Source organism: Zalophus californianus, chromosome 5 (genome assembly GCF_009762305.2).
Source record: "Zalophus californianus isolate mZalCal1 chromosome 5, mZalCal1.pri.v2, whole genome shotgun sequence".
Lineage (NCBI taxonomy): Eukaryota > Metazoa > Chordata > Mammalia > Carnivora > Otariidae > Zalophus > Zalophus californianus.
In genome coordinates, this window is record NC_045599.1 from 145,775,555 (window position 1) to 145,906,870 (window position 131,316).

Genomic DNA, 131,316 nt, shown 5'->3' on the forward strand with positions numbered 1-131,316 from the left:
CTTGCTGCAAGGTAAATCTAAAGCACTACACCTATGAGACATTTGGGCTTTGTGATAACTAGGAGCAAACAGTAAGAAGTCCGTTGGTTTAGTTGTATGAGTTTTGGTTAGTCTGGGGCTTCTCACTTTGCTGGCACTCTGGTTTCTCAGTGGACATGCACTCCTACACCCTCAAACACACTCAGGGGATTTACCTCCATGCAGCAAGCATGTCCTTCTCCTGGAAATCTTCTCCATGAGATGATCCAGGTTCTGCCGGCAAGTCCCATCCTTCACCTGTCTGGATCTCCAGAACTCTGCCCCCACATCCTCCCTGTCCATCCTCTCTCCTGGAGGGTCCCCCACCAGCAGCGAGTGCAGGCTTTGATTCCTAGATGAAGAAGAAGAAAACAAGAAAGCTCAAGAGAGAGAAGAGAAGACCCCAAACATTCAGAGACACAGAGTGTCTCATTTTCTCTGATCCCTCCAAGGCCACTCCACTTCTCAGTTTATTTTATGTCTCTCATTTTTCTTCTGAATACAGTGGTTAAAAGTAGATGGAGGACGGGGTGCCTGGGTGGCTCAGTTGGTTAAGCGACTGCCTTCTACTCAGGTCATGATCCTGAGTTCCAGGATCGAGTCCCACATCGGGCTCCCTGATGAGCAGGGCATCTGCTTCTCCCTCTGACCCTCCCCCATTCTGTGCTTTCTCTCTCTCTCAAATAAATAAATAAAATCTTAAAAAAAAAGTAAACAGGAAATCTCTAAAACAGAAACACATGAGTAAGTAACGAGAGCACGAAACTGAGACTCTTAACTCTAGCATCTGATGATTCCTGTGAACACTGTCCCTAACCGGTATCCCTTTTAGACACGGGGCTGAGCCACGCCATGGCATTAAAAACCCCTCATGTTGTGTATGTTTCTAATGTCCATCTGCACAAGTAGGAAAGAAGAGGGATACAAGTTTACAGCTCAGATCAAGGTAGGTTGATCTGCAGGAAAACCAGAAAGTCAGGAAAAAAGAAGAAGGAGAAGGAGAAGGAGAAGGAGGGGGGACGGGGAGGGGGAGTAGGAGGGGGAGGGGGAAGGGGAAGAAGAAGAAGAAGAGGAAGAAGAGGAAGAGGAAGAAGAAGAAGAGGAAGAAGAAGAAGAAAGAAGAAGAAGAAGAAGAAGAAGAAGAAGAAGAAGAAGAAGAAGAAGAAGAAGAAGAAGAAGAAGAAGAAGAAAAGAAGAAGAAGAAGAAGAAGAAGAAGAAGAAGAAGAAGAAGAAGAAGAAGAAGAAGAAGAAGAAGAAGAAGAAAGAAGAAGAAGAAGAAGAAGAAGAAGAAGAAGAAGAAGAAGAAGAAGAAGAAGAAGAAGAAGAAAGGAAGCTGAAATTTCAGGAGGAGGTGTTCTTCACCAAAGAGTCAAGCAACTGAGCGTCGAGTCCCTTGTTGTGCCTCATTTTGAGAACTGCAGTGATAAATCTGCCTATGGATGCTGCACGTTGTGCGCCCAGATATCTTGTCAATAAACGGCAAGCAAGACTTCCTCTTAACACTGGTTTCTCCCTCCTGCTAGAAATAGAATATCTAGTGTACCCGCTCTTACAGCAGGAGAGAAGGGAAAGAGAGAGGAGGAGAAGGTGAATATTCAAGCAACACGGCCCCCCACTGGGACGCCGTAAAATGCAGCAAAAATATTGACTCCATGTATTAATCAAGTGGAGGAGCAACCCACATGCAATTTCCCAGATAAGAGGTAGTGAATGGTTACCGCGCTCTGGAAAGCAGGAGTGGAGGGGAAGTGTCACTTCAGATAACTGCAATGTAAGGAAAACAACAGCTTAATAAAGTGGCAGGAGCTCCCTCACAGTTTAAAAACAGATGGGCTTCGCTACCCGAATTTTTAGCTGCGCTGCAATTTGGAGAGTCTGTCATCTTCTTTACTGAATCTATAAGACTCCGAGAAGCTTCAAGAATGATAAAATTTCACTCCAGAAACTTGGGTGCTGTGTGTCTCATGTGGCCAGCAGTAGAAAACCTTCATCACTTTCAAATCATGATACAGAGAACAGACATTTATGTATTTGCAAACTTTGAACAGGATTTTGCCTAAGGTATTTTTAGAATCGTTTTTGGTTTTTGCCATCCAGTATCTAGGATGCTAACAAGCTGGTTAACATTCCAAGGTTAGACCCATGAATCATACATGTGTGTGCGTGTCCGTGTGCGTGTGTGTACCTATTCCCAGTGTGAAATGTAGATTTCCTTCCTGCCACAGATAGGGTGAGCAGCTCATCCCACTATGTCCAGAGCTTCCCCAGTTTTAGCACTGGGAAGTTCCAGTTTCCTGGGAAATTTCTCAATCCTAGGCAAACCAGGACAGATAGTTACCCTAGCCATAGGAGCCTTCGGCTCAACCCTTCCAGATGCTACGGTAAGTGGTAGTAGAGTCTTCTTTCCTTTTCTTTTTCCGACTTTATTGAGATACAATAAACATAAGTATTGATTCGATACATTCGTACGTGGCAATGTGATTACCACCGCAGGGGTAGCTAACATCTCTACCCTGTCGCACGACTGCTAGTTCTTTTTTGCTGTCAGAGCATCTAAGATCTACTCTCTTAGTAACTTTCAAATATATAAATATAGTATTCCCGTCTATAATCACAATGCTGTGCATTAGATCTTCAGAGCTTATTCATCTTCTAACTGAAAGTTTGTACTTTTTGGTCAATGTCTCCCCATTTCCGCCACCCCTGGTAGCCACCATTTCTACTCTCTGTTTCTATAAGTTTGGCTCTTTAAAATTCCATAGGTAAGTGGTGCTACACAATAATTATCTTTCTCTGGCTTATTTCACTTAGCATAATGCCCTCTAAGACCATCCACATTGCCCTCAAAAAATTAAAAATAGAACAACCATACGATCCAGCAATCCCACTTCTGGGCATACCCCAAAGGAAGTGAAGACAGGGTCTTGAAGAGGTGCCTACACTTCCATGTCTATCACAGCATCACTCACAATAGAGCTTTTTTTCTTGATAGAAGTCTATGGCGCCTTAAGGAAGCCGTGGAAACCCATTCACCCCCTGATCCTGACATAAGAACTTTGCTTATTTTCCATTTGGAACTGGAAGCCAAACCACTGAAGACAGAGTACCTTGTCCATAACCAGTCCCACAAACACAAACTTGGAATTAACAAGACTCCCAAGTGTTCCTTCATCACAGGCCCTGTAGGATGTTTAAGAGGAGTGACCATAGCATTTTTTTTTTTTAAAGGTGGAAGGAGACCTGGCTAGTTCAGAAGACCTAGGTTCTTGTCCTGGTGCTGCTCTGACAGACTGCATACCTTGAGAAAGGAACTTCACCTATGTGGTTGACCAGCCAACTGGGTGACCAGCCAACTGGTAGGTTGGGCTGGGTTCTTTTCCCAAGGGTCCAACTCTCTGTATTATCCCCTCCCAGCTGCATGCTGTTAACCCTGCTCCTCTCTAATAATCTTTATAAGCTTGTGTGTCTCAGATACTGGGCAGCATGAGTCAATAACACAGAGCTTCAATAGGACATTTTTCTTCAGACTACCAATACGATAAGGTTAGTGAACAACAGTTTTCTAGAACATTTACTCCCTGATAGGATTAACATCTCTCCCTAAACTCTGAAACCCTTTTAGAATTTCTACCATAGGGAAGCAAGTTACTAAATGACACTATACCTTTATGTTTAATTACTAATGAAAAGAAAACAATACAGCATCATTTAATCAAACCAGTAGATAAGATGCCTTTACGGTATAGAAGAAACTATGCTACCGTTTTAACCTGCCTCCTTTAAATAGAGAGATCTCACGTGTTTTTATCAAAATGCTGTGAGCTTCTTCCCGCTAACACGTGATTCTCATTTTTGCTTGTTATTCCCATAATGGCATTTATTTAAAAAATAAGATCTTTTCATACCCACATAGCCATAATAAGATAATAAGACAACATTGTATCCATTGTGGCTCATTATGAAAGTTGCAGAGCCTAACACAACAAAGCTTTGTCCCAGACTCAAAGGAACAAATTTGTCTCCTTCATCTTCGCCTTTTAACCCTGTAAGGCACTGTCAACAAGCCCAATTCTTTATATACTCATACTTTTTTTTTGTTAAAGGAGGAGTAGGTCAGTGAAAGTTCATTAAAAGAGTTGCTTGAGCAGAAGAAAGAAATTTACCAAACAATTTCCCACTTCTTGGTGAAAAGCTCATCTCAGGCAAAGGTGTCTCCTGAGCAAGTGGCTTTATTTCTGATTTAACAGTAGGATATTTCTTAGCTCCTTCATCCCATCTGCATCCATTTCACAATGACTGAACAAATGCAATTAGCTTGCAGCGAGCCAAGTAATGGTTTTCTTAAAGGACTGGGAACACTTTCTTAGACTAATATGTACAGACGTCTGCTGCAGCTTCTTCCAGACAGGCTCCCATCAGCAGCAACCACGTTTCTCCAGAGCACCAGGGCAGACATTTTTTACAAGAAAACAATGCCCGGGCATTGAAGAGCTAGATGAGAGTGTGAATGGGGAGAGGAGGCCTCACTGCCATTTCCAGCTTGTGAGCTCTCCCCGGAAAGAAAAGCAACTAACATTCCTCGCATTCCTACTCAACACTGGGTATTGCACGAATGCTTTTTACGTGCATTCCACAGCATTCTGGAACTTCAGTTCTATGACAGCAGAGACGTCATCTGTCTTGCTCAGGGCTGTATCCCTAGCACACACGGGAGGCACGCAAAAAATATTTGTTGGGGGAAGCAACCTGAAGACCCCGAGGAGTCATCTCCACCCTCGGATGGAGGAGAATCCAAGGTATTTTCTCCCTGCTGGGTGGTCCTAGAAACCAACTGGCTTCTCAGGAGTCCTCATACCTGGGAATCTCCTGGAAACTTGAAGAAAAACTTTCAAAGCTGTGGAAACATGTTTAGGAGTACATTTTATTCAATGCCAACTCCATAAGTGGATAGTCCATGAAGGACCACTTATGGATAAAAGTATTTGATGAGACTATTAATCTACTCTAGGAACGGCCCTCTATCTGAACTAATTAAATTAGCTAACACGAATCTCTAGAGTAACTGGGTCATCTAGTATTCTTCAGCTATAGTTCTTCAATATTTGTCTTCAATAATAAATACTTGAGAGTCTACTATGGGTGTATAAGGCACTGTCCTAGGGACAGTGGGAATTCCAAGCTGAAGCAGACATAGCTACATTTGATCAGCTGGCCAGCATTAAGACTCCTGCATTCCAGGGGCACCTGGGTGGCTCAGTTGGTGGAGCCTCCAACTCTTGATTTCGGCTCAGGTCCTGATCTCAAGGTGCTGGGATCAGCAGGGAATCTGCTTATTGCACTCTCCCTTCCCCCCTGCCCCCCCACTCTCTCTCTCTCTCTCTCTCTCTCTCTCTCTGAAATAAATAAATAAATAAATAAATAAATAAATAAATAAATAAATCTTAAAAAAAAGAAGACTCCTGCATTCCAGCCCACTGATAACCGTATTTCAACAAATCTAAGAAACGTTGATTGTAAGACACATTCTCATTTCAGAGATGGTATTTTTAACTCTTCCTGCATTTAGTCCTGCTCTGTCTTCTATCACTACACTGTCACTGACACACACAGAGGATAGGAAATCTGAAAGTACTTGCTGTTTCAGGGCAGACCTAGAGCTCTTCTCACTGGAAAGTATGATATAGTATGAACCCCATTAAGCTCTTCATGCCAAGCCTCAGTATCCTCCTATTACCACAATCTACTATATCACTTTCATTTGAACACACAGTTTGCACATGCACACAATTTAATTTAAATTGTAATTGACAGTAAAAATACATTTTTAATGACAAAGTGAAGTGATATGAGAATTGAAAAAAAAACAGATTCTTATGCTTCTACACTCTGGTAGATCCATATTTAAATTCAATTGCTACACATTAAAAAATCTAATTTTTTTCATAATCAGTGCAAAACTATTTGGCAGACTTGATTCTGCATGCTTCAAGTGTATTTCCAACTAGTTACTCTAACATTCATATCTTCAGACTTATTTCAAAACCTGAAACCAATATTGCTTATGTTTTTGCAGCTAAGAGGAACTTGCCTAAACAACTTACTTTAAAAAAAAAAAAAAAAAAAAAAAAAAAAAACTAAGGGAGCCTGAGTGGCTCAGTCAGTTAAGCATCTGCCTTCGGCTCAGGTCATGATCCCAGGGTCCTGGGATTGAGCCATGCATGAGCCTGTTTCTCCCCCTCCCTCTGCCGGCCACTCCCTCTGTTTGTGCACGCGCTCTCTCTCTGTCAAATAAATAAATAAAATCTTTTAAAAAATTAAAAGTAATTGTAAGAAATCATTTCTATCTTTTTTGGTTTGGGGGAGGAGGAATGAAAATTTACCATTGCTAAGGAGATTTTCCTGTACAAAATACGTCAGGACTTCCTGATTGTAATGACTTCTAATACTGAATCTTGGAGATTTCTAACATATGGAAACTTGATCGGTAAAGAAAGCATAGTTCCCTGGAAGACTCCCTCTTTTGTAAACTTACCAAAGCAAAGACGTTCAACTAAGGAAGCAAAGGTCATAAGTATGAATCCCCTGAACCATCAGCTTCTCAAAGGGAAGGGATGGACACCAGGTTTCAAAACACTTGGCAAGTAACAGGCTCTTAATAAATGTTTATTCATTGAATGGATAGAGAGATGGATGGATGGATGGATGACTTCATAACCACATAAGAAGCAGCTATGGTAAGGAAAGAACTCCTGGCCTATAGGACATTAAATACCAGCTATAAGAAACCAGTGTGGAGATCCACTTAATAGGACACATTATCTGAGAACAAGTTAGGTAAAATGGAGATCGTTGTTTGTTTCTAGTAGAGGTCATGGATGTATTCTAATCTGTAAAGCTAGAGAGATTGTGCACATTACACAGAGCAGGGAGGCAAACTCCAGCAGAATCTAGATGGACCTTCTAAATTGGGATATTTTAAGAGCTACAGAGCCCAGGTACAGCTCTGTTGGCTTCCCATTGTGGACTCTGCAAGACCTAAATAGAGCTCCTGTGGGTTACTTAAAAAATTGAATGACTTCCTTAAAAAACTGAATGACTTCATGAATCATTTCTTGGAGATTGCACAATTTATAGGCAGAATGCAGGAGCAGTGGACCTCAACCCCTTCCATGCTCAATCTATATCCAGAGCTGGTTCTCTAAAGCATAATGCTTTCTGGAGTCTCCAGCAAGAAGGCCAGGGGCAGGACTGATGGATTTATGTCTTGAAAGCCACTGATACAGTGGCCAAAGGTAAACAGAACAGTCATTTGACCCAACACTTGCTTTGTCACATCTTCTAATCAAAGTGACAGGGCAGATTCTGATATGGAACATTTTTGCCCACCGTGACTGAAGCTCTTCCCACCAGCACCAGCCCAGGGAGCACCTTGCTTTGACTCACGCTCTGCCCCAGCGGCTCAGCAGCAGCAGAACTGCTGAGCTGGTTTTTAGTTTGCCTCAGGTGTCACTGGCCAACACTGGCAGTTGAGCAGGGATTGCTCAATCTTTATTCCCGGCCCTGAGGTGAGAAATAGCAAGGGCACAGCTGGATTTTCTGATCACAGGTGGGTTTGTGGAGGCTTAGGCTTGGGGAGCAGGGGGAGTCATCTTTTCATGTGCTAACTGAATAGTCAAGCTGGAAGTCAAAATCTATAAAATTGAAGAGGAAATCCTATATTTTGTCTGTTTGCAGTTCTCAGATGGGGCTATTCTTCAAAAAAAATTGAAAAAAGAAGCCATCTTCTTTTAGTGATTACATGAAACAAGTAAGACCCCCACACACAAATAAAAACCATTGGATTTAAATAATTTAAATACAAAATCTGTCTTCTCTTTACAGCTTGTCTATAAACATCTTGTGAGTGGAGACCTTGTCTTTTACCTCTTTTATGCCCCTAAGTACAATTTAGGGTGCCAAACACATGACAGAAAGTGAAAAAATACTTTTGGAAGGAGTGAGAGAATCCAGACTTAACACAACTTCACCCTCCATGAAGCAGAAATATGCAGGCCTGAAAGGAGGCATAAATGGGACGTGTAGAATAAAAACTTTGCAACTAAAATATTTGGAAGGAAATAGTAGAGACAGCAAAGGCTTGCAAGCGAGAGAGTAGTTGGTTTCAAGTCCTGGCTCCACCACCTTCTCTCTGTGTGACCATCAGGAAATTAGTGCATTTCTGGAGCCTGAATCACTGACTTTGTAGGGATGTTCTGATCCTGTGAAAAACTTAAGGCAGATGAACGTCACCTCCTCTCTTCCAAGACCTCCCTTCAACGGCTTCGTGTCTCGTGCCAAGCAAAAGCCAATGTCTTTATGAGAATATTCTCCCCACGCTGACCTCAACCTTTACTTTCTAGAGGAGCAGGGTGAAGATGGATCTTATATATTTTGTTGATTTATGACATTTATTTTCTATCTTCCTCCTACAATGTAAACTCAGTGAGGACTGAGAATTCAGACTTTATCCACAGCACTTTGAATGGTTCCTGGAACTCAATAAATATTTGTTAAATGAATGGATGAGTTTCTAGCACAATATCTGGCACGTGGGAGATGCCCACCAAATGGAGATTTTCACCATTATTCTTATCACTGAGGATCTTCAGGATAAGCTAAGCTATGTACTGTGTGCTTTACATTACACACAAAAAGCAGCCTTTCTAGGAATAAAACCTTAAACATGTACAATAAAAAGTTTTCATATATTAGTATTAAGACCTCATTTCCTGGATGGGATTTTATTTTTTTACTTAGTCCTAATTATACTCCAGTGTGCTCACCGATGGAATTATAAAGGAGAAAACAGGGAAAATAAAAGCATAAGACCAAAAAGGAGATTGAGAGAGAACAATAGAAGGAATCGGAGACACAGGCTGAAGAGTAAAGAGGGGCTCCAAGAAGAAGCCTAACGTGGGAGAAAGCTGTAAGGGTCTGAGCGGGAAGAGCCTTACTGGATGTGTGTTATTATATAAGAAAATGGGGTAAAGGACAGAGAGAAGGAGGAGCTGTCAGAGAAGGAAGAGCCATTGGAGAAGAGCCATCAAAGAGGTGGAAAAAAGCACATTTCTGCAATGCTGAGGCCCACTTTATAACTTTGAGATGCCAGTTTTGAACACTTAAAAAGCTATGTTTTTTCCTTGCAGATTTTTCCTAGTTGCTAACAAGTTGTGGAAATTACACTGATTCTACTCACACAGTTCATAAGAGGTGTACTCTCTCAGGAATTCAGATTTCATACATTTCCTCAGCGTTGCTAATATAAAAAAAAAAAACGTTCACTTCGTAATTACATATCTGGAAAACTGAAAAGAATCAAAGGAAAAGCTATTATGACAAGTAAAGACTTTTGTAAGGTAGTGATTTTTTTTAATTAACAAAGAAAAATACCCATTAGATATGATAAACAAAAACTAATACAAAGATATAGAAGAAGGCCTCATTTATAATAACAAAAAAAGAAGAAAATATTTAGGCATAAATCCTGCAAAAGAATGTCTGAAACCCATGTGAAGAAAACTAGAAAACACTCCTAATAGACACAAAAAATAGCCTCAAACAAATGGGAAGACATTCTACATTCTTGGGTAGGAAGATTTGGTATCAAAAAGGTATCAGTTTCCACTAAACTAATGTACAAATTTAATGTGATTTAAGTATGAACAACCCGATTTTTTTCTATGGAGAGACAAGTTGATTACAGAATAACGAAGAAGCAAGCACAACGCTCTGAAAAAGAACAGGAATGAGGGAGGGGAGGGTGGGTCTATCAGATATGAAAACACACTATGAAGCTTCTATGATTGTATAGGCTTTCTAGGGGCACATGGGGGGCTCAGTTGGCTGAGCAACCAAGTCGTGATTTCTGCTCAGGTCATGATCGTGGGGTCCTGGGATTGAGCCCTGCGTCTGGCTCTGTGCTCAGCAGAGTCTGCTGGTCCCTCTCCCTCCACTCGTCCCCCACTCACTCTCCCTCTCTTGAATACATACATACATGCATGCATACATACACACATACATGCATGCATGCATACATACATGCATGCATGCATACATACATGCATACAAAAATAATAAAAGGCTTTCTATTGGTGCTTAAATAAATATACATGACACAAGATAGAAAATCCAGCAACAGACACACATGAATATGAAAATTTAGTATACAATAAAGACAATATCTTAAGAGAGTAGGAAAAAGATGGACTTTTTCATAAAGGGTGCTGGGATAATTGCATAGCCATATGGGGAAAAAAAATTCTCTACTCATGCATACACCAGAATAAATTGCAAATGGTGTTTATTTAAATGTTAAAAAAATCAAAACACAAAACTCTAGAAGAAAAGATGGGTGAATACCTCTTTAACCTCAGAGTGAATAAAATTTTCATGATTATGATTTAAAATCTAGAAGCAATAAGTGAAAAGATTGATTAATCTGATTATAAAAGGAAAAACTTTTTATGGCAAAAAAGTAAGCGTAAGCAAAGTGGAAAGACAAATGACACACAGAAAAAAACATTAGAGAGTCAGTAAGTCTAATGTATAAAGAGGTTCTAAAAGCAAGGGGAAGGAAGGGCAACGACTCTACCAAAAAGCAATCTAGACATATAAATGAATAGTTTATGGAAAAATAAATGTGACTGACTCTTAGATAAAAGGATGTTCAACCTTGATCATAATAAGGGAAATGCAAATTGAAATTATACTGAAATACCATTGGATTGAAACACATCAGATATGGTTACATCTATATGTTCGTAACGACACAGTCAGGCAAAAAGTCTTCGTTGTTCCTCCCCGGAGGATGCCTGAGAAGCAATTCATTACTGGGAAAATAAGCAAGTGAAGAGAAAGAATCAAGCATTTATCCTGCCTTTCTTAAATGGACTGTCGTTCAGTATAATCAAAGAAGTGATAACGGGAATTTTCCCTTTACGGAACCGTCCCAGCTAATACATGAAGAATGATGGAATTGAAACACCACTCTTTTGCAAGCCCTAATGAATTAATGTATTGGCAAAGTTCCCAAATTTGACAATATGTGCTTCTTCTTTACCCTACCTATCCCACTCTTAGGAACTAGCCCAATGATACACTGGCAAATATTTGAAAACCTATATTCAAAAGGTTATTCATTACAGCACTATTTGTGAGATTGCACAAAACTTGGGGGAACTCAATTGTCCATCAGTTAGATGCAAGGTGAATTAACCAGATACATCCATAAAGTTCCGGGGTACTTTGCAGTATTAAAAAAAAAAAAAATGATGAGGAAGATTTCCATTAGGAAGTGATCTCTAGGATATATGGTCAAATGAAAAAAGCAAGGTGGAGAATAGTAAATATGATAGGCAAAGAAAAAAAGGGGAATATGAATATATATAGGAATTTGCTTAAAATTTAAAAAAAATACTAAAGGTTGCCTATAGAAAGAAGAAGGATTGGATAGAGAAGAGAGAGACTAAAGCTAGACTTCTTCGACTAAATCTTGTTAGACTTAATCTTAAGACCATAGTTACAAAACAAAATTAACTTTAAAAAAATCCTTAAGAATAAAAAATAAAGTGAATCAAATGAACTTAAATGATACTGAGTAGATAGTATAACCACACAAAGAAACTAATTCACCTGGGTGGCTCAGTTGGTTGGGCGACTGCCTTCAGCTCAGGCCATGATCCTGGAGTCCCGGGATCGAGTCTCGCATCGGGCTCCCTGCTCGGCGGGGAGTCTGCTTCTCCCTCGGACCCTCTTCCCTCTCGTGCTCTCTATCTCTCATTCTCTCTCTCAAATAAATAAATAAAATCTTATAAAAAAATAAAAGAAACTAATTCCATATGTTGTTAAAACACATTCCCAACTGTACCTCTCCAGTGACAACTCTCTAAGGGAAAAGTAACTTCAAACAAATCTTAAATTGTTTTCAAGAAATAAATTGCTCCAGCAAATGTTGATACAGTGATTTGAAATGTGTATGTGTGTGCTATGGGATAATGCAAATGATTAATTGCATTGGTGTCACTGAGATCCTGAATTTTAACGTGGAAGAAAAGATTTGAATGTAAGATTGATGAGGCTAACCAAAAATACTATGGCCCTAAACTTTGAATTGGAAGTTTCCTCGTGAACTCTGCATAGAGTTTATCTTGAACAGCAAATAAACACACAAAAATATTTCCTATCTCTGTGTATTCCAAGTCCCAGAATCAGTGACCAGCCCAACAGCAGTAAGAATCCCCAGTGCCCAGATTTTGGTCTTGACCTCAATTTTCCCACTTAAGGGAATGAGTGCTCCTTGGAAAATAGGCTCTTCCAAGTCCGGGGCTTGTATGAGTCCAAACATCTTATCATACCAGAAAGCAAGGAAGCTATCAAAGACTGCTAGGGTTCTATCAAAATAACTTGGGGTCCAAGTGAAAACAACCAAATGTCCATCAAGGGATGGATGGGTAAATAAAATGTGCATACCCAGAGAATGAAATATTATTGAGCAATAAGAGGAAACAAAGTATAGATATCTGTTACAGCATGAATGAACTTTGAAAACATTTTGCCAAGTAAAAGAATCCAGGCACAAAAGACCACATATTGTATCTCTATTTATCTGGACTGTCCAGGATAGGCTTATCCGTGGAGACAGAAAGTCAAACAGTGGTTGCCTAGATCTGGGGGGGAGGGGGGGGGAGGGAGGAGGAGACAGCTGAGGGAAACTGGGAGTGATTGCGAATGGATACAGGGCTTCTTTCTGGGGTGACAAAAATGTTCTAAACTTGATTGTAATAATGGCTGTACAACTCTGAATTTACTAAAAACCACGGAATTATAAACTTTAGATGGGTAAATTGTACGGCATGTGAGTTATATATCTCAATAAAACTATTTTAAAAATTCAGGGACCAACCTGGTCAAAGACAACCAAATTCGATTTCCAATAAGGACAATCAATGCATTGGATTAAAATATGTGAAATATGGTTAAACCCATAAATTCATAATGATACTAAAAAAAGTGTTGACTGGCTTTGAAAAAAAAGTCTAGAGACTCGTTATTATTAAAATCAGTAAGTAAAGAGAAAAAAATTCAAGCATTTATCCTGCCCTTCCTAAATGAACTGTCCCTCAGGGTTATTAAATCAGTGATAAGGGGTAACTTTTACTTTATAGAAATAATCCAGCTAATAAATGAAGAGTGAAGAGTGAGACCATCACCATTTTGCAATCTCTAATAAAGTAATGGATTCAGTTAATTGAGGATTGTTGCGTACAGCCCCCAAGCTAAGACTGGTTTTATATTTTTAGAGAGTGGTCAAAGGAAAAAACAAGAAGAATGTGCTCCTCCACACTGTCCAACACCAGAGAGAGCCAGATAATTTCTGCTTACTTCCGGTGGAAGGGAGCTCACCCCAGCACACAGGAGCAACCTTGCCAAATAAACCAAATCTGAATCTGATCCTCCATCCTCCGACCACTTCATAGGAAGGACAGCAGACAGAGGGACGTGTTCACTGTCCCAAGGAGGATGAATCAGCAAAAGCCAGACCGCTGGAGAATCTACAGGATAAACCCTCAGTTGCATTGGCAAAGAACTGCAGGGAAACCCTGCAGATTAAGACCAACATGAGAGAGATGTCAGCCAGTGTGCCCTGTTAGCATCCTGATTGAAACAAACAAGAAACACACATCTATAATACGCACGAGGTTGGTGGGGGTGGGGAGACACCCACGGAGCACAACCTGGGAATTTAATGATACTAAGTCATTCCTGATACAAAGTCATTCCCGTTGCTTTTGTTTAGGTGTAATGATAACACGATATACAATACACACATATATACTTTACCTATTTTAAACACCTAACAAGTAATTGAAGTTGCTCCGAAGCCTACTCTATTATAGCAATGAGCACCTCTGCACCGCGTCGCCCCATCTGCGTTGGTCCCCTGCTGGCCTTTCCTGCACTTGCCCCCACATGCCCCATCCACTGAGGTCTCCTTTTCACCAAAGAGGAACAGAGAAAGGCCCCTGTGAAGAGAGTCTTTTCCCTGCAAGAATGAGATCCCCAAGACTAAGGTGTCTTCAATCAGAAATGCAGCTCCTTTTTCTCCTGAAAGAAGAGAGAAGCAGTTTCTAAGTTCTCAGCATCAACTAAGGAGCTTGTGAAAACCTACTTGTGCCCACTGTGCCCAAGAACTTCCCTCAGACCCTCAGAGGTGGCCCTGGTTCCCGGCGTCCCATGTTGACAAACTTTGTCCTGAGCAGAGCCCATCAGAAAGCTTCAAGTGTGGATCGGCATGACTGCTGCCAACATCTTCTCGGTCACCACCCCGGGATCCGAGGCTCCTGGGTAAAGACAGGAGCCAGAGGGAGAGCCGAGGCACAGGCAGCCGATGGAATTGGGGAGCCAGGCAGCTCTACCCACACAGGGAGAGATCTGATCCCTTGTCACTCAGACTCCAGTTCAGCTTACATTGCGACTTTATTGGAAATGGGGTCCTTACAGAGGTAATCAAGTTAGAATGAAGTCCTTAGGGTGGACCCTAATCCCATATGACTGGTGTCCTCTAGAAAGGGGAGATTTGGGCGCAGACACACAGAGAGGCAAGAGGAGGTGAGAAAAGGCAGGAGAAGACGGTCGTACACAAACCACAGAGAAAAGTCTGGAACAGATCCTGCCTCACCCCCCTCAGAAGAGACCAACCCTGCAGACACCTTGATTTGGACTCCTGGCCTCCAGAACCGGGAGACAATAAATGTCTGTTGTTTAAGCCCTCTGGCCTGTGGCTCTTTGGCGACAACCCTAGCACACTAACATAGCGGGTAACTCGCTCCTGCCCCTTCTCCTGAACATCCCTCTTGTCCGAGCAGATGTTACCCCACCACCGCCCCTCTCACGGCCAGCGAACAGTGACCAAACATGGAAGTACAAAAGGCTGGCCTTCTTGCCTCAAAAGAAAGCAACTGTGTGGCATGACTCATGCTCGAGAGCCTTCTGTGGGATCAGGTTGAAGCTGGCCTCCAGGGGAGCCCACATCCTCGCTTAGCTGTTCCTTCACCTCCCTTCCCTCCCCCAGCCCCTCCCTCCCTTGTCCTGAGAGCCCTTCTTCAATAAACCCCTTGCACAAGTTCTTCTGTCTCAGGTTCTGCTTCCGGGAGCCTGGATTTAGGCACTTAGCAACTGAGTAAGAGTATCTGGGTAGGTGGGGATCTTTCCGGCCCCTACCACAACTTCACACCACAGAGGCAGGTCCTGACTCCACCCCCGTTTCCTTGTCTCCAGCTTGACTTCCTTCCTCCCAGAAACCTCCTGGCTTCGACAGCTGGGACGCGGGGGCACCCCAGAAATCCAACACTACTATCAGGCATGTTCCAGGGACACGAAGTCCCCCCTTCTCTACACTGAGCCACAAAGCGGAGCCCCAGGGACAATGGCCCATTTAATTCCCCACTGCTGCTAGGGCTCCTTCCCCATGTACTTGGCTTCTGCATGCGTTTTAATGTGCCACTGTGTTGGGGATGCCTGGGGATCATTATAGAAGCTGCTCAAGTCCTTGTCAGCAAGCCTCACTAATGTAATGGATGAAGGGAGAAAGAAAGAAAAAGAAAGGGAAGGGAGAAAAAGCCTCACAGCTTTAAGATTCACTAGGGGAAAAAAATCCACCCATTTTCCCACTAGATTTCACGTGCCTAACAGCTTCATCTCCCAGTTTTCTCTTGCAATGAGAAGAAAGTATTTTTCTCTCATTTTGCAGGTGTCTGGGGGAAGGGGTGGGACTCTCGTGTTTTGTCTTCCTTATTTTTTTTAAACTTTTGATTGAGTCCCTCACTCCAGTACAGCCCCAAAAGCACATGGGAAAGGAGAAATTATATAAATCACTTTCCCTTTGATCGTGTTTCAGCAGGTCCAGGCCAACCCACGCTTACAATTTATAAATGGCTTCCACATGTTTGCATATTAGATGGTTTTGAGGGCGTGTGCTTGCTCTTGGAAGCCTGCTCCCTGCTGAATACCGCTGTTCACACTTTAGCAAAGCATCTCAAAGGCAAGTCAATTCCAGAGTAAAAAGACTTCAGAAGCTCCTCTGTCCAGCCAGCTTTCCAAGGCAAAGCTACTGGGGAGTTGTCTCCAGAGATCAACTGTTTTCCTTTCAGAAAACATTCCAGAATATTCAGCCAAAGTTCTATCTTAAGTCGTCTATATTTTAAAATACAACTGCAATATCAAGAGAAGGAGCTCAGTCTTTTTACGGTTCAGGTTTCTCTCCACCAGGATGTCACTTCTTCCTCTGGGTCATCCCAAAATTGACACCATTTTAGTCCGTCTTTTTTATTTCTTATTTTTTAGGGACATTGTTTTCATGTCTGTGCCCTAATTTTGATCTTATTTTTCAATCTGGCCTGTCATTGTAATGCCACTCATATTTGTGAAAATACGCTCCTTGTCTAACCATCCTAGACTGAAGACTGAAAGATGAGCAAGATGGAGAACATATGCCTAAGAATTTTATAGTCAAATAAAAAACCACCTCAGTAGAATGTGGGGCAGAATACGATGCTTATCACAACAATTTTGCAAAGTGATGCAGGGGTGGGTGAGAGTGACCCACTGGGGGCATTCAGGCTGGGCTTGAGGAATAGCCATGATTCCAACAGTTAGGAATGGGAGGGACGTGGTTGGGGAATGCAAACATATTTTTGACGGAAAGGACAACCTGTTCAAAGGCCCAGCGGTAAGGGGACACAGGCCTTGTCCACTGCATGGAAGCCGATCCAGTGTGAGCAAACATAGAGGATGGATAGATAAGCAGTGAAGACAGCAAAGGTAGGTCAGCATCGGCTCATGAGGCCCCTTAAAGGCCTGGGAGAAGAATTTTACCTTAACGTTAAGAAACTAGAAGCCATTAAAAACCTTTTGAACAAATGAAGGACTTGATTATATGTGGTCTGTGTTCATTTTCTAGGGCTTCTGGAGCAAAATACCACAGATTGGGTGGTTGAAATAACAGAAACTTTTCTCACAGTTCTAGAGGTCTGACGACTGAGCTGTGGGCAAAGCTGGTTTCTCCTGAGGCCTCCCTCTTGGCCTTACTCCTGCCCCAGATGGCTGTCTTCTCCTTGTGTCTCCTCATCTGCTCCTCCCTATGTGTACCTCTCTGTGTCCTCATCTGCTCTTCTCATAAGGACACTGGACCCTACCGGATTAGGATCTCCCCAACAGCCTCAGTTTAACTTAATCACCTCTTTCAAGACCTTATTTTCTTTTTTTTTTTTTTTAAAGATTTTATTTATTTATTTGAGAGAGAGAATGAGAGAGAGCAGGAGAGGGAAGAGGGTCAGAGGGAGAAGCAGACTCCCCGCTGAGCCGGGAGCCCGATGCGGGACTCGATCTTGGGACTCCAGGATCATGACCTGAGCCGAAGGCAGTCGCTTAACCAACTGAGCCACCCAGGCGCCCAAGACCTTATTTTCAAACACAGTCACATTCTGAGGGCACTAGGGGTTGGGGCTTCAACATGTGAACGGAGCTGGGCCACAATTTGGCCCATGACATAGTCTTCTCAAAAAAATGCCCTTAAAGAGGATGGAGACCGAACAGAGCAAGAAGGCAGTGGGGCACGGGAGGCTCTTGGAAACTGGCACAATGGGTCATGAATGGACCAGCAAGTGGGACTTGAGGAGGTTTTGTGAAAACCAATGTTGGGGAGGGTGGTGAGGAACCAAAGATAACCCCATGAATCTCCATGAGTAGACCTGAACCTGGCATGGAGCTTTGCAGATAATAGCTCATCGGTAAGTAGGAAGGAAAAAAGGAAGGTAGTAGGGAAGGAGGAAGGAAGGAAGGAAGGAAGGAAGGAAGGAAGGAAGGAAGGAAGGAAGGAAGGAAGGAAGGAAGGAAGGAAGATGGAGGAGGGAGGGGGAGAAAGGGAGGGATGGAGGGAGGGAGAGGGAGGGAGGTGGAAGGAAGGAAATAGAATAGTGAGAGAGAGCATTTGGGTGAAAACCAGCGTGGAAGGCAAACTTACTTTTAACAGTACTTTTGTTGTGCTTGGATTTTATAAAAATTAAGTGTACCAATTCAAAAAATCAAAAACAAAAATAAAAAATCCATAATTGTGCAGCTTCAAAAGACTTTCCATTATGGGCTGGTTTTCCATATTATTGGACTCTCTCCCTGACACCCAGGCATGTATGCTGAGGACGCATTCCCAGAAAACCACCCCGGGAAGAAATCATAGTGGCAAAAGGTAAGGTCAACTTCCAGAAAGAGAAATTGAAATTCGCCAGAACCACAATAAAACAGTTATTTAGAGAGAGCAATTTGATATAAGAAAGTTGAATCTTGAGCTCTCCCAAGGAGATTCAGTTACTAAAGATCCCTCTGTCTTCCCCCAAAAAAGCTCATTACAAGGGGGCTTCAGGCTGTTGGGATGAGTGAATGGGATAACCCCTCTACAGTTGTTAGCACCCTCCCAGTGCAGAGTAACTGCCCGATACTTGTTAGCTTCCTATCTGTCATGGATCACACTTTAAGGAGCCTTGTCCATGGGTCACATGGACCCAAGGGTACAGCTATCCCTGTCTGATGCCCCCAAAAGCTCTTCCCCCCCTTACATCAGAATCCCAACTGTGTTCAGGGGTTAGAAGGCCCTGTGCTTCTGAGGACCAGGCTCTCTCTCCAGTCCCAGGATGAATCTGGATTGGTCTAAGCCCATCACTACCATTTTATTCCTCTTGTAGGTGACTGATTCAGGTTTGGAAAGGATGCCGTCATAGTCAAGTGCCACGGGAAGGGGGAATCTGCTGGGAAATTATTCCCTGCTCATAAAAAAGGACAGAGCTGCCATCTGTGCGGCATGGCTGGAATTGTAGCAACCTTCTTTAAACTGTGAGGGAAGCCAGCCTAATAGGACAAGCCAAGCCACCAAGGATAGCAGGGAGAGCAGGTGGGGTGAACTGAGTCCCACTTGGTTTTGCTGTTAGTTTATCTGTGGCTTGCGGCCAAAAGTCCCCTAATCTGTATAACTCCCTTTGGTCCATGTGGGAGGGTTTGGCTCCTCTTCTTCTGGCACATCTCTGTTTCCTTCACCCAAACTAAGAGCAGAGTCTGGAGGTCCCTGGGCAGGGCTCTGTATACCAGCACTCATCCAGAGCAGGTTACCCATCCCTGAAACAGCTTCCTCTTGGAAGAACCTGGGGAAATAAGTACAAATTCCTGGTAGCCAAAGCTCACACATTTCATGCTGACTCCCTCCCAAGTTGGGCCTTCTGTTCTGGAGTGACTCGCATTGCTTTTCCCTGGACTCCTTCCAAGGATTTCGGCATCCTGGTGCTTGTGTTTCTAAACCCCAATGCAGAATTCCAACTGTGGGCTCGTCAGCTTTCTCCAGACTATGTTCTTAGTGTTTGCCAGGCTTCTTTTCTGATATGAGTCATAGTGCTTTTCCTACTTTATCTGCCGATAAAGAAACAATTCAGCCTCTCCACCCTGCAACCCTGGGCTTTCTGCCATTGTCCCCAGATCCAGGCTCCTTGCTGGACCTGAAATAGTGGCCATGATAACAGTGCCTTACATCGCACGACACAGTTCTCCATAGTTTACAAAGCATTTATTTCCACGGGTGCCATCTAATTTAATCCTTACAATGAGGTATGAAGCAAGTAAAGCAGACAGAAAGAGAGACACATTGAGAGAGGATGACCCGTTGGGCCAAGGTCAACTGGCAGATAGCTGGCACAGGGAGGATCCAAATCCAGTTAGACTGAGTGTCTCTCCATCTAATTCAACTCTGTTCCACAGGTATTTACTCAGTTTTCCCTTTGTGCTTGGCATTTTGGGGCTTGTCTGGGACAACCATGAGGATGAGGACTATGTCCATGTTCCACTTAAAAGACAGGGAAAGAGATCAAAGTGATGCCAAACACCAGGGCCTGGAAGCGGGTCACCTTCCACTTTGTTATTTGTCATGTAAATGTAACGTAGTTCCAGGAATTTGCTATACCCTATCTTTCTACTAGGAAGTTCTTTGGTGTGTTTTTTCTTGAGCACTACATAGGGAAATGAAAAGGGAGTGGAGGATGGTCATTGTCTATGAAGCTGGTGCTTGGCACAGAGAACAGAGGTAAATGGGGACTGGAGAGGAAAGTCACACAGGAAGGAGGGCTCACAGTGGAGCAACCAGGACTTCCTTGGTGAGCTGATATAAACTGAAAATATTAGCAACATTTACCAAACACTTATTGTGCTCAAAGCATATCAATTCATTATTGATGAGTAACCAAATGCCCCCAAAGTCCAGTGCCTTAAAACTACAACCATTTGTCATTTCTGAGTTAGCTATGTGGTTCCAGTGATCTGGGGTGGGCTGTTGTTGGTTTGGCATGCTCGTGAGTCTGTGATCAGTGGGCAGAGTGACTAGGGACGGGCTGCCCTGGGATGATCTTGGCTGGGACAATCCTCCAATAGGCTAGCCTGGGCATGTCCTCATGGCAAAGTAGAGTAGCATGAAAGGGAGCAGAAGTACACAAGGTCCCTGCCACCTTGTCACATCCACTGTGTCTTTGGGCCAAGGCACATCACAAGGCAGCCCACACTCAGGGGTGGGGAAATAGATGTCACACCTTGATAAGCAGTCACTTGACAAAGGGCTTGGGAAAAGGGAGGGGTAAAGAATTGAGACCTATTCTATGTGTTGAATTTAGAGGGCTGAGATAAAAACCATTGATAAGTTTGTCTTAATTCTACCATGTGGAAAATAATTACAGGTTGGTCCCACAACCTGTTAGTGCACACCAAGTAGGACCACTAGAAAAGCATCATTTGAGATGTTGTTGGTGACTACGAGGTCAAGGGGATATTTTTGCATGAGAGAAGATGGCAGTCCGTGCACCTAGAAATAAAAGATCAGACCAAGAACAATGGCTTTCGTCAAGGTCACAGCTATCAGCACCACCTGGGACAATGCTATTTGGGAGGTTTTGAACACTCACCATATCCAGTAGCTTGTGCTCATCATCTGAAGACGGCTTTACACACATCATTGTGTGTAATCCCCACAACACTTAAAAGTAAGGAATATTCTGTGATTTCTTACTGAGTTTTATTCAGTGTACTTCTGAGAACTCTGATGGAGAGAGCAGATGTCAGTGCATCTGAGATGTATTGTACAAGAACACTTCTTCTACTGAAGCAAAGAGAAAAGGAATCTCTCTTCTAAAATTTGTGTTCCACAAAAGAACATCATTATCTCCAACCAGGCCCCACAGAGCTATAGAATATTTTAAGGCTTGGCATTCTTCTGTTCGAGCCTAAAATGAACCATTAGAAAAGTATAATATCTGAAACATATTATTCTGAATATATCTTTGTAATTATCTAAATACCGATAGTCAAAATCTTCATGGAACCCTAAGATCAGACTCAATGTGACATCCATGAACAGTAAACAAGTGGGCCAAAAATGGACATCTCTCAATGCTAAAAATCAAAAATTTATGAAATTCATCAACTTCTAAGATTTTAGCATATTCCCCTTTACTAGCAGGCAGTGAAATGGTCATGCTCAAACAAGCAATTCCCATTAAGAAAAGAAATACAACCAAGGCCTTATTTGATCATTGCTAGGGTCAGAGTCATTAGAAGCATTCTCTGCTCTGGGGAAAAAAGCCAATGAAGGCAGCCGGACCGATGAGCTGTCAAGAGCATTGCTATTCACGTCTTCTTTGCTTTATTCATCTGTCACCACACATTCTGAGCATCTGCTTTCTGCAGGACATGGCCTCAGAGGTAAAAATCCCTCGCTAGCCTCTGCTATAGCTGTGTGAGGTCTAGGGTCTCTGGGGAGGACAACAGGCCCCCCCATCCCAGCGGTCACTGGTTTTGGGGTCATGTCAACGATGTCCACACTTACGTGGGCTTCTGCCGCCCCATCACGCACCAGGCCATTTCTGCATCTCTCTTTAGGCATTCCCTGTGTTCCTTCCGTGGCAATAATCTCCTGTCACCTTTCAAGGGATCCCATGCTCCCACCCTCCGCCCCTAGCAGAGTCAAGTCTGTACCCTCAGGTGGAGGGAAGGGTGTTGACCTGGTGGAGCCTGCAGTCCACATTCTACATTGGGCAAATCTCTGCACTCCCTTGGCTTTAGATTTCCCCCACAGGAGAACAGGGGCTGGGTGGAGGGATGGACCCCCTCCCACAGCTTTGTCTGTCAAGTCTCAACAGGGCACCATCTCCCACCAAAGTTGGGACATGGAGTGGAGCTAGAGGCAAAGGCCCCACAGTGAAGCAGACCCCTGTGTAACGGATTCCACACCAAGACCCTCATGTTGGCCTAGAAAGGAAGGATTCTGATGGTTATGCTTGACATACAAAATGGGTTGAAGGGAGAATCATGTTTAGGATCACAGAAACCTGCAAATAAGCTGAAAAATTGCTTCTGGCCCCCAGACAAAATAGAAATGCGACTTAGAGTCTGGAACTTTGGCTTTCACCTCTGCTTCTGCTACTTGCTGGCTGTTAGACTTGGGGTAAATTACTTCGTGTCTTGGGACTTCAGTCTGCCCAACCTTGAAATGGGAATATGAGGGACCTACCCCAGTGGATCCCTGTGTAAAGATTGTAGAGCAAGGAGGCAAGCCATAAGCACATGGAGGGGCTGGAGCAAGCCAGCCTCAGGGCACAGAGAAGAAGCCCTGGATCCTTCCCACATCTCTAACTCTGGATGGTCACTCAGGCCTAATAGCCTAAACGGTAGCTACAGTGGCCAAACAACAACCAAGAACTGCACAAAGCCACAGGTCCCTGAGTTCAGTCTTAGTTCTCATTGGGGAGGAAGAGGAGGCTCAGCTGGAAGGTTCTAGAGAAGCCCCAAGGCTCTGACATATGGCTATCCCACAAACTCCCCCTGTTGCCAAGTAAACAGGCAGCGTTAGTGCTCCCTCCTCTCTCCTACCCCACCAACCACCCTGTTGGGCACCATTTCCTCTTTAAAAGTTCCTGAACGTTAAGTTTAACGGACAGGAAAAAGCAGTAGGCAAGAGAAGGGGAAGGATGGGCTAGGAGTCGCGCCCATCCTCAGATTCTCCTAGAGAGCCATTCCTCACCCCCACAAAGCCATGTACTGCCCTGAGCAGCTCTTTGCCTTGGCTAACAAATGCCCGGCCCCATCCAATGGGGGCTGCTTTGCGAGCTTGCTGGCAGGAGCCTCAGGACACATGCACACACACACACACACACACACACACACACACGCACGCACAAATACACACACACAAATACACACACACATGCACACACAGGCTCAATCACACACATGCACTCATGCATGCATGAATGTGCACACACGTGCACACACATGCTCAATCACACACATGCACGCATGCATGCATGAATGCGCACACACAGGCTCAATCACACACATGCACGCATGCATGCATGAATACACATACACGTGCCCACACAGGCTCAATCACACACATACACACACGCACACATTTGTATGAATGCACACACACGTGCACACACAGGCTCAATCATACACATGCACGCATGCATGCATGCACATACGGGCTCAATCACACACATGCATGCATGCAAGCATGAATGTACACACCCGTGCACACACAAGCTCAATCACACGCATGCACGCATGCATGCATGAATGCACACACACGTGCACACAGGCTCAATCACACACATGCATACATGCGAGCATGAATGCACACACATGTGCACATACACATGCTCAATCACACACATGCACACATAGAGACACACACACACAGGCTCACACACAGGTATAGCAACAACTTCCAGGTGACTGATGGCAGAGATGGTGGCAATAGGAGAGCCCAGCTTACTCGTCTGCTGGTAAAGCCCCAGACCAGGTTCCCGGACAGTGACTTTCTTTCTTGTTTTTTTTTAATATAACTCATCTATAATTAGTATCATTGTGACAAAAATATTTCTGAAGAAAACAAAATATTCCAATCTAAGCCTATGACTACTGAATTTAAGTAATATTCATCTGAGTAACAACTAAAAAATTTTTTTGTTTTTATTTTTTTGTTTCAAGTTGTTATTTAAATTTATGTTCAATTAAATTAAATTTAACATATAGCGGAATATTAGTTTCAGGGGTAGAATTCAGTGATTCATCACTTCCATACAACACCCAGTGCTCATCACATCACGTGCCCTCCTTAATGCCCATCACCCATCTAGCCCATCCCCACCCACCTCCCCTCCAGCAATCCTCAGTTTGTTCTCTATAGTTAAGAGGCTCTCATGGTTTGTCTCCCTCTCTGTTTTTATCTTATTTTATTTTCCCTTCCCTATGTTCATCTGTTTTGTTTCTTAAATTCCACATATGAGTGAAACCATATGGTATTTTTCTCTGCCTGACTTATTTCCCTTAGCATTATACTCTCTAGCTCCATCCACGTCATTGCAAATGGCAAGATTTGATTCTTTTTTATGACTGAGTAATATTCCATTGTATATATACACCACATCTTCTTCATCCATTCATCAATCGAGGGACATCTGAGCTCTTTCCATAATTTGGCTATTGTTGATAATGCTGCTATAAACATCAGGGTGCATGTACCCCCTTTAAATCATAAAGGGGAACCCTCTTACACTGTTGGTGGGAGTGCAAACTGGTATAGCTACTCTGGAGAACAGTATGGAGGTTCCTCAAAAAGTTAAAAATAGGGGCGCCTGAGTGGCTCAGTCGTTAAGCATCTGCCTTCAGCTCAAGTCATGATCCCAGGGTCCTGGGATTGAGCCCCACAAGGGCTCCCTGCTCTGCTGGAAGCCTGCTTCTCCCTCTCCCACTCCCCCTGCTTGTGTTCCCTCTCTCACCATGTCTCTCTCTGTCAAATAAATAAATAAAATCTTTAAAAAAAAAAAAAGTTAAAAACAGAGCTACTCTATGACCCAGCAATTGCACTACTAGGTATTTACCCAAAGGATACAAAAATATACATTTAAAGGGGTACATGCACCGTGATGTTTATAGCAATATTATGAATAGTGAAAATTTGACTTCTTCCTTGCCAATTTAGATGCCTTTTATTTTTTTTGTTGTTGTTGTTATCTGATTGCTGAGGCTAAGACGTCCAGTACCCTGTTAAATAGTAATGGTGAGAGTGGACATCCCTCTTTTGTTCCTAACCATAGAGGAAAAGCTCTCAGTTTTTCCCCATTGAGGATGATATTAGCTGTGGGTCTTTCATATATGGCCTTTATGATGTTGAGGTATGTGAGTGGAAGGGGAAGAGGGAGAGGGAGAAGCAGGTGCCTCGCTGAGCATGGAGCTCGATGTGGGGTTCCATCCCAGGACTCTGAGATCACGACCTGAGCTGAAGTCAGACACTTACCCAACTGAGTCACCCAGGTGCCCCCTGATCCCATTCATTCTTTAGTAGAATGTTCTTCAACCTCCATGTATTTGTGGTCTTTCCAAATTTTTTCTTGTGGTTGACTTCACATTTCATATCGTTGTGTTTGGAAAATATGCATGGTATGACCTCAATTTTTTACACTTATTGAGACCTTATATGTGACCCAGTATGTGATCTATTCTGGAGAATTTCCCATGCACACTTGAAAAGAATGTGTATTCTGCTGCTTTAGGATGAAATGTTCTGAATATATCTGTTAAGTCCATCTGGTCCTGTGTGTCATTCAAAGTCATTGTTTCCTTGTTGATTATCTGCTTAGATGATCTGTCCATTGCAGTGATTGGAGTGTTAAAGTCCCTTACTATTATTGTATTATTATCAATGAGTTCCTTTATGTTTGTTATTGATTGTTTTATATATTTGGGTGCTCCCAAGTTAGGGGCATAAATATTCACAATTGTTAGATCTTCTGGTTGGATAGTCCTCTCCTCTTTATTATGATATAGTGCCCTTCTTCATCTCTTGTTACCATCTTTGGTTGAAAATCGAGTTCATCTGGGGGCACCTGGGTGGCTCAGTCGTTAAGCGTCTGCCTTCGGCTCGGGTTGTGATCCCAGGGTCCTGGGATCGAGCCCCACATCGGGCTCCCTGCTCGGCGGGAAGCCTGCTTCTCCCTCTCCCGCTCCCCCTGCTTGTGTCCCCTCTCTCTCTGTGTCTCTCTCTGTCAAATAAATAAATAAAATCTTAAAATTTAGTTCATCTGATAAAAGTATGGCTATTCTGGCTTTCTTTTGACGTCCATTAGCGATAGGTGGTTCCCCATCCCCTCACTTTCAATCTAGAGGTGACTTCAGGTCTAAAATGAGCCTCTTGTAGGCCTGGACACTGACTTTCTGTCCAATATTTAGAACGTGTCTTCTAAGGTTTGTCACCAAGATTCAATAGTCATAGGCACTGGAGAAGCATAAAGATTTAACAGTGGGATCTCAGGGTGGGAAAGGGGCAGGGAGAAGGCCCTGGTTGGTAGGATTTGTCAATTTCTGTGGTGTAAATACTTCCTCAAGGCCGCTTTCAAGCTACCAACATGGCATTGCTGAAAGCCAGGTTGGGAGAGACAGCAGCACAGTCCCCTCTGACGAGCCCCATCAGCTGCTCAGCTGCTAGGGAAGCACAGTATGAATCACATGACACCAAACTCCAAGAAAAAACAGAACCAAAACACCTACAGGCCAAAGATTATTTGTTCATTTGACAATATTTACTCAAGCAAACTAAAACTACGGAGAACTATTGGGTGGGAAACTTCCTTTTGACTTTTGGCAAAATGCATAGTTAACAAATGTAGAACATCTTTCTGTGCAGAAACTGGCATAATAAATATTACTGGGTAAGCTCCAGCAGCCATCACCTTTTATGGAATTTCTGTTTGGTCTGTTTGGGTTTGGTTTAAATAACTTCAAATAGCACATGAAGTCAGAAAAGAAGAACTTACTGGAAAAGCACCCCAGTCTAAGTGAGGCCAGTGTGCAAGGATCCTGTGCCTTATGTGTGTAGTTTTGCTTGAGGGATGAAGGGTCATCCAAATCTTCGGGAATGACGACCTGGGGCAAGGAGACACAAACACCCACCTTCCCAGGAAGCCACCAAGACCTTCTGCATAATAATGGTTCTGTGCCATTATTCTGCAAAATCCTCATCAAAAAACTTCTTTTCATTCCTCTGCTTTAGCTGAGTTGTTTGCTGCCCACATTTTTATTCAGTTTTCTGAATGTAAACCTGAGGTGACTCCCAATGCAAACAGAGAAGCTTCTGTTACAGTCCATTTGAAAAACTGCCCACTGGAATAGAAAAAGAGACAGCACATTTTCGTATTTATCCAAAAGCAATGGAGCCTCAAACAATAAGTTAAGATTATAATATTCTTGAGGGAGGCAAAATTCTCAATGCCAATATAAACTGTACACTTGGTTATCTCTATACTATTAAGGAAGTATCCCAGCCAAATGAACTAAATACACTCTGGATGGCCGAGATCCTTTACAGAATAGCAATCAGAACAAAGGCAAAAGAGAGGTAAAAATAGGACACCTTCCCCACGCAGCAACCCCCAAGCAGAAAGCTCTAAAGCTATTACGAGTGTGGGTTTAACATCTCATCCTCGGGAGTTTATTAATGAGGCTGTGTGACTGGATTTATGAGGCTTCAGGACTCATACCCAGACAGCGGGACTCAGAAAGGTGAACTTTCAGCCATGTTACCATTGCAAGTGTGTGCAGGAGTGAGGACCGAAGTAGCCTCATCCTTCGGGCTTCGAGATAAAGTCTCCTTCTACCAGATCAGGAGGGCGTGGGGAGACCACAAAACCAAAGCATTCTTTCCATAGTACCCCTTTAAAAAATAAAATTCCCCTTGTGAATTGGAAAAATACAAGCATCACATTTGTGCCCTCTCTAGAAACTTCGATGCGGAGCGAACTGAGGAGCACCTGCTTTTGGGGGTAACTGGGAGTAGAAGAGAGGTAGAGGAAGCTGTAGCCTAATGTTCTCCAGAATGCTGAGGTGTGAGGGCCCTGGAGTTGATTCTTATTCTCAACATTTTGGAGCTCTGCAATCCTGGGCAAGTTACTTAACGTCTCTGAATCTCAGTTGTCCTCATCTAAAAAATGGGAATAATAAGAAGTATCATTGCTTATAATGGGCACAACCCCACTGAAAGTGTTCAGTGAGATAAACCAGGCATGTGGTAAAGACTCAGATGTTGTCAGATATCATTTCTGCTCTTCATTGATCCTAAGATGCACATTTTCCCACATTTTAACATTTCTTAGTGCATCTGACTGTCTCCAGCTTCCTAGCATTGTGTCAAATTTTAATGGCACATCTTACAATCAATGGAGTCTTGCTTTGATGAAATACGGCATTGTAATTATCAGTATTATCATCACCAGAGATTTGACCATAAAATAATAATGAGACTGCTTCCACGAGCTGCGGACAATAAGCAGCCTTATTATTTTATAATAGCACAGCAGATTTCCCAGCTAGAAGACTCTCCTGGGGGCTGCTGTACAATGGCTAAGATGGATGAATGTTGCCTTCTAGCAGTAACAGACTTTCAATAGATCTGTCTGACTTTAAGCAAGTTCAAGATATGAAAATCCACCTTTCTATTGAAAAACTAATTAGAAGGAAATACTATAAAACAGAAGAATACGAGAAATACCCATTTGGGCAGTGTTTCACAACCTTTTATTCCATACCCCCGCAATGAGACTTTTAAGATATTTTAAGACATTTTAAGACATTTTTGTCCAAATCCCTTTCCCAATGAAATTTGAATATTGAAGACATACTGCATATCTATTCATGTATTGTAGGCATATCTACGCTTTACACATAAAAAGCTGTATAAACACTGTATAAAAGAGTATGATTTTTATGCTCTCTTGAGTACAATATTGCCCTTTTGAGAATGCATGCTTTAGAGACAGATCTTAAAGGATATTTGAAATACTGTGTGACGGGAAGTTTTTATTTGCACTCAAATTTTCCACGATGTGTCAACTATGGAAAGGAAGAAACACACAGTGCACACAAGTAGCCCATTTGCAAAAATGTCCACAGTGGGTTGCCTACTCCACGGTCATTACAGACCAGTGTCTCTCTAGCTGCTTTTTGGACCACATTACCCAAACACACCAGGAAGGTGGCACACGTATGAATGAGATTTGACTATTTATAATGGAAGAAAACTTGCCTCCAAGTTAAGTAGACTTTTTTTAATGTGCATGAGTGCTTATCTGCCCTGTGACAAATAGGCATGGGTGACAAGTAGTTCGTTCAAATAACAGTTAGTGGAATTATTTCTACAAGAGCTCTCAGTATTTTTATTCTTATCTCACACTGTTATTTCTCTAGTAGCTGAAATCAGCATCCTGGTCAACAATTTTCCTGAATATTCTCTACAGGTTATCCCCAAGGGCAGGATTCTCTGCATCGCTCATCTCCTTGCCCCTGGGCAGGCTGAAGTTTCCTGGACCCCAGAGGAAGGACACTTGAAGCAGCACAAATAACTGCTTCCTGCTTCCCACTTCCTGCTTCCTGCTTTAGTTTTGGCCAAAAGTCCAAAGCAGCAGGAATGATGGACTCCTGGCACCTCTGCCTCAGAGTAGATGGGAAACCCAGGCGGAGGCTTGGATAGAAGATGCACAGAAGGTTCACAGGCGATGAGCTCTGCAGAGCTGGAAATCTTTACCCAGAGGGAGGGAAGAATAGGGGCTAAAGGAAGGTTAACAAGGGGCCCCCCGGCTTCTGTGATGGAAATGAAGGGAGGGAGCCAGGGGAAGGAAAAACAGGAAGGAGGTGGCCAGCTCACAGGGCAGAGCTCCAAGGAAATGGTGGGCTCCAGTCCTGGACTGCAGCAGAGGGAGCCCAGCTGCCCCCAGCCCAAGCTTGGGGACACGTGCACAGAAGCCTGGACGCAGCCACAATGGCCCACGAGTGAACCTGACCCCCATGCAGGGGCCACGCAGGAGCAGGCTGGGAGGTTCCTTTGAGGACTGTTCCAACCCAGGGTAAGATTTCAGAGGACCTGAGGCTGGGCTCAGAGCAGCACCCACACCCTCACCCCGCTGCCCAGGAGATAGGCCATTCAGTCTGCCAATGCCTGTTTAAAGAGGCCAGGGTCTTCCACTTCACAAATGAGATTGTTTGCCTAAAATGTGGAAGGAAGGAGGGAAGGAAGGAAGGAAGGAAGGAAGGAAAGGAGGAAAGGGAAGGGAAGGGAAGGGGAAAGAAAAGAGAGCCTGCAAGATTTTCCACCTCAGTTAGGGTTCCACGCAGGGAGTTGGGATCTTGAATGTGGCCGTCAGCCCCTTCCTACTGAGCTTCAGGAAACCGGAGACCCGGTAAGCGCCATCTCTCCTCCCAGGGTCTGAGGGCCTCTTGCCCCTTGGGATGACGGTGTTTGTTCTGATACGGATCCCATCCCTGGCTGTCTCCAAGCCTCATTCACGGCTCCTCTCTTCCCGTGCAGTGGCCTGTTGGAGCCCCTGACTCAGTGGGCAAGCTCGGGGTCCCCAGGAATGAGAACTCTAGAGGCTCCAGGAAAAGGTACCATCTTGCATTTCTGGATAGAGTCCCAGGCCTAGTACCCCCAACCCCAATTTTCCATCTGACCGGTAATGACACTCTCTTCTTACTTGGATAAGTGGAGGAGACCCAGGATGAAGAGGGCTGGAAGGGGGAAAGTGGGCCTTGCTGAGGAGATGAAGGGCAGAGATACAGGAAGAAAGACCCCTTGCTCAACTCCACAACTCTTCCTGGCTCCACTTTGCTTCCATTGATGCTCACATGATAGAGGTGCTTTCAAACAGGTCATTTCATACCCAGTATCCACAATCATGCACAACTCAACAAGAACACTGGCAAGAACCACTCATAATTTTCAGTTGGTTGAGTGCATATTTAATTAATTCTAATTCCACAATTGGGGTGAATCCAAAATTTATTTTGCATGATCCTCACCTGGCAAATGATGGGAGGTGACACAGGTAACACGGTGCTGACATAAAGGTGTGTCAAGAGGATGTAGCTCTGCTTATGGTGCCTAAGCCAGAAACTGGAAAGACTAGCATTGGAGGAACCTGGGAGGAGAAGGCTCATGCACACATATGCACATGCATATGCACACACACGTGCACACACACGTGAATGCACGTGCACACACACCTCATTGTCCTGTCTACTTTGAACACTGCTGTTATCACAACCTGAATGTACGTCATTGGTTTACTTGCTTGGTCAACAGAGTCTCTGGTGGTGGGGCCCAGTTGACGCACCATTAGAACGTCCCCGCGAGCCGGAAGCTTGTCTGTCTAGTTCAACCTCAGGATCCCCAGGATCTAGAACAATGCCTGGAACAAGAGTCCATCCCTGTTGGTGAGAGAGGGAGGGAGGGCTCAGCAGCCAGGCATCTGTCCCATGGTAAATGCTGAGACCAGCCAGGCTGTACGGCCACACTCAACGCGGTGATGTCAATCTCTTCAGTCCTTCGGGAGGCCAAGTATGAAACCACAAGTCTGGGATGATAACCATCTCTCGAATTCTGAAGTTATCAAAGGGCAACTACATAAGCTAAAGTAAGACACTAAGATGGAGGAAAGGAAAGTCCTTTCTGGTTTCAGATACACAAGAGACTTGCAGGGAGGGAGAAAACCAACACACCATTGACAGACCCTCGCTGCTGGCTTGCTTGCCATGAGAGGCCTACCTAAGGGGGGAAGTTTGATTTTGGCACTGCCCCGTGAGCTGGAAACATGGGGAAGGCTCCCAGCAGTAGGGCCTTCGCTCTGTCTGGAACACTAGGGCTTACATGCCTCGGTTTATAACTTTGCTCTGGTCTATAGAGTGGGAACATGCTCTTTAGGTTGACACCAAGTAGGCATAGAGTTCTGGCTTACTTAATGTGTGCTTAGCCTCTACTCTGATACACTTACACAGAAAGGACAGAAACTGTGTGTCATCTGCCTTGATGAGACACTGTACCCAGGTAGCTGGGAGATTTTGGTTTACCACGAGCATAAGCCAACACCTGGAGCAGGATTGTGTCCAAACCCAGTTCCAGTCTACACTGGGGACAACACTTGAAGGTGCACATCAGCAAACTGGAGACGTCCAAGGAGAGGTGGCCACTGCGGTTAGAGGACTCAGGGTGTGTCACCCAGGAAAGAACAAAGGTATGTACCACAGAAAAGTGAACGCTTGGAAGGGCCTAGAAACCTTCTACAAGCTTCTGACAAAGAGGAGGAATACAGTCACTCTGCCCCCCCAAAAAGGACAAAGGAATTAGACCAAGGGCATAGGGGAGCAAATACTGGCTCAAAGCAAAGGGACTTGGGCAACAGTTAAAGCCTCTGACAACTGAATATATAGCAGAAAAAAGCATGGTGTTTGGCACCATTCTTCTACTCCATCTACTCATGATGGGGCCTTGGGCAAGTTAGCTAGGTTCTGTAAGCCTCAGTTTTATTGTCTCCAAATTGGGAAATGTAACAACGTCTTCAAAGTTTGCTATGATGGTTAGAATTAAATACTGGGTATTATATGCAACTGATAAATTATTGAACACTACACCTGAAACTAATGATGGCTAATGAATATGTTGGCTAATTGAATTTATATAAAAAAATAAAATATATAAAATTAAATAGTATATGTAAAACACTTAGCACTGATAGTAAGTACCCCAAAACATTAGCTCTGATCATGTTAGTATCATGGGATGCTCATGACATAGTCATCTATTATGGAAAGGGATGCTGTTATGGGTCGAACTGTGTCTCCCCGAAAAGGATACGTTGGAGCTCTAACCTCCAGTGTCTCACACTAGGACTGTATTTGGAGACAGGGTCTTTACAGAAGTAATCCGATTAGACTAAGGTCATGAGGGTGGGCCCCAATCCAATATGACTGGTGCCCTTATCAAAAGGGAAACTTGGACACAGACACGCATAAATGGAAGACAGGGGGTGCAGAGACACAGGGAGAAGATGACCTTTGACCCCCCACAGAGAGCAGCCTGAAGCAGACTCTCCTTCCCAGCCTCAGAAGGGACCCACCCTGCGGACAGCTTGATCTTGGACATCCAGCCTCTGGAACTGGAAGAAAATAAACGTCTGTGGTTTAAGTCCCCTGGTCTGTGGTTCTTTGTTACCGCGGCCCTAGCAAACTGAAACAGGTCTCCACTCACCAAACACGAAGTGGCTCTCGCGGGGGGCGGGGGGGGGGGCGGGCAGGGGGCTAGACCAGATTAGCATGTTATAAATAGACCCTGGGCCCCACCACCAGAGACTCGGATTCAATTAGGTCCCAACAGGACCCCAAATCTGCATTTTGAGAAATAGCCCCAAGGTACCAAAAACAGATGCTTGGTTTAGAGCCTCTGGTTGGACAAGCCTCAGAGTATTCTTCAGCTCCATTTGCCATCCACACGAAGCAAAACATGAGAAGGAAAGGTGTGTGTGCCCACATGCGTGTGTCCGTGTGTGTCCGTGTGTCCACGCCTGTGTCCTTCTAAGCATATGTCCATATTCAGAAAGGAGCTTCATTGCAAGAGTCCACAAATGTAAATGAGAAAAGGTGAAGAATGCAAGTTGAATGGATTTGTCTTTGCCCAAATTGGCTTCCAATCATACCCAAGTAGCCCCAGCGGCAATCCTGCCTCTGCCGCCCTCACGGCTCCAGCTGAAAGCCTCCGAGCATCCCCGGACACTGCTGCCACCTGACCCAGAGCAGCCACGGGGCCCCAGGGCTGCAGCGGAGCAGGACCAGCCGGGGCAGCCACAGCAGATCAGGGCCCGCTGCTCACCGCTCCTCTGCCGGACCACGGCGGGTTCTGGGAGCGACCAGAGCACCGGGGCTGCTCCACAGCGTGCATACAGATCAAAGTGTGGATTCTTACTAAGTCCAGATTGTACTTGTGGTATGCCATAGGTTCATTTTCCAAGAAAGAACTAGCAGCTCAAAACAAAGTGAGCATTTTCTGGCATGTTGGTTTATATACATATTGGCCAGTTCGGATATACTGAGACCATTTTCCCACATGAGCTATGGTATCAGCTCTGTGCATAAAGGTAGGTGGAGATCCACCTGCCACATCCTGCCTGGCCCCAGAGCAGAAGGCTAACCTATGCCAGGACACATAGGCTAATAGGTGGGGACATCTGAACTCAAGGAAAATAACAGTATGCTTGGAAAGAGCACCAATTTACCTGCTGTATTGTATGAATGGAGGTCTCTGTGATGTGTCCCACATAACCGACCACCGTGATCTGCACGTAGGCGGGCAGGCTAAAGCATGTTGTTTGTGAGACTTGTGCTGCATGAGTGATCTCAGGAGCCTGGTGAGTTGACATTAGCTGGCCTCCAGGTCAGAAATAGCCCTTCTGATCTGGACGCCAAGAGGTGTAAATCTCGCCTTCCATCCCCTCCGGCTCCAGGCTGCGCTGGCCTTCCGGAGTGGAATCTGGGAGGGAAGGCAAACACACCTAGCCCATCACCCTTAAAAATCTCAAGACACGATAACAGAAATGCAGCTCGCTCCAAACTGCACGTAGGCAAAGAATTGTTTAACTTCAGACCCCATCATTTGCCCTACAAAAAAGACCCGTATGGAGATGGTCATTGGAAGTCACACCTGAGGTGAGGATGCTCCACCCAGGCTCTCAATTGGGACTCCAGCCTGGCTGTCTGCACAGGGGGTTGGTGGGGGCTTCCCCAGCTAATGAGGGGGTTCCCACAGGGCTTCCCCAGCTGATGAGGTTGGATGTGGTAAGCACCTGATCTGATGTAATTCTGTCTTATTCTTTACTGCTTATGGTTGCCCTCATCTGTGCACAGATTTCCCTTTTCTTCTGTTTCCATTAGATTTTTATAACATCAATAAAGTGTTTTTCCCCTTCAAAACTGTGAGTACAGCTGCTGTGAATCTTGTCTTCAGAACACCTGTGTAATATTTTCCAGTTTCATTTAACTTAAAGCAGACTGAAAAAGTTATATCCACCTAAAAGTTTTATCATTTCCTAGTTCAGCTCTGGTGAACTTTTTCCTCAGTAATAGTTACCTATAGCTGCATAACAAATTACCCCCAAAATGTAGTGGCTTAAAACAACAAACATCTATTATCTCACCATCTTGGTGGGTAGGAATCCAAGGTGGTTTGGCTGGGTTCCTGGGGCTCAGAGTCTCTCAGGAGGTTACAGGCAAGCTGTCAGCCAGGGCTGGGCTCTCATCTGGTGTGGGGGCCACGAATCAGCTTCTAGTTCACTCACATGGCTGTTGGCAGGGCCCAGTCTCTAGCCCATGGGTCTCCTCACAGGACTGCTTCATGGTCTGGCTCTCCTGAAGGTAAGCAAACCAGGGCAGCAAGAGAGAATGAGAGACAGAAGTCACAGTCTTTTTATGACCTAATCTCAGAAACAACATCCATCACTTCCGCCACATTCTGTCCAGTAGAAGCCAGTCATCAGCTCCAGCCCACAGTCAAGGGAAGTGTGTTATACAAGGACATGATCCCAAGGATCAGGGGATGGGGGGCGTTTTCTGGGAGGCTGCCTCCCATATTTTGACTCAAAGAAGAGTTTCAACATGGCCCCTAGAACAGTGTCTTCCTACATTCACCCATAAACTGTTCTTTACAGCTCATATCACCACATCACAGGTAGGAAAGATGGCACTCCCTGCAAGGATCTACCTATGTCATGTTTCTATACACATAAGAAATAAAGGCTTAAAAATAAATCATGGAAAATCCTAAAGTGGTCCATTATCAAAATATTTACTGGGTGACAAAGCTCTTTGCTTCTACTTTTTTTTTCCTGCAGTATACAGGGCTCACCAAACTTAATTGCAAAGAACCAGACAGTAAATATTTTTTTACTTAGAAAGCCACATGACCTCTGTCACAACTACTCAACCTTGCCATTGTGGCACAAAAGTAGCAATACGCAATATGTAAGCAAATGGGCATGGCTGTGTTCCAATAAAACTTTATTTACACAACAAACATCAGGCAAAATTTTACTCCCAGCTTGTAGTTTGCCAAGTGTGCAGTATAAAATAGCCTATACTCTATTTGAGAATAAAACAGAAATTAGCAATAAAAATACAGTAGAACTAGCATGTTACTATTTCTGACAAAGGCATTCAGGTGGCACATGTCAGGTGACACATGTATAAAATGCTTCATCATAAACACATGCAAATAATATTGAGTCCATATTGGCAATCACCATCCAAGTAGAGAACATATGACCTGCGAACTCTCCTGTCATCTAGAATATTAGTAGTTGTGCAGCTGTTGAGTCAATGGGGTGAGAGTGGAAGGTCTGAAATGAACTAAAATATTTATTTTGCCATCCTAATGATGAACTTCTACTAGTCACCTTGAACAGGACTTCCATTCATTTCTTTTGTTTAATGACACAACAAAAGAACATTGGGCTGACCATGAAAATCCCATCTATTGGGCGGACATAGGTAATCTAAATGAAAGGAAAAGCTCATAAACATAATTTCTGAACCCGAAGTGAAGATGGAAGAAGAGGCTTCCTCATACGATTTTTCAAGTCTGAGCATCTGGAAAGTAGAGCCAGACCAGCCACCAGTTCAAGGGAGTTGGATGACATTATTTTCACCCATAACTGGTCCACATTCCTGGAGAAATTCCAAACAATGGGCTGAGGGCTCTCAACCCTTACCTTCTATTTCATCATTGTCACTGCATTTCAGAAATCCCAAACATTTAAACTCCATGTGCCCCCCGGTTCAGGACTTTTTCCTCTTTATAGGAGGGCAAGAGTGCGCAAGAGTCAGCAGCACCACCTGGTACCGGTACTCCGGGGAAGAAGGGCAGCCATCCGCACGCCCTCCTTGTGCCTTGCATGGTAGTCTGTAAGTCCAACTCATCCGTGGCCCCCTGGGATGGTACAGAGAGTTGTTTGTAATCGCCATGCACTGCTACATATAATCAGTCAGCGTCTTCTCCTCCACAGTGATCAAAAATTAATTTAGAGAGATTTAATTTTTAAAGGAACATTGATGTGATATTCATAAATCAATGAGCTGACTATTAGACCTCCTAAGTGTTATAAAATCAGCTAATGCTCCTTTGTGCAGTGAACATCATTCTTAATCATCAATACCATTAGATATGGTTTCTCTTAAAAGGCCTTAGCCAATGCATCTCAACATGCAACACTCCCTTTCTAAGCAATCACATGAAAAAATAAGGAGAGATCAGGAATTCGAAAACTGCTGTGGGCTTTGACTTCCTGGTAGGTTATGTACGGTTCCCTAAAATTATAGGGGAAAATTACATGTTGGGTGATTCTCAAACTTTAGCTCGAATCAGAATCCCCTGGAAGGCTCACTAAAGCACAGGTTGCTGGGCCCCACCGGAGTTTCTGATTGAGTGGATTTAGGGCGGGGTGAGAACTTGCACTTCTTTACAAAGTTTCGGGGGATGTCGATGCCTCTGGAACAGGGACCACACTTTGGGAACCACTGCTCTAGAGAAGGAGTCTGCAAACTTTCTGAAAGGGCCAAATAATGAATATTTAGGCTTTGCAACCCAGCCATGTCTGAACCCTGCCTCTGTAGCAGGAAAACAGCCATAGATGATACACAGATGAATGCAGGTGGTTTTGTTGCAGTAAAACTTTATTTACAAAAATAGCTGGTGGGCTGGAGTTGGTCTGTTGGCCACAGTTGGCCCATCCCTGCTCCAGAGGATGAAGGATTCCCACCGCCAGGCATGCCCTAGCTCCCAGGGCCTAAGCAATGCCTGAAAGGGGTAAGGGGTATACAAAGACAGTCTCTCCCACCCCATGTTTCTTCCTGAAGGATCTTACCTGCAGAGGCACAGAGAACCAGGAATGACATGACACCTGAATTTTGTCTTTTAAAATGTGTCCCAAGGAACTCTATGAAGTATTTGTTCAGAAAGAACCCAGGATATTAACATTGCAAAGCTTCAGAAACTGGGGAGTTGTTCGGCATTTCAGCCTGCTTTAGAGGAGAACGTCAGAAGCCTACATCTGTTGCTTGTCCCTGTGCACAATTTCAGCCTCCAATGGACTACAGCGTAAGCTCTGAGAAAGCTGAGACCTTACCTTCAATTTCTAGAAAAGTGCCTGGCATTGGGTAGGTCCTCAGAAATAGTTGTTGAGCGAAATAAAGTATATAAAATCAATAAACCCCTTCCTAGTCTTGAGATTTCCAGATTGACCCTCAGAGCCTGGTAGCGAACTGTGCTTCCCCTGGGATGGTAGAACGGGACAGGGACCCCAGGAGGGATGTCTTCCAGGATCACCACATGAGCTGATGATAAGGACGGGGCTCCCTTTGGTCTCTCAGCTACTGTAGCAGACCCAGCTTGCTATCTAGAGTCTCAAGGAACGCTCAGTTCTCCAGCCACCTCAGTGAAAGTTGGAGAAGTTGGAAATGAAGCCCAGGGAGCCTGGGATAAAAGCAGAGAGCCTAGGGAAGTGGATGGAGAGAGGCTGCAGTGAACTTCGGTTCTGATGAGATGGGACAGACTTTAGTACCAGAAGTAAACAGCAAGGGAAGAAGAGGGGGAGGGAGAAAGGGGTGGAGAGCAAGACTTCCCATTATGTAAAAAATCCATTACAGGCAGTGCTTTTTATTTATGGGCAATTTGTAAGTGTGCAAGGAGGAAACACTAGACCCCAAGGTCTGAGAATCTTCTGACAAGCTAGAGAATTTATGTAAGATATATATATTCTATGGTGGTGGGTTAAACTGGTAGAAGGCCAGTGAGGTCATTTTGCAGCTTGAGTCATTAACAGTAGGCATAATAACGCTATTCCCAGCAACAGGTAGGTTTAGAACCTGATGCAATTCTTGCTGTTACAGAAGGTATGAGGTTAAAGGGTTACCTTCACAATGAATAAACAATGGATAACAGGAGTGTTCCTATCTCTTGACATCAAATTCCAGAAAAACCTGTCAGAAAGGATCAGTAACATTTTAAGATAGGTAACAGGGCATAGTGAAATTTAATGTTACTTAAGGTCTTCTCAGCCTGATTAGTCAGTTAACAGGGCTCCTTATTTAGCTCGCTGGGTTGGAAATGCTCTAGCCCCTTCACCTTATTTAACAACACCCAGAAAGGTCTTTTAAAACATAGCACCTGAATTAAAGTGGCTTGAGACCTAAGGATGTTTCATGTTCTCTGAATCAAATCTCAAATGGAGATTGAGGATGAAACGGTTGTAGCTGAGTGTATGAGTCAAGGTTCTCCAGAGAAACAGAACCAGTAGGATGTCTCTCTGTCTCTCCATAGATAGATAATAGGTATATGGATAGATAGATAGATGATAGAGCCCAAGAGAAACAGAAAGACGGAGAGTGAGACAGAGATTTATTTTAGGAAACTGGCACGTGCAATTACGGGGGCTGGTGAGTCCAAAATCTGCAGCCTAGGCCAGCAGGTTACAGACCCAGGGATGAGTTGCAGCTTCAGTTTGAAGGCGGTCCTTTGGCAAAATTCTCTCTTCCTCCTGGGAGATCAGTCTTTTATCTATTAAAGCCTTCAGCTATTTGGATAAGGCCCATCCACATCATGGAGGGGGATCTGCTTTACTCACAGTTTACTGAGTTAAATGTTAGTCTCATCTAAAAAACACCTTCACGGGCACCTGGGTGGCTCAGTCGGTTAACTGTCTGCCTTCGGCTCAGGGTATGATCCCAGGTCCCGGGACAGAGCCCTGCGTTGGACTCCTTGCTCTTCGGGGAGCCTGCGTCTGCCTCTTGCTCTGCCCTTCCCCCATCCCCACTCCTGTGCTCTCTCTCTTACTTTGCTCTCTTTCTCAAATAAATAAATAAAATAAAATCGTTTTAAAAAATAAAATAAAGGGCGCCTAGGTGGCTCAGATGGTTAAGCGTCTGCCTTCAGCTCAGGTCATGATCCCAGGGTCCTGGGATCGAGACCCGCATCAGGCTCCCTGCTCCTTGGGGAGCCTGCTTCTCTCTCTCTCTCTCTCTCTCCCTCTCTCTCTGTCTCTCATGAATAAATAAATAAAATCCTTAAAAACATAAAATAAAATAAAATAAAATAAAAAGCACCTTCACAGAAACATCTAGAATCATGTTTGACCAAATATCTGGGTACTGCGGCCTAGCCAGGTTAACCCACAAAATGCACCATCACACGGGGTCATCCTCTCACAGCAGCCCAGACAGAAGTTCAGCCCTTGGTGGGTCCAGAGCTTCCCTGCTTTGCCTCCTTTCAGAGGCCACTGGTGCCCTCTCCTTAATCCCATGAGCTCCGCCGTATTCCACAAATGTTCCAATAACTATTCAGACTAGGTTTACCTTTCTGAAAATAATAGAGAGAAAAGAGGAAGGGAGAGCAGAGGGGAGAAAGGGAGAATATCATCCTCAGGTGATGAGGAGCAATAAATAAGCCAAACCCACCCAAGCCCGGCCCAGCATGTTACTTTCTGCTATCTGTGGGTGTGATGTCACACCAAGCTTCACCTTTTCCATGGACCCTACAAGGAATAGCCTAAGTGTAGCGTTTCTTTACCTAAACCCTCCATGGTTCTTTGTTAAGAAGTTGAATAGTCATGTTGTAAGTTTCAAGCAAGCTCCTGAAGTTTGTATATTTTCTTTCATCTTTTCCATGGCCAAAGGCAGTTTATTAATTTATGTCAGTAAAAAGCTCTGAATGGTGCCCCAGAGGGTCCCTCCAAGCCTGAAAGACGGACTTGAGATTCGTTCTTATCTGAATTAATCGCAATTGTATTTCCTAAGCTCGGACCTTTTCCTAAAAATTGAGCAAGAGCAGAACTGGCTTTCCTCAAAACATGGTGAGAACCAGGATGCCCTCCAAAATCCTTATATACAGCCTTCTTCAGCCTGCAGTCATATACAGATACTTCAGCCCAAATGAAAGAATCAATTTTCTTAAATCACTTCACTGGGAAGAAAGACAGCTTAAAAAGAAACCCAGGTAATTTCAGCAGGGAAATAGGCTTTAAGTTTGTTGGGGAACTTATCTGCCATCTCTAACCTCAGAATAGTGAGAGAGAATGAAACTCACTCCCTCTCACTAGTGAGAGAGAGAGAAGTGCCCAAAGGTATCTTCCAGAATCATGGACATGTATTTGCTTATTGATACAGGCTCATCACTTGAATGTTATGACGCAAATAACCTAGGAGCAATAAATAAGCCAAACCCACCCAAGCCCCTGTTCACGCTGATTCCTAAGAGCTGAAATCACCAATAAATTAACTTAAATCCATAAAATAACAATACTTAAAGCCCTTTCTATCTGCAAGGTAATCCAGGTTAACATCACCTATGATAAGTCATATTGATAACATGTGCCCTTGAAATTATGTGATGAAAATGGCATTTCACTTCTATGGTCTTCCTTCTAAAAACCCATGACTCCTATTTAACAATGAGGGAAACCAATAGACAAGCATAAATTGAGGGACAGTGTACTAAATAAGGTAGTTAAGAAGAATCCTTATCTATTTTTTTCTGGAAGCCAGATGTCATACGTGGTATCTTCTAATGCTGACAGGATTATTGAGACAGGGTTATTGCTTTCTCCTTTGGACACTGCTCTATTATTTAGGTTTTCTAAAGTACATTAATTTTATTTTTTTAAATGTATTCATAAAAAGTGCTTCTTACATGAAAGTAGCCAAAACATCTACTATGTAGTAGTCAAAACATCTATGCCTATTGAGGTAAGTCACAACACACAGCTTTGGAAGGGAAAGAAATAGCCAACAAGCTCTTTGAGATCATTCACCATTCCTCACTTAAAACCTGTCAATTGTTTTTTTCTGTTTCTGTGAGAGATGCCATTCGAATTTTGACAGGGATTGCATTGATTCTATAGGTAGCTCTGGGTGGTGGGGACATTTCAACCATATTAATTCTTCCAATCTATGAATATGGGCTATCTTTTCATTTGTTTGTGTCTTTAATTTCTTTCATCAAAGTCTTATAGTTTTCATTATACACAGATCTTTCACTTGGTTATTTAGATTTATTCTGGAGTCTTTTATTGGTTTTGAGGCTATTGTGAATGGGATTGTTCTTGAGGGCATTATGCTATGTGAGATAAATCAGACAAAGACAAATACTGTACAATATCATATGTGGAATCTAAAAGAACTGAATCATAGAAACAGAAAGTAGATTGGTGGTTACTAGGAGCTGGGGGTTGGAGGAATTGGGGAGATGTTTAAGAGTACAAATTTGCAACTAGTAGATAAATACATTCTGGAGATCTAATTCATAGCACAGTGATTATAGTCAATAATATATCATAAATCTCAAAGTTGCTAAGAGACTAGGTCTTAATTGTTCCCACCGCACACACAAAAATGATAATTATGTGACCTGATAGAGATGTTAGCTAATGCTAAGGTGGTAATCATATCGCAATATATTAATGTATCAAATCAACATGTACTTGTACAATGTTACCTGTCTCGGTGTTTTGAAAAGCCTGTGAAAACAGCTATTTTGGAAAACTGGTGTCTATAAGACTATCAAAACTCTAAGATTGCTCAAACTGCCTTTTTGAAGGCAAGCAGCACAGCAGGAGGGCTTTGTGGATCTGGAAACAGCTGTGGTAAGCAGGGAAGCCCAGACATGGGGCGGTGGGGGGGCTGCGGCCATCATTCAGGAAGACAATCCCGCACCACCCTCCCATCGGACGGGGCTGGCCCAGCACCTGCGAAGCAGCTCAGAAGAGGGAGCCCCTGAGTGTCCACCTCCTGACCTGGACCACCGCTGGGGAATGCCAGATGGCATTACAGTCCAAGCCTATTGTAGGGCTGACATCCCCAGTAACGATGGTGTGGTGGTTGTTTTCTTTAACCCAAATTCTTTTTTATTCTTAATCTTAAATCAATATGTGTCTAAACAATGATCCCGAACAGCAATCTTCAAAATGCGGTCCAGGGACCTCTGGAGGCTCCCTATACGCATTCAGAGGAACTATAAGGTCAAAGCTATTTTTTTTTATACTGAAATGCTTTTTGCTTTTTTCCACTTTCACTTCCTCTTGAGTGTACAAGGAAGCATTCCAGAGGCTACAAGACGTGATACTGCGGGAGACTGAATGCAAGAAGCCGAGATGAGAACCCCACTGTCTTCTCTTCAGCCAGACTTTAATCCAGGACCTCCTGGTCCTCTCTTACCTTTCCGTGCTCGCCCCACCCTCAAGTCAGACAGGAGGAATCACTGTTTTGGGCACACAGACCATTACTTCCCGCCTCCAGGCTTCTCCTCTGCTATTCCTCCATAGGGTATGGCCTCCTTCTGCCTCCTGTCGACGGGAAAGGCATTCCGCTCAACCTGCAAAGCTCGACTCCATGTCCCCTAACCCTTGAAACCAGTTCATTATCACCATTCCTACCCATCCACAAATCACTGGGAACCTCATATTGTTCCAGAACATTCATCATGTTCTGTCCTGTATATATACATGTACAAGACAGACAATTGTTCTGTCTTGTGTATGTATATCTTGAATAGTCATCACGTTCTGTCATGTTTACTTTGCCGTTTCTCTAAAATCTCTAACAAGTAATCTGCTTTGGGTAGACTTGTATTTAGTTCCTTAAAGTTTACCCAGCATCTTCAATATGCTATCACATACACTTCTTATAAACTTTCTAGAAGGGTGCATTATTACTCCCATTTCTTAAGTGGAGGGAGGCATCGAAACTCAGAGAGGATGGCATTTCCCCGGTGTCACACATCTGTGTGATCAGGCTGGGTCTCAAACCTTCATGTGGAGACCCCAAGACCAGCACTCCGCCATTTGTAAATTCTCCTTCCCAGGCCAATCCCACGTGAAAAGTTTGAGCAGAGGCTCATGGCTGAAAGGCTGAAGCAGCCCCTCAATGTCCTGTTTGTCTTTCATCTCTAAAAACGATGTACTCACCCCTGAAGAAACCTGCAAATTTTTTAACGGGGAAAGGGTAAAATAATGTCCTAGTACCACTGAATCCTGGATAGATTAAGAAAAAAGAAAAAAGCTAAGCAATATATGTTGTTCTTCAATTTCAGACTCCCTTGAGATGACTTTATCTTGCTGAAAACCTCTTTATTCTTGATGTCTTTGTCATGTTTATTTTTTATACTTAGAGCAATTCAGATACCCTTGTAAGAATTTTATATAAGGAGATAAATGCTAAGACTAATATTGAAGAACTATTTGAATCCCTGAGTAAGATTCATGTTATCGCCTCCACTATGGAACTATAATCCCAGAATGTGGATGTAGCTTTGCACAAGGTCAAATCATGACTCTGTGAAAGAGCCAGAAACAAAATTATCCCCGTCCCCACCCCACGTCTCTCCACTAAAACACACTTTTCATAAACAGGCTCCACAGCATTTGCAGCTCCGTGGGAAATCAACATTCGTGGCTGTAGCCCACTCATCTTTTTTGCAGTTTCTATTTCTCACTTCTAAATACAGGTAAGAAGAATGTGTTGCCAAGATTCAGTCTGGTCATTTTTTCTCCAAATATCCTTAGCTAAAGGATAACCTCCTATGTGACCAAAACTGACCTCCATGTCCTTTATTAGCTGTTGAATTACTTTTGAAAAATGACCCAAAGTGCTTCTAGATTACCCTGTGACTGACAAGTCGAAGCCCAATGAATCCCAAAGGATTCCTCGTGTGTGTGTGTGTGTGTGTGTGTGTGTGTGTGTGTGTGTGTGTGTGTAAGACACGTGATAGTCTATTATTTTTATTTGACTCTAGGACATGCATATTCTCCTTAAGTACTGTACATGTATGTGTGAGGGTGTCACATGAATTATCTTTAAATTAATATTCTTTAAAACCTCCATAATATAATAAGAAATCTCTTGGATGTTACAAAGTCAAGAAGGCTGCCCTCCCTTTCTGAGCAATAACAACAATGGAAGAGAAATGCTGTGTAGTGAGTCAGAATATAAAAATCCTCATCTGTCAGACAAACAGCGCAAGAAGACAGAACTTATGGGCCAGTCTGGAATAAGGAAGCAACGTTCATCAAACTGATTGATAGGTGGGGTACTTTCAATACACCCTAGGACAATTCACGTATTTCCTGAGTGCTAATGAAAACTCCCTTCACAGTAGCAACACTACATAATACAGGATGTTACAGTTTACAGAGCAGGACGGTGACAAGCACGGGGTTCTCTCGGGTCTCCCCCATATCAGCCACTGATCCCTGTGCTTGGCCTTTCACAGGCTGGGTTTCTCCATCAGTGAGGATGGAGAAGCCCTTGGGTCTCAGGATCTTGTGGACAGCTAATGTGACCACGAAGAGGTCAGCAGCCTGTACGCAGCACTTAATCCTGAATTCACACCAGCCCTGAGGAGGTGTGTTCACACCTCCGATGTATCGTGCAGATAGACACATGCTGAGAGAGTTTCAGTGCTGGAGCCCAGGGTACAACACACACACGTGGAGGAGAGGATCTGCACTTTCTGTTCCTTCTTCGAGTACTTTTTCCGGTGCTCACAGTATTCACATTCAGAAGTATCTTACATTCGGCACCATTTTTTCCAGCACCGTTTGGGATCGGACAAGTCTACTTAGAGAAGAAGGGGAAACAGCTCACAACACTCTACTTAGAAGGCAGCCAACAGTGGGAGAAAATGGGATTGGGGCTTCAAAAAGCCAGCTTCTGGTCCCAGCGTGGACTCAAGACTTGTGTCCCATATCAACCCAACAATCCTTCCTTCTCCCTTTTGTTTACTTTTCTTTTCCTTGGTAAAAGAAGTGAAACTGCCTTGTTCTCAGAATTAAGAGTGAGCTTCAAATGAGATTAGTCACTCAGCAATTCTAATAATACGTGGGTGTGCATGGCCACAAAGAAACCTTCCAATGGGCAGTGCCTGACATTTATCCTCAGCATCTGGGACTGGTGAGGCTCCACACACCCGCACGTACACATACACACACGCATACACAAACGTGTGCACAGTGGAAGTAAATGGTAGAAAGGATACGTGGCCATCTGTACTGATGGTACCTACACAGTAGGTGTATTTTCATTCTCTGTGTAGTCCTTACTGGCTGTTCTTCATTTTGGTAATAGTTGCAAGAAATTAAACGTATCCATGCTCTGGGATTATGGGGGAGAATATCCACAGAGTGCTTTTTATGTGCTCACTTTGGTTTTGGATGCTGCCCACGCAGTGGGCAAATTGGACAAGGTCTCTCCCCTTGTGGGGCTAACACATGATTTGTGTTACAGTCAAAGGAGACAGAGAGGTAATACCCAGAAGATGGGTGAGGAAATTTGGATGAGGATGAAATGCTATGAACACAAAGGAATGAGAGTCAAGTACCTGGGCTGGCTCCTTCAGGTTTGGTGGGCAAGTAGGCCCGATGGAAAAGCTGACTCCAGATAAGAAGGAGTGAGTCATGCAAGAATCTGTGGGAGATGGTTCCGGGTGGAGGAACAGCTAATGGTAAGGCCCAAGGGAAGGACTGGATTGTCACACTAAAGGAGTATCAGAAAGGCCAGGGTGGCCAGAGGGGTCATGAGACATGAACTCCCAGAGGCAGGCATGGCCCCCATCATGCAGGGCCTGGGAGGCCATGTGTGTTGGGGGCTGCATTTGGCTACATGTAAAGACATCAACCACGGGGACTTGATCTAATAGGGGTTTGTTTTCCACACAACACAACAGTCTAGAAGTGAGGTCCATTGCTCTGCAGAGCCTCCGCAGAACCTCAAATCCCACATGCCTCTGATCTTTGTGCTCTGCCACCCTTAGCCTTTGGCATGCTTACCTTTAGTTGCCTCATGGTTGCAATAGGATTGCTCTGCCTTCCACTTCTTGTCTGAATTCAAGGCAGTATCAACAGTGAAGTCAGGGAGAGGAAGGGCAGTCTTCATATCAAGCATGCCAAAATTTTTTTTAAGATTTTATTTGTTTTATTTGGGGGGGCAGGCAAAAGGAGAGAAAGAACCTCAAGCAGACTCTGTGCTGAGTGTGGAGCCTGACACGGGGCTCAATCCCACAACCCTGAGATCATGACCTGAGCTGAAATCAGGAGTCAGACCCTCAACCAACTGAGCCACCCAGGCGCCCCTCAAGCCTGCAAAATTTTGCCAGTAATCTCCCAACAAACTCCCACTTACATTCCAGTGGCAGAACTTGCCCCCCACCCCTGGCTGCAAGGGAGGCTGGGAAACACAGGTGGTTTTTCCAAGCCAAGATGCTTACACGACATCTTCTTCAATAGCAATGCTATTGATTAGGCAGGTACCCCACGCTGTAGTTTGGATGCTATTCTAGGTAGCAAAGTATTATGGGGTAGGTGGGTGAATCAGGAATTCTGCTTTGAGTAAGTAAAACTAGACGTGACAATCACACTGGAGTGTCCCAGTGTAGTCCCAGAACGGGGCTTAGGCAAAGATATGGATCCTCTGAGGCCTCAGGGCAGCCCAGTGGGGCCACCAAGGCCCCTGGAGAGCTTGACTCCCTCCTCAGAAACCTCCTTCTTTTACTCTAGGATTCCCTAGGATGGCACACGTCACAGGATAGAAAATATCACTCCTCTTAACATGCAACTTTATGTACCATTGAAGGCAAAAATGCTGCCAATTAAACTATAACACGTTTTCCAACCTAGAAATTTTATACTTCTTAGAAATGGTTCTTCCGGGCTTATTAAGACATGAGTTTTTAACCATATAGTACTCATGCACATACATAAAAAGGAAAATATTATACAATTAATTGGTTGGGTATCCTTAAAGCTTCTTTCCATTCAGAATCCAAATCAATAGTTGTCTGTGGATTTTCTCACTCCGTTCCATTAAGAGTGTAAGTGATGCAGCATCTCTTAAAAAGAGCACTCTACTATTTATTTTGGATTTTCTAAGCTGCTGACACCTGTCTTTGAGTTTTGATGTGAATGAATGAATGTAAGGGATGACAACTGTATCATGACTGCCGCCTGGCCAACAGCGATTTTGCTATTATACTGTTGAAATGTGGGGAGAAAGCCCGGGACAAATGGGTAGAATGTGCATTTCTATGTGTGCTGTGATGCAGAGTTGGGCAGTGCTCCTTAGACATCCAGAGGTCAAGGAAGTAGCCTGAAGCTTAGTGAAGGCACAGGGGTAGAGAAATGGTTTTGCAGATTTGGTATCCTTAAGCATATGGATGACAGTCATACCCGTGGGCCTGTAGGTGACCCCTAGAGCAAAGTCCAAACAGAGAAGAAGGCTGGTGCTGAGCCTTCTAATACCCAAATGTTTACAAATCTAGAAGAGAAGCCAACACACCTAACAGAGTTAGCAGCCAAGCGTCCAGCCAGAACACTGATGTCAAGGCCGGGATGTGGCAACCCTGAAGCTAAGGAGGGGGACGGTTGTCTAGGTCAAGTGCTGCTCAGAGGTCAAGTAGGTTGAGAGTGAAGAGCGGCCACTGGATTGGGCAGCATGGAGGTCATCAGTAACCTTGACAAAAGAACCTTCCCTGTTTGGGAGCAGCCTCTGTACAGCTGGAGGATCACTAGATGGATTGGACTGGACTGAGGGATAAGAGGGAGTGAGATGCTCAACCTCTTTGATCAGTTGTATTGTCACAAGTAGATGCAGAGCCAAGAGAGATGGTAGTGTTTCCTTTTCTAAAGACACTGGGCATGTTTGAACGCTAATTCAGCAAGGCGGGATTGATGGTGCAGGAGGGGATATCTGTAATTGCAAAGCGCTTGAGGAGGCGGGAAGGATGCGAACCAGGGCACGGGAGCGAAGGATCAGCTTTGGACAGAATCGAGATCCACCGCGACAAGAAGACAGCACACAGGGGACACAGACGCCACAGTCCTAGAACTCTGTCCAGGTCCCTGGCTTCACAGCTCTTTCTCACGAGCGGTACTCCCATTTGCAGCACCTTTTAACAAATCCCTCCAATCCTCGGGCTCCCGATCGGTCCCACCTGGGGGTCTCATTTCCGCACGTGATTAATCGCTCCAAGCGTGAGCTGGACGAGGGGATCTGGCAGACGGGCGGGTCCCCAGACCACCTACATCAGCCCCGGGGGGCGCGCCACCGCCGTCACCGTCCATCTGGCGGTTGGTAGCGGGCGGCCCAGGAAGGTGCCACCCTCCTGCCGAGCCATTTCAACCTCCGCCAGCAACCCCTGCCAGCATCAGCCCCGCCTCCTCTCACCACAAACGCCCAGCCCTCGCTCTCCTTCCTCCTCCCGCGCCCCGGGCCACAACGTCCAACGTGGCGCTGCCGACTGCGCAGGCTCAGCACACAGCGCGCGCGGGGGCCGGAGGGGCGGGGCCAGGCGCAGTGACGACAACGCGCAGCCGCGGGTGGGGGGGACGCGCCACGTCGGCGCGCGCCGGCCGCGCCCCCTCCCGGCGGCCGCAGTCACCGCCTCCGTGCGCGGCCCCGCCGCCCCTGCTCCCGCTCGCGCGCTCCTCCCGCCCGGCCCGCGAGCCTGCTGTCTTCGCCGTCGCCGTCCCAGCCCCTCGGACACGCGGTCGCATCATGTCTTCGCCTCCCGAGGGGAAGCTAGAGACGAAAGCCGGACACCCGCCCGCCGGTACTGACTCGTTCCCCCTTTCTGTCCTCCCGCGGGGCGCGAGGGCGGGCTCGAACCCGGGGGCGCGGGGCGCGGAGGGGGTGCCGGGGCGCGGGCTCTGGGGGCCGCTCCGGGGCTCTGCAGACCAACTCGGCCCGCGCTGCCGAGACTCTGGGCGCGCAGGGTCCGCAACCTCGCAAGCCGGTGGGAGTTGCATGCAAATCAGAATGACTTGAAGGACCTGCTTGTACAACTTCCCCAGAAAAGTTTGCACCCAGTACTCACTTAGAATGTGCAGATGTGTTAGGAAAACGAGTAGCCAGAACGATTAAAAGTCCATGTTTTTAGTGTGCTGGTGATGATTAATTGTAGGCTGACAGCATTTCATACCGACAAAAGAACCAAAGGAGCGGAAATAATTTTTATCATTAATCACTCGCTATGACGTTCCCCCTTCGCCTGACTTTCTTTCGCATCCAACTTTTTCTTGTGTTTTTTCCGTGAGCTTTTTTTCCCTTCAAATCCTAACCTTCTGAACCAAGGAAGTTAAATCCAGGAAAGAGTCATCTTTCTTAAAAACAAACAAAAAATACGAATCTAAGCGGGCTTTATGTTCAGACCGCCTTCTTTCTGAGCGCAGTTCCCGTTTGTTCTTCCGACTCTGTACGAACGCTGTCGATGTCTGTTTGTCTTCTTTGGAATGACAGTCCATCCATATGGAAGGACCCAAGGCCACCGTCGCAGAAACAGTCACCTCAGTGTGTGGGCTTCTTTCAGGGTCTTAATTGCACACGTTACTGATAAAGTCAGTCTTCCACTAACAGAAGCCTTATCAAAACATGGCTGCTTTTTGGGGCCCGTTTGTGCCCATTCTTGTTATAGGAGAGCCCGGTGATCTCTGTCTTCCATTCCCACTCTAGGGCACTAATTCTCTCCCTCAACAGGGGCGACGAAGCAGTTTTTAAATAAGTTGCATTCCAGAGTAGGTATTATTTTTCACTGGTGAGAGAAGCTCTCAAAAACAAGAAAAGTAACTGGCACTTGGGAAGAATAATGGCTAACTGGTGTGTAGAGACTGAAGAGGCATGGGATTTCACAAAACAGCTCCACTATCATGGAGAATAGGCTTTGGGGCCCTTTGCATTGGTTTAGTTACAAAAAAGGGAGAGAGTACCTCAAAGGGGTTGCTTTTAAAGATAACTCTGACCTTTAGTTCCTGCTGCGCGGGATCCGCGTCCAGCTGCCCGCCGACCTGGGCAGTTCCGCAGGAAAGAACACCTCCAGTTACACTTATGGCCCTGGACTATGTGGCAGCAGTCTGCCCATGACACCCCTGTCCCTGGCTATTGAGTGGCATTAAAGCGTATCTGTTGGAATGATACCAAATCAAAGTCACCGTAATTAAATTGCGTGGAGAGACATATCAATATGGAGATTTTTAAGATCAGAGATACAAACTGTACTTATTAAATCCCTGGGAGAAACTTCATAAAGGGCTCTAATTTTCTTTGAATTGTAAACAGCTAGGCTTTGTGGATTACAAATTAACTAGCTTATTTATGCACCAGGAGCAAGGAACCAACTTATTTGTGCTGGTGAGCAGTGAACTTGGGTTCTAAGTTTTGAGGCCCATCACTTTGCTAGGGCTCAGTTTTCCTATTCTTTTAAATGGGAGGTTTGGGCCAGCTGACCTTCCTGTGGGAAAGGCTCAGGACAGGGCTTCCTTTGCTACTTCTTCAGCTCTGTTCCTTCCATCCATCAGGACCAGTGCCAAAGGGCATTTAATCCCACAGGTAAACTCCTCAAGTGACTTCAGGACTGGTCCTTCAGCCTTTGGGGCCCCAGTCAAGTAGGAGCTACTTGGGGATCTGTCACTGTTATTCTGCATTTTCTAAGACCAGTCACACTTGGCCAGAGTTGGAGGAAGGGTCTGGCATCCTGGCCCAGGGGTACAGGTTAGAAAGGGGTCTTTTGCTGCTTGAAGTATTTTGCTTCCCAGCAGTGCCCCTCAGTGCATTCCCCTGTATTACAGAGGTTCCAGCAAGAAAGCTCAAGGTGTCCATGCTTACTCTGGCATGGCCAGAGAGGAGGCAGTTCTGTGGAGTAGATGTTATTAAAAAATAAACTAAAGAAAAAACAACCCACTATAATAAAGAATAATCATCAGAGGTAGCCAAGAACACAGTTCATAAATCAAAATAATAGCCTTAAAAACTTTGGGAACCCTTTCATTAAGTGCTTAAGTTGGGTAACAAAGACTAGTGCTTAAATCCTCAATTGGAAACAATAAAATCCTCTCCCATAACTATATTCACGTTCTTTTGTGTTTTCTTGTTACTGCTGTCTGAGCTAGGTGCCCCCCTGTGCATTCCCACAGCAACCCGTTCCTTATTATCACACTTAACTCCACCTATCTGCCTCTCTTCTCCTTCTGAGCTGAGTCTTTTTTTTTTTTTTTAAGATTTTATTTATTTGAAAGAGAGCGCACTTGCACGGGGCAAGGGGTGGAGGCAGGTGGTAGGAGCAGAGGGAGAGGAACAAGCAAACACTGCGCTCAGCGCCGAGCCCAGTACAGGGCTCGATCTCACAACCCTGAGATCATGACCTGAGCCAAAACCAAGAGTTAGACGCTCAACTGACTGAGCCACCCAGGTGCCCCATTTCTGAGCCGAGTTTTATTGATAGCATTATCCCCAGGGCCTTGGCCCAGTGCCAGGCACAAAATAACAAATAGCTCCTGAGAGAGTTTCTCCCGAGCCTCTCATCACCTCTCATCACCAGAGCATGCAGGATCTGCAACGTCCCTCCACTTCTGAGCCATCTCCAGTGTGTACTAGTGATGCACGGGGGCTCAGCCAGTTCAGGGAGCATCTTAGTAGTGGAAATAGTGACTAACGTGTGCTGAGTGTTAAACAGCATGCTGGTGTTCCCCTCTACCCTTCTAAATTCCTGGCAGATTAACAAGAGAAAACAAACAGAAGTTTAGTGACACGTAGGCCTCCTGTATTAGTGGGAGAGAAGGAGGGAAACTAACTCCCTGACGTGGCACGAGCCACCAGCTTGAGTACCAGCTCCAGCTAAAGGCGCTAGAGGCCCCACCTCACCCAGCAGGGCGCTGTCATCTGGGCCCTCGGTAAAAGTAATGAAGCCTTAATGACTTGAGACCCCTCCACTGCTCTCCACTACAAAGTATCTGTGGAGAAATGGGGTGAAACGGCTTGTTTTATGAGCATTACTGCAAATACAGATTACCAAAGTTAGAATTAGCGAGCGAGGTTCTGTTCCATCAAATAGCAGGACCAGGGTGCCAAGGCGGCACGGAGGACATAATTATAAGACACACTATTACTCATTTCTGCCTGTCTTCGGGAGTTTGTGGCAGTGATGTGGATAAAATCTCTCTGTTAAATACATTTTGCTGGCCCCGTTCCCCTCCATTTCCCAGGGTAGCCAAAACCATATGTCAGTAAAGTTCTCGTAAATCTAATATGTGATAGCTCTGAGCGTTACTAATTTTACATATGATTTTCTTTGAAAAGTAGACTTTCCGTCTCTTCTAGAACTGAGTCAAATGGAAATATAAACACGATTGTATTTATTTAAAGTGAAACGGAAAACAGATTACTTTTTTTACTAACTTCAGGATAATTCAAGTCTCTGTTACATTAATCATTCGAACACGAGTTAAGGATGCATTTAAAAGGTTGTGGGTAATAATTCTCCCTAAATCGTCTCCTGCAGGAAGGTTTTCAGATTATCTAGGCCACTCTAACGCCAGCAATGGAAGACTGATTTGTCTTTTATTGTATTAACTGTTCAGTCACAGATTTGCTAAGCACAACCCTGGTGCCCTCAATCCAGTCACTGACTAACCCTTCAAGAGCACAGGAAAGTCTGCTTTTGCTCCCAACATGCCAAGAAAAACAGAAAAGAAATAGCCTTCTAGTCACCGCATTTTTTTCAAAAACTCCCCGTCAGGGTGGAACGCAGCATTTCTAAAACATAGTTTAGATTTCACTTCATTCTTCCGTACTTGGTTTCATTCTCTTTCCATTCCAGATAATGCCCCATGCATTCGTTCGTGGTTTGGGGAATGTTTCCCCTTCCCAACTTCGGAAATCTTTTCATTTATATAGGGAACACTCACTGTTGTTTCAAGTACTATGTTAGTTCTGGTGACATCAAAAGTATAAAGTGCTAGTTACAGTTACCTTAGTGAGTTCAGTAGTGCTCCCTGTTGTTCACAGACAACCCAGAATCTCAGCGGTGGGGCTGAACAAGTGGGGGTCTGTTTCCCTTCCCAGGGAGCCTTCCTACAAGGAACAGTGCAGAGACCAAGGCCCCCCCATGGCATGGCCTGTGCGCAGGGGACAGGGAGTGGGGGATTATGGTGACACCCGAGACTTAACATCTGTCACTGCATCGGTTTCCAGTGGCCGCTGTAGGCAAAGCATGATAAACTTAGAGCCTTAAAATAACACAACTTTCCTATTTTATCATTCGGGAGGTGAGAAGTCTGAGATGGGGCCCACCAGGCTGAAATCAAAGTGTCTGCATGGCTCATTCCTTCTGGGAGTGTTCTGCAGAGAGTCCTTTTTTTTTTTTTTTTTTTTTGGCCTTTTCCAGAAGAATCTCTTTATTTTAAGGTCAGCTGAGTAGCAACCTTAACTCCCCCTTGCCGGCTAACCCAGCACATCCATAGGTTCCAGGGAACCAGGGCGTGGACATCTTGGGGGGGAGGGGAAGATGGACCCTCCTTTTCCCTGCACTTTCTGCAATCAGCTTCCCTAAACTGAAGGATCCCCAAGTGACTAGCCACACCCCTTCTTCAGTTTTGGCCCAGTCTGTCCAGCAAGGTCCCCATCCTGGGCCGGTCACCACTCACTCTGTGCTCTGGATCCCAGCCCGGTGGTGGAATGGACACTGTGGAAGGTGGGCCCGGCCTGTCCACTTCTGACCAGGGCTCTGTGGCCCCGGCCATCACGTCATATGTCTGAGCCTCAGCTCCACCTCTGGAGAGTGCCTGGATTGCCCTGTGTCACTTAAGGGCCTTCCCGCATCGGTCTACGATTCTAAGTGCGGGATAGCCATCTGCCTTCATTCTTCCTCAGCTTCTTAGAGAGAAAACCGTCCGGGGCACAAGCTCAGCAATTGATCAGAGCTCATTATTTAGCACCAGCCATTGCTCCCTGCACTGCCCATGGACCTGGAGGCCCCTGTCGGGACTGCAGGTGTCTTCAGGGGGGCAGGTTCTCCTCGGGGCGGGGTGAGGAGTAGAGCAGCTGGCACTACCTCTCCCTGCTTTCACCCCCTACTTTCCCCTTAACCCAGCCCCACCGCAGACAAGAGGTTCTTCTTCACTTGCCAGCGGGTTCTCTGTCCCCTCTCCTGGAGAGCTGTCTCTCCGAGCTGCCATGGACCTGTTCCTTAGCCCCATCCCCACCTAATCTCCCAGACCCGGGGCTGGGTAGATGTCGTCAGCTGCCTCCCCAATACTCCTTATCTGGTGAAGTCTGACTACGGAGGAGGCTTCCTCCCCTCCCTTTACCCTGTAGGCAGGAAACTGCTGTGCAAAGAGCTTTGAATGTCAAACTCACTTTCTGTGTCTCCTGGGTGGCACAGTAACCAGAGCCTGCCCTGGGCCATCACTTTGTGTTTCTCTGAGGAGCAATGATGCTCTCTGTTTCCTGGAAGGTCCAAGCAAAGAAGGGCCTGCAGGGTGTGATCAAGGGTACGGGCTGCCAGGGTCAGATCCAGCTCCGGGCCTGCTGGCCTCCCCTTCTTCACCCCTCGGGATCCACTCCATTGGGTTACTGTAAGGTGGGATGTCATGTGGCCGGTGGTGAGAAAGAGCCCTGCACACAGCGATGGTGAAGAAGAGCAAAGTTGAAGCATTACCCAGGATCTGTGATTTCCCAGAAGCTGCCATACTTAGATGGTGATGTACTGACGACAGTCCTAGGGATGCTTAGCTGACCACATCAGTGGAACACTTGCCAGGTGCCGGGCCCGGTGGGAGGCGTTTCACATGTGCTAACTCACTGAGTCCTCGGCAAACCCCTGGCGGGGGGAGCGCTGTCCCCTTTTCTTCACAGAGGGAGCACCCAGAGGCACAGAGGGTGCCAGCAACGTGCCCAGACGTGCACATGCGCGCGCGCACACACACACAGAAAGATACGTACACGCACGCGCGCGGGCAAAGCTAGGACTTGAGCCCAGAGATCTGGCTCCAGGACCCACATCACTGTCGTCTGTCCAGCACTTCTACTAATACTAAATACGGTATTTGGTATTCTTTTCATTTCTAAGCTCTCTTTTGAGTAACAACCACTACACCAACAATCCGAGTGCTTGTTTTTTCTAATGTCTCGTAAAAATACTTCCGTTTGCAAATAATTCTGCAAAGATTTCTGCAGAAACAACTCTGCCTTCCTATTTTTCACAAACAAAGAGTCCTCATGACAGGGGTAAGACAATCGCAATAAATATGTGCCGTCGTAACGTTTTGGCAGTATCGCAAGTTCAAATGAAGCTGTCTCGGCGTTGAGTTATTACTATTATTGCCACTTTTTACTGCTGCATTAATCACCGCACACACTGTGAGGGATTGATGAAGTTAATTGTTTTTATAAACCCAATTGAATGAAGCACTAATGGGGAGTGACTGAGCCTTGACATGTGTACTTCAACGGAGGGGTGGCCGGGCTTTGGGCTCGATTATTTCAAATGTCACCTTGACCTTCATCATCGGTCTTCTTTGTAGTTAGTGACACAGCCCTTTTCCTTCAGTCCCTTTACAGAGCATGCCTGTGAGTTATCATTTTAATGTTTGATGTCTGCCAAGTTGAAATGATTCAGACATCCTTTTTTAAACAGGCATGGGTTTTCATCTGCTCAGGCTGCTGTAGCAAAATCCCCCAGAGTGGGGGCTTAAACCACAGAAATCTCTGTTCTCGCAGTTCTAGAGGCTGGAGGTCTAAGATCAGGGTGCCTGCAGGTCTGGTTTCTTCTGAGGCCTCTCTCCTTGGCTGCAGACCTGCTGCCTTCTTGTGTCCTCCTTCGACTTCTCTGTGGCGGCATCCCTCCTGTCTCTTCCTCTTCTTACAAGGACACCAGCCCTGTTGGCTCAAGACCCGCCCTCACAGCCTCATTTTAACTTCATCCAGTCTTTAAACGCCCTGTCTGCAAATACAGTCACAGTCTGAGGTTATAGGGGTGAGGGTTTCAACCCATGAGCTTGGGGGACACAACTTGGCCCATAGCGGCACCTCTAATGAGTTTCTAATGGATGTGCACTAAGGGTGGGATGGATGGGCAGGAAATGAATTAAAAAAAAAAAACATATAGGGGGACAATTTTTCCAGGCTCCTCCTTTGGCCAAAAACACACTTACATTTCAATAGAGTAGAAAATTATCTTAACTACAGAATTTTATTTCTGTTTCTATTTCTTAAGGTATGACTGACTACCCAACCTGGAATATCTTGATAAGCCACCTGCAATGGTGTTTTTGTTCTTTCTTTTTGAAAAAATCTGAGCCCAAAGGGAGGAAAATCCCTAGGAACCACACCCGAAGAAACAAATTCAGAACTATTAGCACGAGTCTCGGGCCCACGTGAGGCAGGGAGTGACCTGGCTTCTCTTCCTCGTCATATAAAGACACCAGTAGATTGGGTTAGGGCCCACCCTCACTGGCCTCATTTAACACAAGACCCCAACATACAGCTGGGGGCTCAGAGGCCAAGCCTGTGCACAGAGCAAGGGTGGAGCGCCTGTGCCCAGCAACACAGTGGGATGGCACTGATCTCTTTCTGCCTGGGCTCCGGGTGGGGGGACAAGAAAGTCTCCCTAAGAATTGGTCAACGCAGGACTGCCTTTACGTGGGCTGTGAGTTCAAATTTATACTGTTTGGCAGTTCCTGGTCTGAGAAATCGGACATAAAAAGGATTTCCAGGTGCCTGTACTCCTGGTTTGACAGAAGTATGTCCAGCATCTTTCCAAAGGGAGGCTGCCTATACCCCAGGCCCCAGAGGATCCCCACAGACAAAGCCTTACTGAAGAAAAGCTCATAATCTGCAGTCACTGCAATGAGAGAGAGACTCAGCAGACAAAAGCAAGCAGTGGGATTAGACTCCCAGGGACCTCAGATCATAAAATAATCGAATGTACAACTACAAAACAAGTATGCCTGAAATGATTAAATGTAGAAAAGAAAACCATGAGGAACGAGTAAGACCCTATCAAATAAAGACTGGGTGAATTGGACGGGGAAATAAAAGCTCTAGAAATGGAAAATAAAATGATTGAAATAAAAATCAATAGATGGGATAAAAAGCAGATTTTTGGAAGAATTACCAAACAGGATCATATTTCCTTCTTTCCAAAGCAGAACGTCCCCTTGAAAAGAATTAGTGGTGGCAGCAGATGCATCATTATACGGAGTCCTTCATCTCACCTGCCCTCTGCCTTGGATTTGTCCAGCAGCCTGCTGCCAGGGACTGTTGGCCAGGCAGCAGGCACTGTCAGCTTCTTGAAGGCAGGGGCCCACAAACTCTCCCTGGGACATTGAAAACCAATAACCTCAAAGCATGAGAGCCTGGGGGTGTTTTTCACATTCTCTCTCCTTTCGCATCAGGAGGAGACTTGTCCTGGACTTTTCTTAATGCAACAGGGTCCAACCAAATTTGTCACAGCAGAGGACGTGGCCTGACAGGTTGGCAGTCTGTGTGATCAGAGCTGTGCCGTGGCACCTCGGGGGTGGCTCACCTGAGGATGGGGGGGTGCGGCAGGCGAGCCCCGTGACACGAACCTGGGGGCCAATGAACACAGTTCACATGGCTGTGCTTTCTGTCAAGTACCCACCCATGCCCAGAAGCTACCAACACCTCTGTCTTAGTCCCTATAACAGAGTGTAACAGAGTACCACAGACTGCTGGCTTGTAAACAACAGAAATTTCTCACAGTTCTGGAAGCTAGAAGTCCAAGGTCAAGGCACCAGCAGATTTGGTGCCTAGTGAGGGCCCACTGCCTGGTTCATAGAGAGCCATCTTTTCTCTGTGTCCTCACGTGGGGGAGAGGACAAGGTGCCTCCTGGGGGCTGGGGGTGGGGGTGGGAGGGATCTCTATTTTATAAAGGCACTAATCGCATTCAGGAGGGCTCTACCCTCATGACCTAATCACCTTCCAAAGGCCCCATTTCCAAACACCATCATACAGGGGAAAGGTTTCGACAGCTTCTTTTTTTTTTTTTAAAGAAAACATTATATTTATTATATATATATATATATATATATATGAGCATCTCGACAGTTTCTTTTATTTAAAGATCTTAGGATGCAGCTCTTAACCCCTTTCTGCGGATGAAGCAGCAAGGCTTGAGGGGCTAAATAGTCTGACACCCTAGAGCTGAGGACGTGTTGTAGCTTACCGACCCCAAAGCCCATGCTGGTGACAGCCACATGAGGTTGGCTTTTTGGATATAAGGCCAGCATTCCCAAACTCTATTTAGTGTGGAACACTGAAGTCCTGAAGGATGATAACCAGCATTACTGGGGTGGAGGGCAGGGGGAGTTGTGGGGTCAAATGAATTTGGGAAAGATGGTACACTCTGTGCCCCTCATAAAGCTTACAATGCATGCTAAAGGCCAAGAAAATCTTAAGGAAACCCATTTAATTTGTTCAACCCCGCATTTCCCACACTAAGAGATCCTGGAATCCCCATTTGGGCATGGGGGGAGCGGTGTGGATTTGGTTTGTTTTCTTGCAGAGCAGAATTAACATTAGCCATTGAGGAAACGCAAATCAAACCACAATAAGATAACATTTCACTCCCACTACGATGGCCATAATTTAAAAGTTAGACAGTAGCAAGCGCTGGCAAGCCTGGGGAGAAATTGGAACGCTCGGACTGGTTGGAATGGAAAATGGTGCCATGGCTTTGAAAGCCATTTGGCAGCTCCTCAAAAGGATATACAGAGTTACCGTGTAACCCAGCTCTCTCACTCCTAGGTGTATACCCAAGGAAGTGAAGGTATACGTCCACGTATCCACACAAAAACTTGTACACAAGTTGTTCACAGCTGCCTTATGCATAATAGTCAATAAGTGGAAACAGCCTAAGTGTCCACCCATTGATGAAGGGATAAATAAAATGTGGTCTGTCGTGCAGTAGAATATCATTCAGCCATAAAAAGGAACGAAGGCCTGACCCAGGCTGCCACCTGGGTAAACCTTGGAAACATGCCAAGTGAAAGAAGGGGGTCAAATATGCAGAACAGGCAAGGCCAGAGGAGGGGTTGTCATGAGCTGGGGGAGGGGGTCAGTGAGTGACCATTCACGGGGATGGGGTTTCTGTCTGGGGTCATGACCGTGGGCTTGAACTGACTGTGGCGACAGTTGCCCAGCCCTGAGTACATTCAGAACTGTTGCACTGCACTCTCTAAATGGGTGACTCGTACTGTATGTGAATTATATGTCAGTAAGGGCATTTTTTAAAAGTTAACACGTGTCAACACCGAGGCTTCCCAACACAGTTTGGCAAAGGCTACCACAGGTGTCACTGGCTGCCGCCTGAGTGGGCTCTGGGACTGTCCTGTGTCCCCCGGGGCTGTTATCACCCCATCAAAAGCATCATCGGTGTTTGAGAAAATGTCACAGCATAGGGACTAAGAGGGACCCCGTTGCATCAAGGACCTAAAGCAAGCAGCCTTGGAAGGTTTCTAAGTGGGTCTGGAGTAAAAGATCGCGTCCGCTGCCACGTCCTACTGAATCCCCGCAAGAGCAGGAACCTCTGTGGTTCATCCTTGTCGCTGCCAGGTTATCTGGACCAACTCACGGCGGTGGGGCCGCCAAAAGCTTTTGAGCTAGTTCCCTGGTCCACTGCCAGGTTGGTCACACCCCCTTCTGTTTTCATTTTAGTGAAAGCTGGTGGAATGCGCATCGTGCAGAAACACCCACATTCGGGAGACACCAAAGAAGAGAAAGACAAGTTCGAGCAGGAATGGGAAAGCCCCAGGTGAGAACGCTGGCCGGTCTCGGGCCTGTTCCGCCGACAGCCATGACTTGGTTAAACATTAACGTTCGTTCTCTGCTCCGGGCTTCTGATAACCCCTCGCTGCGCGGTGTGTTTTTCCTTTCCTAATCAGTGAGGCTCTGTAACCAGCCCCCTACACAACAGGAGAAGCCGGACAGCTGGAGCACCTGCTGTCCATCCATGTGCAGTGGCCTCGTCTTCCATGACAATACTGAAATCACCTTGAGACCTTTGAACATACCATTCTAGTTGATTCTCTGGGGTGGGCCTGGCATCTTGCAGCCAAGAGAGGGAACTACTGATTTAAAGCTGTCCACACACATCTGGACTCTTCCATTCCGCAGCCAAATCCAAACCAGCGAGGCCATGCCTTTATGAGTGCCCAGGTGTCCTTAAATGACATCTCCCCTGGTCCCCAACAGCTCATCTGCCGGCAGTACCCCCAGCTCTGTTTACTCCGTTTTCCTCGGAGCTTCTGATGCTGCATTTGGGTCCAGAACCTCCTACAAATCCATTTCCTGCCACCCTGTCATAGGTAAACATGCGCTGCAAATGCATACACCTTACACGTCCATACCCCTCTGTCTGAGCTTGCCCGCGCGGGAGAAAGTGGACACCGAGCTTTCTGCCTTGCACCTTGTGTCCGGACAGTGTCTCCGGCAGAGGAGGAAGCTAAGTGCTGGAAGGGTGTGGAAAACAGCTAACCTGTGTCTCTGTGGACCAGGGGCATTATTTTGTTTCAGTCCAATAGCCCTGAGTAGTAGGTGGTGGTCTCCCCCGATTTTCGCATGGGAAACTGAAGTCCAAAGGGGCTATAAACTTGCTCACGCCATGCGCCCTGCGAGTTAATGGGTCAGGAATTTAAACCTGGGTCCAACAGGGTCCAAAGAGGCCAGGCTTCTGGAAGAGTAGCTCCCGAGAGCATGCGTCCCCTAAAAGGATATGCGTGTCCCTGTGAGCGTTTTCCGTAGAACCTTGTAGGGTGTAAGTTATGGTGCGGTCACCTGAGGGGCAAACACAAGTGGGGGCAAAGTCTTTTCTGAGTGATTATTGCCTGTTTAAAATCATGAGATCAGCAACGTGGTGGTTCGGCCCAAGTTCTGGTTTTATTTTATTTTTATTTTTTTTAAAGATTTGATTTAATTTATTTATTTGAGAGAGAGAGAGAGCACAAGAGGGGGTAGGGTCAGAGGGAGAAGCAGACTCCCTGCCGAGCAGGGAGCCCGATGCGGGACTCGATCCCGGGACTCCAGGATCATGACCTGAGCCGAAGGCAGTCGCTTAACCAACTGAGCCACCCAAGTGCCCCTGCCACCTTCTTTTAAAACCAGAACTTGGGGACACCTGGGTGGCTCAGTTGGTTAAGCGACTGCCTTCGGCTCAGGTCATGATCCTGGAGTCCCGGGATCGAGTCCCGCATCGGGCTCCCTGCTCGGCAGGGAGTCTGCTTCTCCCTCTGACCCTGCCCCCTCTTGGGCTTGCTCTCTCTCTCTCACTCTCTCTCTCTCTCTCAAATAAATAAATAAAATCTTAAAAAAAAAAACAAAATAAAATAAAAGAAGGCGGCAGTTGAGAGAAAATTCTAGAATTACTTTTCTCACTGGCTGTTTTCACACAGCTGTGTTTGGAGCAGAACAGCATCTGTAACTCCCCTAGAGGTCCACAGTCCTGTATCTTGGGGCCCAGTTTGTTTCAGAACTGAGACATTTTGGGGGCGGTTTATGAGAATAAAGCAGCACACATTCCATACAGTGCCCGTGGCGGGGCCTCGGGCATCATATCCAAATCCGTGTATGATGTTCACGCCAAGGGAGGTAAGTTCTTTACATTTACAGGCGTGGGTCAGTTCAGGTTGACTTTTGCCTCCGTACAGGCTGTGAGGAAACTTTCCGTTTTTAGAAAATTCTTGAACTCAGTATCAAGCGTAAGAGGGTGTGGGCCTGTGTCATTCCCTCTACTAGAGAACCCGGGAGGTCCTGTCTACGGATCCCGTTGTTCCGTCGGGAGAAAGAAGGTGAGAGAGAAAGCCTTGCCTGGGGAGTTAACAGAACACGCTCTTTTGTGTGACTTTAAGTAGAGTAAGGTACAAAGAGCTGTTTCCCTGTGAAACACAGTGTCAATACAGTGAGAGTAGATAATTTATTAGCGTGTTTAGAAATAAAGACACAACAGCCCACTCGTTTTCTTTCTATTGATTTCTTTTCATGAGGTGAAATACAACCTTTATCAAAGACGTGCAATTTGAATAAATATGCCAGAGGATGAATGATTGCAAGACAAAGGAGCAAGCACCCCAGCACTCTAGATTTCAACATCTTACTCACCTCAAAGATTTGTTCTCTGTGGAACCAAGAATTTTGAAGCAGGCTGACTGCAGAGTAGGGTTTGCATAACCCATGAGCAATGAGCAAGGGTTATGCAAGTTTTTTTCCCCTGCAGCCAAATTGCTGTAATGTGTTCCTTATGAGTGTGTCAGCTCCTGTGTTCTTGACTTCAGCTTAGCTCTTGACCAGTGTGGGTTAGACCACTTGCCATGCCATTGACAGATGGGGTAAGTAAGCCCCTGAGGACTCCGAAGCTGTCGACAAACATTGCCAGCACGTCTCCTTCCAGACCTCAGCACCAGGCCTGGTACTCTGTGTAAGAGATGGCTCCCACCAGGATGCCCTCCTCATCTGTCCGGTAGGCTGACTGAATTATCCTAGCTAACTGTCCTTGACAGTGTTCTGGAGTGCGGTACATCTGGCCCCGTTCTCTGTGCTCTGTCCATATTAATTCACTGGATCCTGGTACCTACTCCATTTGGTGTCATCGCTATTTCAGAGTTGGTTATTGATTATTATCCCCATTCCAGATTACTACTGCCTCTTCAACTGCTAACTCAGAAAGGTTCAGTGACTTTCCAAGGCCACACAGCAAATGAGTGGCAGAGCCAGATTCCAGTGGAGGCCGGAGTCCTCACTGTTAACCCCAAGGCTGCACTTACCAAGGGAGCACTTGGTTTGTACCGGGCACTTACTAAGTTTTTCACATTGGGTTCAAAGTTCATGCCACCTACAGGTTGGTATCACTGTGCCCATTATAGAGATGAAGAAACCGAAGCTTAGGGAGGTTATCTGGCCCAATGATATGTAGCCAGTTAGTGGCCAGGCCAGGATTCAGCCCCGATTCTGTCTTGATTTGGAGACTCATGCCCCTAACAAGCTGTAGAATCCCCTGACGTGACACAAAATACAGAGAATATATTGACAGCTGTAGAATGTAAATCCAGATCAAATACTTATCAATAAAATTAAATATTTATCAAATAAACTTGTTGATTCTGGATCACCCATAACCTTTTCCATATTCCTCAAGCCTGTGAGTCTACCTGTACAGCTTTGCTGTCAGTAGGTGGTATGATTATCATTTTACAAGGTTTCAGAGGACTGGACGTATAAAAAGGCCTGTTTATTTGCAGAATTTGCCAAATATTTCATTACCCTCTTGGAAATGTCATGGCATGTGACTTCACCATCCACATTACCCTAATCCTAAAGTTTTATTATTTTTCATGTTTTGATCCAAGTGTCCTCTGGATATGAAAATAAGTGTAGAGTCTCAGATGCCAATTTCCTCCTTAGGTCCGCATTTGCAAAACTCTTTGCTTTCTTTCCCAGATTTTTATAACTGGCTTTATGTTTATTGACTCATCTCTAGTGGCTTCCTTCCTCATTAGTCTAAAATCAAATCCTTATTACAGAGAAAATGAGCAACTAGAGCATTATTATGAGACAAAAAAAAAAAACAACTTTTACTCAGAATTATTTTTTCCTGCAAATATTATTGCTACTTAATTTTCCAGATATTTACAAATAATTTCCTAGGCTGCCAAGTTGTTTTGAGATGCTACATTTTAAAAAGGAGGAAGAAAAGAAAGTACAAGAAATTTGAAAGTGTTACCCAAGAATTCCTTTCAAGCTGAGCGCTAGTTACCCGTGGCTCTTCATCTCCAAGAAGAGGAATAGGCTTCGTTATTATTAGCCAGTGCTTTCCTGAGTGGCTGCTAGATGGTGTGCACTGGGGCTGGTGGGAAAGCAGTGGAAAGAAGGGGGAGATCGGGATGGGGTGACAGGGATGCGGGTGCACGGCCTTTCTTGAGCGTGGCTCTCTTTTCAGCTCTGACTTAGAACCTCACCTACCGGGGCACGTGGGTGGCTCAGTCGGTTGAGCGTCTGCCTTCAGCTCAGGTCATGATCCCAGGGTCCTGGTGTGGAGCCCCACATCGGGCTCCCTGCTCAGCGGAGAGTCTGCTCCTTCCTCTCCCTCCTCCCCTCCCCTGGCTGTGCTCTCTCTCTCTAGCTCACTCTCTCTGTCAAATAAATAAAATCTTAAAAAAAAAAAAAAAAAAGGACCTCACATACCCAAAAAGTAAACAGACAATTCAAATTATCCAGCATGTGGGAGAGACCCAAAATGGATTCCAAACAGTAACGAATGAACTTAATTGTAATACAAGTGATGACTATAACCCATTGCAAGGACTGGGGGAGAAAACAACTTACCGAAATAATTTTGGAAAACAGTATGTTGACCAGATACTCTTAAGACTAAAGACAAAAACTGTCCAAAAATGCTGTAGTCCAATTAGCAGATGTGTTTCTTACAGGGGTTTGGGTTAGCGATTCTGAAATTGCATTGTGTGTATAGTAGGGTTGAACAAATATATAAATGGGTGGTGGATAATGAGAGCCGAGTTTCTTGCTGTCAAAGAGAGTTTGCAGCTAGAAAGGAGGAAGACTGAAATGAGCTTTGTGGTGTTGAATCAGAATCAGAGGTATTTGTTTGAACTCAGTTTTAAATGGCGGATAGATGGATAGTAGATACGTGCAGACGCGTACATAGGTGCAGAAATAAAGGTAGATGGGGGGGCTGGCGCACATACCTGTACTCCCTTGCTGTGTTCACTGAGAGAGCCTAAAGCCATGAGGACTGACACCCATGTAACCGTGAGCATCCCTAGAGCCCAGATCTTTGTTTCTAAACACTTCCCTCCCCACCCCCACCCCCCCCCACCCCGCATCAAGGGAACCAGGGTTCCTTGCAGAAGCGGCAAATTCCAGGGCTGGGGCAGGAAAGTCCTAGATGAGCCCGGAACACCTTGTAGTGCTGAACGTGAGGAAGTGTGCTATAAAGGATGGGGCTTGTCAGAACAACACAGAAGCCAACCCAAAGGAGCTCCTAATGGCCAAAGCTGGAGCAAATGATAGTATTGGATTATAACCCATAGAGTAAAATAAACATTCGTGAGTGCATCCTGATATAAGTAATTGAATATATGAATGAGGAGAAGGGACAGCTCTTTGCAGAAGAATTTTAATTAATAGGGGCACCTGGGTGGCTCCGTCGGTTAAGCATCTGCCTTCAGCTCAGATCATGATCTCGGGGTCCTGGGATCAAGCCCTGCCTCAGGCTCCCTGCTCAGTGGGGAATCTGCTTCTCCCTTTCCCTCTGCCCTCCCCCACCACTCGTTTTCTCTCTCTCTCTCTCAAATAAAATCTTTAAAAAAGAGAGAGAGAAATAGAATATCATAGAATATCACCAACAGGCAAACAGCTCAGTAACTGTTGCAGACAAGATCCACTGATGGATGCTGTGAAGAGTGGGTGAAAGCCTAGGAGAAACAGGTATTTGCATGGTCTCCAAGTTTCTCCCCCAGTATCTTTATTAATTAAACAAGGAGTATCTTTACGGTGGAGACCATGAAAGGACTCTTGTTGCAGTATAAAAGCTGAAATAAGAAAGCAGAACGCCATCTTGTTTGACCTCCTATGGGAACCTGCACATCAGTAACCAATTTCTCGTGCTCTGCACATGTCTGTGGACCACCACAGACCTGCTGCGTGCACCTGCTCCTCCTCAGGATTCCACCTGCTGCTTTCAGCATTGGCTGATAACCCTTGCCTGAAACAGCTACTGCTGTATTATTACAGGGCCACCGTGACAAATAGCACAAACTGGGTGGCTAAAATAACTCAAATGGAGTACCTCACCGTTCCGGAGGCTAAAAGTCCAAGACCAAGGTGTCACCAAGGTTGGTTCCCCCTGAGGCTGTGAGGGAGGACCCATTCCACGCTCCCTCCTGGCTTCTGGTGGTTTGCTGGTGATCCTTGGCTCGTAGATGTCTCACCTCTGTGTCTCCATGGTGCTGTCCCTGTGTCTGTTGACATCATCTTCTCTGTGTATGTCTGTCTCTGTGCCCAAGATGCCCCGATTTGTAGGGATATCAGTCATTGGATTAGGGCTTACCCTACTGACTTCATTTTAACTCAATTACTTCTAGAAAAACCCTATTTCCTGGAAAGGTCAATTCTGAAGTACTGGGGGTTAGGATTTTACTTATCCTTTTGGGGGAAAGCAATTCAGTCCCAGCAGACGCCAAATGACAACCTGTGGCCATGTTTAATGGTTCTTTCACTTGAAGTGAATTCTTAAGAAATAAAAGTTTAAGAGGTGCCTGGGTGGCTCGGTCAGTTGGGAGTCTGCCTTCGGCTCAGGTCGTGATCCCGCGGTCCTGGGATCGAGCCCCACGCTGGGCTCCCTGCTCAGCAGGGAGCCTGATTCTCCCTCTCCTGCTCCCCCTGCTTGTACTCTCTCTGTCAAATAAATAAAGAAAATCTTCAAAAAAAAACAAAAACAAAAATAAAAATGTAAAACTCTGGAGTTAGGAGATGGTACAACCTGTATACCTTTTATTTTTCCGTAAGCCATTATGTCTATGCTTGAACTTTAGTTAAACCATGTGATGAACCAATTTCAACATCATCCTTACTTTCCAAGATCATCCTTTCTATCCAGGCTAGTTGCCCGCTGCCTTTTACAAGGGATGTGTCCCTTTACCTGAGATGTGTGGAGATGCCGGGGGGCTAGGGGTGCTGAGTGCCCACCAGCTACCAACACCTGTTCTGGTCCTGGTGCCCATGACCCGGGGCCCATGACCCGGATGCTGGGGTGCAGTGGGCCACGGACCCCTGCCCTGGACCCAAGGCCAAGTGTTGATGTGGTGGGGCATCAAATGACAAGGAATGTCCTTGGGAAGGGGCTAAGTGGTTGTTACCTGCTTACAGATAAATGCCTCCGCCAGGGACAGCCAGTTCTGAAGGCACCGTGAAAGCCTAGAATAGAAAGCCTGAGAGGCATGATGTCATGGTGGCGGGAACAGCGGGGAAGGGCCCTGACTGCCTTGGTAAGGGAAATGGGGGACACTCTAGGCGCCGTCGGCCACCTCTGTCTGTCAGGTTTGCCCACGTGAGACGCGTAGATCAGTGTTCTCAGCCTGTGGGCAGCATGGGGCATTGATGAAGGGCTCACGTTTGCACACCAGCAAGGGAGGGATGAGAGCGGTCGTTCTGCCAGTGGCGGCGTGGGCAGCAGAAAGCTGGCGGAGCAGGGGCCGGTCCCCACATCCCTGCATTCACAGAGATTGCAGCCTGTCCTGATGTCTGCCCTCTTCCCGCCCTCCCTCCGTGGAGGCTCGGAAGGGCCCACGCTCACGTCCCCCGGGTTAGAGCAGGCAGAACGCCTGTGGGCTGGCTGCCTCCTGCAAGAAGCAGTGTGCTCATGTCCTAAGGCTCCCTGAACGAAGTACCACAAACAGAAACACTCTCTCACAGTTCTAGAGGCCAGACGCTCGAGAGGAGGGCGTCAGCAGGGCCGTGCCCCCTCAGAAGCAGTAGGGACGGATCGGTTCCAGGCCTCTCTGCCAGCGCCTGGTAGTTCCTTAGCTGGTGGCAGCGTGACTGTGATCTTCATGTGGCAACCCCCCAGCGTCCCCCCCTTTTGTGAGGACACCAGTCCTATTGGATTAGGGACCCATCCTACTCATTTTAACTAATCACACCTGCAATAACCCCATTTCCAAATAAGGTCACAGTCTGGGGTACTGAGAGTCAGGACTTTAACTTAGATATTTTAGAGGGACACAGTTCAACCCATAGTAAGCAACAGCACCTCATGCCACTAGGCATCAATTGACAGTGCCCAGCTTCACGGACATACCAACAGTAGCGGCAGCATAATAATTTATTAAGCATGACGATGACATGTCCCTTTTCTCCGTGCCGGCATGCACCATTGCCTGGGTTGAGCACTGCAGCAGTATGCCTACCCAGCAGAGCCGACGCTCTGTACCAGGGATGTGGGCCCCAAACGTTGGTCACACAACCCATCAATTTAAAAATTGTTTTGGGCCTGCACCCCCAGTATATGTATATTCATTTTTAAATTTATACATGGGTACTATGCTACTGTTATATAAATTATAGACTGGATCCAAAATGAATATTCCGTGTATTAGATAAATAAGCAGTATGTTCAATGTCTTGCTAATCATTGTGACTTTGTATTAACATTAGCTAATATCTCAAGGTCCAAATACCCTTGAGGTGAGCTTTCTCATTAGTGATTCAGGATGTAAATCTAAATTTCTAATGGCCTTCTTGGGGCTTTCAGAGTTTGTGGGGGAGGGCCACATCTTGTCACATCTGATTAGATTGTTAGTGTCTCTAACGTGGTTCATGAGGCACTTACACTAGGAGAAGGGTGAGCCCTTCTCTGTTATTACTCATCACCTGGGCTTGTGTGGGTAGGACTTCTGCCCCTGGAGTTCTTTTGTGAGGATCTTTTTAAGCTATCACGTTAAGTCCGTTTTGTAAAAGTTAGGTTAAATTCATTCCTAATACATCTGAGCACGTTCTGGGTGCGTGGATGTATCGAGGCTGAAACGAGAGAATTGAATTCGTTACCCTGTTAACCAGTGTCCCGTATATTGGAAGACGTTAGAAGCAGCTGAAGAGGCACAGGGCACGTGGGAGGTGCCCTGGCTCCTTCCTCCGGAGCCCGGAGGACCGTGAGGCCCCGAGACAGACAAGCAGAAGAGCCACATAGTAGTAAATAGTGCTAAAGCTTAATTCATTTTGTTTGGGTTTTTTTTCAGACAAAAAATAAACATAAATAGAATAGATGTGCATGCTTATCTCATTTTCCTGACAACACTGAGGCCCTGTGTTAAGCACAAAGGACGGCCTTTGTCACTGATGGGTTAGGGGTGGCCCCCGTACCAGTTTCCCTGTTACGTGTGGCATAAATGAAACATTTCCTCCCAAGTCTGCAGCTTTGTGTATGTTAGGGTGATCGATCGGAAGGCAGCTATGTACATTAAGAAGTTTTTCCCAGAATCGCCCGATGAATGCAGAGCGCGATGTGTGTGACCCAGACACTTTGTGTCCTAGAACTCACGGGCATTAGCATCGCCAGGAACTGGGTCTCTGAGTCCTCTTTTCATGTAGATGGGCACCAGTGGAACGCTTGAGTCTGGCAGGTAGTGAATCAAAGGCTCCCTGCTCTGCCAAGGGAGGGAGCATATGGGCATCCATATGTCACGGGAGCTTGGCTGGACTCCTTCAGTTTGGGGATGAGAAGGAAAGTGCTGAAGGCCCAGCTTTCCTCCAGCGCCTAGTGCTGCTGGTGATCGGCTTGTAGGCGATGCTTACACGGCGTCTGGTTCTCTAGCGGATGCAGAAACCAGGTGTGATGGATTAGCTTCTGAGCGCCCTGTTCCTGCCCCCTCCCCCTGCACAGGCGTCCAGCCTCCTTACAAGACGGTCATGCTCCCCTCCATGCTGGGAGAGCTCTTTTTTGTCAGATGGAAGGAGGGAAGCAAGGAAATGGAGCCATCAGTTTTTCCCCCCAGACACTGCTCTGTGCTTCTGCACTGGATCAGCCTCTTGGAACGGATGACTCTTTTGTTTTTATGGTGTTACTCAAAGGGTTGCAATATTTATCAGGAGTGTTTTCTTATTACATAAACATATGAATGGAATTTAAATCAACTCTCCAGTGCTTGCATTTTATAGAAATATGTAATAATAACTTCATAGAATAAGGCTACGTATAAGAATAACTACGTGGAAACAAGAGCCCTTTATTGAGTTTATTATGATTATTATGCCTAAAATTTTTAAACCTTCTATTTAAATAAACTCTGTTGACTTCAACTGTCTCAGATTTCTAGCATTCAGAAAATACTTTGGTGAGTCAGTAATAAACAGCTTAGACTTTGATTCTTTAAAGGCAAAATAGTTCATCAACTTTATTAACCTGATTACTTCTTATTTCCTAGCTAGAGAAAGAGATCGATGAGGTAAGGTCAGTGTGGAGGAAGAAAATTCTTTATTCTTGTGGACATCTTTTGTTGGACCCTTAGCTCCCTCCGGGCAGGATATTTACTTTGGTTTTTAGATGTGTACAAGCTCTAAGGCAGGGCTGCAGGGATTAATGTAAAATGAATGTGGACTGGAGTCATGGGGATGGTGTTCTAATCAGGAAATTCTCAGAAAATCATCAGAGTTAGAGCTGGACATGACCTGATAGGTCACCTAATCTAGGGAAGATGTCAGATTTTACTAAAGATCTATAAGGGTCTAGATACCAAAAGCAAAACATCTATAGGATAGAGACCCCCAAAGTTTTTTACGTTAAAAAGAAGCCCCTGCCAACTTCTGGGTATATCTCCAAAAGAATTAAAAGCAGGGTCTCGAGATATTTGCACACCCAGGTTCACAACAGCACTATTCCCAATATCCAACGAGTGAAGGCAGCCCAAATGTCCATCGACAGATGAATGGATAAACAAAATCCATTCAGTGGAAGGGCGCCTGGGTGGCTCAGTTGGTTGAGCGACTGCCTTCGGCTCAGGTCATGATCCTGGAGTCCTGGGATCGAGTCCCACATCGGGCTCCCTGCTCAGCGGGGAGTCTGCTTCTCCCTCTGACCCTCTTCCCTCTCGTGCTCTCTATCTCTCATTCTCTCTCAAATAAATAAATAAAATCTTTAAAAAAAAAAAAAAATCCATTCAGTGGAATACTATGCAATCTTTAAAAAGGACAAAAGTCCTGTCACATACTACAACACGGATTAACTTTGATGACATAATGCTAAGTGAAATAAGCCAGTCACAAAAACAAAGATTCGTAGACAAAACTGTGTGATTCCACTTACACAAGGTGTCCAAAGCAGTCAGATTCATAGAGATAGTAAAGACAACAGGCTTCAGGGGCAGAGGGAAGGAGGAAAAAGGGAGTTGTTCGATGGGCGTAGAGTTTCAGTTCTGGAAGATGAAAAGGTTTTGGAGATCTGTTTCATAGCAGTGTAGATATACTGAACACTATGGAACTACCTACCTGAGAATGGCTAAGATGGTAAATTTTATGATGTATGTTTTTTACCACAATAAAAATATTTTTTTAAAGAACAAACAAAACATAGAGACCTCACTGCTATGGTGGCTCCTCAGAAGGTTAAACATGGCTGTACCATATGACCCAGCAGTTCTCCTGCTGGGTGTATATACCCCAGGAGAATTGAAAACAGGTGTTCAAACAAAAACTTATACATAAAGCTTCATCACATCATTATTTACAATAGTCAAAAAGTAGAAACAACCCAGATGTCCACCAAATGATGAATGGATAAAGAAAACATGGCATATCCATACTGTGGAATATTATTCAGCCATAAAGAAGAACAAAGTGCTGACACATGTTACAACATTGGGTGAACCTTGAAAGCATGATGCTAAGTGAAAGAAGCCAGACACAAAAGGCCACAGATTCTGTGATTCCATCCATTTATATGAAATGTCCAGAATAAGCAAATCCCAAGAGACAGAAGCAGGTTCCTGGTGGCCAGGGGCTGGGGAGCGGAGGGGGCAAGAAGAAGTGACTGCCTAATGGGTATGGGCTTTCTTTTGAGGATGGTGAATGTGTTCTGAAATTAGGAAGGAGTAATGGCATGACATAGTGTATCAAAAGAACCACTGAATTGTACTTCAAAATGGTTAAAATGATGAATTTTGTAATATGTGAATGTTGTCTCGCTTAAAAAAAAAAAAACATAGTCCCCATGCATGAAAGGTTGGGAACCAGGACTGTAATCCAACTCCCACATTTTCTTAGTTGGGAACGTGGAGAAGTGACGAGCCAAGGGGCCCTCAGGAGGGCCATCCTGTAATACTCGGGGGACACCAGGATGCTTCGGGGGAGCTGGGGAGAGAGGCATTCGTGGGATGCTTTCCCCTGCAAGCAGCAACAAATCCAGCTCAGACTGGATTGGGCAGCAAGGGCACAGGTGATCTGTGAAGAGTGCCTGGGTAGGGTTGGCTGCAGGTGAGAGGGGTCCTCCGGCCCCTTCTATGCCCCATCTCATTGCCCTGCCTTCCTTTTGGAGTAGCGTCCCCCGCAGGTGGGCGGTGTGTTGGCCAGAGTAGGTCCAGCCTTCACATCCAGACACATGCTATCCAGAGGAAGAAACAGGCATCTCTTCTAGCGTCTCTTTTTAGGAGCAAGAAAAGCTTTGCCAGAAGCCCTCTAGCAAACTCCTTGGCCAGAATGGGATCATGCTACTCTCCCTAACTCAAGCATTGCTGAGATGGTCCCAGACGGAGGGTTTGTGGCAGTGTGGATTTTGAGAAGACAGTCCCAGAGGCCATGTGGGCCAGACGGAAGCTGGTCCAGGATGTCCCCTAGAGCCGCAAGGACAAACAGGTGCCCCAGGCCTACAGAGAAGAGGAGAGAAGTCCAGGGAAGCCGGCAGAGCCTGAGGTCAGAACCTCAGCCTAGAGCCTGGAGAACAAGGTTCAGGGACCACAGCATAGGCAGCAGGGTCCTAGGCCAGTGAGGCTGGTGGCAGGAGGTCAGAGCTAGGCCCAGGGTCTGAATGAGGACTAGCACCCAGCCAGCCCCAAGGGCTGTCAATAGAGCCCCCTCTTAAAGCCACATCCAGTCCCCAGAGCTTGTGTCTTTGAACCCGGAAGTTGGCACAAGTCGTGGTCATACACATTTAGAATAAAACCTGTGGGATTTGTGAATAAGACCAAATCTGAAAGGTTAATCCCTACAGACACCATCAGAACTAACCAAAGGACACTGGCTAAATTACTAGAATGGCACCATCCCCCATTCTTCTAGTAGATTTCTATGAGACAGTTTTTGTGCCCCAGTCATTTCTCCAAAATGGCAGCCGTGAGCTGATATCCCAGTGCACACGCATCCAAGTAGTCCACTTTCCCACTGGGGGGGGCGCTCATTTATTCACTCGACACCTGTAAGTACCTACTGTGTGCCAGGTGCCCTTCCCCATGGTTGGGGCATGTTAGTGAACAAGACAAAACCCCTCTTCTCAAGTCGGGGGTGCCAGACGATTTGCACACACACAGTTGAACAGAAGCTGCAGCAGGTGGAGTCAGCAATCCTGGGAAGAAAAACAAAGCAGGAGGGCCTCGAGGGTTCCTCATCCCCTAGGAAAACTGCACATGGAGGACAGCTCGGGAATGTTCTCAGCCCTCTCAGGATGAATGGGCTTGAGGTGTTCACAGGGAGGAGAGAGAACGTGGAGATCAACACTGTGTCACCGTCACAGGACAGGGCTGCTCACACTGTTCCCATGAGCCCACAAGTGGGTCTGAGCTCACTCAGTCCCCTGCTGGTCGCCAAGATACCAGGCACTGTTGACATGGGGTCGCTGCCAAGATGGGTTTTGTGCTAAGAGGAAGCCAGAATAGGCTCTTCATGGAAATTGCTCCAAGAATTTATGGTCAAGCCTGACATTAAGGCTTTTGCAAATAAGGCACAATGGTGGGCTGTTTGGTGTGCTGGCTGAAAGGTGGCTGTCTGTGGCCTCCCTGGCTTTCTGCAAAGTACAGCCTGCTCCGGGAGAACTGCATAGCACTGGAGAAAAAAAAGTGTGTCTGGGGTGGTCCAAGGATTTGGCCAAAAGCTAGACTGCCACCCTAACTTTTTATTCTAGATAATTTTGAATATATATGTCAGGACAAAAGCTGAAAACCGGGTGAGCGAAGATGATAAGTTGCATCTATTATGTGTTCCTTTGTAGAGCAGGTTCTCATGGCACGATGACAATGGGATCTAGAGCATCTTCGGCCAGTCTAACTAAATTTAGAGAAGTAATTGCTGTTTTCTTTTTTGGGGCGTGTCGTGGGAGGTGGGAAATGAAGGGAAGGACAGCTAAGATGACAGAGTAGAAATACAAAGTTCTGATGTGGGCGCCCACTTTGCAAGATGGCAGTTGAGCATGAAGTTGAAGTTTGGTTCTAGAAGTACTAATTCATTCTGTTGATTTAACAACATCCCTGCCTCCAGAATAGCTTGACCTCTGCAGCTGAGGTTAGCTTTCGGCACCCTCGGATTCTGTAGGAGGAGGACATGATGGAATATTTCTGAGCTTTGAAACCTCCCCACTTTGCGGGGAAAGGGTGGTTGCTTTCCTGCAGCACTTGATAATTCTGCAGGTTGACAGAAAAACTAGGACAATTAACCACCTGAATGCTGTTAATTAACATGCTGTTCAATTAACATGGAAGAGGTGATATTCTTTGAACCTAGAAGCACATACAGAAATGTGATAAGCAGAAATAGGGGGAGTCTGAGTCAGGGGGAACAGTGTAGATGAGCATTTTGAAAAAGGTAGAGGCCGTGTTGAGATTGCTGATGCTGGAGGGAGGGCTGGCGCTCTCTCCCCTGCCTCTTCCTCTCTGCACCGCTTCCCTCCCTCAGGCACTTTGGCACAAGGGCTCCATGTGGAGGTGCATCTCTCCAAGGTGGCGTCAAGGCGTGCCAGGGCACGCATGCCCAGGGATGTGGGTCATGGCCCAAGACTCCTATCTTTGGGCAAGATACGTTCCTCCTGAGTTGCCAGTAATTTGAACCTAGGAGTGTGGTGATGATAGCCATTTACCTGGACTTACTGGCAGGTTGGGTTTCTAAAGAACATTCGTAGATCAGTGAGATTATACACCAGTGTCACTGTTTCAATTTCTTGACCCCAGAATCTGCCACTCTGTACATCATCTCTTTATATTTCATTTCCCTGAAGCTCTGAAAAATAAGGCAAAACAAATAGAATGTTAGTCCACCAAAGCTCTCCGTTGTCTTTTTTGCCTATCCCTTGGGCTAAGTCTAAATTTTCTCCCCAGCATTTTAAGTGTGTGGGAAGGGGCGGATTTCTGGACTCTTGATTCTGTCCCATTGGTCTGGGTATGTTTTTATGTCCGTACCATACTGTACTGATTACAATAGCTTTGTAATATAGTTTGAAGTCAGGAAGTGAGATGTCTCCAGCTTTGTTCTTCTTTCTCAGGATTACTTTGGCTATTTGGGGTCTTTGTGGGTCCAAACCAAGTTTAGGATTATTTTTTTCTATTTCTGTGAAAAATGCCATTGGAATTTTGATTAAGGATTGCATTGAATCTGTGATTGCTCCGAGTAGTCTGAACATTTAACAGTATTAATTCTTCCAATCCATGAACACAGGCTATTTTTCCATTTATTTGTGTCTTCTTCAGTTTCTTTCATCAACTTTTTATAGTTTTCAGTGTATAGATCTTTAACCTCCTTGGTTAAATTTATTCCTAAGTATTTTATTATTTATGATGCTATTGTAAAGGGGATTTTTAAAATTTCTTTTTCAGCTAGTTTGCTGTTTGTGTCTAGAAAGGTAATCGATTTCTGTGTGTTGGTTTTGTATCTTGCAACTTTACTGAATTTATTAGTTCTAACAGCTTTTGGTGGAGCCTTTAGGATTTCCTAAGATCGTATCATCTATAAACATCCTTGCTGACTTATATGCCTGTTATTTCTGTTTTGTGACTAATTGCTCTGGCTAGGACTTCCAGTACTGTTGAATAGGAGTTTTGAGAGTGGGCATCCTTGTCTTGCTTCTGATCTTAACAGGAAAGCTTTCAGTCTTTCACCGTTGAGTATTATGTTAGCTGTGGAATTATCCCAGAGGTCTGTGTCTTGTGTGTTGGGGGTCGGGGGCGTGCACGCCCACATGCATGTGCGCGCGCACACGCGCGCACACACACACACACACACACACACACACACACAGTGGCAGGCTAACTGGTTAACTGACAGGTCAGATAAAACCTCTGACCCTTCACAGTTCCTGATTTAACAGGCGGATGGAAGGAAGAAGCATGTAAAGTGATGTGATTGCCCAGTGGTGCTCAGCTAAGCAGAAGTGGCAGGGGCTGAGTAGCAATCGACAGAATCCCAGTCTGCCAAGTCCCCAGCCAGCGCATGTCCCATCCCTTGCCTGTCTCCTCTGAGTGACCAAGGAGTGGGCAGGGCCTCTCAAATTTCAGTGTGCTTGCAAATCACCTGGGAATGCAGACTCTGCCTCAGCAGGGCTGGGGTAGGGCATGAGACTCCATTTCTCACAGGCTCCCAGGGGATGTGGTGCTGCTTTTTCCTACCACACTTTGAGTAGGGAGACTCCATCCCAGGCTTTGTAATGCTACTGATGTCTACATGTTTGTCAGAAATGTCAGCACTATATAAAATGTAGAAAATGTTATATGAATAATTTACCCTTTAGCTATCTATAAGTAATTATTAACTTCCTAACTGACTGCTGTATTTATAAGTACCCCACAGAGAAGAAGGGAGACAGGATATGTGAGACCCGTCTATAGGACTGTTTTTTGAGACTTTATTCGGAACGTGTCTGTCACTCTACCTGTTGAGCTTTATGATCTGTCTTGTCCTAATTGGGCCTTGGAGAATAAGAAGTTCAGAAGATTGTCCCTACTATCAATGGCCAGCATCATTCAGAAAGTCTAACAGCCAAATAATGACAAATACAAGCCACCGTTAGACCAGGTGCGTTAAATACTTAGTCTTACTTTGTCCTCACTTCCTACAGAGGGAGGCAGCGGCCCCTCCTTTTAAGGGTGAGGAAATCTGCTGAGAAAGGCTGATGACATGCCTGAGGTCATTCCCATAGGCACTGACACAAGGAATATTTGACTCCAAACCTGTCTGATTCCAAAGACGGGCCACTCTGCTGCCTACCGCTTATATTCTGGCAGCCAGCCCTCTTTTTCCAAAGAGTTTGGGAGAAATTATTAAAAAGAGAGCCTAACATGTTACTTTGAACTTTAAAGTTCAGAGACATAATTGTAGTGCTAGGATTATCTTGCTAAATACTGGTTTCCATCCAAGCTCCTTTAAGAAGGAAGAGTTTGTCATTTTTTTCTTCCACCCCAATTGTCAACTCAAGCTTTGCTCTGGTCCAAGCCCGGTGCTGGGGTGGCTGAGGCTCCCACGAGGGCACCCCCACTCCCTCAGCCCGCATAGTGGTCGCTCCTACTCCAGCAAGTGCTGAGACCTCTGTGACGGGAGCCACGGAGCCACGGACAGGACCGCCCGCCCTGGAACCGCCAGCCCAGTGTGTGGGAGACACATAGCACAAACACTGGGTCCATCTCGATTTTGGACGCCATGGATTGGAGATTCCTAAAGTCAGCAAAGAGAGGAAATCAGACCAGAAAAGCGCAAATCAGAGGAAGTTGGCATCGAGGCAAAACCGGTGACTCATGGCTACTAAATTCATTATGACTCTAAGTGGAAAAAAGAAATAAAAAGTCTTACATGGGAAGGGTGGTGCTGCATGGGCCAAAAACAAATACTACTAAAGAATGGAAGAGAGTCTGTTTTCATTTTGCCAGAGGTTCCGAATGCGATTTGTAGATAGAAACGAATGCAAACCCTTTCCAGCTCTAGCAAGGCTGAGCCTGTGGGGTGGATTTCCATGAGAAATGCCTTTGTTGCCTCTGTTGGGTCTGAGGGGAGCCTGAAGCCAAGAGAGGAGGGGGAAGGAGGCTCAGGGCAGCAAGAGTCCGTTGACCCTCCTGCATCTTCTGGGCACTCAGAGCTCCAGACTCTGTGCCTGTAGGGCTGTGCTCCCTGGATGGGAGGTGTTGGAAACCCACGCCTGGGGGTGAGCACGAGGGCTCCTCCCTCTGAGTCACTGAGCCGGCATCCCTTAGGGACAACAACCAGGAAAGAGAAATGTTTCCACTTGAAGCTTGAGTTTGATCCAACTCAGGCTGGGCTTTTTATCTGTTAGTTTTATCTGTGGGTCTTCATAGCTTTCTTTTTTAATCCTAGGCCATATTTAGGGCTATGACACCAAGCAGTGTAGGGACATGGAGTCGCCTAGGGCCAGCCTTCCATTGTCCCTGTGAAATGTACATGAAGCAGCTTGGCCTGGAAAAGTCTCATGCTGGGGGTGGAGCCAGGGCTCCCTGAGTCCTGGCCTGTGGCTCCTGGGTGGTCCCAGGTACAGCACTAACCTCTGGGACCTGGCTCTTCATCCGTAGCGTGACATTTGTAGATAAGTCTTTTCTCTAACGGGACTTTGATGATGAAACAGAATGAGGGAAAATGAATATTTGTAGGCTTTGAAGAAAAGCACACATGAATTAATAACAGTCACGCATTTATGGAGTTCCTATTATGTGGCTGGGACTTCACTGGCCTCTGGAGATGAGAAAACAGAAGTCAGTCCTCGAGACACACGAGCAGGTGGATCGGTCCTCAGCGAGGCCGTCTGCATTCTTTTGGTGGTGTAGTAGATCCTGGGTAGGTGATGAGTCATTTCAGACTTAAACAGGATTAAAGGTGATGTGCCTGTAAATCTTTTTAAAGTTTTTACTGAGAATTATATGACATTTTTAGGACAGCACAAGGAAATGGACTGTCTGTGCGCTACAGTTCGCGGAACAAATCTCTTGGGTTTTCTTTTGTGCTCTTTGGTTTTTTTCTGCACCCAAACAATGCATCATTTGTATTACAGTATTTGCTTCAATAATCTTCCAAATGAACATCCTGAAAATGCACTCAGATAACACACAATCCCGACTAAGGTGCAGAGCAAGAGGGACAAGTCTCCTTTCATATATCCTTGGGAGTTCTGTCACTGCTGAAGGTGTCACAGTATAATGAGGATGAAGATAATGGCATATAATGAAATGTATAGCCAACTCAGACCAAGATTTTTAATGAGGCAGGAGCTTGGTTTCGCACATTTGTTCTTTAGCTTTAGTGTCTGGCCCAGAGCCTGCCATATAAGCTCTCCTTGTGAAGTGCTCTGTGTTAATTAGGGACTGTACCATGCTGTCTTTTTCTTTACCAAAATTGCTCAAGAGCTGCTTTGTTTTATTTCTTGCCTGGGTTTTCTTTTTTTCTTTTTTTTTTTTTAAGATTTTATTTATTTGACAGAGAGAAACACAGCGAGAGAGGGAACACAAGCAAAGGGAGTGGGAGAGGGAGAAACAGGCTTCCCACCGAGCGGGGGAGCCCAATGTGGGACTCGATCCCAGGACCCTGAGATCATGACCTGAGCTGAAGGCAGAACACTTAATGACTGAGCCACCCAGGCGCCCTTACCTAGGTATTCTTAATGATCATTCTTATATGTGCCTCCATTCGTCATCTGTTAGTTCTTCCCAAGAGTCCTCAGGACATGGGCTTAACAGGACTCGTGTTAGAATGACCCAGAGGGGCCGAGTATCATTTCCAGTGTTCCATAGCCACTGAGTTGTTATTACGAAATGCCGGGGTGCACGAGAAGGACCCAGTTAGGAGACCTGAGCTGGGCCAGCTGCACCACCAGCTAGCTGAGCAAGCTTTGCAACTCAAATTGTATCTCTAGGAGAGGAGACGCATACATATGTAGAGGGGCGGTTGAATTCTTTTCCGTGGTTTCTAACATTTTTGTCTTCTGTTTGAATCTAGTGGGCTGTTAATACTGTATCTTCCCTCTCCTCTCAGCTTAAGAGTTTGTGACCATAAATGCTGTTTTCAAGGGACTAAATGTTTAGCTTTCTTTCGTAAACTGCTTACTCTTTCGAGGGGACTGTGGTGGCAGAGGCTGATGAGACAGCAGGTATGTACGGTGTATCTGTCTGTGTTTCTTTGGCATTGACGTTTTATCAAGGGACATGGCTCTGAAGGATGGCCATGCCTTCGAATGGCCAGGACTTTGTAGCCGCAGTGGCCAGAGGCATAAAGATGTGCAAAGAGGATTTTTCAGTACATTGATCACTGGATGTCTTGCCACGCAGCTTCTGTGATGGATACTCGGTTCTGTGGGCTCCTTCCTAACCACAGTCTAAAGGGTGGTGGGGAATAGTAATTGCAAGAAAGAATCATCACGAGCATTCGCTGTTGGGTGGTGGGTGTGAACAGGGTACTGCTGTCAGGGGCTAAGCGTCGTCATGTAGATGTTGACATCTTCCCAATGGGTTTCCTTAAGGTGACTGGTGCACCCCCATGGCACCTGGGCCTGGTGGGGTGTGGCATCCAGCAGCTGATCCCTGGGCAGCAGGGACCGGGTTTAGAGTTAGCAGCTGCTTGTGGGAGGGATGGGGGAGGGAGGAGAAAAGATTTCTTCTCACTATCCAGGGACATACAGACTTCAAAGGGAGTTTACTTGGCACAATTGATGTGTTCCTGAAAAGTTCATCATAAATCACAATTTCTCTTAATCAAACTTTATTTCCTTACTGACATGACTTCAGAGCCTTTTCAGCCCCATTTTCCCTGACTCTCTGTTGATGGCACTTGATTTCTCCTGCTCCCCTACATCCTGTTGTCTCTGAAAACTGAACCGCCAGTAAGCACGCTGGGACGCCACGCTTCCGAAAATTGGCCACAGCTGTCAGCCAAAGGGGCACAGTCACTGTGGGGTGGGCGCTGAGTCGAGTGGTATGGAAATTACCAAGAGCGACCCCGGTCGATTCTTGCATCCTCTGCTGGAGAAATTAACAACAGTATTCATCTCTGCTGAATCCAGGCATGCTGGATCATCAAGAGGATTCATGTCAGGTCCAATTTGGGATCATCAAATTAATTGTTACATGTGACAAACTGACGTGTAAAGTGATAAATACGTCTCCCTGTTAAAATTCCACGGTGCGTTTTCATGGCCAGGGGCTCGGATGATGGACAGGGCAGGAGAGCTCTCTTCCTGCGCAGCCTGCCGAGTTCCTTTCCGTGCCCTATTTGCCTAGAAACCTTCATTAACCCATTTACTTCCTGGCAGTTGTGTAAATTCTTAGCGTTTTTCTTCTGCTCCCTCCCCAGATGAAGTCTGGGGAATTGCTCTCGAGGGGTGCTCTTCACCTAGCACCTGTTTTATGAGCCCATATGCCCGGTCTTCAAGAACTGCGTGTTAAACAGCCCACAAAGTCAGAGGCTTTTGCCGTGGGAACCCACAAACAGGTGGGGCTTCTACCCCGGGTCCCCAGGCCAGGAGAGTGGAACAGGGCCCCGGCTCGGCTACCCGAGTGCCGCCTGCAGGCGGGAGGAGGCATTAGCAGCCCATGGGCTGGGAAGTTACCTGATGTATTTAGAGCCATGCCTGTCCTGTTAGGCTCAGCCCCTCTGTCTACAGAGCAAACCAGGGGCACCAGGCAGGCTACCGTGTCTTTAGTCTCTGCAGCCTTTGTCACTGAGACGTCCCTCTCTCTCTAACAGCAGCTCAGCCAGCTCAGCACCCATGCTTGTCATGGGTGGCGTGGGCTAAGGCTGGACTGCAGGAAGTCCCCGCGGGGGGGCGGGGGGACCCCTGGCCCCCCAATGGGAGATCCCATAGTCTGCGTGTGTGCACATCTATTCCGTTGTTCGCCAGACCCTTCCGAATTCGCTCCTTTACAGTTTTTCCGGCTTTGTTTTTGTTTACTCATATTACAGGTTTCCTTGCCATAAGAAGGAGATTCAGTTATCAAAATATCATTTTAAATTGTGATAGTTATTTCTTTAGAAGTTTAATAACGAGATTTCATGATAGGTCTAGTGGCCGCTGTTGTTTTGATATCCATATGTTACGATATCCTGCAGTGACAGTAATGTGGGGTGAAAGTCACAGGTGCTGCCAACACCACGGGGGCTCATTGCCTGAATTCGTAAGGAAAGGGAGTGTGAAATATCAGGTGCTGATGAGGACGGGTACGGGGTGGGTTGGTTGGTTTTCCCCTCGCCCCATTCGTGGGTGCCCTGATTTCCATTTTGGAGCCCCTTGGGTTAAGAACCTCATCCTGTGCCTCTTAGAGCCATATTATATCATATATATTATAGTATTATATCAACACAGATACGTCTAAACTCACACATCAGGCTTACGTCAGACAGCTTTTCAAGGATCTGGATGTTGGTGTGATGCACACAGTTCCAAACCCCAGATATGCCTTCAGTGTGAAAGAACCCACGGCTTAGTTGGAGTGATTCAGCTGCCAGTCCCAATTACTCTTTTCATTCTCACGTGCAGCGAGAACACGCATGGGCAGACCGATGAAATTTCACCTCCTTGGAGGAGCATTCCCTGACGCTCAGCCCTCAGACCTCGGTGCTGTTTTCTGTTCCCCATTGGAGAACATGCGTGTCCTTCCGCCCGAGTCCTCACCCCGAAGATGGCTACCCACTGAATGGCTCGCCTCAGCTTGGCTGCCTGTCCCAAGCTGCCCGCTGGCTGGAGGGCCAGCCCCATCCGGTGGCGGGCTTCAGCTCAGCTCTGCAGTGGGATGGAGTGCAGGGAACTCAGTTCAGGGCAGAAAACTTGGGTTTCACTCCCAGCTTTGTGACCTGCTGCCTGATGTGATTGTGGGAAAAGTACTTAAATTCTTACAGCCTGGGCTCCTTGGGTATAAATTGGGAGTAAAAATGATGACCCCTCACAGGGTGAAAAGATACCAACTCTCGCACGATAAGGCACCTTATGAATGACAGCTATTGATTGATCATGGGGAAAGCCAAGGGCTTTTTCAGCCAAGACTTCAAGGCTCATTTATAGACCCTCACACTTGCCTGGCCCTGGCTGGGGGCTCCTGGTGGTCTTGTGGGCCCCTACTCTGTGTAGCCCCACCCAGTTTCATTGCATCCGACCCCCCTTGCAGACCTCTCCTCCCCCCACATTTCCCTGAATCTGGGGCCCAAGCAGACCATGTCTGCTCACTCACTGGAACTGTACCAATCCTTCAAGACCCACAGAAGCTCCTTTTCCACAAAGCTTTCCCTCACTGCCACAGCCCCCAGGGACCGCCCCCACCGGACTTCTTGATACTCGAGCTCTGTGTGCCTCTGCATCCATCCACTCGGGCAGACCCAGTGCCAAAGGCGGGGGGCTCAAACAACAGACACAGATCATGTCACAGTTCTAGAGGCTGGAAGTCCAAGATCAAGGTGTCAGCAGGGTTGGTTTCTCTCTCCTGAGGCCCCTCTCCTTGGCTCGTGGATGACTGTCTTCCCTCTGTGTCTCCTCATGGTCTTTCCTCTGTGTGTGTCTGTGTCCAAGTTCTCTCTTCTTATAAAATCACCAATCCTAGTGGATTAGGAACCACCCTAATGACCTCATTTTAACCAAAGGGTCTCTTGAAAGACCCTGTCTCCAAACACGGTCATATTCTGAGGTGTTTGGATTAGGACCGGGGACACCGTGCAGCCTGTAACAGCCCCTCCCTTAGCGTGCGGTCATCACCTGTCAAGTCCTTCCAGCTGCCCGCACTCTGTGTCTCCTGGAGACTGTCTTCTCGTTGAGGAAGCATCATGTCCTAGGTCACTCACGCACCCCTGCAGGGCTTGAGGCCTCACTCGGAGGACAGCGTGAGAAGGATGTAAACAGGGACCTCACCCTAAATCAGCTGCTTATGGATTAATCAGGAAGACGGGGCAAAACACTTGTGGGCGGGACAGGGAGAAGCACCAAGACTGAAGTAGCAGAGAAAGCACCGTAGGGGTTCTGAGGATTTTAAATGCCGAAAGAGTAGTAGGAGAGCGTGACCAGCATAGCTCCCCAAGCATGAACGACCCTGGAGAAGGCCAAGTCCGTCTCCCAGAGCACCCGTTTCCAAAGAAGAGAAAAGCTGCAGGCCCCAGCTGGGTGGGAGGCCGGCTGTCTGGTGGTGTTGGCCGTGCTGATCCCTAGGCCTGCCTGCGCTCACCTTCCCCTTAGAGCGAACAGAGAGTGTAACCCTTCACACTCCCTCATTCCACAGCCTGGAAGTGTGTACCCCCAGCAGGGACTGTGTCACACTTGACAATTTCAAATACTTCAAGAGGTCCCGTTTTACATTCGCTCATGTTCAAATGAAGGCTCGCAATGGTTATTTTATTCGCTACATTACATTTTTCCTCTGCCCCTTCTTTCCTCATTCCACGTGCGCCCAGGGTAAGCTTATCCCCACTCACAGATTTTTGGACCGTGATTCTACAGCTAAGCCCGTATCCAACTGTCCAGCCCTCGCCTCCTCCCCTGGTTCAGACTGGTATTGCCAGCTTTCAGCTGGGCATCTCCGTTTCGATGTCCAAGACAAACGAAATTCCACTTGCCCCTCCCCCTTCCTACCTGCTTCTCTTTTGCCCTTGTCTTGCACCTTAAAGCCTGAGGTGGTGGCTTTCTTGCAGCCACCCCGCCCCCCAGCATGAACACACACAGTACGCTGCGTGCACCTCCAGGCCTGTGCCCATCAACAAGAGTCTGGATGTTTTTAGACAGAGCTCTGTGCCGTTCACTTTCCCCTTCCTGAGAGGACTGCCATCCTCAGCCCCTCTCTGCTCCACATTCACGGTCTGAGCGCCCAGGAGGGTGAGAGCCCCCCGAGGAGATCCAGGCCTGTGCCACCTGTGCATTCCTCCATCCTGGGCACTGGTGCAGAGGGTGCTCCGCAGGACGCCCCTCCCTCTTCAGCGCCCCTGCTTCTACTCCTTGAAGCCACAGAGTGTTAAAGTTGTGTTTTTAAAATCTCTCTCTCCCCTCCTTCGGGTACTCGGTGTGTGCTGGGCTGTAGGGTGAAGAGCGTGGGGCACGCTGCAGGCGGCCGGTCCCCGGGGAAGTGCTCGGGCTGGGACAGGTTGAGTGGGCACAGATAGGTTGCGAGTCTGGGTGCTAAGCCTGGGCTAAGCTGAACCTGGGCATTTTCCCCAGGGCCACACCACAGGCCGAGTGGGAGGGCACCGTCTGCCTGTGTCTCTGATGGGCCAGGGACAGAGCTCTTAGAGCTGGGAAAGGCTGCTCATCACCTCCAGAGGACAGTGCACCTTCCTCAGCCGAGGTGTCCCCAGATGCGAACTTCTGGCTGTGTTCCCTACACCTGCATTTCCCACTGTACCTGACTGCTAGCTCGTGGTCTTGTGAAGCCCTGGAAACCCCTTAGCAGACACCCGTGACTCAAGGCTCTGTGTTGTGGCTGTGGGGACAGGTTTCCTGGAAGCATCTTGGTGCCATGAGCTGAGTTCAGGATGGGGGGGGCGGTTAAACCTGGTTCTGCCAGGGTTGCCCTGTGGCTTTGGCCACATACCTGTGATGTCCTGAGCCTCAGTTTCCCATCTTGGAGATGGGGCAGCGATACCTCGTTCAGAGGATTTTTCAGAGGATCTCATGTCACAGAGGCTGGTTAAGGTTTCCACATGGTGCTAGCCAGTATCAGCACTCAGGAAATAACAACTTGTTTTGCTCCATCTAAGGCATCAGGACTGAATTTTCTAGATGGGCACTAGGGGGTGGCATTTCTACAGTGTGTGTGTGTGTGTGTGTGTGTGTGTGTGTGAATGCAGATTAAAAACTGTTTCCTTGTCTGTCTGAATTGCCTCAGCATATGGTCGTGAATTTTCCCTAAGTTGTTTCTGAAAGTGGAAGTGAGCAGGACTCCAGGGCTGCCCCTCCCCACCTTTGAGCACAGCCTTGAGTCCTGCCAGCATCTTGTGGGGGGTGGGAGGGTGGGGGGCGGGGTAAGACACAGATCGCCAGCATGGGCCCCCCACCCTGAGGTTCTGATTGAGTAGGTCTGGGTGGGACATGATAACGTGCATTTCCAGTCAACACCCAGATGAATTGATGCTGCTGTGTCGGGACCACACTTGCAACCGTTGCCCTCAAGAATACGAGCAACACCTCTATACGTTGTTTAGAGACGGCCACTCTTCCCTTTTGAGGGCCTCACCCGGGACATGTTACAAGTAGCTAAATGTCAGCTTATTTGGCATTCCCCACGTTGTCAGTGCCAGTGTGAGCTGTGGAAGTGTTTCTCAGGTAGCCTTGTTCAAAGCCTGCTTCATAGCATGCCTGTCCTGTCAGTACTCTGATAACAAGTCCCGTAGTCGGAGAAGTCAGGCCGTCGTCGTCCTGTGGTCCTCGGCTGGGAACCTACCACCTGGCCAGAGACAGCCACGCGACCCCACGTGCAACCCCGTGCGCCGTGCCGTGGGAAGTCTGTGAAGACAGCGAGTCAACGGGGTGGGAGAGGAAACCCGCTCCAGTGGTGGGGTTTCTCGAACACGTCACCTATTTACCCCTTCTTCTCTGGGAGTACATTCTGTTTGGGTCTTGACCCTTGAGCCACAGTTACACTGTCTTAACCACACTGTTGCGGGATCTCGTGAAACTGGGCTTTTGTCATTGGCCCTCCCACGTGATTTGCCCGACTTTTCATAGGAATATGTGTACACATCTGAATAGCAAACCTAAGAAAACTAAGAAACTTGTGCAGTAGAACTTCACCGTCTGTATTAATTCTAGTGAGTGGTAGGGTGATAGACTGTTTAAGTTTCCAAATTATAAAATATTTATTAAAAAATAGTGTATTGTTGGGGCGCCTGGGTGGCTCAGTTGGTTAGGCGACTGCCTTCAGCTCAGGTCATGATCTCAGGGTCCTGGGATCAAGCCCCACATCGGGCTCCCTGCTCGGCGGGAAGCCTGCTTCTCCCTCTCCCACTCCCCCTGCTTGTGTTCCCTCTCTCGCTGTCTCTCTCTCTGTCAAATAAATAAAATCTTTAAAAAAAAAATAGTGTATTGTTACTTTCGTGATCATACAGTAAGTCGGACTTGCCTAATTAGTGCTGCCAGCAAATTCGCATAGAGGAGACGTGGTAACGCATAAGTAAGACTTATTGTAACAAATACATCAATATGTATTTGTTTGTGTATAAAATTTTCATTGTAGGGTGCTTTGGGTTTCTTCCCCAAACCTTATTTTCTTAAGGGGTTAAGATTCTTCCTACCGTCTCGTCTGTGTTGCCTCTGTGTCCCCCATTTCTTCTAACGAACACAAACTTCAATTAGTGAAACCCAACCAAGTAAGGTTTCACTCTATTGGAAAAACGACTCACATGAACTCGCATGAGCAGCACCCCTCCCGCCCAGCAGGTGCCCTGCATGTCTGGTCTAAGGACATTTGACTGTGGTCAGAGCCTTAGCTCTTTGTCTCTAAGCCCCATTCCTGCAGTTGACCTATAACACAAGGGTTGCCTGCATGACCGTACTGTGCCTTTTGCTCATTGGTTACGATTACAGGGAAAAATGGAAGCATGGGAGGGTTTATCTTTTAATGCATTCCATCAGAGTAAAGTGTGTTTTCCAAACTGTGGGTTGTGGCCCATGGGTGGATCATGAAGTCAGTTCAGTGGGTGGAGACCAGCATTTTTTTTTTAATGGACTTCGAGCAGAAAATATCAGAGTGCATTCCAGGCTGTAAGAGTCAGACTGTGTTCTGTGTATGTGTGTCTGTCTGTGCACTGGGTCACAGAGTTAAAAGATCCAAGTTTTTATTGTGGGTCATGTCAAAATATGGGACAGCCATTTGAAAGAACATAGCTCAAGCAATTCCAGATAGAAGAGAATGACTAACTTAAGATGAAACATGTCTTCCTTAATGTCATACTTTGGGCCCCTGCGCCCCAAATCCTCTCTGGGCTTTGGCGGTGCCACACCCCTGTGACCCACCTGCTAACTGAGCTCCAGCAACCCCGAGTTTGTACCCTCGGTGGAATTCCTTCGCACTGTTAAAGGTTGATTCGTGCTTCGGGGTAGCATCCAGCTCTTGGGACCCAAGAAGACAGAGCTGCCCCCAGTCTGCTCTCCCTGGCCCCTGGCCCACCTTGTGTGCGGCGCTCACTCACCTGACAGATACCCCTCCTTGCTCAGCTAAGTGCTCTTCTTTCCGAGCTCAGCGGAAACATCATGCTCTTCCAAACCGGCGCCCCCTGCTGTTCATACTCCTGTAGCACCTTGTCCTTCCTGGTCCCAGCTCTTTGCCTGGATGTAGGCTTTCAATTTCCTGTTATTTGTTCCACGGTGGCCCCCAGCTTCCTCAGACGTGTGCAGCCTGGCCCACTTTCTCGGAGGCAGATTGCTGGCTTCTCTTTAAAGCCCCCTATGACCTCTCCATGTAGGTTTTGGACCTAGCCTGTCCCTTTGCATCTTACAGTTGTGGGAATCCCGATCAGGAAAGGGGAAATCACTTGGCCAGGGTTCCGTGGTTAGGGGAACATGGGATGATTTGCATTGTTCCCGAAGAAAGACCGGAACTGTCCGTGCATCGGGGTTCCTGACCTCTCAGTGCTTTTGCCCACACCTGTCTGGGACCTGCAGTGTAGGATTGACATGCACACAGCTGGTGGCCTCTTAGATACAATTTAGTGTATTAAATTCGGATAAGCATTTTCATGCCCCTAGCTGCCATTCTCAAGTTAGTAAAAGTGTGTTCTGGATAAAATTCCATTATAGTTTTGTCTCTCAACTATAAAAAGAAATTCTCCCTAGAAAAAATGTTTCTTATCTGCCCGGTCATTGATTGGTAAAATTAGTCTTAACCAGCCTGTCTGATTTTCTTATAAACCCAGCAACACTTGGGTGAATTCACACAATGGTGCCTTATTCAAAAAAGGCCTTGAAGGAGTTTAAGGTTTGGACTCTGAAAAGCACCGGCTGCCATTAGGGGCCCAGGCTCCTGAGCTGGGATCCTGGCTCCCCCTCTTACTGGCTGTATTGCCTTGGGCAGCTTACTAACCCTCCCTGTGCCTTGGTGTCCTCATCTGTAAAGTGTGAGTGATGTTAGCCCTTACTGAGCAGGCTGTCGTGAAGATTACATGAGTCGATGTGTTGACAGCACCTGGAAGCGTAGAGTAAGAAAGAAGCACCTAGAAGCGTAGAGTAAGAGAAACATTAGCTCTCATTAGTAGTGTTCCATTATGACTCTGTCTCTGTTATTTTACAGTCAAAACCCTGGAACTAAAAGTAACCCTAACCCTCTGTAAGGGGCTAGAATATTTAAGGCCCAGGGTGTTTAGAAGGACGCCTTTGCCTGTTCTCTCTGTGTAATGCATTCTGCATGGAAGGTGTGACGGGAGCCAGGTGGTCAGTGCCACTCCCAGGAGCTGCCGGCCCGTCAGGCTTTAGGGCATCTTTCCAGCGTTGCACTTTTTCATAGAATTGCTGATGCTGAGCTAAGCTCAGACTCCCAGTGCAGCGTTTGGAGGTGACTGTGGCACTTCCTCATCCCACCTCACAGTGCATGTTCGAGAATGCTTTGCTTCCAGGGAGCTCACGTGACTTCAAGGGCAGTAACTGCCCAAACGAATGTCACTTTGGCTGGCTCACTAATCTTCCACCAAGGGCACTTGGTCCAGCTCCCCCACCTGACCAAGGATTTCAGAACTTCTAGAATTTCCTAACACATGCGTCCATTAAAGAATTGCAGAGGGAAATCAGACTGCAAAAGTATGACTTCACCTTACTTTTAAATCTGCCTTCCCATCCCCTTGCTCGTAAAAAATTGTACTGAGTTGGAAAGGAAAATCAGAGGAGAGCAGAAGGTGTTTTAGACCGAAGTTGAGTTCCCCTTACTTCGTTAATGCCCACTGTCCACCAGGTTTTGCAGACAATGCAGGCCAGCAAGGGCATCGGCCCTGGAGGGGACGCTCTCGTCCCACCACAAATGACAAGGCACCGGCGTCAGAGCCGGAGACACAGCCCTGCTCTCAGACAGCAGTGGCACGCTCAGGCTCGTCCATCCAGGGACCCCACAGCCCGTGGCCTGGAGGGAGCCGGCGGTGGAGGTGGAGGAACAGGAGGAAGATGGAGAAATGGATTCCTTAGGGTCTCCTGATCATCGCAGTGGGTTCTGTTTCAGCCTTCCAGGGAAAACACTTTCCCAAATGGATAAGCTGCTCTCGACTCCGTGTAAAATCATACATTCAGCAGTGAAACTGGCCTTTAATCAGTGTCGCAGAGTGTGTCGATGCTAATCTGCCCCCAAGGGGTTCCAGATTCGAATGCGTTTAGGAAACATGGGTTCAATGAAGTTAATCCGCTTTCCACAAGTTGTCTCTGGGCCCTGGTATCTGAAGGGCATTTAAATTCTCAGGAAGAGGAGACAGGAACAGTGGTGCCAGAACCGGATTGACCAAGGTCACACAAATCACGTTGCAGGACCAGAGACGGACTGATCAGACTCGGGGCCACAGTCCAGAGGGCTGTGCATGTGGCAGGTGTCAGGAGGACAGTTTGCCGGAGAATTTGAGGACCTGGGTTCTTGTCCCAGCTCCACCTCCTCCCAGGCCCCTAACCACGGGGGGCCGTGGCCGCCTCTGCAGTTCGGCTGCTTCCTCGTGTGAAAGGAGACCAGGGCTTCCCCGGGGCCGGCCGCCCTGCAAGCCCGCAGTGAAGACACTGGAACGTGGGCAAAACACGCTCTGCAATCAGCAAAAAGCCTGCAGATGGAAGACAGAGCGTTTGTACACTGTTCTCTCTTCCAGGAGAGGACTGGGGGCAGCTGACCACTGGGGAGAAATTCTCGGCTTGCATTTGTTTTCTTCTGCCTTGCCGAAGGTTTTGCTTACGTGCATGAATCATATTTACTCTTCTGTACAGATAAATGTGGAGCTGCCCGCAGCTTCTCCGTGTAATCCCAGAGTAATGCCTTTGATACTTTCCACATCTTGACAGCTGTGCTCTCTTGTTTCTTCCAAACCCATTCCTCTTTCTTGTTGCTAGAGGGAGTGGTAGCCAGAGCTTGGTGGGAAGCCGTCATTGGAAAATGCCTAGGTGTCCCCAGAACAAGCAAAATGCATAGTCCAAAGGCCTCAGAAAACTGCAAAGGTTTTCTATCTTCATGCTAAAACTCCTTCGGTGGCAAAAATTGCTATTTATAGTCCTTATTTATCCTACTTAGTGTAATACCCAGACATTTTGCTGTAGAAGATATTAATGGGTTTAAATACGGGGTGTTGCCCCAGACCGCTCTGGGAGCCGTCATTATACACGATCTCTATAACATGTTGTCTTTTATAAAATTTGGGGGGGAAAATCTGAATTCTGAAACCTGTCTGGCCCCAAGGGTTCCAGGTAAGAGGTCAGGGGCTATCATGGGAACTGAGGCACAGAGCACATTTGAGGATGAATGGCACCCACACTGGCCAAGGGTTTGAGGAGCAGGCCACGCTGTTGCTGGATCAAGGTGACAGGCGGCCACACCCATGCAAGCGCTCACCACTGTTGTGGCTCCTGGCGGGATGCCTCCCTCCTCCCTCCTCCCTCCTCCCTCCTCCCTCCTCCCTCCTCCCGCTTCCCTCTTAAAGCCATAGACAAGGCGGTGCCAGGCCCTGGACCGCGTAGTGGGGACCCAGCTCTCTCCTCCATCAGGGCTCTTCCAGAGGCCGCCAGGAAGAAGGCTCCCTGGGACCCCCCCACCCAGGCTGTTCAGTAAAGAAGCAGTTGGGGCATGGGAAGCTCACTACCACCAAAAGCCTGCAGTATTTCATGAGCCTTAGGAATCTCGTTGTACCCATCCATTATAAATTATTGAATTAGCACTGCAAATTTATAGCAACTTCTTAATAGTTTAATAATTTACTCATCCCTTATGGATCCTTTGGTATATTTCTTTTAATTGGTGGGGAAAGGAGTCCTTTTACAGCTGACTTCCTTCGCTCCTCCCTCGGTGATGCTTCCAGAATTCCAAAACAGAATCCTACACAACTGTTCCTAAGCGTAAAGTACCCGACGCCCAGCATATCGACCTGTCCACCTGAATGGAGGCCGGCGCTTACCTCCCTTTGCCTGCACCCGGGGCTGCCTCACTTCAGAAGCCAGCCAGCCAGTCTCATCCCAGCCCCAAGACTCAGGTCACTGGCATTTAGTGTTGACACTTGGGTTACATGGATTATGAGACCATAAAGGGACCTGACATCATGAATATTGTTTCTAGGGGGGAAGAAATCTTTCCACGTGCAAATAAGTGACTGCTCTGTTCTGGAGCCCTCTCCTTTGTGAGGTGCAAGCTGCCGCCCTGAAGTGGGTCATTCCTCACCGAGCCCCATATTTCCCTCATGCCCGTCGGTGCTTGGTGATGACAGGAAGTCAGTAGAAGCAGGGCCCGTGTCCTAATATGGACTCATGCAGATGAGCAAACCCGCTCATTAGGGGACAGCTGTAGATAAGGGAGAAGTCCCTGGGTCCTTCAGGCATTTGAGAATCCAGCTGAGGAGGCGAAGCCTGCTAGACTGTCCTCGTTAAGGCGAGGGATGGTGGCTGCGTATCTTTATCTTCTCCAAGTTCCTGAGAAAATGCCTTGGACAGTGTAGTCCCTTTTGCATGGAGCTGAGCTTTCGTCATGGATGAAGTCACACTTCATAAAGAAGACGCTGGTTTCTTTCCACGATTGGCTGCTTTTGAGCCTGGGCCTCAGTCTGGTCACCTGTACATTTTGAACCACTCTAGATTTTTAGGGAAGTATGGCAAGAGTCCCGCAAAGAAATCCAGCCCTTGTTGGCACCTACCAGGAATCGCCATATAGAAAGGTGGGGGGTGGGGGGGCGTCTGTTAAATTTCTTAATTCAGACTCTTGAAAACGGTTTTAAGGAGGACGTATCCTTCCTTCTGTTTCTGCCCGCAGCACGCTGATCATGTAAGATTCCGCGGATTGTTCCATTACCATTCTCAAGTTTGACGTGAGGTGATCTAAAAAAGTGCCTCTTGGCCCGAGTTCGCTCTTCATAGGGAGAAAACTATGGACAAGTTCGAGATTAGTCTGGCAGTCACCAGAGGAACAGCCCGGTAGCTTGGGAACCCCAGGTTCCCTGCTGATCCCCAGCTCACCTGGAGCAGCTAGATTGGTAGGTAACAAAAATAAATGCACCTGATCTCTAATCACTCCCGTGCAAGCCTCTGAGGCTCTCCGCGCATGAGGAGTTACATGCATTTCCAAGACATGAGCAACAAACAGCCCCAATGAAACCCCCAGGTGGATTTGCTCCTGTCGCTCGTGCAGACCGGGCCAGCCACGCGTGTGGCTTTAACGGCATTTGCTGAGGCTCTTTGTGCACCAGACCACCGCCCTTGACTTTGAAGGGGAGCTGGGTGTGCAAGAGCCTATGCTGCACAGATAAGTGGGAAGTTTTTGTAGGAACACAGCTGAAAACCTGCTTCAGCCAGCGGATCGGGGAAGGCAGTGGAAAGATAACATGGGAGCAGGCCTTTGAGGGAGTATTTACCAGCCGGCTCGGTGTTCAGGTCATGCAGGCAGCGACGCCCGGGTGACTCGGTTGGGTGACTGCCTTCAGTTCAGGTCACGATCCCAGAGTCCCGGGATCGAGTCCCACGTCGGGCTCCCTGCTCAGCAGAGAGTCTGCTTCTCCCTCTGACCCTCCTCCCTCTCATGCTCTCTGTCTCTCATTCTCTCTCTCGCAAATAAATAAAATCTTTAAAAAAAAAAAACAACTTCTTTAAGATGGTGCTCCAAGTTAGTGTTCCTATTCCCTCTGCACCTGCCTTTGTGAAACAAGCAGCATCGATGGAAATGATTTTGATCTGGGTGCTTCGTTCACGTTCACGTATCTCATTCAGAATACCGCACCTTTGTTTCCTGGGGGAAGCCTCAAGGTAAGGGGCTGCTTTAGGTCCCTGTCGTGCCTCCACTTACCCCAGGCAGGCTCCCTGCTCCACATGGGTGTCACCCTTCCTTGGGGTCCCTCCCTCTGGTTTCCAAGGTGACGGCTTGATCATCAGATGCTTCCCTGAGGCTGTGGAACAGCGCAAACACAGGGGATTTACACCTGCTACTCCTGGGGCCACAGAGTTTCTGGAATAGCCCTGCTTTCAAATATTCTCTCCCACTGTCCACACAAGGATTTCCATTTGTCAGGCAGTGTGTTCTGGTTTTGGATAACAAAATGCAAAGCAATCGAGTTATCCTACCTGTAAGGTAGGGGCCCTGGGTTCATTGGCAAGTCTGTCTTGAGTTGCAGTCCACCGTGGAGAGCCCCGGGGCCCTCATGCAAGTTAGACTCCAGGAGGGCAGGCAGGCCCCCATCTGTGTCTTCGGTATCCAGCCCTGTGGCTGCCCCCAGTGGTTGCTCAGAAAACATTCATTCGATGCAGGGGCCCAGTCACGGTGGTAGCCATGCAGAGACCTGCATACACAGACCTGCCATGCCCCGGCCTCTGCACGGTCTTGGGCCCCAGCTGTGTCACATCGAGCTCCCCAGCCAGAACCTACTCTTCAACTGAAATGTCCACCTCTCCCAACCCTAACAAACTCCCCCTTCTGCGGGGCCACCGGGGTTAAAGGAAAAAGAGAAAAAGGCCCCATCTTCCTTTCCCCAGCCTTGTTTGCATTGCATTCTAGATCATTTACATTTGTTGTGATTCGCCACTGTCGCTGACCCCCCACTGTCATTGACCGTCTCCTGTGAACTGTAACTGTGCTGTTCCTACATGTTGCCTCACTCCCTCAGAATAGGTGGGCCTTAGGTGTGAATTTATTTGCCTAACCGTGGTGGGGGGAAGGCAGGCTCTGGTATGAGGCTCCATTCATGCATGCCGTCTCAAAGCAAGGATTATAAAATCAAAGTTCTCCTTTGATTCCCTTATACATAGCTTTTTCCCCTCGAAGCACGTCACATCCAGCCTGCCGAGACGTCAGCCAGGGTGTCTCAGCGGGGGCCTCCCTGTTTGTGGCTGTGGCCACGGGACGGTCTCTCCTTGGTCTCTGTCCTGACCCCACCTGGCCACATCCACATCATGGTCCTCGAGCAAAGCCTTAGCTTGCTGGGAGCCATCCTCCAGGCACCAGGATGTGCTCCTCCATTCTTCCTTTTACATGTAGGATAGCTGCCACCCTGTCGCACGCCCCCCCCCCCCATAACGTGGCCTAGAAAGCTCTGCTTCAATATACACACCTAGCTAGTAACGGTTCTCTCCTTCCATCATACCTTGTACGTGCAGCATGCCTACCATCATGTGGAGCTCACTTGATCTTCCCGAAATTCCCATGAGCTTCGGAGGGGGTAGTTAGCTCCTTATTTCAGATAAGGAAACTGAGTCTCAGGTGCCTGGGTGTCAGTTTGAATGCGTGCTTTTCTGTCTGCCAGCCCCTTGGAGCCGCCTCTCCTTCCAGTTACCTGGTTCCCTTTTTAATATGAGGCTCAGTGAATGCTTCATTGGTGGGGAAGGCAGGTTATCTGGCTGTCCCCGTGGAAGGAAGGGAAGGGGGCGCCACGGGAACACTTGGAAGGAGGCAGTGGTAACGGGGGCTTTGGGCACGGGGTCCAGGGCGGCATGCATTGGCGGCTGGCTTTGTCTCATGCTCCTGGTCTTCTTTCGCCACCTGAAGTCCTTGTTCGCCAAGTTCAGGGAGCTTCTCTGATTCCCCACGTGTCCTCAGGAGCAGCCCTGGGGAACTCGGCAGCCTTGATGGAGGATCAGCCCATGGAAGTTCCACCTGTCGATAAGGACAAGAACGTGCTGTTTTGTTCTGGTTGCCACAGAGACCAGCCACCTTGAAACAGGGATAACCCATTCCTGGAAGAGCACGATGACCTGTGTTCTGCCTTAGCTTTTGGCAAACCTCACGGGAGTGCCCCGTTGGCCTCTTGATGACAATCGCCGGCGGGGGGGGTGGTGTGCCTGGGTCCAGCGCTCTGTTGTCTTTCATCTCTAGCCAGCCAGCCCCTAGTGTGGCGTTCAGGACAACGGATGAGCCCCAAACACTCGTTAGCGGAGAAGAGCCGGTGATGGGGAGCGCAGGCAAGCCCCATGTCCCTCCCGCTACTGAACAGCAAGAGGCAGGAGGTGCACCAGATGTAGCTCATCGCTGCCTCATTTTGAAGCATGCTTGGTACTTTCAGACATCTATCTGTTGAGTGAGTAAACAAGTGACACCAACAGATAAACAGACCACAAATAAACCTTAGGACCCCGAATACGTGAATTTCCCTGGGAGTGACCTGGTCGCCAAGACCAGAGCATCATGACTATTCAATGTCAGGGAGTGAATGAGGACTTCAGTCACTGCCCAGGGTGCTTTTCTCACATCCAGCCTGCCGAGAGGTCAGCCAGGGTGTCTCAGTGGGGGTCTCCCTGTTTGTGGCTATGGCCACGGGATGGTCTCTCCTTGGTCTCCGTCCTGAGACCCGGAAAGGACCCTGATGTTCGTCCATACCACGGTCCATCCCTACTGTGCTCCCGTGCTGTTCGGATACTCTGGAGCATCTGCTCTAAGCAGGTGCATGAGGGTGGGGTTCTCACCAGTGATTGAATGTGATTGAATGCACGTCTTCCTAACTCACCAACTGGTTTGTAACAGTAAAGCCGAATTAGAGGTGGGCTTAGGTTTCTGTGCACTTGACCTTGCTCCTCTTTATCTGTTAATTCCTGAAAACGCATGAGGGTGCGCTGTGACCTGAGGAGGTTCCAAGAGCTAGTGTTTTTAGTCCGGCAGTAGCTGCATTTGCAAATCCAGAGACCCTTGAAGGCAGCAGCGTATCGTGTCGGCCCGGTGAGCGGGGGGCTGGGACTGCCACTATCAGCCCACCAAATCCCTCCCTGCCAGGAGTTTGGAGGGTGGATTAAGGATATAATTACAGGCCAATCCAGCAACAGAGAAATCCAAAAGCTCTTGTCCATCGTGCCATGTACCTGACTTTAACCTAAGCTGTGTTCAGTCCTCCCACGGCGTGTTTTGACTTCTGCTAGATGCAAAGCTCCCACGGCCAAAAGTCTCCTGAGAGCAAGTGAAATCTGGCATCTCTCCTCTTTTATTGTTGGGGTCTCAACAAAGAACATCCTAGCGCTGGATGGCCCCGTTTCAGGTCAGCCACCTGTACATCTGGAGATGGAAGGAGACCCAGGCCGGATGCGTTGCTGGTGTCTGTATTTGATTTAATGTCTGTGTGTACTTCATCCTAATAGAAATTCTGTTAGCAGTTGTCAGATTTTTTTCTACTTACACAGTCATTTTCCTATTTAAAGCTATAGCAGCTTTAGGAAACACATACCTCATACTTTGAGCCACAGACACTCTCCTCCCAAACTCATATCATTGTAAACATGACCCATGACCCTAAAACAGACGACTAGATCTGATTGCAAACTACAGACAATAAATACTTTAACTCTAGCAGCCACCAACTCAGCACTGACTATTCACTGGCGACCCACCTCCAGCAAACATCTTCCAATAATGTAGCCTTGGAGCTAACCAACAGGCAAGCTTTTCTTTCCAGCATCTCCTACATTACCACGTGGTAAAACAGATTTTTTTTTTTGTTTATTTTAAAATTTAGCCCTTGCCTTTAATGATAATCTACATTCTTCCTAAAAGGTAACTTCCTGGAACATTTAGCCACATAAAGGAGGCAGTCCTTTTTTTTTTTCCCTTCCCTATGCTGTTTGAATAATACAGGGTGCTGTGAGTAAGGCAGGCAGGGGCTCAAATTCTTTGGCACTGGGGCCTTTTCTCTCTGTAAAAACCCTCCATTCGTACCCCCATGGCAGTATGTGCTCAAAACAAGGAATGAGAAAACAAGGTTCAAAGAAGCTCTAAGAAACCATGGAATTCTCTATTACAGAGGGAGGGAGGGAGAGAGAAGGAAAGAATTTTTAAATTACAATTTTAGAAGACAAAATAACAACGTGTGGGCCTCTTTATATAGGAAATTAATTCAGTATCTGTTGCCACTAAATGTAATTTTGTCAGTGGAGACAGCATTCTAAGCACCGTGTTCACATTACTCCATTTAAAGTATCAACTGTTCTGTGAAGCAGGTGTTGTTCCCATTGTACAGACGGACACTGAGGCTCAGAGAGGCTGCTCATCTCAGGGGAGATTTGAACCCAGAGCTGTCTGTCTCCAAAGCCCGGGTGCTCAGATGCTCCAGTATACACTTTCCTCCCTGCTTCTGGATCTTCCCTGAGTCTCCACAGAGGTTTTCCAAACTGTGCAGGTGCCCAGCACCTGGCATCGCCCGTCCACACCCAGCAGGAAACGTGGCCGGGGTTCCTCTCATCCGATGTGGTCATGCTCTATTGTGATGAACGCAGAGGCGGTCCCTGGCCGGGACGACCCCTATGTACTAACTCCGTAAGACGTGCGCTCACAATGAGAGTACTTGCTGCACTTCTCTGCATTCAGGGAAGAGGGACAAAGCAAGGAGAAGGGGAGGTCCTAAGTCACAGGATGAGATCTCTGTACGGAGAGAGAACTAAGCTTAGAGTAGCTTTCTGGAAGTACGGGTCAAGGGGGAAAGTGACATTTCCAGGCCCTGGTTAAACAGTCAGCAGCTCTTGACATGGGTCCTGATGTCTGTGGAACACATCGTCTACGCATAAGCCACACTTGCCCTGCACACTCGGGACTTGGGGGGGGTCAGCCTCCTCACACTAATGGGGGGGTAAAGTGCTGGCATCCGGGTCAGCGATCAGCCGAGAGTGTGCGGGGGGATGCTAGCTGGAAAAGCCTTTTGAGTAGCCCCCCCACACGGAGACCTGGACCCCTGCTCGTCTCCAGAATGGACTCCGAAGAACAGGCCGGGCGAAGGTGTGAGAGAACCCCATCACTGCTGACCCGGAGCCTCTGTCCTCTCCTTGAAAATAAAGTGTTAGGAGACTGGTTTGAACACGAGCTCAGACATTCTCTCCCGGAAGAGGACCTTTGCTCAGGCCCTTGGAAAGAGATTTTACCAAATCCAGAAGGACCTGGGTTCCAGATTATTTTCTCTCCGATTTAGAATTTTATTTAAAGAAGCACTGGAGTTGTGTTTTATTTACCTTTTGTCAGACCCACGGGACAAGGGGGACACACCTGTCCTGAGATGCCAGTGGCCCCAGCCCACCGGGGACAGCCTGCCTCCTGAGGTCCTGGGAGCGGGGTGCCGACCCAAGCTTGCGGCCCGACCGTCCGCAGCTGAGAGGACCGGCAGCGCCATCTTGTGGGAATGCTCTCGGCCCCTGCGCTCGGGCTGCCAGTAGGAAAGGAGTCTGGGAAGAACCACGTTACAAAGAAATGTACGGGTGCAGTGGAGTGAGCTGTTTCCCTCCGGTCACCAGCCATGCTAATTATTATTTTGGTGTCTAGAAAATTAATAACCCCAATCAATTAACACCAAGCCAGGAAGCTATGTCAGGAAAAAATGGCCAGGAAGGATTTGTGTTCCATCTATGGTCTAGGACATATATCACCCCAGGTGGGAATCTATTTTTCTATAAACTCCATGAGAACACGAATCCACGGGTTTAGAAAGCAAAGTTAAAAGACAGTGGCAGAATCTGCTTCTAGATTGCCTGAAGAGCTCTATCCTCTCACAAGGAGCGCCCGTCCGGTGAGCTAGGCCGTACCCCACGTCACCCCACCTCCATCGTTGCAGGAGAAGAGCAAGAAGGGGGCCCCCTCTGACCTCACCCACTCTGTGCTGACAAAAGCAAATCAAATCACGTCCCTTCCTTCTGCTCACTGTGCCCCACCATCATGTCCTTCCTGTCACACCTGCAGGCCTCAGCTTAGACGTCACCTCGTCAGGGTCTGTGTTGACCACCCGCCTTTTGAAGAGCACCCTGTTCGATGCTCTCCCGGCGCTGGTCACCACGTCTAATTCTGGGCTTGCACCTGGCCTCCTGCGCTGGGTCACCCCCTGAGGGGGCAGCCGTGCTCTCAGGCCTCAGGGGGCACAGTGAAGCCTTCACAGTCCGTCAGCCCGTCTGCAGCATTTGCGGGGCTGCAATTTGGGGGGATCCTGCCTTTTCCTCCCCCTCTGACCACGCACGACACCCCTGAAAGGTTTGTGGTCTGGGAGCAGCCCCGTGCCCTGTGTGAGCAGCCTGCGGGTTAAATGCAGAGGTGCTTCTGTCGTGTGGCCTCAGGGGAGGCCTCGTGGAACTGTTAGCTGCTTCCTGGAAAACGAAATTGAGACTCTGACCCAGCCTCTGGGCCCGAGTGTTTATGTGAGCACCGCTCACTGACTCACCAGACAACTCTGACGGTTAGGGAGATTCGGGGGGGGGAATCCCCTCCTGAGCGCACACTTGCTTTCTTACCAGGAAGGGAGGGGGTGTCATCTGATGACCCCGTCCCAGGTCCTGATGTCGCCTTTTCTGCATGGTGGCCTGCTTCCACTGACCCCTGCCAATGGCCCAGCCAGGCCTCCTTCCATCTTCACCTCCTATGCTGTGACCAGGAGCTGTGGGTTCAGGAGGGGCTGGTGGCTTCAGGACTGAGCACTTGGAGCCCCTTCCTCCCCAGCCTTTCCCCCAGAGACACCAGCCTCCACTGTAAGCTCGGGTGGCCCCATCACGGTCCTTGGCTGCCTCATCATGACCGTTTCCTCCTGGCTTCAGTGGGCTGAGAAACTAAACAAGCCATCTGAGTTGTGTCAACATAGAAACCGAACAGATTGAGGGCGTAGAGAGTTTTTCTCCAAGTCCAGTCTGTGGGTTTTGGGACGTCCGATTTATCACAGGCCATTTTGTTCGCTTCGGAAGCCCTGTCTGTCCCAGACAAGTAGGGTGGTATTCTACGTGGCTAGGGGATCTGGAAATGAAACAGAACTGAACCAGGTGTGACTTGGCAGTGGAAACGAAGGCAGGGTGCGTAGGGCGGGGGTGGGGAGGGGGTGCATAGGGCGGGGCTGAGGATGTGTCATCATCTCAACAGCTGACATTTGTGGAGAGTTTGAGCAGCGTGTGTATGTGCGGTCACTGACGGGATAGGGTCCGTGGCCATGCCATGTCACAGAGGAGGAAGCTAAGCCTCAGGACCATGAGACCCCATCCCACCAACCAGTCGTTGGTAGAGTCAGGGCTCGAACACGGACATCTGGGTTCAGAACCCGTGCTTGGCTGGGCCCAGCTGCCGCCTTTCCTCCCGGCCGCCTCCTTGGACCATGTCAACTGCGTTCTGGCTTGATAGATAGCTTGAAACCTTCACTGGGCTTTGTTCCTGAACTTACCCGAGGGTAGAGTCAGCAATGACCCAGCAAAGAGCAGCGAGCTGACAACTCAGGGGCCCAGGCCCTCCCGGCCCTGCCGCGGGACCTCAAACAAATTTCAGCCTCTTGCGTCCGCCATTGCTTCATCAGTAAAATACAGATGACCCCCTACGGAAGAGAATCAGATGAGTTCATTTATGTGGAAGCGCTCTGTATCCTAGTGAAGGACTATAGACATAAGTGATAGTTTTCGAGAAAAAAAAATACATTATCGACTCAAAGTAAATGTTGAGGCAGATTTGAATGTATTCAAATCTGGTTAAATAAGGGACTTTATGACTACAGTTAGATTACTTACTTTAAAAATCTGCATCTCTAAATTGTACATAGAAGACAGAATCTGAAAATAGAGGCCACTAAGTGATCCTCTTCTCAGCCCGAAAATGAGGGCATTAGGCTTATGCCCTGGCCTGCCCTTGTTCCAAGTCTGACTCTGAGCACTTCTCTACTGTGCAGCCTTCAGGCAAATTACTTAACCTCTCTGATTTACCATTCCTTCATTTATAAAGTGGACATGATAGTCCCGACTTCACAAGTTTGAGGGGGTTCGATACAATAATTCTAGGTAAAGCCCTTAACTCAGTGCCTGGCCCTTGGTAAGCGGTCCTTAAATAGGAGCTATTATCATCCAAGATCATTCCCATCCTTTAGAGAAATGAAGAAACAAACAATGCGTTAAAGTCCGCATGACCCCATTTCTGTATAAACATCTCCCTCTGATATTTTCAGAGTGCATTTACCTGAACAGGAAAAAGTATTTGCAGAGGGTAATTAGTGGACTTCCTTGAACCCAGATCAAAAGCACTCACATGAAAATGATTCTGTTAAATAGAACTCTGCAATAATGCTTTTGCCGCCATTTTGACTACTTGCAGTGTGTGTGTGTGTGTGTGTGTGTGTGTGTGTGTGTGTGTGTGTGTGTGTGTGTGTGTGTGTGTGTCCCCATCCCAAAATGCTCTGACACAGCAACTAAGCAACCCTAATCTCTGTCAGAATGCAGGGGAAGGCATAAGCGAACCTCTCCCTCGGGCATTGAACACCACCTCCCATTCATAGAAACCTGTTTTTGGATGAGGGTGAAACAGCTGTGCCCCAGAGTTAAAGGGAGGAAGAGAAAGGACCCCATATAACTAGCTGGGAAAGCACGGTTGATAGAGGCACACGCTGACCATGTTGCCTATTGATAGCAGTCCTGAGAAGGTTAGCATTTTGGTCCTTGCCAGGGGGCCCAGAATCATCTCCCCAGGCTGCCCTGCTGTCTGTAGCTTTGAGCAAGAGTAATATCCACGTTCCTGGACCACGTCGGCATTCTGCAGCGGCCTGGGCTGCTGGGGCACACGTGGAGTGTGCGTGCCCTTCTGGGCAAAACTCTAGAGACTACACTGGAGTCGAGGTGGGGGGAGGGCCCCAGAAGGTGGAGGAGTTCGCAGCCATGTCCCGTAGCCCAGGAAGGGGATGTCCCAGAGGCCTGCCATAGCCTCCCTCAAACATTGAAAGCCTGTCCCACAGGAGGGACTTAGAAGAGGCCTTTGTCTTGGGGTGGAGCCCCTGGCAAAACGCCGGGGGCCCGAGACAACGCAGAGGCCGCCCCCCGAGGGACCTGGACGTCCTCGTCTGCAGAGGCCACCACGGCCCAGGCCAGGGTGGTGGTCCACATGGAGGGAAGCTGGACTCGGTCGTGGTTAGGCTCCTCTGGAGCCCTGACGGCTGAGCTACACCCCCCAGAGCTGGGCGGAAAATGTCCCGTCACCCGGGACCCGCACTGACAGTCCAGGTTGTGAGGTCTGAGGACATCAAGTAAAATCCATAGTTTTTCTGTTGATCCCATGTTGGCCTAAGTAGTCGTTTGGATATGTTGAGTTAAATTAAATACGTTGACATTTATTTCAATAATTGCTGTTTTCGATTTGAGGAGAGTTTTAAAAACATGAATTGTTTTCTCAGCCCTGGGGACTTTTATTGAAAGATAAGACCAGCAGGGCGCCTGGGTGGCTTAGTCCATTGAGCGTCTGACTCTTGGTTTCAGCTCAGGTCATGATCTCGGGGTCGTGGGTTCAAGTCCCCAGTCGGGCTCTGCACGCAACGGGGAACCTGCTTGAGATTCCTTCCCTCTGCCTCTACTCCCGTGCGCATGTGCACGCATTCTCTCTGTCTCTCTGTCCCTCTCTCTAAAATAAATAAATCTTTAAAAAATAAAATAAAATAAACAAAGATGAGACCCGCAAACCCAGTCCCGTGGGCCGTCTGCATTCCACAGGGCCTTTCATTCCCTAAGCATTCCTGGCATTTTTCTCTTGCCTGTCTGGAGTGCCAAGGAGGCATAAACCTTATCCATCAAGGAAGCTCATAAAATAAATACAAAGAAAATTTAGTTAGGGACAGACGACCCTGCGAAGACCTGTGAGGTCCTCCTGAACAGGTGAGCCCTGGAAAGCTCTGTGCATCAGACACTTGGTAGCCACCTAGGGCAGGTGTGAGGAGGCACACTTCTGCTGACGTGTAAGAAGCCGTTACTGGGGCGCTGATCCCCGCTAATTCCGCCTCGCTTGCAGTTCCTTTAAGTTTAAATAAGTGGTTTTTAGAAACTGGAAAAGCCTGAGAATGTGGGGCAGGCAGGGATGAAATTTTTCACTGTCTCTGTTTCCTAAGAGAAAGTAATGTTGCCTCTTCAAAACAACATCTGTCAGAATGATTTTCATCAGATTAAATAAATCCTCAAAGCCGCGATCACAGTTTATAGAATCTTGGAAATGTAGGTTATGCTTTGCATGGAGCCCTAATGGAGTTTAAAATATGTGTGTTTTTGCAAACACAGCTTTGTAAGCAGACTCTACCAGGGTTTCTCGTTTGTGAATTTTTGTTGCAGCTACCATATCTCAAGGAGTTTAGGGTTTTTACTAGATAATTGTGATAGACAATCATTTACCAGTGTGAGAGGCTATTCACTGTGGGTGGAGAAAGACAAAGAGCGAGGGGCCCTTTGGCCAAGCCTGATGACAACCCATACCACCACGCAGCCTGTGCCAAAGAAGAGCTACATGAAAACCCATGTCTCTGTCAGGTGGCACACAAGATGTCAGCCTCCCATCATCTTTTCACTGGTGGCTGCCATATGTCCTTGCAGTCAATTATAGCCTTTTTAAAGTTTCAGAGGGGAGAAGAACACTTGGTGTGTGGGGGGGGGGGCGGTATGTGGTGTCATAAAGACCTTGGATGATGATCAGTGCACATTGATATGTTTTATTTCCTGCTGCAAGGAAGCTGCTTCTTTTTTTTTTAAGATTTTATTTATTTGAGAGAGAGAGAGAGAGCGTGCGAACACACGAGCAGTGAGGAGGGGCAGAGGGAGAGGGAGAAGCAGACTCTTCACTGAGCAGGGAGCCTGATGTGAGACTCGATTCCAGGACCCTGGGATCATGACCTGAGCCGAAAGCAGATGCTTAACCCACTGAGCCACCCAGGCGCCCCAAGGAAACTTATTCTTAAAATTAGTTGCTAAGTCTAAACAACAACGAGATACCACGTTTCACACATTAAGATGCCTACTACCAAAAAGACCCAGAAAGTAGTAAGTACTGGCAATGTGCAGAAATTGGAACCCTGTGATTTGCTGATGGGAATCTCAAATGGTGGAGCTTCCGTGGAAAACCGCTCGGTGGTCCCTCAAAGTTGAATGTTTAATTACCCACCACGGGACCCAGGAGTTCCACTTGTGAGTGCATGCCCGGAAGACGCAAGCAGGGACTCAAACAGATCCTATCACAGCAGTGTTCACTGCATCATTAATCAGCAACCAAAAGGTAGAAACACCCCAGTGTCCATCAGCGGTGAATGGATAATCAGAATATGGCCGTCCCATGTAATGGCATATAATTCAGCCCGAAAAAGAAGGAAATTCTGATGTGTGCTACAACCTGGGTGAACTTTATGCTACAGGAAGTAAGCAAGACATAAAAGGACAAATGCCGTGTGATTCCACTCATCTGAGGTGCCAAGTAGTTCAGTTCTTAGGACAGAAGGTAGAAAAGTAGCTGCCAGGGACTGGGGAAGGGGCTGGGAGAGGGGCTGTGGAGGGGGCTGGGGGAGGGCTGGGGGAGGGGTTGTGGAGGGGGCTGGGGGAGGGCTGTGGAGGGGGCTGGGGGAGGGCTGGGGGAGGGCTGGGGGAGGCACTGGGACCACTGTGTAATAGTCTCTCCTAAGGATTCTGAAAAGGCTCTGCAAAGGGATGGTGGTGATGGCTGCATAACACTGTGCGTGTACTTACAGCCGCTCAGGCGTACCACTGTACAATTGTACAGTTAAAAATGGCTAAAAGGGTGGGGCGCCTGAGGGCTGCAGTTGGGCCACCGACTCAGTTTCAGCTCAGGTCCCGATCTCAGGGTCATGAGGTCGAGCCCCACGTTGGGTTCCACGCTCAGTGCAGAGTCTGCTTGAGATTCCCTGTTCCTCTCCCTCTGCCCTCCCACTCATGCTCGCTCTCGCTCTCTCTCTCTCAAATAGATAAAAATCTTTAAAAAAAATAAAAATGGCTAAAATGATAAATAATTTTTTTAATCGGTCGCTGAGCTCGCTAGGGTTTTAAAGCAAACCTGGCAGGGAGGGGAGAACGCTCTCCAGTTTTAGGAGCCTCGTTCACCTGGAGCTGACAGAAGGTAACACAGGCCCAGTTCTCTCCAGGCCAGGTAAGAGCTGGTGCGTACCACGCAACCCTTGGAATGTTTTCTATTTTTTTTTAACATTTTTTCTCCAAATTTTTATTTAAATTCTAGTTAACATATAGCGTGGGTTTCAGAGGTAGAATTTAGTGATTCATCACTTCCATGTAACGCCCAGTGCTCATTCCATCGAGTGCCCTCCTTACTGCCCATCCCACATCTAGCCTGGCCTCCCCCCGCCCCAGCAACCTTCAGTGTGGGTAAGCATTAAGAGTCTCTTACGGTTTGCTTCCTTCTCTCTTTTTTTTTTCCTTTTCCTATATTTTCATCTATTTTGTTTCCCAAATTCCACATATGAGTGAAATCATATGGTATTTGTCTTTCTCTGACTTATTTCGCTTAGCATAATATAGCTCCCTCCGCATCATTGCAAATGGCAAGATTTCATTTCTTTTTATGACTGAGTAAGATTCCATTGTGTTTATATTACCACATCTTCTTTATCTATTCATCAGTCGATGGACACAATAGTTTGGCTATTGTTGATAATATTGCTATAAACATTGCGGTGCGTGTACCCCTTCAAATCTGTATTTTTCTATCCTTTGCGTAAATACCTAGTACTACAATTGCTGGATCATAGGTAGTTCTATTTTTAACTTTTTGTGGAACCTCCATACTGTTTCCCATAGTGGCTGTACCAGTTTGCATTCCCACCAACAGTGTAACAGGGTTCCCCTTTCTCTGCATCCTCGCCAACATTCGTTGCTTCCTGTGTTGTTAATTTTAGCCATTCTGAAAGGTGTGAGAAGGTATTTCATTGTGGTTTTGATTTGCATTTCCCTGATGATGAGTCACGTTCAGTATCTTTTCATTTGTCTGTTAGCCATCGGGATGTCTTCTTTGGGAAAATGGCTATTCATGTCTTTCTGCCCATTTCTTAACTGGATTACTTGGGTTTTGGGTGTTGAGTTTGATAAGTTCTTTATAGATTTTGGATACCAGCCCTTTATCAGATATGTCATTTGCAAATATCTTTTCCCATTCCATAGACTGCCTTTTAATTTTGTTGATTGCTTCGCTGTGCAGAAACTTTTTATCTTGATGAAGTCCCCATAGTTCATTTTTGCTTTTGTTTCCCTTGCCCCTGGCTACATGTGTAGTAAGAAGTTGCTGTGGCCAAGGTCAGAGAGGTTGCTGTCTGTGTTCTTCTCCATGATTTTGATGGTTTCCCGTCTCACATTTAGGTCCTTCATCCATTTTGAATTTATTTTTGTGTGTGGCGTAAGGGAGTGGTCCGGCTTCATTCTTCTTCATGTTGCTGTCCAGTTTTCCCAACACCATTTGTTGAAGACGCTGTCTTTTTTTCCATTGGATACTCTTTCCTGCTTTGCCAAAGATTAATTGACCATATAGTTGTGGGTCCGTTTCTGGGTTTTCTGTTCTGTTCATCAGTCTATGTGTCTGTTTTTGTGCCAGTACCATACTGTCTTGATGATGACAGCTTTGTAATAGAGTTTAAAATCCCGAATCATGATGCCTCCAGCTTTGCTTTTCTTTTTCAGGATTGCTTTGGCTATTCATGGTCTTCTGTGGTTCCATACAAATTTTAGGATTGTTTGTTTTAGCTCTGTGAAAAATGCTGGTGGTATTTTAATAGGGATTGCGTTAAATGTGTAGGTTGCTTTAGGTAGTATAGACATTTTAATGGTGTTTGTTCTTCCAACCCATGAGCATGGAACGTTTTCCCATTTCTTTGTGTCCCCTTCAATTTCTTCTATCAGTGTTTTATAGTTTTCAGAGTACAGATCTTTTACTTCTTTGTTTAGGTTTATTCCTAGGTATCTTTTTGGGGTTTTGGTACAATTGTAAGTGGGATTGATTCCTTGATTTCTCTTTCTGCTGCTTAGTTTTTGGTTTATAGAAATGCAACAGATGTCTGTACGTTGATTTTAAATCCTTCAACTTTGCTGAATTCGTATATTAGTTCTAGCAATTTTTTGGTCGAGTCTTTCAGGTTTTCTACATAGAGTATCATGTCATCTGCAAATAATGAAAGTCTGACTTCTTCCTTGCCAGTTTGGATGCCTTTTATTTCTTTTTGTTGTCTGATTGCTGAGGCTAAGACTTCCAGTACTATGTTAAATAGTAATGGTGAGAGTGGACATCCCTGTCGTCTTCCTGACTATAGAGGAAAGGCTCTCAGTTTTTCCCCATTGAGGATGATATCTGCTGTGGGTTTTTTGTATATGACCTTTATGATGTTGAGGTATGTTCCCTCTTTCCCTACTTTGTTGAGGGTTTTTATCAAGAAATGATGCTGTGCTTTGCCAAATGCTTTTTCTGCATCTCTTGAGAGGGTCATATGGTTCTTATCCTTTCTTTTATTAAGGTGGTGTATCACGCTGATTGATTTGTGAATATTGAACTACCCCGGGAGCCCAGGAATAAATCCCACTTGATTTGAATGTTTTTTAAAAATTAGAAGGTGCGATCTTAAAGCAAGAACCTCCCCCAAAACATGTTGGATCCACAGGGCTTTTTCCTTATTCCTTTCAGTGTCATATTTCTTGCCAGCCACAACAGGTAGAGACCCTGGAGAACAGGGATGTGGGGTCAAGTCTTTGAGATCTTTACCACTGCATCCATCCCCCAGCTTAGGTGGACAGCATATGCATTGTTTTGGTTGTGTCCCAGAGGTCTGCTCTGACTTGAAGGCGGCTTACTGCCCCTGCTCCTTGGCCCAGAATCAGCCCTCTGCTGTGCACAAAGGAAGACCTTGTGTCCCTCTGACTAGAGATGAGTCACAAACACCACACCTGGCAGCGGAATGGGGCCTGCCGTGACCAAGATATGGGGTTGGTGTGGCTTCAGTGGCTTCCTAGGCCGCGCCCCGATCCCTAGCCAGCTCCCTCAGTACCCCAGTGGGCCCACTGTCTTAGGACTGCACGTGAGAGGTCCAGCTGTACGCCCATCAATGAACGTGTGATATGGGTAGACACTGATAAGGCACTGTGTACTTTTTAATACAACACCAAAAACAAAGATTTGATAAGAGGTTATTGGGACTTTTAATCCTTAATTATTTAGTATTTACTTATTTTTATATTTATATTAATTTTAATATATTATATATAATATATAAATATATTTATATAAATTTTAATATTTACTTCTGTCATTTGTATTGTTTACCATTTCTGTATTCCTTTCCAAAGGGACTGTGGGATATATATACCACATGCGTATGTCTGCAGGACATGCTCCAGGAACTTTGTCATCTGTTCGCTCTTCTCACCCCTAACCTAGAAGTGGTTCATGAGTTCCAGTAGAATGTTTCAGAAACGCCCCCATCTCAAACCTAAAGAGCCGCTTTGGACAGAACACACATGCCGTAAAACATCCGGTTCACAGAGCCACTGGCACCCAGCTCTCCGCCACCCATCACCCCAGCGGTTATCAGAGTGTATGTCTTTACACTGAGCCCAACTTGCTTTTCACTGACACACTTTTCCATTATGAGGAGAATCCAACGAGCTGTTTAGATCCAAAAGCTTAAGTAACGCGTGTCAAAGTGTAGTGCCTCAGGAAGACAGGGTCAGCAAGGAGAGCACCATGTTCCAGCACTCTCCTTGGGTGGGTCCTTGGGCTCTGCACCCACAGTCCCTGGACACCCCTAAGGAATGAGCTGGGCTAGAAGGGAGTATTCTTATATTAGGGTCTTCTCCTTTAGCCCCCAGAGTCTCCCTAGCCCCCCAGTGGTCATGCAGTGAGGTCTCCTTGAGAGGCTCACCTGGAGGGGAGGCCCTGGGAGTTGGATTCCAGCGGAGTGGCCATCACCCTCTGACGCTGGGGCTGGACCCGGGTCATTAATGACCTCTAATCACGATCATTTACACACATTTCCCGAGACATTCTCAAGCAAGGTCTGGAAGCCACAGTCATGTTTAATGTGGGAGACACCCAGGGCCCAACTTGGATGGAAATAGCCAGACTTTGAAGGGTCACTTCTGGAGAAGAGAGGGAGGCCATGGGCTGGAAGCATGGGACCCATGATGGGGCTCCAGGGGTCTGGAGACCCTTCCTCCATGCACACAGCGGGTAGTGGATGCTGCCAACAGTCTCCTAATAACCAGATTCCCAGGAGTCGGGGGCAGGGGCTGCCATCCAGCGGGGACTGGGTGCACCAGGGAGTGGCAGGAAGGGCGCTGGGGGCCCAAGGGGTTCAGGACACAGGGACCCCCCCGCAGGCTGGCACTCCGCTATACCATGCCAGCTCTGGGTCACCTCCTTTCTCCAGAACCAGACGCTACCTCTCCAAGGAGCATCCTCTGCTGATTGGGCTGCAGTTTTCTTATAGTCCAGTTCTGTGTGCAGATATGCATTTGTATACTTTCTACACACAGTAATATAGCGATTTTAACATTTTTTTTCCTTGTCTGCTTTTCAACAGTGAATGTATACATACATGTATATAGAGAGATGAGGAGGGAGAGAGAGCATGTGTGTTTTATAGATATAATGGCTCGAGCTTCCTCGGCCACCTTTTTGGGGTTCCCTTTGGACAGGGAGCCGCTCTACTGTGCATTTATGTGGACTAGATTCACTCTCTGTGGGTGACTTTCTCATCAAGTTCTTGCTGGGGGCCAGGGTGTGGAGGGGTGCTGTCTTTACTGCCTTTAAACACTTTGACTCCGGTTACAGAGCCAAAAGCAGAGTGGAGATGATCCAAGCAATCATGCACTCTGGGTACAAAACGATGGCCTGGAAGCAGATGCTACATAATCAGTTGACAAAATGGAGCCATCCCTTCTTGAGGCTTTTCCTAGATTTTGAAGGGAACATGCAAAATGTAAGAAAGTTTTGTGGTACCATTTCCATATTCCTCTCTAAGACATTTATAAAATGTTAGAATCCGGAACACGGTTCCCCAGCTTGGGCGGTGAAGCCCTTGGCCCTGAACACCCTGGGGGCCTAGCCTGTGGATGCTCAAGCGCCCTCGCAGCAGGATGCGTCTGGATTCCAGAGGCATCCATATCTGTTATGTGCAGGACTTACCCTTGAGCTGAACCTACTCCTCTCCAGCTGGCTATTGATCTTGTAGCTGAATCATATTTGTAATCAAAGATAAAAAAATTAACCACCCAACAAAAGCAAAAATAAAACCAGTCATGTAGGGTCATCTCTCTGCTGCTTAGTAAGAGTTGAAGTTTCTTTTTATCTCATGGAGCAACAGAAATCACTTGGGAGAATTTCGGGTGTTTTAGTGAAACTGTTGAGGATATAAACAGTGAACTTACTGAATCCTGGGGTGTTTGCCACAGCGAAACAAAGCTAAGACAAGTGGTTTCCTTCCCAGGAGGCCCAGCAGCAGAACAGAGCGGCAGAGCAGGTGGGAGGCGGGCTGGGCAGCTCCCAGGATGGATTCCCCCGTCTGCCCAGCAAGACTGGCCTTGAGCAAAACCATCTACCTCCTGGAGCTGCCCCCTGTTGCCCTCTCCCTGCCAGGCTCAACAGGTGTATTCACCTGTTGCCCCCAGGTCCCCTTACCTGCGGTGGAGGCATTTCAGAGGGGTGTGACCTGTGTACTCCCTGGAACGGTGTTCTAGTGTTCTTAAACTCTGACATGTGCAGCCTTTTAAAAACATGCATAGGAGAGTGTGTACTAACACAGGAGAGCGTGTGCTAACATGGAAGGATGCTCAGCATATCCTAAATGCAGAAAACAGGATGACTCGTCTGTAAGAAAAAAGCAGTTTAATATGAAAACAAATGCGTCTGTCTATCCATAGCTAGAAAGATTGGACAGAGAGCCATGTATTAACTGTGACCATTTACATGTGGTAGAACGACAACTGATTTTAACATGTTCGCGCTTGTCTGCCTTTCAGCAATGGACTTGTGTTACTTTGGTCCTATCTCCCACCCCCCCGGCAGTGTTGACAGGTGGGGGAGCTCAATAGAATTTCGGATGTTAAGAAATAATCATAGCTTCACAAGGGCCCTACATTTTTAATACCTGGGTCTCCTAGGGGCCAGGAGCTTTGCATTGGCTCTGGGATCTGCCCCGTTAGAAGCTGCCAGAAGGTGTGGCAAGAGCCCAGGAGGAGAGTCCCTCCTTGGTGGGCGTCTCCATGTTCAGCCCAGTGTGACCCCGCTTATTTCCTGCTTTGGGAAGCACCCATATCCATAATCTCACGAAACAAAAACTACTGGGTTTGCCCACAGCCACCGTTTGAGGACGACCCCCCCCCACACCGAACAAAAAACACGAAGAAAACACACGGCTCACCTGCTGCTTGCTAATCTCTGGCTCCTGCCTGAACTCAGCTCAGGAGATGGACCCCAGATGGTCCTGGGGAGATGAAATAATACAGAGGAGGAGGTCACTCCTGGGTCACTGTCCCTTACACCCCCCCCAGACCTGCCGCCTCCACGCTCACTCTGCCTGCCTCCTTCCACTTGTGTTCCCTGAAATCGCCCTTTCCCTTCTTGTCTTGCAGCCCGCCCAAGCCGACCGTGTTCATCTCTGGTGTGATCGCCCGGGTAAGAGCCACTCCGTCAAACCCTTGGCCTGGGGTCCTTGTTAAACCCCACTCACCTGTTGGGGTCCCGGGCCCTGGGCTGTCGTGTCTGTGGGGCACTTCTGTCACGAGCCCTGTGTGGAACGGTGACCACACGGTGCACACCCAGGAGCTGGAGCTATCTGCCTCCCCCCTCCCATGCCCCCCCCTTGCCTTTAGACCCAACCAGGGCTCAGCCCAGAGTTTCTGGGTGACCTGTGCGCTGAGCATGCTTTTTCATCTTTAAATGGTTGAAAAGCTCAAAATAAGAAGTATATATTATGACACATGAAAATTACGTGAAATTCATATCCCGATGGCCACGGATGAAGTCAGTGGTACACAGCCACGACCATTCGTGCATGTGCGTCTGTGGCCACTTTCCTGCCACAAAGCCTGAAATATTTACTATCTGGGCCATTACAGAAAATGCTTGCCAACCCCTGGACTGAACTCACAGGTTGTTGTCACACCCTTTATCTTTCAAGAGCCCCTTCTTCTGATGAGACCCAACTTTTTTTTTTTTTAAAGATTGTTTATTTTAGAGAGTGAGCACAAGCGGGAGGGGCCAGGAGAGGGAGAGAGAACCTCAAGCAGACTCCGTGCTGAGCGTGGAGCCCGAGGCGGGGCTCGATCTCACCACCCTGAGATCTCAACTTGAGCCAAAACCAAGATTCGGACACTTAACTGACTATACCACCCAGGTGCCCCCCCCAACATTTATTTTTTTAACGACCTACCAGCAAAGTCACATTTGAGGGATGGCACAGCAATACCATCCACAGCTCTGTGGCTCGAGTGCATTTGAGCCCTTAGCATATGATGAAGAACAGCGCCCTTGGGACAGACTGGTGGCGCACCTACTACGTGAGAGAAAACTAAATGCTTACCCACGTCCGGAGTCAGCCCTTGGCCGCTTGGCTCAGCCAAAGCTGGCCATGGCCCTAGCCTGCTTGCGGTGGCCTGGGCCCCAGCCACCTCCACGCTTGCACTGTTGGCACAAGAAGGCAATTCCACCTGACAAATAGCCGGGTACCTTCTTTGCAACTCAGCAGGTTGAATCTGGCTTCACCTCACGGCTCTCAGCCCCGCCCTATGTGTCTCCTTCCCAACCAATGCCCTGACTCAGCTGTGGCAGCAAATCAGAATTGAAGACACTGGATTTGGTTCTGTGTTGCCCCATTTCAAAAGGTTACAAGAACAGCTCTAGCAGAGGAAAGGCAGCCAACACCAGCTTAGTTCTGAGGGAGTCCCATGATGACCTGAGCTCAAGGCGTGGGGACAGAGACCATGAGCATTCTCACCCCTGGGATGGTTCCTGGGCCTCAGTGCCCCCTTCCGCACCCCAGAGAGCCTCAGGACCCCCAGAGCCCCAGGGGACAGGCTGCTACCTGCCAGTAGGTCCCCCATGCCATCACCCACTGTGCAGGGAAGCCGGTAGATGCGGTGTTGGGGGCCTTGCTGGTGCATCAGCCCGCTGTTCCCTGTCGGTGAGCCAGTGCATTCTGTCTCTTGACAGGGCGACAAAGACTTCCCCCCGGCGGCTGCGCAGGTGGCTCACCAGAAGCCCCACGCCTCCATAGACAAGCATCCTTCCCCAAGAACCCAGCACATCCAGCAGCCTCGCAAGTGAACGGCGAGAACCCAGCGCCTCCACCAGCAGTGCCTCAGTTTCCCGACCTTTCATATTTCCCTGGCAAAGAGAACCGGCATTTGCTTAAAAACACTGCTCCACTGAGAAATCTAAGACAAAGTCAAGTGCCCCTGCCTTTGCCTTAAATTTCCGTATCTGAAGCTAGAAAGGATCTGACCCCCAACCTTGTGTCCAGGGAGTCATGGTTTCCCTGCAAGTGCCATAAGCCGAACTTGCCCAGCCCTGAGTCAAGGGAAGTTGCCAGAGCTCAGCTTTACTTCTCTGTCAGCAGTCATCCAAGGCCCTACCTGTGGTCTTAAAACCAAGAGGGCGCACATTTGGGAGGACGAGACAGGTAAAGGCGAGCGGAAACGTCGCCCACTTCGTGCTTTTGAGTAACAGGACCCTGCATCTTAACAGCTAGGGGAGAACGGGGCGTGAATGTATGGGACAGGTTTCAGGAAGGCAGGGCAGGGAAGGTTTTTGGTGAAAGTGACACCAGCGTCCCTGAATTCCCCTCCCCATGAGATGGGGGTCACTACACGGGGGATACCAGGTGCTCCTGGGAAAAGCCAAAGAGAAGCTCCCATCGTTGAAATGGCTCTTTATTCTCAGGACCCACATCCTGGAAAATTCGAATCTAGGCAGTCTGCCCGAAGGGAGCCCCCCGGGAGGAGATCACAGTGTGCGTCCCAAGTCCGGCACTGCCTCCTGATCCAAACAGCCTCCACCAGGGCAATCAGGCAAAGCCGCGTGTTTCAGAATCCCCTCTAGAGCTGCTTTTGAGTTCTAGAAGTGCCCACCAACCAGTGGAGGAATAGACATAAAGCTAGTTCTGGAATACTAAAGCAAGAGCATTGCACGCATGGAAAGGCCAGATGAAAACCTGCCCGTGGTCTCCCTAGAGAAAGGCAGAAACACCATGTTCTGTTTGAGCTGGAAGGACCTGTCCATCCAACCAGTGCAGGTGTGCCCGGGCCTGTGTTCACCTGGGTGAGTCCAGTTGTCCTACACTTTCAGCCCATCTTTCCTGCCCAGAGCTGCCCTAGACTGCTCCCTGGCTCACGGCTATAGAGTGCTTTTATTTTTCTGGAAAAGCCAGTGGGCTGGTCTACTCAGCCGTTGCAAACTTCCAGAACAGAGGCTTTTGGAGCAGGTACGGCGCTGACACCCCACTCGCCAGCAGCCGTGTCTGCTGTGGGTCAGCAGGCGTGCACACCACCAGCCTTGCTGATGTCCTTACCAAACCTGCGTCTGCCAACCGGTAAAAATGACGCAGACCTCATCAGAGCCGCCTCTCGTCCTTCCCCAAGGGAGAAGCAGCGCTGCTTCACATTCTAAAGGCCATGTTTGGTTTCTCTTCTCATTGATTTGCTGGGAGGCAGGGTCTAACCCTCAAGGCACCCTGTCATCACACCTGGTATTTCTTAAATGCTGAGATGTTGGTATAAACTGGCTTGCAGAGATGCAGACTGGGGGTGGGGAGGCAGCATGCCCTGGAGCACAGCAAACCAGCAGCCGCCCCCAGCTACCTCCTGGAGCTAGGTCAGGCCTGTGTGGACCACCGTACCCTCCCCTACGAAATTCAGAAATTCTGACGCGTCCTTGATACTTTTTAGTTTTGCTGCCCAGAGTGTCACGATGCTTCCCAAGGTACATTGTTCATGTCCTTTTCGCTACTCCTGGCATGTCTCCCTGGGCTCTAAATCATTACATGCAAAATATTTTCCTGAATGAATTCATCAATTGTGAACCTCGAGAATAATAATGATTGTAATAAAACTCTTGCATTTCTTCTCAGGGCATGTATTTTCTTATATTTCAGAGATTTTTCTTGTACGTTTTACAGGGGTTCCCAGATGGTTTCAGTAGAATCACGAGCGTGCCTGTGTGATGGATATTTTCACAAATTGTTGCCCAGCCACAAAATCGAACTGTTGGACACCTGACACCTTGAGTCTCATCATCTACTTTAAAATGTCCTAAAATGGAAGAGCTTAATGCAGCTGATTTAAACCTATTACTTGTGCCCAGCAGCTGGCCCTACGCTAGGTAGGCCCTTCGGGACAGACTTAAGAAGGAATTAGTAGTAAGCTCGGGGGTGGCTGTAAGCAGCTTTTGATGAAAAACACATTTGCCTTGATCCAGAGCTCTCCGGGAACCCCGCGTGTGGGAGGAGAAGGTGAGCACAACTGTCAGACCTCGAGATCCGGACAGATCACGGACTTGGACTGGGAGGGTCCCTTGAGGTTTCCCCTACAGGGACTCTGTGATCAGCTGAGGCCCTGGGCGTCATGGTGGGGGGTGGGGGTTGATAAGCCAGAGTCAGCATCTCCCAAAAAGCCTGGTCATTCCTCAGCCCGGGTGTCCCCTCTGGGGCCGCTGTGTACATGAGTGCATCAGCCGTACTCAACTGAGACCTGAAAGAGGGTCTTACACACTTAGTATCACTCGGTGAACAGTTGGTCTCTGTAAATGAATGCCGGTGGCCAGAAATGCCAAACACACAACCATCGTGGACAAGAATTGCCCCCAGGGCTTTATTAACATTGTCACCTGCCTTGTTCCCCCATTGTTGCTGTCACAAAGTTCCCCAGACTGGCCGGCTTAAAACAATGGGAATGTATCATTTCACGGTTCTGGAGTCTAGAGGCTTGGAATCAAGGTATGAGCAGGGCCCTGCTCCCTAGGAAGGCTCTGGATGATGCTCAGGCCCTTCTTCTGATGGCTGCTGGTATTCCTCGGTGTTTACTGCTGGCTGCCACATAAATCCAATGGATTTCTTTGTGGGCATCTGTGTCCACATCCCCTTCATCTTCTAAGGACACGGTCATTGGATTAGTGCTCACCCTAATCCCGTATGACCTCACATTAAGGAATTAGATCTGCAAAGACCCTATTTCCAAATAAGGCCACGTTCACAGAGAGCAGGCATTAGGACTTGACGTGTCATTTGGGGAAACGTAATTCAACCCAGAGCATCAGCCGTGGGCTGAAAAGCTAGGAACCTCCCTCCCTGCTCACACTGTTTGACGCACTGTTCATTTCGTAAATGGCTTTTCTGAATAAACTTAGCTGTGAGAATGCTTTCCCGGCTGCAGATGAGTGAAAGCCATCACAACCTGCCTGCAGGAGACGGGGAGACGTACGGGAGAGGCATCCGCATGCTTGGAGCCTCCAGCCGGGTGTCTGTCTGTCGACAGCTCTCTCGTTTTACAGATGGGAAGCCTGAAGCACAGTGCCCGGTGGCAGAAGTCGCTGTCAGCAAACAGTGGTCTAAGGGGGATCCACAAATAGCCCAGGAGCCCATGAAAAGATGCTCAGTATCATTAGTCACCAGAGAAATGCAAATCACAGTCACTTCACACCCACTAAGGTGGCTAAAATCAAAAAGTCAAATAATAACGAGTGTTGGCAAAGATGCGGGGAAATCAGAACTCCCATGCCGTGCTACTGGGAGCGTAAAACGGTGGCAGCCACTGACAGCAATGAAAACACGTCGACATAAAACACACACAAACATTTGTAGCGGCAGCACTCACAACAGCCTGAAGGCGCAGTCTAAACGTCCATCAACTGAAGGACAGTTCAGCAAAATGTAGTATATCTGTACGGTGGGGTAGTATGTGGCCCTAAAAAGGAGTGAAGCACTAACATAAGGTACAAGATGGATGAACCTTGAACACATTATGCTCAGTGAAAGATGCCAGGCACAAAAGACCATGTAGTAGAGGATTCCGTTCCTCGGAAATGTCCAGAACAGAGACTATCCAGAGACAGGTGCCAACAAGACCGAGCACGGACAGGGGGACAACGGGTGAGGGAGGCGGGAGACGGGATGGGGCCTTTGAGCAGAGCTGCCAAGCGGGGCTTGGGCACAGTGAGGCCGCGGTGTGGAGCGCCGTCGGGGCCGGAGGGGGCAGCCTGCACCCACCTGCGGTGGGGAGAATGACGGTGGGACCTGGGGAGGGAGAGAGTGTGGGGCCCTTGGGGACATGCTGAAGATGGGACCCCAGGGTGCCGGGCAAGGGGAGAGAGTCAAGCAAGCCAGGGACTGCACGGGCGTGGGTTCTGGAGAGTTCTGCTGGCACGACCCAGAGACTGGGGAGGACCAGGAGCTCCATGAGGAGGCCTCAGTGACCCGCAAGCTGGGGTTTCTGGGACGAGGAGGGACAAGCCAGATTTCCCAGGAGTCGGAGTGGAGCAGCCTGCTAAGACCCTAGCTGGCGGGGAGAGTAGGTTTGAAGGAGAATCAGCACGAGCCAACGAGAGACTTCCTTGCCCGAGCTTGCGGGCGGGAGCCCCAGTGGGCTGAGGACGGGAGGAGATGCGCGCTGGTGGCAAAGGTGCTGGGGCGCAGGAATGCCCCCCCCCCCCCCCCGCCCCGTGGGCCACCGCAGGAAGCTCCGGCTCGGGAAGGATGGAACAGAATCCATGTGGGCCCAGGAAGATCACACCGAGGTCGGGAGCACAGCGGACGCTCTCTCCGCACATGCAGGTGCTCAGCCTCCTGCCGAGCCCGTTTTCTGCAGATGGGGGCAGTGAAGAGCAGGGGTGGTGACGCTCGGGGCCTGGTAAAGGAGATGAAACCTGTTCCCAAGTGCAGGAGGAATGGTTGAGACACACACAGGAGTGGGGTCTGTAGTGGAATTATTCCATCCCGTCTTAGGGGTTCCGCCAGCCCTGAGGGGAGGAAGTGGAGAAAGAAGAGGCTGCCCTGCACTCGAGCTCGGGGATGGGTGGTGTGGCCCAGCGCAGGGACTCGTGACCGGGTGCAGGTGCTTCCTACAGCAGCTAGAGCTAGCGGAGATTGGGGGCCACCCGGGAAGGTCGCCGCTGACCCCTGCCGCGTGTTCGTGCTGTGCCAGGCATCTGTTACTGGGCTAAGCACTCTCCGTGCACCGTCTACCAGAACCCTCTCAATGATCCCCGGAGAGTGGAGATGGCTCTCTGCACCATCACACCCGCTCACAAGACAAGGCAAAGGAGACTCGGGAGACTTGGACTTGCATGCAAGCAGTTTGGCTACAGAGTGCAAGTTCAATAAGACGCCCCACAGCCTGCTAGCCTGGAAGGGCAGATGCCGTGGAAGGGACGCTTGGGGGTCAGGTGATGGCCTGAGGGACTGGCAGGCAGAGGAATTCGGGGGAGCCAGGCAGCGGGATGGCAAAGATCAAGTGAGAGGAGGCAAGGAGATGAGATGGCCTGGAAGGGGCAGTCTGGATGCTGAGACCCCGAGGATTATGACTTGGATGCTGAAGTCCTCGGGGAGACAGGGAATCCCAGGGGTGACGGGATGCGAGCAGTTTGGATAGGCACGGAGTGAGTGTAAGCAGAAGACACGAACCACAGAGAAAAAAGGTCTGTGATGAGGACAAATGCTGATCTAAAAACCCCACAGGGACAAAAAGCCCTGGTTAGCTGCTGCCCTTTGAAAGGGGAGGATAGGGCGGGCGCTGGCTGGGCTGTCCTGTGCTGAGCTGAGCCTTAATGGAGGCCAGGTCTTGAGCAGACAAGCCCAGACATGCCCCGTGATGGTGAGGTGCTGAGGGGGACTTGCGGCAAGGCGGGGGCAGGGGGCCATGCACTGGGAGGGGGTGGGGGTGGGGGGACCAGTTTACACCTGCTTGCTCCAGCCTTGCCTCTGCTGAGGCCAGTTCTTCAGTTAGCATCTCTGGTCCTCAGCTCTCCACCTGTCTGACTGGGCCGTTATGTAAGCAGAGAAAGGGGTTTTGCAAGGATGAAAAAAAATCATGGATATTAACTTCCTGGTTAATATAGATAGCAGTTTCAAAAGAACAGAGCTCCCAACATGGGCAGGTGGCACTGGTAGGGTGCAGAGATTTGGGATAGCAGGCACGCAGAAAGGGAGAGCTGGATCGATGCCAGTCCAGGCTGTGTCCAGGAACATCAGCATGCAGTTAGAGAGGAGACCACCGAGGCCCAGCTAATGATGAGCAGAGCAGGGATGGGCAGATCCTTAGGACCTGGAGGACCCTAGGGACCCCGTAGGACAGAGGTCAACAAGACTTGCATTTGCCCCTGGCTTCTGCATGCTGTGCACTGAGCTTCTGTCCCCAGTAGGAAGCTCAGCCCCTTGACTGGTTTCAACAAGAAATCCCCTGGTAACGTTCACAAGTGTTATGGGGTTGATGGGAGACTTGAGAGGTTATAGGGAGGCACGTATGGTCTTCCTGGGCTGCCACCTCATCCAGCTGCTGCCCGTGGAGCCAGACCCTGTGCTCTGCCCTGAAATAGACTGAGAAGGAGACCCCCTCGCCGGGCTGGATCAGCTGTGAGGCCCGCTGCCACCCTGGCCTGGTCTGGGGAGACTGGCCCCCCGCTCTCAACACATCCCCGCCTGTGCCATTCCCTCCCTGGGTCCAGGGAGAAAGACAGGGGCCATACGACAACCTCTCCTGGTCCTCAGGTCCACACTTACGACATCAATGCCCATCCACCTCAGGGGACCGCCCCGGCTCCACTCTTCAATCCAGGGTCAGCCCCTGATGGAGCTTGGCCGGCCGCCATTGGAGCTCAGAGCAAGGGTGGGCCCTCCGAGGTCACGTGCCACTCTCCCACTTGGAACCTGCAGAGCCTGGGCAGCTGGCTTTTCTTCTCTGGGCCTCAGCTTTATCACTGCCAAAAGGAACCTTCCTGAACTTCCCGGGGGTGGGGTGGGGGGGAGTTGTGTGCGTGTTGCGGCGGTGAGCACTCAGCCAATCTTAATTTATCATCATCATCATCATGGTTGTTAATTTTTGGTGCAAGAGCAGAGACACCATGAGATTCTGCCCAATTTAAGCAAACACCAGACAGAGGCTGCGGAGCAGGGCAAAGGCAGCGGCGGGGCCTGCGATGGGCCTTTCGAGCACCCTCGGGCATTACGATCTCAAAGGCTGAGTCCAGTGCACCCAAGCAGATGCCCAAACCCAGACCATACTGCTCCCCGTCCTTGGTCCTGGTGCTTTCACAAGCTAGATAGGGACACAGAGAGCCGGTGTGTGCACCGGGAGCAAAGTGTCCGGGTGCGACTGGCCCGCAGCTTCACAGAAACCAGCGGGAAATGGTGGGAACCCCCCAGAGACAGTGGAATGATCACCAGCCAAGTGGAGGGCACTGCCCGGCCCGGGTGGGGGCGCCACGCTCAGGCACCCCGAAAAGGGGCAGGGCCGGAGGGCAGATCTGGAGGGAGAGGAAAGATATTGCCAGACCCAGCAGGTTTTTAATTAATGAAATATTTTTAAAACATCTGTCTCCTGCCTCCGTGGCCCGTGGTGCTCTTCTGCTCTGCAGCTTTTTCTAACTTCACAGCTGCCGTGCTGGTTAAATGCTTCTTTTTACAAAACCCAAAGTAAACTTCTTTTCCCCCCAAGACTTGGTATCCTGCTGGCCTCTGCAGTATAAAAAGCAAAAACAAACCAAAAACAAAACTCCAGGCATTTTGTAACCATCCCAGGAGGCGTCTACAGCCATATGCTCTTGGAGCAGAGGGGGGCTGAGCAGGTGGTGCTGGTTAACCAGGAAACTCGGAGTATTCGAAATTTCCTCAATAGTTGCATTAGTCAGAGTTCTCCAGAGAAACAGAACGGACAGGAGGTGCTGGTGGGTGACGCTGGGTATAGATAGATGATCGCTAGCTAGAGAAATAAAGAGATTTATTTTAAAGAATCGGTTCCCCTGTTTATGGAGGCTGACAAGTCCAAAATCTGCAGGTTGGGCCAGTAGGTGCAAGACCCAGAGAAGAGTTCAAGCCCAAGCTCAAGCCCAAAGGCCGTCTGCTGGCCAAACTCCCTCTTGCTGGGGGAGGTCAGTCTTTCCTTCTTTTCAGGCCTTCACATGACTGGATGAAGCCCACCCACAGCATGGCGGGCACCTGCTTCCCTCGAAGTCCACCGACTTAAATGTAAATCTCAACCGGAGCCTCATAGAAACATCCAGAATCATGTTCTAACAAATATCTAGGCCCCGTGGGCCAGCCAAGAGGACACATAAAATGAACCATCCTGACCTTTCATTGCTGCTAATTTTTCTCGGATTCCTCAAAGCATCTCGAACTTGTTTTCACTTCCACCACGCTGAAGCATCTACATCTCTTTGCAACATTGTGTGGAACATCTGACCTTCCAAACAGACTGTCTAAAATGCAATCAAGGGCATTCAGGACAAAAAATACTAATTTTCTCCCTCACCCTCCCCCTTAATCCTAAATATTATTGTAAATTTATATTTACATTATAAATATTATTATAAATCCAACTATAAATCCAATTTAAGAAAAAAAATCGATTTTGTGAACTGAAAAAGACCCAACATGATCTGATCTAATGAACTGATAACAATGAGGAAGATTTGGGACTTCACCCCAGAAGCTCTGAATCAGCTTTGTGATTACCTTTCAGCACTGTCATTCTGTGCTGCCGAGGGTCACCTAAAAGAGAGAGCCCAACGTGTTGTCGCACAAAGGCTCAGTTTCCATGCAAATTACCAGAAACCTGTTTGCATCGTTCTTTAAATAGAGATGTATGGAGAACATGGAATGTATGTGGAGTATTAATGAAATCTTCATTATCTCTGGGGCAGTGGTTTTCACCTTGGGGCGATTTTACCCTCCAGAGAACCTTAGGCAATATCTGGAAACATTTTTAGTGGTCCCAGCTGGGGATTGGGGAGGAAGGGAGAGGTGCTAGTGGTAGCATCTGGTGAGTAGAGGCCAGGGGTGCAACCAAAAATCCTACAATGCACAGGACAGCCCCAACAACAAAGAATTATCCAGAGCAAAATGTCAACAATACCAAAGTTGAGAAGCCCTTAATGGTCCTGTTCTGGAACTGCATGACGTCTAACAATGCAATTACATAATTAGAGGCAAATTTCCCTCATCCTGGAATCTTGAAAAAAATAATACATGTGTTTCAGTGACGAGGGCTCGTTTGGTGCAGGCAGCTCAAGTAGCTTGAGCTTGTGTATGCTTTTCAGTCCCTGGAGCAGCAAAGAGCAAATTGCCCTGACGCAGGTCGGCTCCTGGATGCAATGGAAAATTTTAGAGAAAGCAAGCCTTTCCTTCAGGGAGAACATGCAGTGCTTCTCCCCCAAAAGAGTGACCTCCCGGGTCACCGATACAAGGAAGAGCGGAGATAAATGCCCCCCCCCCCCCCCGCCGTGGCTTCCTCAGCACGCTCGCTAGGGCAGACAGGACTGACTCAGCTACTTCATATCCTCATAGGAAGGTCTAGAAACCTCTGTCCAAATGACTGCATCCTGTTTTCCAAAATGGACCGTGTACGTCTCAAGCTGATTAACCTCGGAGTTATTGCACATGGAAGAGGAGTGAAGAGTGAAATTGGAAAATGGGCATCTCTCTGCAGAGTGAGTAGCTGAGCACAATGTGAAGGGAAGAGAAAGCTGTGTGGGTACAGATGTCCTTTGGGCAGGGACTTCGGCCGCACCTTATACCCCTGTGTCCTGGCAGAGTCGCCAGCCACCCACCAGCAGCCCCTCTGCAAACCCTTCAGCCACCGAAGGACTAAGGTCAGCTGTGACCTCTTGGCGGAGGTGGCTGCTTCTGACGCACAACTCCACCCTACCTGGGTGACACACTGGGAAAGGTGACATCTCTATACCCCTCCAAGATGAGGACGTCCAATGAGCTGCTCTACGTTTATCAGCAGCGTGTACAACTAGACCACATTCCACGGTACATAGAAACCACATTTCAGAGCGGAAGACAGAACAGAAGTTTGCAAGGTCACGTGCTTCATCACAAAATTCTCCACCCTCAATGTCAATGATGCCTCAGCCTCTGTACGTCAGTTGGCTAGAAACTTTCGGGTTCAGTCACTTCTAGAAACACTCTTTGTCAGGGTGCCATCACTAACCGGGGAAGCCCTGTGTGACTATGGAAGTCATTCGGTACAAAGGAGTAGCACTTTCAGTTAGGTTCAGACTCATCCTAATTCTGGTCACGAGAATTCCCAAACAGCAGAGGCGGTGTCAGGCCAGAGCCAGACAAGCGGTCCCCAGATCTCCTGTGCCCACAACAACAGAGCGCTGTGGGCGAGTCCCTGTCCTTGCCTGCAGGACCAGTGCAAGAAACCCACATCCTGGCACGCGCCATCTCACCAACTAGTGTAGACTGGGCGTGAGAAGGGAGATTTTTAGTAGAAAGTCCCTCTCAACAAAAATTACAGCCCAAACGAGCAAACAAACCTAAGCAACAGGATCTGGAGTCACCATAAGTCAGATTTCCTTCAAGCATAATCGGGAAACCCCCTCAAAGACGTAGGATGTCAAATCATATACGTTTCCCAGCCCTAGGATGATGCTAAGGCCATCCTGCCAGTTAAGATAATTGATGAAGTCTTTCATAGATTTATTGTTTGGCTTTCATAGCTAAAGCTTTTTTCCTGCCTTAAAACGAATGTCGTTTTCAACTTAATAGGTGATTTTACTATCCTCATGGAGGCTCTTAGTATATTAAAAGGATCCCCAAAAAAGTTATCCTAGGAAACAACAACAAAACCAAAGGATTATTACTTTGCAGGCACAAAGTACTGCGATGCCTAAGAAAGAGAACCCGCATTAGCGTGATAAACAAGTATTTTTTTCAAAGACAATTAGGTAGCCTGAATATAATAAGAAAAGGATAAATGAGCACTTATTAATTAATGCTTTGTTTCAACTATATAAACTTAACCAGAGTTACACTATTTTCCATGACTCCCAAAGGCATCCAAGTAGATAAGAGTTCCCACCCCCATACCCACTACCGGCGTCTTCAGCATCACCACAACATCCTCCTTCTCCTCACATTTATTGAGCATTTACTATGCGCCAGGCGCTCACGGCAACTCCACCTGGTAGACGTTACCTTTGCTATTATATAGACAAGACCACTGAAGCCCAGTGTGGTAAGCAACTTTCTTGTTCACACAGCTAGTGGCAAAGCTAAGATTGGTCTGACACCGAGCTCTAGGCTTTCCACCTACCCGATCCATCGGTCCACCCACTGACAACCCAGACCATCTCTGGGATTCCCCCACAGAAGAGAGCTCCAGTGCTCCTCTGCCAACCAACGGAAGTCACCTTGGGCAGCAGTAGGTCCCAAGAGTTGGAGGAACGGCAAGGTCTTCTGGTTGCCAAACATCTAGATTGAAGCCTGAGAGATGCCTAGGTTCTGCTCCCAGGATGGGTAGCCCTAGGAGAAATGTGAGCCCCATTCCTCTTGAAGGTCTTTAGTGGGCCAGATCATGAAAGGGAGGAAATCATGACAGACTAGATTTAAGTCCTGCTTCGCTGTCTGGAAATCCAAGTCTAAGTTCTAGACATTGTCTCCTCCAGCAGTAAATGGGACCTTCCTAGGCACACACTGCCAGGGCTCATCTCCAGTGGGGCTGGAGGAGCAAACTGGAAGGGAAAGTTCTATGAGGGGAGCAGGTCTACAATGGCGAGTCTCCCCCAAAATCAGATGGAGAAGAGGACAGGGCCTCCCTCTCCTTGCACCCCAGGAGATGATCGAGAGCAGAAAATACAAATAAAACATTGACCTTCTTCTGCTTTGGTGCAGGGATGCCGGTTTCTCCCCCATGCCCACTCCCCCTTCCTCTTTGGAATAGGGCCCCATTATTGCTATACAGGCAATGTCCCCAGTTCCACGGCTCCATTTTTCAACTTGACAGGTACGTGTAGGTGCAGGACAAAGTTCTGGTGAATGCCACACAAGGGGGTGGTGTCTTAAAGGGAGGTGAATCACCCAGAAGATTTGCCTCTTGTTGCCCTTGACTCCTTTCTCCTGTGGAAAACAGATGTGATGACTTGTACTCCAGCAGCCAGCTTGGATTATGAGGCAACCAAGGGAATGGGCACTCCTGCCAAGGATGACAGAGCAGAAGGATAGAAAGAGCTTGGATCCCTGATGACAGCGGCACTACCGTGCCAGCCCCAGCTTGCCTCTCTAGACTTTGCCTAGAGAAAAACAAACCCTGACGTATTTTAGCCACTCTTTTTTGGCCATAACAGAAAAGTTTAGAGCACAGACTTTGAAGCTGGGCCTCGATTATATCCCAGCACCTCCACTCACTAGCACTGAGACCTTACATAGGTTTCTTGATCGCTCTGTATCTCAGTTTCCCCACGTGTAAAATGAGGCAAATAATAGTTTCTATGTGACAGGGTTGTTACGTGCCTGGCACACAGCAGCCTGGTAAGCTTTTCTAGTTTAAATCATAATGACGGTGATGGTCACAATGATACCAATGACAATGACAATGACCATTATTGAGTTTTCGCTCATATGCAGCTCAACCTAATCCCGTTTGACACAAATGCTCACAGTGGCCAAGCAGGAGTGGGTTTTCCCTGGAACCAAAGAGGAGACATCATTCCTTCACCTCCTCCAGCAGCTGCTCCAGGAAGCCATGAGGTCAGAAAATCACAGGCCAGTTCTCAGGAAGGAGCACCCGGAGCAACCCTGGGAACCCCAGTAAATGACTCATTCAGCCAACTACCAGGTCCAGTTTTGCTAAGTTGACAGATGAGTTTTAGGCAATAGAGAGGATGTCAAGGTTGTGTGAGGGAAGGAAGGAGGAGAGACCACCCAGAGACCACGGGATAAGAGCGAGGTCCCCTAGGGAGCAGATGCCTAACCGAGGAGAGTTGGTAAGGTTGTCGGGGATGACACTCCATGCGCCCGACCCGCCCTCCACCTCCTCCGAACCCTACAGTGAGACCTCCAGTCTCCTCGTGTGCATTCCCGTCCTGAGTTCTGAAGCATCCTATGCTCATGACTTCTTCAGCATAATTTCCATCTATTAGTAGAGAAAAGAGAAGCTCACCGTAATTAAACACTTTATTGGCTGTATTCTCCAATCTCTTGGGGCAATGCCAGCCTCCGCTGTCCTGTGCTCTAACCCTGAGGACACTGGCACAGACCAGAGTCAGGACCACTGGGTGCTGGTGGAGGGTGGGAAGTAAAGGCTCTCACTGCCTCGTGGAAGGCCCGCTTCCCTCTTCGGCTGCTTTTCTCGGTTCCAGGTGGCTGGATGGTCAGAGGGCAGGTTAGCAGCAACCATCCAGCTCAGAGGTCCCCCTCCTCCCAGAAGACCTGAGGATGGATGGGCCTCCTCTCTAGGCTCCACCGCGGGCTCTGGGGAGAAATGAGGCACTTCTCCCGGAGGCCACCCTTCTTCCTTTTCGTGGTGGTTGGAAAGATCTTGACCCAGATGATCTGGGACACTGCTCCTGGAACTGAGACCACCAGAGCAGCTGAGCCAAACACAGATCACAGTCTGCTACACCATGATTGGCAGCACAGCCCTAAGAGCAAAGAGCTGGGACACCTCTCCACCTGCTTGGAGACCATGCATGATCCAAGGCAGTTCACCAGAGGAGGGGTTTACACAGGGCCTGGGGCTGAAGAGCTCTGGCCAGATTCTGTCTGGGAGAAGACTTCCTAGTGGTCCTTTAAAACAGGTCTGTCCTCATTCCCACTGCAAGACATTATTATGCTGACCTACCTTCCGTTGGGAATCACAAGGGTTCTTGAGAGACATTCCTGATCACTTGGAGGTCATGGAGGCAGAGAAGAGATGGAGAACCCCTGAGGACTGCCAACCAAGTTAACCAGCAAAGAGTCTTAGGTTCAGAGTGGCCCCCAGCACTCTGTTCAGGACTGGCAACAGACACGGTGCACAGCGTTCATTCAGAGACTCATTCTTTAAGGAAATGATGAACACTGCCGGGGTTACAAGGAGAACTTGTAGCAAAGCCAGGACTAGACTTCTGTCTGTCTGTCTCTCTGAAGACCTTTCCCCACACAGCCTAGAATATGTATATTGTCATTTCGTTTAATTAAGCAAGCCAAAGCATCTTCTTCCCCGTATGCTTTTCTGGGAGAAAAGCCAGGCTGCATCTAATAAAGCAGGTTATTGTCCACGTTGCTGATTTCTACCGAGCTGATTGAGCTAGTTTCCACTGTCATTTAGTATTGTCCTTGTGAAACCCCAGTCCCCTCATCAACGTGGCCTGATCAGCAGTATCCCGAGCAGGACAGCCAGCACTGCCCCCACCTCCCCCGACGCAAGTCCGTTCTCTCACTTGTCCTGGGCAGATGAAGGGAAGAGGTTGGTGGCTGCCCCAGGTGTGCTTGGGGCCTCCTCCAGCTTCTGCTCACCGCCCTGGCACAGAGCCCAGGCCCCATGAAGATGGGGAGATGCATACAGAGAGCAGCTCAGATGGGGAAGGGAGCCACAAGACCCCGACTGACCCATGGTCGGAGGCTCAAGCTCAGCCCTCGAGGCTGTCCCAGGACCAGGAACAGAGAGGGAAGTGACGCCGTTTTCTCCTTGCTTCTGTGGGATGGAGGGACTTTTGTCTGGGGGACGTCGAGTGCATTTGGTGCAGGTGCCAGCCATGGCCACTCTTTCGGCATCAGGATAAAAAGGTCCAGCTGGGCCGTGGATGTGGCCTCTGACAGCCAAGGAGCTTTCAGAGCCAATGGGAAGAGAGCAGGTGTAAGTGGGAGATGGTGCGGGGGAGGGCAAGCTTTAGCGCTCCGCTCCCCACCTGGGAGTCTGGTCTAAAGTTAGAAAGCAGATGTCCCTGTGACTGTCCCTAGGTTTTAGTCCGGAGCAAGCAGAGAAAGGGAGAAAACAACTTTTCAGTGGCTGCCAACTCTGTGTCAACCTTGTTGAAGATCTCGGTACAGTTTCTGTGTCATTTAATTAAATCTTCATGAAAACCCTGCAAACCAGGAAAATCCCCACTTTATTATTTATTTATTTATTTATTTATCCATTTATTTATTTATTTTTAGAGAGAGAGAGAGTGGATTGGGAGGACAGAGGGAGAAAGAGAGAGAGAATTTCAAGCAGGCTCTGCACGGGGTGTTCGATCTCACGACCCTGAGATCATGACCTGATCCAAAATCAAGAGCCAGACGCTTAACCAACTGAGCCCCCCAGGTGACCCCCCTTTAAAACCAGGGCACTAAAGCATGAGGTTAGGTTGCTTGCCCAGAGCCCTGCAGCCAGAAGGGGGCAGAGTGGACCCAGGGTCCATGCTCTCCTCTCTCCTGGCTCCTCTGTTGCTTGCCTCCCAGAGCACGTCTGCCCATGGCCTATACTCATGGGCCTCAGTCCCAAGTCAGGAAGCCAGCATCCAGCTCGCCAGTCCGCAGATACTACTGGACCAACTGCTGGAGGCCAAGCCCTGTTCCAGATGCTGGAAGATGGCAGTGAACCACAAAGACGTGGCCTCTGCACTCGTGGCCTTCAGGGGTGCATCGAGGAGAAGGGGCTGGTGACACCTGTGGCCAGCAAGGTGGGGGCGCTGGACAGTGAGTGCTGGGAAGGGGTCCCGTGGGCAGGCAAAGTTTGGGGGGGCAGCATTCCCAGGCTCCCAATGTCTCTGACTCCATGGTCTGGGGTGCTATGGGTTGAATTGTGTCTCCCAACAAGACTTGTTGAGGTCCTAACCCCAGATGCCTATGAATGTGACCTCATTTGGAAATAAGATCATTGCACATATAATTAAGACGGGGTCATCCTGGATGAGAGTGGGTGCTAATCCAATGACTCGTGGCCTCATAAAAGAGGAATATGTGAACACAGACACACAGAGAAGAAAGACAGCCATGTGGAGGTGGCGTGTCCACAAGCCAGAGACGCCAAAGGTTGCTGGCAACCAACGGAAGCTGGAAGAGGCAAGGAGGCATCCTCCCCTAGAGCCTTCAGCGGGGCACAGCCCTGCGGACGCTGTGATCTCAAATGTCTGGCCTCCAGACCCGGGAGGGAATACATTTCTGGGTTTGAAGCCATCCAAGTTAGTTGCAGTGGTCGCAGCAATCACAGGAAACTAATACAGGAGGGACCAGGATGTATTTCCGACCATTTTCCAAGCAATGCTGATGCTGCTGATCCCAGACACGGTAGCCCTTGAAGAGCCACTGGTTTAAGTGACTGTGGAGATTAATGCACTGACTCAGGGAGAACATGAGCATTGCCGCAGCATCTCCAGGGCACCTGGCCTGAGTGTTTGACTGGAACAAGTCAGTAGTGTTCAAGAGACACAGGTGGGGGCCCAGCACGGGATGGGACTTGTGCCCAGCACCTGCATAGCAGTGGGAGGGAAGAAGGCCAGGGAACGCTTTTCCCATCCAACCAATGACCTTTCCCATCCAACCCCACAGAGGGTGCATCATGTACTCCAACCAAGGGAGTAGGGCCATCCCAACGGGGTTTGGGGAGGAAGGACACCAAGCCTGCCCCTGGCAAGGACCACTCAGGAGAGTTAGTAGGTAAAAGCCGGTCTCGCTTTCCCCGGGAGGCCCCCCAGGGACAGGGGGTGATGGGGCAGTGGGAGGGCTAAGGGCTCCCAGCCAACGGACTCCTTTGCCCAGGGAGTGAGGACACCTTGCCACCTTGTCCACTACAAGTTAACTTGCCCGCCACAGCCCCGAACCCTCCTGCTCCTGGGGGCCCAGAGAGAGGCACCCCGGTCCAGCTTCTCATGCAGGCGCTTGGCACTATTAATAAAGCTCCTTTTCTCAGTAAGAGCTAAAGAAAAGTTGAAATCCTACCCTCGCAACAAATGTCTTGATTTTGTTTTTGAAATAATGCTTTTGAAATATCAAGGTCGATTAGAGTTTGGGTTATATATTTATTTATTTTTATCTATTTATTTTTAGCCAGGAAGATGTATTAACATGTTGTTAGGTTTTTGTTTTTAAGTGAGAGCCGTAACGAGCTCGGGCAGAACAGGTCTTGAGGCAGGCGGTGCAGGGTGGGCTGCTGCCGGGTCGGGGAGCCCTGGCATGGGGAGTTGCTGGCCAGCTGGCCATTTACCTGAGCCATGTGCACCTCAGAGCTTGTTTCCTCAGCAGACCGGAGGCTTTCGGAACGCCTGGGCCACCTTTCCTGTCCCCGGCTGCA

General features: G+C 47.6%; 1 protein-coding gene and 2 long non-coding RNA genes across 4 annotated transcripts; 1 reads left to right on the forward strand and 2 right to left on the reverse strand.

The window, feature by feature from the left end:
• Positions 1-26,762: 26,762 nt before the first annotated feature.
• LOC113928390 lies at positions 26,763-49,279 on the reverse strand. The gene is made up of 3 exons (XR_003521894.1): positions 49,211-49,279; positions 35,149-35,359; positions 26,763-27,298 (listed from the first exon to the last, which is right to left on the reverse strand). It is a non-coding gene; the product is annotated as an uncharacterized LOC113928390 (long non-coding RNA).
• Positions 49,280-49,405: 126 nt separating this feature from the next.
• LOC113929565 (death associated protein) lies at positions 49,406-116,193 on the forward strand. Its single transcript, XM_027606542.2, has 4 exons — positions 49,406-49,595; positions 60,492-60,588; positions 112,696-112,738; positions 114,275-116,193. The coding sequence occupies exons 1-4, from the start codon at positions 49,541-49,543 to the stop codon at positions 114,386-114,388; spliced, it is 309 nt and encodes a 102-aa protein (XP_027462343.1). The 5' UTR covers positions 49,406-49,540; the 3' UTR covers positions 114,389-116,193.
• On the reverse strand, positions 73,451-92,393 carry LOC113929566. 2 transcript variants are annotated; one of them, XR_003522241.2, is made up of 4 exons: positions 92,328-92,393; positions 88,398-89,417; positions 75,397-75,536; positions 73,451-73,893 (listed from the first exon to the last, which is right to left on the reverse strand). It is a non-coding gene; the product is annotated as an uncharacterized LOC113929566 (long non-coding RNA). The 2 variants fall into 2 exon arrangements; XR_003522240.2 differs by lacking the exon at positions 73,451-73,893 and having other exon boundaries at positions 74,475-75,536.
• Positions 116,194-131,316: the final 15,123 nt, after the last annotated feature.

Bases quoted from the DNA above. Each gene is read 5' to 3' on its own strand.
- LOC113929565 (XM_027606542.2), top strand. From the start codon at position 49,541: ATGTCTTCGCCTCCCGAGGGGAAGCTAGAGACGAAAGCCGGACACCCG. The intron at 49,596-60,491 runs GTACTGACTCGT...TTTTCATTTTAG, and splicing joins AGCCGGACACCCGCCCGCCG to TGAAAGCTGGTGGAATGCGC. The intron at 112,739-114,274 runs GTAAGAGCCACT...GTCTCTTGACAG, and splicing joins TCTCTGGTGTGATCGCCCGG to GGCGACAAAGACTTCCCCCC.